Source organism: Camelina sativa, chromosome 20 (assembly GCF_030686135.1).
Source record: "Camelina sativa cultivar CO46 ecotype springtype chromosome 20, ASM3068613v1".
NCBI lineage: Eukaryota > Viridiplantae > Streptophyta > Magnoliopsida > Brassicales > Brassicaceae > Camelina > Camelina sativa.
In genome coordinates, this window is record NC_141899.1 from 30084839 (window position 1) to 30226735 (window position 141897).

The 141897-nt window shown below is 36.2% G+C and overlaps 16 protein-coding genes, 2 non-coding genes and 1 pseudogene across 21 annotated transcripts; 12 read left to right on the forward strand and 7 right to left on the reverse strand.

The window, feature by feature from the left end:
- Positions 1-17767: 17767 nt before the first annotated feature.
- Positions 17768-19936, reverse strand: LOC147919627 (12S seed storage protein CRA1-like). Of its 2 annotated transcripts, XM_087505097.1 has the most exons (5): positions 19729-19936; positions 19423-19638; positions 18999-19285; positions 18476-18907; positions 17768-18318 (listed from the first exon to the last, which is right to left on the reverse strand). In XM_087505097.1, the coding sequence occupies exons 3-5, from the start codon at positions 19272-19274 to the stop codon at positions 17914-17916; spliced, it is 1113 nt and encodes a 370-aa protein (XP_087361223.1). In that variant the 5' UTR covers positions 19275-19285; positions 19423-19638; positions 19729-19936; the 3' UTR covers positions 17768-17913. The 2 variants fall into 2 exon arrangements, with proteins under 2 accessions (XP_087361223.1, XP_087361222.1); XM_087505096.1 differs by having other exon boundaries at positions 19423-19906.
- A 4521-nt stretch (positions 19937-24457) lies between these two features.
- Positions 24458-32605, reverse strand: LOC147919628 (uncharacterized). The gene is made up of 5 exons (XM_087504029.1): positions 32437-32605; positions 25965-26041; positions 25717-25864; positions 24929-25354; positions 24458-24855 (listed from the first exon to the last, which is right to left on the reverse strand). Exons 1-5 carry the CDS (start codon positions 32603-32605, stop codon positions 24458-24460), a joined length of 1218 nt encoding a protein of 405 aa, XP_087360155.1.
- A 7127-nt stretch (positions 32606-39732) lies between these two features.
- On the forward strand, positions 39733-40792 carry LOC104771570 (fasciclin-like arabinogalactan protein 13). The gene has a single exon (XM_010496114.3). The coding sequence runs from the start codon at positions 39938-39940 to the stop codon at positions 40691-40693; it is 756 nt and encodes a 251-aa protein (XP_010494416.1). The 5' UTR covers positions 39733-39937; the 3' UTR covers positions 40694-40792.
- An 832-nt stretch (positions 40793-41624) lies between these two features.
- On the forward strand, positions 41625-42900 carry LOC104771571 (prohibitin-7, mitochondrial-like). The gene is made up of 5 exons (XM_019242175.2): positions 41625-41795; positions 41890-42006; positions 42149-42319; positions 42414-42626; positions 42706-42900. The coding sequence occupies exons 1-5, from the start codon at positions 41625-41627 to the stop codon at positions 42898-42900; spliced, it is 867 nt and encodes a 288-aa protein (XP_019097720.1).
- Positions 42901-42983: 83 nt separating this feature from the next.
- Positions 42984-44824, reverse strand: LOC104771572 (protein ECERIFERUM 16). Its single transcript, XM_010496116.2, has 5 exons — positions 44714-44824; positions 44094-44493; positions 43891-44006; positions 43698-43805; positions 42984-43627 (listed from the first exon to the last, which is right to left on the reverse strand). The coding sequence occupies exons 2-5, from the start codon at positions 44473-44475 to the stop codon at positions 43070-43072; spliced, it is 1164 nt and encodes a 387-aa protein (XP_010494418.1). The 5' UTR covers positions 44476-44493; positions 44714-44824; the 3' UTR covers positions 42984-43069.
- A 12965-nt stretch (positions 44825-57789) lies between these two features.
- On the forward strand, positions 57790-60660 carry LOC104771573 (zinc finger protein NUTCRACKER). The gene is made up of 3 exons (XM_010496117.2): positions 57790-58244; positions 58704-59100; positions 59679-60660. Exons 1-3 carry the CDS (start codon positions 58106-58108, stop codon positions 60535-60537), a joined length of 1395 nt encoding a protein of 464 aa, XP_010494419.1. The 5' UTR covers positions 57790-58105; the 3' UTR covers positions 60538-60660.
- A 6204-nt stretch (positions 60661-66864) lies between these two features.
- LOC147919629 (uncharacterized) lies at positions 66865-67773 on the reverse strand. Its single transcript, XM_087504030.1, has 3 exons — positions 67664-67773; positions 67317-67573; positions 66865-67227 (listed from the first exon to the last, which is right to left on the reverse strand). Exons 2-3 carry the CDS (start codon positions 67461-67463, stop codon positions 66865-66867), a joined length of 510 nt encoding a protein of 169 aa, XP_087360156.1. The 5' UTR covers positions 67464-67573; positions 67664-67773.
- Positions 67774-70489: 2716 nt separating this feature from the next.
- LOC104771574 (uncharacterized) lies at positions 70490-71467 on the forward strand. Its single transcript, XM_010496118.3, has one exon. It carries the CDS (start codon positions 70659-70661, stop codon positions 71370-71372), a length of 714 nt encoding a protein of 237 aa, XP_010494420.1. The 5' UTR covers positions 70490-70658; the 3' UTR covers positions 71373-71467.
- Positions 71468-71936: 469 nt separating this feature from the next.
- LOC104771575 (homeobox-DDT domain protein RLT2) lies at positions 71937-79518 on the forward strand. The gene is made up of 18 exons (XM_010496119.3): positions 71937-72710; positions 72816-72948; positions 73042-73479; positions 73591-73670; positions 73761-74159; positions 74245-74334; positions 74418-74582; positions 74670-74892; positions 75004-75104; positions 75221-75307; positions 75394-75546; positions 75643-75798; positions 75875-76084; positions 76173-76802; positions 76889-77983; positions 78104-78208; positions 78290-78541; positions 78609-79518. Exons 2-18 carry the CDS (start codon positions 72819-72821, stop codon positions 79401-79403), a joined length of 5109 nt encoding a protein of 1702 aa, XP_010494421.2. The 5' UTR covers positions 71937-72710; positions 72816-72818; the 3' UTR covers positions 79404-79518.
- A 6768-nt stretch (positions 79519-86286) lies between these two features.
- LOC104771576 (transcription activator GLK2) lies at positions 86287-88739 on the forward strand. Its single transcript, XM_010496120.3, has 5 exons — positions 86287-87056; positions 87294-87434; positions 87621-87956; positions 88197-88286; positions 88375-88739. Exons 1-5 carry the CDS (start codon positions 86604-86606, stop codon positions 88519-88521), a joined length of 1167 nt encoding a protein of 388 aa, XP_010494422.1. The 5' UTR covers positions 86287-86603; the 3' UTR covers positions 88522-88739.
- A 137-nt stretch (positions 88740-88876) lies between these two features.
- LOC104771577 (nuclear cap-binding protein subunit 2) lies at positions 88877-91285 on the reverse strand. The gene is made up of 9 exons (XM_010496122.3): positions 91127-91285; positions 90978-91014; positions 90446-90669; positions 90220-90358; positions 90097-90130; positions 89833-89943; positions 89446-89502; positions 89253-89359; positions 88877-89135 (listed from the first exon to the last, which is right to left on the reverse strand). Exons 2-9 carry the CDS (start codon positions 90993-90995, stop codon positions 89061-89063), a joined length of 765 nt encoding a protein of 254 aa, XP_010494424.2. The 5' UTR covers positions 90996-91014; positions 91127-91285; the 3' UTR covers positions 88877-89060.
- A 6722-nt stretch (positions 91286-98007) lies between these two features.
- Positions 98008-100477, forward strand: LOC147919630 (photosystem I assembly protein Ycf3). Its single transcript, XM_087503400.1, has 3 exons — positions 98008-98446; positions 99167-99394; positions 100186-100477. The coding sequence occupies exons 1-3, from the start codon at positions 98323-98325 to the stop codon at positions 100338-100340; spliced, it is 507 nt and encodes a 168-aa protein (XP_087359526.1). The 5' UTR covers positions 98008-98322; the 3' UTR covers positions 100341-100477.
- On the reverse strand, positions 98009-98095 carry TRNAS-GGA (transfer RNA serine (anticodon GGA)). The gene has a single exon. It is a non-coding gene; the product is annotated as a tRNA-Ser (tRNA).
- LOC147919632 (uncharacterized) lies at positions 98593-98869 on the forward strand (annotated as a pseudogene).
- Positions 100478-107392: 6915 nt separating the features above from the next.
- LOC104771578 (ethylene-responsive transcription factor 9-like) lies at positions 107393-108373 on the forward strand. The gene has a single exon (XM_010496123.3). The coding sequence runs from the start codon at positions 107566-107568 to the stop codon at positions 108148-108150; it is 585 nt and encodes a 194-aa protein (XP_010494425.1). The 5' UTR covers positions 107393-107565; the 3' UTR covers positions 108151-108373.
- Positions 108374-113346: 4973 nt separating this feature from the next.
- Positions 113347-115838, forward strand: LOC104771579 (pentatricopeptide repeat-containing protein At5g44230). Its single transcript, XM_010496124.3, has one exon. The coding sequence runs from the start codon at positions 113399-113401 to the stop codon at positions 115370-115372; it is 1974 nt and encodes a 657-aa protein (XP_010494426.1). The 5' UTR covers positions 113347-113398; the 3' UTR covers positions 115373-115838.
- LOC104771581 (phospholipid-transporting ATPase 2) lies at positions 115785-123416 on the forward strand. Of its 2 annotated transcripts, none has more exons than XM_010496127.3 (25): positions 115785-116513; positions 116966-117164; positions 117272-117485; positions 117577-117693; positions 117811-117903; positions 117991-118165; positions 118286-118452; positions 118569-118673; positions 118916-119013; positions 119114-119256; positions 119418-119514; positions 119658-119767; positions 119868-120032; positions 120131-120285; positions 120418-120498; positions 120607-120727; positions 120826-120932; positions 121024-121155; positions 121287-121440; positions 121613-121730; positions 121819-121992; positions 122102-122153; positions 122359-122486; positions 122618-122768; positions 122867-123416. In XM_010496127.3, exons 2-25 carry the CDS (start codon positions 117040-117042, stop codon positions 123206-123208), a joined length of 3324 nt encoding a protein of 1107 aa, XP_010494429.1. In that variant the 5' UTR covers positions 115785-116513; positions 116966-117039; the 3' UTR covers positions 123209-123416. The 2 variants fall into 2 exon arrangements, with proteins under 2 accessions (XP_010494429.1, XP_087359527.1); XM_087503401.1 differs by having other exon boundaries at positions 116215-116513; positions 119119-119256.
- Positions 123417-123424: 8 nt separating this feature from the next.
- Positions 123425-125561, reverse strand: LOC104771580 (uncharacterized). Of its 2 annotated transcripts, none has more exons than XM_010496126.2 (7): positions 125170-125561; positions 125013-125070; positions 124838-124918; positions 124707-124742; positions 124389-124628; positions 124130-124271; positions 123425-124033 (listed from the first exon to the last, which is right to left on the reverse strand). In XM_010496126.2, the coding sequence occupies exons 1-7, from the start codon at positions 125364-125366 to the stop codon at positions 123561-123563; spliced, it is 1227 nt and encodes a 408-aa protein (XP_010494428.1). In that variant the 5' UTR covers positions 125367-125561; the 3' UTR covers positions 123425-123560. The 2 variants fall into 2 exon arrangements, with proteins under 2 accessions (XP_010494428.1, XP_087359528.1); XM_087503402.1 differs by having other exon boundaries at positions 124707-124763.
- A 10683-nt stretch (positions 125562-136244) lies between these two features.
- LOC147919633 (small nucleolar RNA R71) lies at positions 136245-136351 on the forward strand. The gene has a single exon (XR_015594197.1). It is a non-coding gene; the product is annotated as a small nucleolar RNA R71 (small nucleolar RNA).
- Positions 136352-141897: the final 5546 nt, after the last annotated feature.

Genomic DNA, 141897 nt, shown 5'->3' on the forward strand with positions numbered 1-141897 from the left:
TCTCATCCAATTTTATCATCAACAAAAAAATTAATAAAATATAAAATAATAATTTTTATTGTAAAAGTTTTTCAAAACAAATGAGAATGCCTTTTAAAGTTTTTTTTTTGGGGTCAAATATTTGATTTCATTTACATAACTATAAGAGCAGGGTACAGAGATCTAAAGTCTAAAACAAAAGATACAAAAACATTTCCCAATATCACAAAAAAATAAAATAAGATACAACGACGATTAATCCAAAAAAGCTTTGAAGCATAAGCTAAAAAGAAAATGTCACATGAGAGGTCAAGGTGTGTCGATAAGTTTTCCACGAGAAGTTCAATGAAAACTAGATGGTCCCTATCAAATAAAGACTAGGTGATGTTGATAATGAATTCATTGCTAAGCGTCTTGCTGGCGCGAAAAAAGCTCCTTGAAGTAGTTAAAGGCCAAACCATGAAACTTCATGAACTTGGGAGCAAAGAAACTCTCAAAAGAAGCTATCAAAAGGATGCACCAAAGGTATATCTCACACCGTAACATAACAGGTAGAGTCTCTCTCGCATAAGAGCCATAACCATGGAGATTAAGGCTTCCACACAAATTTTGTAGTTAGCATGACATGGACAAGTTATAGTTCAATTTTACCGGCGAAAGAAGGGTGATGCTTTCTAATGGTTTCAGAAAAGCAAAGCATATAGGATTGAAGGTCTTTGAATGGTGGCTAAAGTCGCTTGCTAGTATTGACAAATGGTGACTATTGGCTAAGAGTCTTCTATAGCCATAATCAAGTTGTTGGCAATAAGAGTTTAGAGCTGAAACGTCAAGAAACCTCGGAACCACGGGAGCAGAGGTGATTACCATATAAGAGCAGATACTAGAGATCTAACTAACTGAATGAGAAAACCTAGCAGTCTAATTGGTTTATCGCTCGAGAGGAGTCTCGGCCTAAGAGAAGATAGACACAATCTAGAGCTAATTATGAGCTAGAGTTTGTCAATGAATTTGAATAGGTGGACTTGGTTTTTTGGAAGATGGGCTGAATGTAACGCCCCCGAACCGTCTTATGGCCGGAAATACCCAGAACGGCCCTGAGACGTCACTTGGAAACGACCACCAACGACCCGGCCAAGGTTCTAAACCCCATTTATGGCCTTGGCCGGACCATCAGCGAGGTCTCCACCACTATAGACACCACTTAGGCTTTTATACCTTCGCGATGCCCAAGTGTTGCGCTGTCCCGGACAAGGATCTATGAGCCGATACTCGTATTCGAATATAAAACCGATTCTTTTGTTAAATAAAATAATTCACAAGTCTTAGCAAAATATTTATAGCGTTTATGGCCAGACCTATTGCCAAAAAGATTATACAGATTTTTCTTATAAAATATAACATACTTTTTCTTTACACAAATGCACAAAATCTACTTTCCGGGCTCCTATCGTCCAACACGCCCTCTAATACCCTCTACTGGTTGCCTGCAGGACAAACACTATCTTAAGTAATCTAAGATTACTTAGTGAGTAACAGGGGTCCCTGCAGAAGATTAGATTCTCATCCCAACCCCAAAATCACACGGAATCAATCATGCAACACACAACAAGCAATCAAGCATAGAAAACATGCAGAAGCTAAAAGCAACAAATGCAAGCAATCTACAAACATGCAAACTTGAATAAAAAGAAAATATTTTTAAACAAGTTTACTATGGCCCATATATGCTGCCTCTCGCCAATCACCCATTTTCTCCGCATTGCATCCACCTCGGCATGCAATCGGAGATTTCCACATAACTACACCGTCGTGTAGAGCTCCGGCCTTGGTAGCTAACCAAGTCTCTCCGAGCATTCGACATGCAACACAACACTTATGTATGATGCATGTCGTAACCAACCGGGCGAAGGTCAGACATATCCCTGTCATAGTGTGCTTATGGCTGTTGAACCTCCTGTCACAATGCCACACACTAAGACCTTCTATTTTCATGGGTACTTATGTTTATAAGCCTTAAAGAACTTATAACACATCAAGTCCTCACCAAAAGTGGGTATTCAAGTTTATAAGCCTTAAAGAACTTATAAATCACTAAATACCACCACTTAACCTCACATGCAATATATCTAAAATGCAGATCCGCAATCATGCATAAGATCTACCATGGAGCACATCCCACACTGAGTAACCAACTCAAGGTGCATGCAAAACACAAGAAATTCTAACAAGAAAATCAAGCAGAAATGCAACTATATGCACATGCAAACTGACACTAGATTGAGTCATTGACAACAATCTAGTTCAGATCTATGCTCCGTGAATTCACAGATTGTCGAAGAACCCAAGAGGAAACCGTTGGAATCCTTGGTAGCTTCAATCTTCACTTTGCAGATGCAGCAACTGATCGGCGAGACTTCTCAAAACAATTCTCCAGAGCTTCGCTCCCTTCTCTTCTCTCGCACTCTCGACAGCCCTTGGCACTCCTTTATTTTCTCTTCTCCAAATGAGAAAGAATGAGGCTATTTATAGAGTCTTGAGTGAAGTAGTGGAGACATGCAAAAGAGGTGAGGTGTCGCCTTCTCATGTCTCAGGCGTGTGGTGATGTCACCTCAGGGGGCGATGTGTCAAGCTTACATTCACCCAACTCGCATGGCGTCAAAGTATATTCTCCTCCACTCACTAAATTCTCCAGGGAATCAAGAATATTCTCCTCCACTCACACATTTTCGATGGCGTCTCCCGTAACTTCCTTCCTTTTTGATCCCCTTCCGGGTCAATTCTTCAGGAAAATTTTATTCCGTAGTGAGGGTCACTACACTGAAGGTGAGAAACTGTTAATGGACCGACTTCATGAATCAGGTCCATTAAGAAAAAGTAGGGTTTCCTTTTGGTGGCCACAAACAGCTCGATGCGCGGTGGCTGGTCAGAGGAATTACCAGGATTTGCAATGAATGATACATCTCCGAAAGAAGCATTTTCGGCCCTGCCAAGCTCTGGCGATGGTGTGGGGTTGAAGCGGAGGTCCAAGAAGAACTGAAAATGGTGGTCCTAAAAAAACCCTTGCCGTACGCCGTCGACATCCTCCCCCGGCGAGACACAGCTGATGGTACAAGCAGAAACTCTTTTGCCATCAACGAAGCCAAGGTGAAGTTTCCATGTGAAAACAAAATTACAAAACGTGATTTGTGTAGTGCAGAGGACTTCAGATTCGCAGATAGTAAGACAGGGTACATAGATAAGGTGGAGAGTTTGACCGGAATCCTGATCCAACTGTTGATTGAGGAATTTCCCAGATTTGGAGTTGACATAATAGATTGAGAAAGGTAGCAAAAGATTAGGAAAAATGGGAAAAAGGTTAATAAGGAAGAGCTAAAAAGGAGAAAGAAGCAGAGAGAAGCAGCAAGATCCCCCGACGCTGACGACCCGGAGCTACACCGACGAGCCATAGCTACATCGACGCCGGAGAGTTGAAAAGATGATATTGGCTCGAAATTCGTGTATGGGAGAGTTTCTCTTTTTTTTTTATTCGGTAAACATTTTCTTAAAGTTGTTTTAAGTTAGAAAATTTTGTGAGAAATTCCTATTGTAAATGCTCTTAATTATCTACCTTGAGAAACTCTTTTTCATTTCTACTCTCTTTTCTACTCTTTGATTCTTTAATATTTTTTAGTGACTTATAAAATAAGAAAAATAATTAGTATTTAATACTTTAGTTATCCATTACAAGTCTACAAAAAACTATTTAACATCTCTTTTTTAAGACACTCAATTAACTAATAATAAATTAATCATAAAAAATATCTAAGACAATATGTAACATAAAATAATTTTGGAAATTCAATCGGCTTTCGTTTCAGGACAGTTAATCATGGACAGTATCCTGATTGCTCAAGAGATATTTCATGGAACTAATAGGTTATGTAAATCGGATTTTTTGGCTTTCAAGACAGATATGAGTAAGGCATATGACCGTGTAGAATGTAACTTTTTGGAGGTGCTCTTAGTTAGTTTAGGCTTTAATGCAAAATGGATTCATGGATAATGTGGTGTGTGAGTTCGGTTACTTATTGATAACATCATTAATTTACCCATTTTAGCTATAGTTTTAGTATGCATTTAGAAAGAGTTTGACATGATTTCATGGCTTTAATGTCTATTATCAAGTATTTTAGGTGTTCTTCGTTGCCTCTTAAACTGCCCCTCCCGTGCGACCTTAGACGACCAGAGAAGCTCTCTTGCTTGCCGTTCCTTTGAAGCTTTGAAGATCCACCAGTTCTCTTTATATTCGTTTTACTTTTATTATTGTTTCTAAAGGAAGAAGATCTTACACCTTATTTATAATCATTGAAGTAATATCTAAAACTCTTTTCTCTATTTATTTTTTTATGTTTATGAGTTTATTCAACCTTGCTTTGATGATTTCCTTAAACATACTAGAGTAGTTTTCTAGTTGGGTTTAAAAGGATAATCTTAGTTTAGGTGGCAATTTTAGGGGTTGTTAGATTTATATTTTGTTTATTCTATACTTTAATTCTAAGTCTTTGCTTAATTCTTTTATTAAGAAGGTAGAGAGGGAGGAAAAAATTACTGTTATTAAGCTTGCCCGCAATTGTCCTCCTATTTCCCATTTGCTTTTTTGCGGATGATAGTCTGTTTTTTGTAAAGCATATGAAGAACAATTTTCAACGGTCATGAATATCATAGCTAACTATGGTAAAGCTTCCGGTCAGGAGGTAAATGTTGACAAATTTTTCTATTATGTTTGGTAAAAAAGTTACAACTGCGATTAAGGATAAGTTAAAATTGGATTGAGATTTCTAAGGGAGGGGTATGGTCTCCTATTTGGGTATTCCCGAGAATCTTGGGGTTTCAAGAAATAAGGTTTTCGGTAATGTTCAGGACATGTTGAATGATCGGGTTAATGGCTGGACGGCTAAATACTTATCCAAGGGAAGGAAGGAAGTTCTGATTAAGTCGGTAGCCTTGGCCCTTCCAACACATGTTATGTCCTGTTTTAAACTCTCTTAGGATTTAACAACAAAGTTAACAAGTGCTATCTCGAATTTCCGGTGGAATTATGATGGGAAAGATCGGGGTCTTCAATGGGTGGCATGGGACAAAATGTGTAAAGATAAAACTGATGGCGGATTGGGGTTTTGTTATTTGGATAAACTCAATAATGCATTGTCGACTAAGCAGTATTGGCATTTAATTCAATTCCCAGAGACCTTATTTTCTCGAGTGTTTAAGGGTCGTTATTTTAGGAATAAACACCCATTGCTGGTAAGAAAGCCGTACTACCCTTCATTTTGGTGAAGAAGTATTTTCTCAACTAAAAGTTTAGTGGAAAGAGGTGCACGATGGATGTTAGGGTCAGGGTGTAGTATTTCGGTTTGGTGCGATCTTTGGATTCCTGACCAACATCCTAGACCAGCAAATGGTAGGGGTCAACAATTACATCCAAACTTAATGGTTAATCACTTGATTAATCCGTTTTTTAGATAGTAGCATTTGCCTATTCTCCAAGAGTTTATCGATGAGGAGGATATCCAGTTATTAGAAGTTTGCCTATTAGCAAATTGTTTAAGCCAGACCGGCTGGTATGGCATTATACAAAATCTGGAGCGTACTCAGTTAAGTCGGGTTATAAGTTAGCTCAAGCCATGACGGCCAAAATCAAGTACAGTCCGAGTTATACTGCCTTAAAGGCTCATGCTTGGAACCTCCCACCAAAAATTAAACACTTTTTTGGAATATTAGCGTGGGGTTCTCTCCCAGTGACGGAACACTTAGCTTATCAGGGAGTTCATTGTGATACGTGTTGTGTAAAAGATGTGATTTTGCGGCAGAAATGATTAATCATACACTCTTAGTGTTCACATTCCCGTCAAATTTTGGATTCGGTTTTGGTAGCGTTGCCTCAAGAAAGTTTTCCAACTGAGTCGATGTACTCAACTTTGGAATTATTTTTGGGTGTGGGACTTTCTCTCTGGCTCTAGGAGCTACTCATCATTCAATACCCTGGCTTGTATTGTTCTTATGGAAGGATAGGAATAGAAAGGTCTTTTAAGGGATTCAGTCAGACCCATTGGATATTATTAATCAGGCTTTAGGCGAACAATTATTGTGGGAGGAGGCCAATGTAGTCTTAAGGGTTATCCTGGGGTTCACCGGAATTCCTTGGATATCCCAGGCACTTAGACCATCTCCAATGAGTTTTTCTATATTTTCTTCTATAGTAGAGAAACTCTATAATAGAAGTGAGTTTTACTCCAACCCACCTCTATTGTCACCTATTAAATTGAGATTGCTATTTTTTCCTTTATAAGAATAGAGGTAGGTTGGAGCAAATTTACCTCTAAATAGGGATTGCTATATTTGCCTCTTAAATAGAGAAAAATATAGAGATGGGTTGGAGATGCTCTTAGTGCCTTCTTGCCCTCTTTTACTCTCTTCAAGATTTTCGGACGTCCAATGTGAAGGCTGATTGTTTAGCTCGTTCTTCTAGACTGTTAGTGTCGGATACTATTTTTGTAATCAATTTTCCTCAGGTTTGGGTTACCAATGTTTTAATTAATGTTAGGATGACAATATATATATATATATATTTTTTTTTTAAAGACACCTATACCTAGCCCTGAGACCTATTATCCAGTATTTGGCATCCAATCCGGGATCCGTTCCAAAAAATAGGATATCCACTCAAGCGGATCCAGATCCGGATATTAAAACTAAGGATCCGGCCGGATCCGGATAATACAAAAATGTGCACCGGATATCCGGGATCCGGATGTATTGTTAATGGGTCTAATATTATTAGTGGACTATTGAGTATTAATGGGCTATAGAATATTCGTATGGGTCAAAGTCATTAACTGGTCCATTAAGCTTTTTAGTCTCTTTCTCTCTCATAGAATTTGAGGAGCAGTTCACTTTACTAGATATTTTTTTGTTCTCCTTTCTCGATTTTTCACTGTTTTTTAATTTGGGAATGAACTGAAACAATTATGAAAAGAAAGAAATTAACAGATCTAACACTTCTTCTGTTCGATTTGTCTGTTCATCATTTTTTTTGATTCGCGGATCTACAAGATCTGAAAACGAATGTGCTTCCACGACAAAGAGGTTCGCTGAATCAGCTATGCAGAACAAAACCGCTATTCTCTCGCCACAAAAATCCAACGTAACTATAGCCTAGATCGAGATCTAACGAGAAAGAGAGATGAGGGTAAATAACAGGAAAAGACAGAGAGAATGAGAGTGGATCTAGAGTAAAGGAGTTGAAAGAGAGAAAAAGACATGGCGAAATCAATGAAAAAAAAGTTTAGATCGGATCCAGATATCCGCTGATATCCGGTTTTTTAAGGGTATCCGGAATCCGGAATTTTCGGAGCCAAATTCAGATAGTGATTTCGTGTATCCGGCCGGATCCGGAACAAATCTGGATACCCTAAAAAAACACATATCTTGATCCGTCTCAGGGCTACACCAATAAAAATGCTCTTTAGAACACCATTATCGGTCATCTCTTTAATTATGTCTTAAAAATATTTTAATATTAAATTTAGAAACACTTGCACATGTTGGAATCTAAATGTCCATGCGCCTACACCAATTTTAGTGAGATAACACAAGTTTATAATATTTTTTATTATTTTTATATTTAAAAGTTTTAAAAGACATCTCCAAACTGTCACAGATGAAGATGGTTGTAGACCATCTCCATGAGTCATTTTTTGCTGAGTGTCTATTTATTTTTGTATAATTAATTTTAATATTATTTAATTAAAAGTGTCTTGAGAGTGTCTGGAAGTAAACAAAAATGTTTTCAAATAGATACTTAAAACATTTTCTGATACTTTTAAGACACCCACAGTTACATAATATTAGAATTAATTATAAAAGAAAATCTTTAGGCACTTATCGAATATAACTAATGGAGATGCTCTTAACTATACATTAGCTTCTCTTGTAAATTTACAACGCATATATATGTATATGTTAATGTGATTGTGAGATAAAGATAAGAGAGGAAAAACAAATCTTTCTGAAGAGCATCCATATTGAATAAACCACCTCCAACAGTGTATCTAGCGAATTTCTTATAAGTTTGCTAATAATAAAATAGAATAAATATAATGCAATAAAGCTCAGTTTTATTAATCATCGGTCGTTAAATTAGATGTTTATTGTGATTGGCTGAGTAAAAAAAAAATGAAAAAAAGTTTTGTTTTATTTTTTTATTGTCTGATTCACTCTCTCGTCTCTCTCGATTCATGTCGATAGCCAAAGCTTCGAAGAAGAAGAAGAAGAAGACATGAGAGGTGAAACAATCAAATAACCTTGGTAAGAGATTTGATGGCGGCATTTTCCTTTGGATTTCAGATTTTGTGAGCTTATTCCTAGCTTTCTCTCGAAGGTAAGCTCTCATTTTTCTTCTTTTCACTCTCAGATCACGTTCCCTGTAAGAGAATTGATCAAACCCAATTTGATATATTTGTTTTTCCTTATAATCTTATCTTAGGTTTTTGAATTTTGTAATGTGTCCATGTATTTTGGTGTTAAAAAGAGACGAATCTGAGAAAATTGGGGAATTTTAAGCAATCTTGTTTTGTGTTTGAGTCTTTTCGTTTATTGCCCAATTAGGGTTTGTTGTGGTGGAGCTGATATGGCGAATGAGACATTTAGCGCACGTGGAGCATATGGTTTTGGATAAGAGAGTGACCTGGAGCTGCAACCATATCGTCAAGGTTATGTTGTGATGAGGTCTACTCAGAAGTTGGCTCTAAAATATTACGGTCCTTATAAGGTTATTGACCGATGTGGTAAGGTGGCCTACAAAATTCAGTTACCAGACTCCTTCTTGATCCATCCGGTTTTTAATGTCTCACAGATCAAGGCAGCGGTTGGTGATGTTCCTACTTCATCACAGTTACCAACTATCGTTTTATATATTTTTGTCAAGGAATCAGTGCAAATCTTGGATCGCCAAATGGTTAAACGTCACGGCCGTGCTGTTACAAAGGTATCGGTACAGTGGAAAAATGAAACTGTGGAGGAAGCTACTTGGGAGTTTTTGTATGATCTACAACGCAAGTTCCAGGCTTTTGAACCTTGTGGTCAAGGTTCTTCAAACAGGGGGGGTTTTGATATAGCGAATGAGGCATTTAGCGCACGTGGAGCATATGGTTTTGGATAAGAGAGTGACGGGCGCGTGAAGAAGGAATAATAAAGCTGCCAATGTGCAGGTGGCAGAAGTTGCAGGTTTTCAACGTCAAGTAACAGGAATAAGAGGTTAACACTGTTAATGTGGTGGCAGTATAAGAGCAGTGTTACCTCATCATTATCTTTTATGCATTTTCAGAGTTGTAAACTTTTAAGAACTTTCTAGAACTATCTTCCCTCATCGTTTTGCTGGAGCATCTCTTCCGAGACTTTTGCAGGTGAGAAGGTGAATCTGCGTTCCCAGTGAACGTTGTTTCATTCTATCGGATTATTTCAACAAATAAGCAACTCTGTCATTTCCTCTGTTTTCCTCTGTTTACTCTGTTTTACCGTTGCGAGTATGTTTTGATTAAACGTTAACATTGGTATCAGAGCTATCGCATCCTTGGAAACATGGTGGAGACGCGATCACAGGTGAACAAGAACGACATCATCGGTGATGGTTCTCATACATTGGAGTGTGAAGCAGAAAACCCTGGAAAAGCAAGGAACTTACTCGATCGCACCAAAGCGATAGATTTGGCGATTGTAGAGCAAGATCGGAAGCTAGATCGAAAAATTGCCGACATGATTCATATGATCAAGATGATTCCTGGTCAGCAGGCTTCCTCAAGCTCGAGGTCTCAAGGTGCGCGTAGTCCTCTGGCAGTGTTGGCCATGCCAGATGCGAGTGGTGGGGTTTTTGAGCAACAACATGGCGGTGGATTTTTTTGGTCCTGGTCACTACCCATGAGTTACTCGCTTAGGAAGGGTGGATTTCCCCAGGTTTGACAGTGATCATTTTTTGGAATGGATCTATAAGGCAGAGGACTATTTTGTTCTAGACTCTACACCGAGTGATTCTAAGGTAAGGATGGCACCTATGCATTTTGATAGTCATGCTGCAGTATGGTACCATGCTTTAGTTCAGACTCTGTTTGGTTAGAGTTTGTTATATGATTGGGGTTCGTATAAGCTATTAATGAGGGAGAGGTTTGTGGATGTGTTGGAAGATCCGATTGCAGAGTTGAAGGCATTTGCAGGAAACTGACGAGATCATGGATTATCATCTGAAATTTGACTTGATCAGGACGAGGGTGACTTTATGAGAGGATTACTTGGTGTGTGCATGTCTTGCAGGGTTGCGCATGGATACTCAGATGCACATCCGCATGTTCCAGCCACAAACAGTGTGATAATGTCTGGTGTTAGGACGGCTCTATGAGAAGGCTCATCCTACACCTAAGACAGCAACGACGGGGGTGTCTCATACGAAGCAGGGAAGTAGTGGCAATACGACGGAAACGGTTAAACATTTTCCTCAAAACAAGAAGGAGACTCCACAGGAAAATGTTGGTTCCAGTGTCCAGAAGCCAGTAAGGAAATTTCTATCTCAAGAAGAAATGAGTGCCAGAAGAGCAAAGGGATTATGTTTTATTTGCGATGAAAAGTACACACCGGATAACTATCTGAAGCATAAAAAATCACAAATCTTCATGATTGAAGTAGAAGAGGAGAGTGAGGATACTGATGTGATTGGGGAACAATTGGCATTGGAGGAAGACAAGGATATGCCTAGAGTTCAATAAGCACAGTAGCAGGAATTGCAGACTATAGAACTTTGAAGGTGAGGGGAATCCACAGGAAGAAGGTAATGTTCATTTTAATGGATATAGGCTCCACACACAATTTCATGGACCCGAGAACTGCAAAGAAGTTGGGCGTTGCAGTACAAACAGCTGGAATTACTCTTGTTGCCGTAGCGGATGGTAGTAGACTTGAGGTGCAGGGTAAGGTTCCGCAATTTCAATGGTCCTTCCAGGGTACTACGTTTCAGGATGATTTCATGCTCATTCCTTTGGGAGGATGTGATATGGTGCTTGGAGTTCAGTGGTTAGCACCCCTGGGAGACACAACATGGAATCTGCCGAAGTTGGAAATGGGCTTTTGGTGGAAAAATTATAAGATACTTCTTCATGGAATTAAAGAAGGATCAGTCATAACAATTACGGCGTCTAAATTTAGCAAAAATTAAGAGGAAGCAGTTCAACTTTCTGTGATTTGCTCTCAAGAAGTAATACAGAAAAAGATGCAATGTTATGTGCTGTGGAGAATGAGAAAACGCAACAATGATAACAATTCAGCTATTTTGGAGTTAAAACATACTTTCTTCGACATTTTTGAAGAGCCTACTGCACTGCCTCCTTTTCGTAAAGGCCACAACCACAAGATAGTCTTGAAAGAGGGGTCGGATCCGGTTAATCAACGACCCTACATGTACGCCGTGTACCAGAAGGACGAGATCGACAAGATGGTTAAAGAACTACTCTCTGCAGGCACAATCAGAGTTAATTCTAGTCCCTTTTCATCCCCGGTAGTGCTTGTTAAGAAAAAAGATGGAACTTGGAGACTTTGTCTGAACTATAGAGGCTTGAATGTGCTCACCATCAAGAACAAGTTCCCCATTCCACTTATTGAGGGCCTAATGGACGAGTTGGGAGGATCCTCTATGTTCTCAAAGATTGATCTTAGAGCAGGTTACCATCAAGTTCGAATGGAGCCTGAGGACATTCATAAAATGGCGTTTAAAACACACAACGACCATTACGATTATTTAGTTATGCCCTTTGGCCTAACTATCGCTCCTGCTACATTTCAGGGCTTGATGAATGATGTCTTCAGGGAGTTTTTGCGCAAATTTTTCATCATCTTCTTTGATGACATCTTGGTCTACAGCTCTAATATGGAAGACCACATCAATCACTTGCACCTGGTCTTTCACACAATGAGACAGAATAGTCTTTTTTCTAAGGAAAGTAAGTGTGCATTTGCAACAGACAGGGTTGAGTATTTGAGGAATTTATTGCTGCTGGTGGGGTATCTACAGACCCTGCCAAGGTCAACGCTGTTGCAAACTAGCCCATTCCCTCTAACTTGAAACAACTACGCAGTTTTCTGGGTTTAGCAGGCTATTATCGGCGATTTGTCAAAACATTTAGCACTATCGCGCGTCCTTTAACGTCAATGACTAAGAAGGATTCATTTATTTAGTCTCAAGAAGCTTTCGAAGCATTCAAGAACCTTAAAGTTGCTCTAAGTCAAGCTTCGGTGTTAGCACTTCCAGTGTTCACTAAACCTTTTTTGGTCGAAACTGACACTTGTTCTAGTGGCATTGGAGCTGTTCTAATGCAGGAAGGCCATCCTTTGGCTTTCATCAGCCACCATTTGAAAGGGAAGCAGCTTAACTTGTCAATCTATGAGAAAGAACTGTTAGCAGTGGTCTTTGCAGTCCAAAAATGGCGCCACTATCTTTTACCAAACCATTTTATTATCAAAACTGACCAAAGAAGTTTGGAGTACCTTCTGGAGCAGAGATTGAACACGCCTATCCAGCGGCATTGGCTGCCTAAGCTTTTGGAATTTGATTGCGAGATTCAATACAAACAAGGCAAGGATAATATAAATGTTGATGCTTTGTCTCGAGTTGAAGGAGCTGAGGTGCTACACATGGCCATGTCAGTTTTGGAATGCGATCTCATGAAGGATAATCAGGCTCATTATGACATAGATGCAGAACTTAAGAAGTTCATTAGTGAGTTGCAGGCAAACCCTGCAGCAAAGCGACATTATTTGTGGGTGCAGTCAGTTTTGCGTAGAAAAAGCAAGATTGTGGTCCCAAATGACGTGCAGCTACGCAACTCCATTTTGCAATGGTGCATTGTTCAGGAACCGGAGGTCATTCCGGTAGAGATGCTACTTACAAAAAGGTAAAAGCGTTGTTTTTTTGGAAGAATATGGCGGTTGATACTCAGACATATATAATAAGCTTTGCAGTGTGCCAGCAATGTAAGTATGATACTGCTGCTTATCCTGGTTTACTGCAACCTCTCTTAATTCCGAAGACAATTTGGACTGATCTCTCAATAGATTTTGTCAAAGGACTTCCAGTTTCATCAGGCAAGTCAGTGATATTTGTGGTTGTTGATAGGCTCACTAAGGCGGCTAATTTCATGGCTTTGTCACACCCCTATACTGCAATGTCTGTTGCTCAAGCTTTTATGGATACGGTGTTCAGGCTTCATGGTTGTCCTCATTCCATTGTGAGTGACAGAGATACGGTCTTTGTTAGTAACTTCTGGCAGGAATTCTTCTCTCTACAAGGGGTTGAGCTAAAGTTTTCTAGTGCGTATCACCCTCAGAGTGATGGACAAACAGAGGTGGTTAACAAGTGTTTGGAGACATATTTACGGTGCATGTGTAGTGAGAAACCGCAACTGTGGAGCAACTGGTTACCCTTGGCGGAATTTTGGTATAACACAAACTTTCACACTTCAACTCAGCTTAGTCCGTTTGAGGCAGTTTATGGTCAAGCCCCACCGGTGCATCTACCATATCTTCTGGGTGAATCTAAGGTTGCAGTCGTGGCTCGTAGTCTACAAGAACGAGAAGATATGCTACTGATCCTCAAGTTTCATTTACTACGAGCTCAACACCGCATGAAACAAGTTGCTGACAAGCATCGCTCTGAATGTCAACTTGACATTGGAGATTCTATGTTCGTTAAGCTGCAACCATATCGTCAAGGTTTTGTTGTGATGAGGTCTACACAGAAGTTGGCTCCAACATATTACGGTCCTTATAAGGTTATTGACCGATGTAATAAGGTGGCCTACAAACTTCAGTTACCAGACTCCTCCTTGATCCATCCGATCTTTAATGTCTCACAGATCAAGGCAGCGGTTAGTGATGTTCTTACTTCATCTCAGTTACCAACTATCGTTTTAGATATTTTTGTCAAGGAACCAGTGCAAATCTTGGATCGCCAAATGGTTAAACGTCACGGCCGTGCTGTTACAAAGGTATTGGTACAGTGGAAAAATGAGACTCTGGAGGAAGCTACTTGAGAGTTTTTGTATGATCTACAACGCAAGTTCCAAGCTTTTGAACCTTGTGGTCAAGGTTCTTCAAATAGGGGGCTTTGATATAGCGAATGAGGCATTTAGCGCACGTGGAGCATATGGTTTTGGATAAGAGAGTGACAGGCGCGTGAAGAAGGAATAATAAAGCTGCCAATGTGCAGGTGGCAGAAGTTGCAGGTTGTCAACGTCAAGTAACGGGAATAAGAGGTTAACACTGTTAATGTGGTGGCAGTATAAGAGCAGTGTTAGCTCATCATTATCTTTTATGCATTTTCAGAGTTGTAAACTTTTAAGAGCTTTCTAGAACTATCTTCCCTCATCGTTTTTCTGGAGAATCTCTTCCAAGACTCTTGCAGGTGAGAAGGTGAATCTGTGTTCCCAGTGACCGTTGTTTCATTGTATCAGATCATTTAAATAAATAAGCAACTCTGTTATTTCCTCTATTTTCTTCTGTTTACTCTGTTTTGGCGTTGCGAGTGTGTTTTGATTAAACGTTAACAGGAGCTCTGTTTGATGTTTTAATTTTTTTCTCACAAACGATTCAATGGTTGGTATGACTTTAACGCAGATGCATTGTTTTGTAATTTGTTAGGTTGACCCTTCGCAAGAAGAGGATGGTCCGATGATGAAGATAATGAAAGGTAGTGTCACTAGTTTTGGTGTTGTGATGATTAGGAACCATTTTAGCGAGAGAAATGTGGCTCATCCAGGGTTTATCAGAACATTGAAGATGATGGAAACTCACAGGCTGACTTTTGCTGCAATCGAAGGTGTTTACATCGATGTTGAACAGTTGGTTCAGAACTTTAGTTGCAAGAGGGACTTTGTTGTTTTGTGGCTGGAGCTTATGTGCTTGGTTATAGAGGTAATGGTGTTTCTTCGTGTCTCATAGTTTGTTACTGTTTTGTCATTGTGTCAGCAGAAACCATTGTCTCTATGATTAAGTAGCTTGGAATTGATTTGGTTTCGGTAAGACCATTTGAAGTTGCTGGACCTAGCATTATGTAGTTTGATTCATAGGTTTTAGGATCTAAGTAGTAACTGACGGACAAACAACAATATTGAGTGGGAGTAACAAAGGATTGTTAGATATGTTTTTTGTCTGGGAAGAGCTTAATTGTTCCTTGCCATGAATTTGTGCATTCTTTTGTTGCTAAACTCCATTGTAAACTGGTTTATTGTGGTGACATTTGTTTTCCTATATTACAACAAGGAGCATCCCAACAGCTATAGCTGCAGGTGCAACTCTAGCTATAACCTCTGCTTTGATTGATTCTGGAGGTCAAACCACAAGAGTAGACGCTGGTAACTTCACGGTTTGATTAGGATCTTCGAGAACGAGGAAAGGGTTTGTCTTTCATGTAGTAACGGTAATAAACCGAGAAAACAGCACAAGCATTGATCCAGAGGATTTCACAAGGAATGTTATGAGCCGTTGTAACAGCTGGAACCCATGGAGTAAACAGCATAGAGATAATGCTAGTGACTCTGCGATCGAATCGGGGTCTCTAGGATCATCTTTAGGCAGACCATCGAAGAAGAACACAAGGTCCACAAAGCTATGAGTTTCGTCGGTGGATGAGAGGCGGTCACAGGCTTGTTCAGTGGTGACGCGAGTGAAGTGTAGGTTGGTTCATGTGAGATGTTTGGCGAATTTGAGCATCGGATTGAGGGTGACCTTGTTGGAATGATAATGCTACCATCAGAACATGTGTCTCTTAAACATCAATACTTCCCATTATTACGTATACTAGTAATCATTCTTTTTTATAGTAATTTATTTAAAGGTATTAGACTTGAATTTCGCTTGAAATTGTGATGAGTTTTGATATTAGTGATATTAGTGGTATATACATCATATGTTGCTTCCTTGCTTCTGTTAATCTCAATAAATAACTTACCTGAACCAACAATAATATATTTGAATGTGAAAAGCATATGGAAACAATATTATAAAATGGATTTAAACTTTTATTAATGTAATCATTTTAAAGGTTTTTAAAATATACAATAGAAATTTTTTTTAATAAAATAAATTATACTATAGTAGCTTACAAAATTATATTTTTTAATTATTCAATTTTTTATGTGGATAGTTTTAACTTTTAATCCTCTTGATTGGATGATAAGCAATTTATATGATGATTTACCGAATATATTATAAATTTTTGATGAAAAAAAAATCTCAGTCTATTACACTCATTTCCTATCCCTTTAAGTTTGGGGCCGGAACTGGGGCTAAAGTTGCTGGCGATGGGGCTGGGGCTGAGGTGGGTGCATGGGTGGAGACGTGGAGTAGACAGTAGCAATACAGTTTTACAATTTGGTTTGGATTCACTTTTTTTTTTTTTGGTTTTTCAAATGTTTTTATTTTGTATAAATTTTAAAACCATTGAAATTTGGTTTTGGTTTGACACAATTTTGTTTGATTTTAGTTTAATAAGTAACTTTGACATCTACATAAATAATAAGTTATTAAATGATATAATTATTATGAAGAAGAGTATATCAAACTTGCTTATCGTACATATAATTAAAAATCTAAAAATTTATTTGGTTGCGGTTTTTTATTACTTAGCAAGCAACCCTCTTCAATTACATCTTCTCTTTGCTTCTAAATGACTAGCCAAATTCTCTGTCTTGGGACAGTTATATTTGGTGATAGCAAATATGAGATTTACAATGTTTCAAGCATTTTGGTAGCATTTTGGTACAAAGCTTCAATAATTATCATCAGCATTTAACAGTTTATGCTTTACAGATTAATTTATACTTTTACAAGCGATGAATTAAGGATCAAGTTGGTTGCCAGAAAAAAAAAACTGTGGATCAAAGTGGGCCAAAGTTTGACCATTTTGATATGTAGGATAACTTGTTTTTTTTTTTTTTTTTTCTATTTGCAATTGTTCCATCCATATGTATAGTGTAATTCACGTCCAGAAATTGCTCTACTTTTTTTTGTTTGGCAAAATAAATTGCTATATCTCAAACACACTTAACTATGAATACTTCTAAAGATATTTAGCCAAAAATATAAGTGTTCTTTAGACCATCTCCATTGGTTATTTTGTTGTGAGTGTTATTTAATTAAGTATTTTTAGATTGTTCAAAAGTGTCCAAAGTGAATAAAAATGTCTTCAAGTAGACATTTAAGACATATTTTTTGGTACTCTACAATTAAATAATATTAAAATTAATTATAGAAAATTCTGTATATACTCATCAAATATAACTGATAGAGGTGCTGTTAGTGATATAGATAGTTAAATCAGTTTTTTTTTTAAAAAAGAATTATATATACAACTATATTTCCTAAAATCGAAGTTTTCCAGAAGCCACAATAGATCTGACCCTGGGACCGAGCTAGTGTCCCACAATCAACTTATTGTACCCACACAAATCACAATCTCCCGTTACGAACAACATCTTTTACCTCTACATTTCAAATTACATCGTACATAAACCGTATACTATTACGTTGAACACCTCCATACATATCTTACATTTGATTTTTGATTTTGATTTTACTTTTCACAAGATCGTAATTTAACAGACACGTACTCGAACTGGAGAAAATGTTAAGTTTCCAAGACTTCAATCAATTACGGGTAACATGTAAACTATGAAGGTTATAAAAAATTAAACAGTGGTAAAATAGAAGACAATTGAGAAAGACAAAAAGAGATTTTATTCAGAAACGTAAAAAACCTCAACAAAACCAGTTACATTTTGGTACATTATTACTATTACTACTATTTAACTTCCTTTTACAGTATAGGCTCACTATTAAACACACCGCAGATTTAAGCTCCTAAGCTGTAGCCACCCTTGGCCTTCCGTAGCTAGCTGGGCCACTGCTGTGTGTCAAAGTGGTTTCGAGTGTGTTGAACTTAACCCTCTTTGCCTCTTCGTGTGAGATTTGGAATCCATTGGTTATGACCGCCAATGGTAAACCTCTCAACACTGAGGTTCGTCCCGCAAGAGTGTTGATTTGTGCGTTTGCGTTTGTTTTGAACTCGACCCACCGGAACTGGTCGCTTGTTGCGCGTTTCACCACGGAGAAACCCTGAGGTACGACAATAAGCTGTCCTTGAGAGACTTGTCCGTCGAACACTCTGTCACCGTTGTCGTTTACGATCTGTACTTGGGCTTCCCCGTCTGTAACGTAAAGAACCGAGTTGGCGTTTGCGTTCCACTGTGGAAGCACCATTGCGTTCTACACCCACACACGTTTCAAGAGTCATGTTTAAATGTAGAAATGGACATATTATAGCGAACCGAATCAAAATGTCCACCCTCATTCATATGCATGCAAAAGTTACTTTGGCTTTAGCTTAGTTAGATAATAATATATATAACATTTTTTAACTTACTTGACGGATAGATCCACGGAGGGCTGAGAGACGGATGAAGCGAAGGATGGGGAGATCGTAACTGTTTAGAGTGCTGATGTAGCCGAGCTGTGGCTTGTACACGTCAGCACGAGAAGGGTCATCGAGGTTATCAACGGACCTGGCACTGCATATGGTCTCCTCTAAACCGTTACCTACTCTTTCTTCTTCCTCCTCCTGAGGTCTCTGGCCCCTCAAAGGTGGCCTAATGACACCGAATGGACCTTGTACTCGGACAATGTTTCCACGGTTGTCATCTTGGTTCTGAAGTTGTTGCGCTGTCTGAAGATCGATCTTCAAAGCTTGAGCAATAACCTCGGGTCCGAACCCACTGAAAATGTTCTTTTGTGGCTGTTGCCTTCGTCCTTGTAGCCATTCTTGGCCTTGTGGGTTGTTTCCAGCTAAGTAAAATGGCTTCATAACACACACCAAAAAAAACCACATCACTTTCTGTTATTTTGTGACTAGATAATGATATTTTTTTGAGGTTTTGGTTTATATGTACCCTTGGGTTGCGGTCGAGCTGGTTCTGATGACTGGCTAGATCAAAGACGCTGACGATGACAAGTGGTTGCTGTCCGTCGTTGTAGAACCACTGTGCTACGCCGGGTGTTGTGGCAATGGTGTCACCGCTCCTTATGTGCTCCACTTTCTGGTGCATGTCATGGAACCTTTGGCTTTGACCTTCTTCACCCTGACCCTCGAACTGTCTGCCTTGGCGTGGTTGGAACACTGATGAGTCTTGGAATGTCTCGGCGCATCCCGGGATCACTTTTCCCATAAGACCTCTTCCTATATATAGTGTATCAAATAATTTACATAGATTTAGTTAAAAGTTATCCTAGAGAATATTATATTAGGCATGTGCTTGAGAATAATTTACATAGAGTCACAAATTCGAATCTCGAAATAGAAAGAATTGTACGTACCTTGAGCCACGAAGGAGAGCTTTGCGGTGTTAACGAAAGAGGGCAAGTAGAGACCCTTAGACTCGATGATATAACGTGCGAAGGAGACGCCTGAGCATTGGAGCTGTGGAGCGTGGTGGTCCCACACCTCGATGCGACCAGCCTCACTCTTCAGTACGTGTGATGGCTCGAGGGCATTGAGCTGGTCGAGCTGGCACTCGTTTGGAAACTGCTGAGCTGTGTAGCCATGGAAAAATATCAGAAGTGTTAAGGAGAAAGAAAGAAGAGAAGAGACTCGATCCATTTTGTGTTATTTTTCTTACTTACTTTTTGTGGTTTCTCACTTGTGTTATGTGAAGCTTGCTATTTATAGGATATTTTATTTAAATTTTGGTTATTAAAAGTTGTTGAGAATAAATTTATTAAGAATTGAACCAGGTTTGTAGAATCGACTATGTACATTAGTTTTACACTTCACTTAAAACGCTACTTATATGTCTTCATCGGAAAATAAATTTTGGATTCACGCTGTAATAAAGAAACCGTATCAATGAACGGAGTTGACACATTTCAATTTGCATGGCTTATTCTTGTGCATGTTTCTTACACATCATCTTTGAGATAGGCACATGCATTAGCAACAGGACAAATCTTTTATGTATTTATTTGTATACAATTTATATATATATATAACAAAAAAAAAAAAAAAAAAAAAAAAAAACAAATTAAGATTATATGCAACAAGATAAAGAGATGGCTCAATCATCTACCAAACCTCTCTCTTTCTTCTCTCTCTAATATTTTTCAGAGAGAGAGGCTCTTATCTTTGATCACCGTCCGACATGTTTTGTCGGTTTTTATGTCCGGATGAAGTCCGGTATCGCTGTAAACATGGCTTTCCGTTGCCGTGTTCTCGTGATTCCATCTAGCTGTTCTACCCTCGCCGTCCGACATGTTTTATCGGTTTTTGTGTTCGGATGAAGTCTGGTATCACCGTAAACATGGTTTTTCCGTTGCCGTGTTCTACCCTCGCTGTCCGGTTTATCCGCCTCCTTTCCAGCATCGACTGGCTTCTACAGCAGTCTTGGCTGGTTTTCTGTTTTGTGCCGGTGTTTGATCCGGTTTTCGTTGCTTTTTCTGTTTTCCTTTTAATAATTCTCATTGGGAGGTGTTGGTGATACCAGTGAAAGCAATCTTGCTTTCTAAAGCTTTTTATTCGACCTACTCTCTTTTGAGCTTCGATTTGAAGGAATAATTACAGAGATTTGAGTTTTAAGTTGAAGAAAAGAAGTTGATTCCGTCGCTTATTAACATTGCCTTAAGCCGTTAATGTTTTACTTGGAGCCTCGGTTGCTTTTTACCGGTGAAAAAACAGAAGAATCTTTGTTTGATAGTATTATCAACGGTGGTTCTTTCACCGGAATCGGTGCTTGGAAATCGAAGGATGAAGTCGGTTCGCTTTAGACTACTCATCTGACACGTGTATTGGTCTTTCTCCAATCGTAGACACGTGGTTTGAGATCGAGACAAAATCTAATTTCTTCTTCTGTAGGAAACCTCTGTTGGTCTATTTGGACCTGAACCTTTTCTGTAGTCTTGCATTTTGAAAGGGCTTTCTTTGGCCCATGTATGCCTTGATATGTTTAATACAATATATTCCTCTTGAGAAAAAAAAAAAAACAAAAAAAAACTAAACCATTTTTTGTAGATGTCATCTTTGCGGATGGATACGCTATTTGTCAACAAAATTATAATATTTTTTTTTTGTTATTGATAAGCTATATATCAGTTGATTAGATCGTAATATAATGGGATCATGGTCACATTCGAACTGAGAAAATGATGAGTTTCGAAAGACTTTGGCCAATTATGTACATGCTAAAGATAAAATGTTTGTAACGAAAAACAAAATTGTTTTACAAAGGTTTTACTGTAATTATAAGACGTGGCGACAGAAAACAGATGAGATCATACGTGGGAGATGTGGCGGACGCGACGAACATGTTCCGACGAGTGTACGGCTGCATGCTGTTTATCCCCCACCATTAGAAAAAATATTGTTCAAGCTCAGCCAGGTCTTCGTGTTTTTTGGGTCTGCTCCATAATAATTAGGGTCAATTTGCCTAATAACCAAATTCAATTATGTGAAATGATTTTAGTGCAGTGGTCAATGGTAAGTCCTTAATGCACAATACACCATCACATCAGAGATCGAGTCCCGCTTATTACGAATGTAAGGATTTGGCTAATGCACCAGCCTGCTGTGATTCAATGGTTGAAAATTAAAACCAAATTCAATTATTGAATTAAAAATATAGCATGTTATTTGAAAAAATTAGAAAAATAAAATTAAAAGTAGAAAAAATTACCTTGTTTGATGATGGTGGTTGGTGATAGTGATAGCCGGCGGCTGACGACCAGAAAAGATGGCCGGAAATGGCCGGAGATAATCGAAGGTGGTGGCTGCCAGAGTTGATGGTCATCGGAGTTGGTAGGAGGTGGTGATCGCAAGAGTTGGCCGGTAATGATGGTATTGATAGAGGGTGGTGACAAAGGTTAGATTTATAATTATTATATAATATATAATATATATTGTATGCGGTTAGAATAGTTAGTAGTTAAATTATAAAGTTTTTTTGTTATTCACTGCATTCCTTTAATAATTAACTAGGAAGGTATCAACGCGTAAGCGCGGTAATAAGATCTTAAGAAAAATGGTTTTGATACTTTAGTATATGCTGTTTTTTCTTATTTAATATGTAATAATTAATATTTTAAAATATGGTGTTTTATCTTTTAAAAAAAGTTTATAATGTTTTATTTGATTGTCAAGAACTTTTTGTATTTGCACATAAACAAAAGGGTTTACTTTCTAAAGATCCAAAATATTCTCAATGTAAAATATTAGTTAAGTCTTATAAATAAACAATTAAACTGTAGTAAATAGATATTAAGATTCAATAAGTAAATTCAAAATTTTCTTAAGCATAAGCAAATTCCAAAAGATCAATATTATAATGTGTTATCTCAGTTACAAAATAAAGATGAGCGTAATCCATATTTGGATTTCAAGTAGCGGTTAGTACAAACATTTAGAATTTTTAGACATTCAAATATATATAAAAAAAAGATTTTCAAGGCTCCATTGTTTACATCTGAGTTCCTGAGCTTTCACCTTGATGCTCCATCACATGATTTATGTAATAACGCCCTGTGAATTCAGACATGTAAATATATAAAGTGTAATAAACAATTTTACTTTAACATCATAGACAACTTGATTTTTATGTACATAATAACATCTTACATAGCTTTGTGATGCTCCAGTCCTTTGAACTCTAGTTTTATAAAGATCTTCGAAGAGGCCAATGTGTTTTAATACATGGTGCACCTATAGACATCTACAATTTGAAGTGAATATAATGATTACCTTTTGATGATTATATCAAAACTATTTTATGTTACATATCTTCATATTCTCCGATCTTCATAAACCGCATTACACAAAACACATGTTCTGATTTATATATGAGATGGCAACCATTTGATTCCCATGAATACATGAATTGAGAAGCGTAATTGTCTTTGGCACGACACTTCAAAGTTTCATTCCTACACGTTTAACAAATTTTAAAAATCTTAACAGAGAGCACTTGAAAATGTAAGTGTCTTAAAGATAGAGTAAATGTCCTTTACCTGCCATTTAACAGCGTGATGACAACTTCATTACTATTATTGGCACTCTCATGTCTTCATTTGTCTTCCACATCTATTATACACTCACAAACATCTAATTCGAGAAGAAGACATAATTTAGCTTTCCAAAGTGTTGCATATCTATTTTTGGTAAAAGTTTAATTTGTACTTTCATATGGAAGGGACCAATACAGAAAGTTACAAAATACCTAAAAAGATTAAAGATTTCTGAACACAAAGATACAATTAACTATATTTACGGATTGTACCATAACAATATAAATTTATTAAAGAAACACTTACCGAAAGAGATGGGATGATTCATTCTTCAACGATATATATCATCTAAATCCTCAAACCAAAAGTAAGTATTTGGACTCAATGGTTGGAGCAGCTTCATCGTTGTATCATCCGTAAATTTTATTTGATAAGGATGATGAGTATTCCTCTCCTTCAGGGTTGGATTGATAACTTTGAAACTTCTAATATCATACTACTCACCATTGTCGATATATTTTCGGAGTTTAGCGAGTGTATTTGGTAGAAAAGCAGCTTCGATTGTGTCACCCTTCACAATTATATACAATTGTGTAAGAAGCCTTATATATAATTAAGAACTGTTGAATTTTGAAATTTAAGTAAAACATCTTGTTCAATTAACGACACTAACCTTTTCATCCACAAGTAGCAGAACTTGTTTCGTGAAGAACTCGTTGATTCTCCAAGAATATAAGACTTTGGCGTGGATATACCAATTAGTTCTTCCGGGACGAAGTTCAGCAATATAATCAAATCTCATGACTTTTTCAAATTAGGTTTTTTCTTGTTTCTTCTCTATTATCGAAAAAGAAAAAGGGAATTGAGATTTGTAAGAATACAAAGAGTCACAATTAAACGTTCTGTCTTAATCGTTTTAGTGTCTCAGATTTGATATGACTATTAAATTGTTAAATATTATTTAAATAAATACAATTTTAATATAAGGTTTGTCACCCTTGCATGTCCAACATAAAATTTGTGCTAACATATTGAAGATGTTTTCACGTTTTCATTTTTTAAAACTTAAGATTTAGATTTTGATATGAAAAAGATAATATTATTAAGGAAAAAAACTCTGAGAATCGGATAACAAATGTATGAGATGAAACATTATAGTAGATATTAGATGCTTAAAAGAAAATTATATATTTTCAGATATTTCTTTGAAAACCACATTAAGGGTTTTGTTTTGACATTTTCCTTCTTCATCTGTAATCAAAATCTTTAATCTTTTTCTGCTTGTCACTCTAGAGAATGCAACGTATAGTTGTCCATGTGTAAATACAGGCTTGGATAGAAACAATCCAACATGTTCCAACGTCTAACCTTGGCTTTTGTTTATAGTGATCACAAATGCAAGAGCAACGGGAAACTGACGACGCCTCATACGAAAGGGAAACTTTGCATCCGGTGGAGTCACAAACATCCTAGGGATAAGAACTTTATCATTAACGTTTTTTTTATCTGTTACAATCCTTACTTCAATAACATGATTAGCCATTTGAGTGACAATCAGTCTCGTACCATTGCATAAACCTCCCTTAGGATCAATATTCCTAAGCAACATGATAGGTGCTCCCGTTATCAACGTCAGATCATGGTTAGGTAATCCAGAAACGTGAATACTGTTTAAGAATTCCTGAGTGTAGATCATATTGTCGTAAGCACTTGTATCGGAAGTCTCAATACTATCTGAACTCAAATATTGTCTCTCTTCTCCTGGATATAATTAAACCAAAATAAGAAAACGTTTATATTGAATTTTGTATACAAAAATGAACTCTTAATATACCTGGAAGTTGTGAGAGCATATATTGATTTATCTTATCAACGTCATCATTTCTTGGACTCAGAATAGCTCTTTTGCAAAAGATTTTTGCATCGGTCCTTCTTGCAAACGAATTACCATAGATCTCTTTAACAATTGCTTTTACAGGATCGTCACATCCCATAATTAATAAATCCGCGGGTATTTCAATTTCGACCTCTCCATTGTTAGGCTCGTTGATTTTGCCATCCCCAATATCGAGTAGCCATTTTGAAAATGTAGAGAGAGCATCCGCATCTTGACTATTATCTGCCCTACAAAGTCTCATGTTTTGTGTAAGCTGAAGTACTCTACAACTATCCCAAAGAAACAATGAGTTTATAGAGGCTAAATCTGTCCCAACTCTACCAACCTCTGGCACAACCGGTAGAATCTGTCTAAAATCACCCCCTAAAACAAAAACATTACCTCAAAAACTCGATCACATTTCATAATATCTCGCATACTCCTATCCAACGTTTCGAAACAAAATATATTCATCATTGGAGCCTCATCCAATATAATGAGCTTTGCTTCTTTAATTAACTAGGTGAGATGGGATTGACCATCTATTGAACACGTTGTATATTCGTCCAGATTGATGGGTATACTAAATCTAGAATGAGCTGTCCGACCACCTTCTATAAGTAAAGCAGGTATACCACTTGATGCAACATTAAGAACAATATCATCCATAGATCAAATATCATCGCCAAGAATACTCCACAAGAATGTTTTTCCAGTACCACCAAATCCATGAACAAAAAACATACCTCCCTTGTTTTGATACACAACATCAATTATTTCTAGGTAGACATTTTTTTGCTCATCGGTTGACATACTTAAGAACCTATCGAAATCCTTTTTGGTCATCACGGTTATAGTTTCTCTCATCTCTGAGAAGCATATTCTCATTATTATCTATCAAAGAATCGTCTGATTTAGGCATATTCACAATAGTTGACCGATTGGTTGAACCAAGTTGGAGAGATTTTTCTTCCAATAAACACAAGATTCTAACCCGGAGTTTCCATTCGTATTTTGAAGGATTTAAACGTGAAACATGATCAGTTGGAGAATACATGACCATAATATAACCTGCACTAAACAAATCCAGTAATTATAATCAAAATTAGACTGTCAAACATATAAAAGCATTGAATGAAGAGAAACTTTTAAGAACCTTAGAATATATTCGAGAGTTGGGTATTAATCATATACTATAACCGACGTCTATATATATAACCTTAGAGATTGCTATATATTCCTAAATTTATAAAATTAATTAATAATATAAAATTTATGTATTTATAATAATAGATATGTGTAAATATATAACATATATATCTCTTATATATGTTAACTTACTTATTTAAACAATACTTATTTACATCTTAATCGTATCGATTATGTAAAATTCTGATAAATATCTTTTTATTTTATTTAAAAGATAACCAAAATATATTCATTTTCATCTTTATCACTTAAAGTTCATAATAAATATACTCATGAAGATAATCATCCTTTTAACTAATTATATATATATATATATATATATATATATATATATTAATTGAGATATGTTATTTTTTCTTTCAAACAATAATTATTTCCATCTTTATTATTTCAAATTTGTAAATTTTTAATAAATCGTAAGTTTTATCTTTGGCGAGTATGATTTTTACAAATAAAGGTAATATAATAAAACGTTCTTACATATTTGTCATTTTAAATTTAGGAAATTACATAAGTTTGAAGATATACACTATTATTCTATCATTCATTTATGTATAATTTATAAATCTATTATAAAATAAATTAAATTTTTTCAGAAACGTTTACGAATAAATATTTTCACAAACTCAATATTTATTAAAAATGACGATTCTATTATAAAAAAAAAGTCATAAAAAGTGTAATATTTTTAAAGATCAAAGATCAATTTATTAATAATTAGATTATTATTATATTTAAATAAAGAAAAAATAAATTAAAGGAACAAATGTTATAGGAATATTATAGGGTGAAAAAAATGTCTTTTCTTTGATCTTGGCTTCCATATCATCACTTCATGATACCAAACAGATGGAATTGGAATTTCAGCATAAGTGATTTTTTTGGCTTTAGGAGCTTGTGTATTGAATATAATCCAATCCGAAAATTTAGTTCTTGTAGTCGTCGAAGGAATCATAACATCATCCTCAAGACCATCGTCATTATAGTATTCTTTAGGTAAAACATGGAATTATTCTCTATTCCCAATAATTATATAACATGATTATTTAAATAATCTGAATGAAATTAAACAATTTCCACATACCCAAAAATATGCATGGCTATTAACGATCATAATTTTCCTGCAAATATGGCAATCTAAGTAAAATCAAATTATGAAAAAGAAATTATAATGATTAGAAATAATTTAACACGTTGATCATTCCAAATTTCCAATTATATAAAATAATACATGATACTAATTAGTAATTAGAAACAAATTTGTCGATCGATTCATCTGGTCCATGATACCTACGTCAAATAGCTATTATCTATTATATTAACAGGAAAATAAAAGAATAATAAGATCCATATGCAATATCTCTCTTTAAAAAGATGGAAGATAATTATAAGAATATATAATAAATAATCGATTAAAGAAAATTTCTATTTTATAAAATGTTAATATAAATTTGAGAACATAATAAAAGAATTAAATTTAAAACCTCAACCAAAAAAGCACAATATTATACATTTTCTGAAAGATAAACCAACAACAACTAAAGCGTTATAATTTGTGGATCTTGCTTTCCAAGAAAGCACTATATGAACAGGAAAATAAATAGGATCAGTCGATGAATCATAAAAAACAGCAAGATCGGAATAGAAATATAAATTTGAGAACATGATGAAAGAATTATAGAAATTGATAAAACTATAAATTCAAGAGAAGAGAGTTTTTTTTTCTTTCTTTGTTGAGTTATGGTGAAAGCAAACTATAGCATTGTATTTATAGTTGTAAATGACCTATTTTTTTAGGGTTTCTAGTAAGGAGGTGTATTGTTATCGGGTTTTTTTTTCCTGCAGAAGCCATTAATATTTAGATTAACATCGATCTATCTATAAACAATCTAAGCCCATTAATTATCTCAAATCTGTAGAATTTGTAGTATAAAACAGAACTATAGTTGTAAAAAGGGTGTTTTCCAGAAAATATAGGGATTAATTTAGCAAATTCTAGTTTTGCAAATAACTTTTTGTGTAATTAGATTATTCTGTCGATTTTTCTATTTGTTTTTAATGCAAAAATAGGTAAATTTACATCTAGGGGCAAAATATTTCAACGTCAGAGACACTTTCATTAATGACAAAATAGTAATCCGTGCCTGAGAATGAACATGTGATGTTTTCACTTGTGCTTTAATATAATAGATCACACAAGTATACCGCTGATCTTCATATTTGGTCCCACAAATAAAGTGTATTTTGTTATATACTTTCAATTTAGATTTCTAGTAAAATAAAGATGCATAAAAAAGGTTTTTTCGGTTAAATATATTTTTATATTTATTCAAGAAAAAAAATAGTAACAGTATTAAATTTATAATCGTAGATTCTAATTAAACTAATAAAATTGGTCCCATGGTAACAAAATTTTTACAACATGGAAACAAAATCAGAAATTTGATTTCAGTCAATAGACTCAATTCTTCGTAAGCAATGAAACAAATGGTGTCTAAAGAAGTGATTAAAAAAATTAGTAATTACCTACTAACTACAAAACAAATATTTGATGATTAAAAATTAATTATATTTTTATTAAAAGCATTTTATTTTAATCAACTTTAAATCATATGATCGCCAACTTAATTTGAGAAATGTGAATCACGTAATGCAGCATCAGTTTTTTGGAAAAGAGGTCTTCTTGATGGTAACATGTGTATAATAAATAAACTAATTGATATTTAGTTTACGTTGTTAAACACATACCAAAAAGAAAATCCCAATTTCGAATCTTCTTAATTGTTTGAACTTTGAAGCAAGAAAAAATCATAACTAATTCATAAATAAATTATATATATAGGGTTTTGTGAAAAAAATATCTCAAAGTAATTTTTTTTGCAAGTTGACCTATGAATCGACCCGACTTTTGAAAAAAAAAATAATAATAATAATAATAATAAATAAATAAATAAATAAACTACAATTGGTGGTCTCATACCCACTAGCCACCTAACCACAATCACAATCAACAGCAGAAATAACCACACCAATATCCAATAAATATCCAATAATAATCTAATAATTATAACATAACAATATCCAACCAACAAGAATCACATAACCAACAACCTAGCAATACTTCTAATGACCCAACTCTAGGAACCTAGCAATGCCAGACAACATCCAATCGAGTCCCTAGAACATCCTCCTCTTCATTGATTCCACGATCACACTTTGCCTTTACCTGCACCACAAACACAAATTGAGATGCATGAGTATTTTATAAACACCCAATGAGGCAATCCTCCCATCTACTGGGCTATACACACAAGCAACAGTAATTCTAATGTTCCAAACAATCAACAAACAAAGCATACAAACCAGGAAAACAAACATCAACTCGCTGGAAGGGAGGTGTCGACCGACACCAGCCAAGTGTCGACCCTACACTGGCTCATGGTGTCGACCGACACTACCCCACAGTGTCGATCGATGCTGCTTCACTAGTGTCGACGGAAACCAATTGGTGTCGATCGACACTCCCTCTGCAACCGCGAAGCTGAGAGTCAAATCTCGCTTCCAAACTTCACCAAATCGTCCAATACTCGAGACCCAAGCCTTATACATCCGTAGGAACCTGTAGCAATCAATCCCAACAAGAAAAACACACAAACACAGCAACAAACAAGCAAGAACAAGGAATCACATGCTTAGATTAGCCATGGTCATGCACTCACCTCACTGCAGGAAGAATCTGACAAACAATGACGAATCCCACACTCCCAGCAACCTTCTAGCTTCTTCCTAGCTTCAAATCTCCCAAGAAAAGCCAACCAATCACCCAGAAATCACCAAAAAGCTCAAGAACACACTTTCTCTTTGTTTTCTCTCAAAGCGGCGTGAGACAAAAACATAACACGACCTTAGGTCGATTTCTCCCTTTTATATCTCGGTTCAATGGTTTCCTTAAACCAAACCGGTCCAAATCGATAATTAAATCGAACTGGTCGAACCAGAAAACAATGGTGTCGACTGACACCCCCTTGGCGTCGATCGACACCCTCCCCCAAAACGCACAGTTTTGGTTTGCGGGTATTATAATTCTCCCCCACCAACATAGATTCATCCTCGAATCTCGAACAACCATCAGCCAAGGACTCTCGTGCAACCGTCTCCACGGCCTGCACTCCTCCGACCGATCTACGGAAAGTCATGCTCCAGGCATTATTTGCTCTCGACTTTTGGACTTTCTTTTACCCATAGGTCTAAACCTTGAGTTTTTACTGGCTCCTCGTCAGACCTAAGTCTGCATGCCATAATGTTGGCTCCTCATCGGGCCTAATCCTGCATGTCAATATATATAAGGAAGTCCAATATTTGTCTCTCGGTTGCCACCCTACAGCGCACCCCCGGATCGTCATCTGAAGTCGATATACCAACCATAATCCCAAGCCACAAAGTCTCAGAATATGGTAGTACTAGGAGAACCAAAGTCCCCCAAGAGTCGCGAGCAAAAAATTCTGAACACGTCTGAGTCCTATCCCTATCCAAGTTTCCTTCCCGTGGCTCGCGTAAAAAACCACAATGTCCTACCAACCACATATCCCCTCACTGGAATACCTCATGACCACACAATGATCATATACATGCCACAAGGGCCGCCACGAAGGCCAAACAAATGTCCTAAACAGGACCGCCACCAAAGCCAAATAAATGTCCTCAACAGGACCGCCACAAAGGCTAAACAAATGTCCTAAACAAGACTGCCACCAAGGCCAAACAAATTTCCTAAACAGGACCGCCACCAAGGCCACTCGTCCCGAAGGACCGTCACAAAGACCATTTGTCCCGAAGGACCGTCACGAAGACCACACTAGCTAAACAGCCCACCACAAAGGCCACATATCTGGCTAAACAGCCTGCCACAAAGGCCACACAACTAGCTAAACAGCCCGCCACAAAGGTCAAACATCTGGCTAAACAGCCCGCCACAAAGGCCACACAACTGGCTAAACAGCCCGCCACAAAGGCCACACAATGTCTCAAAAGACTGCCACATACGGGCACAATGACTCAAAAGTCCACCACTAAGGCTACACAAGCCCCTCCAAGGCTCTCCACCACTAAAATGGACAAATTCTAACTCACATAAAACTTTCCATTTTTAGCACTTTCCACTTTTGGAAACTTCTATTTCCGGAAACTTTCCTCCAAAACCCCGCTTCACGGAAATTTCGTACCCCGAACACCACCTCATCTTGTTACTTAGTCGCACAACCAACCACCCCAAGCGACCAAGTAAACAAGAGAGATGGGCTGGAATACTCCATTCCCGCTCAAGCCACGGATTACAGATGGGACCAGGCTAGACAAGCTCAAGTCGCGGCTTGCTTCTCATACCACTTCTTAAACCTTGCTTTCATCCTCGCCTCAGGCTCCCAAGTCTGCTCCTCCACACCATCACACCCTCTTGGTGTCGATCGACACCCTCCCCCAAAACACACAGTTTTGGTTTGCGGGTGTTACAACCCTCCAAATCAAATAAGTGCAAGTCAATACCATAATCTTAAAAGTCACCCGCAATGTAACCCTCAGACGTGTATATCTTTAACAAACCGTATAAGTCTGTATATATATCCTCAAAACTACGTCGTTTCGAGTTTTTTTGACACAAAAAAATGCAAAAAAGAAGATTCGAACCAAAGATTTCTAGAACAAATCAAAAAACAAATAACCCACTGCGCCACGGGAGATTTTGTAAATTACACAAATCATTAGATATGTATCACTTCGTTGTCGTTGTCTCCTTCACTTTCTCTGCAACTCTTCTGCTTCCACTCTCTTCTGCCGGCAACAAAGTTGCTTCTAACTCCAATTCAGATCCAATCGTATGGGTTTATATATTTAACAAACCGTATAAGTCTGTATATATATCCTCAAAACTACGTCGTTTCAATTTTTTTTTACACAAAAAAAAATGTAAAAAAGAAGATTCGAACCAAAGACTTCTAGAACAAAAAAAAAAAAATAACCAACTGCGCCACAGGAGATTTTGTAAATTACACAAATAGTTAGATATGTATCACTTCGTTGTCGTTGTCTCCTTCACTTTCTCTGCAACTCCTCTACTTCCACTCTCTTCCGCCAGCAACGAAGTTGCTTCTAACTCCGATTCAGATCCAGTTGTATGGGTTTAGTATGTCTTTATCATCAATGAAAATAGTACACTGAAGACACAACTTGAATTAGGCCATTGATCTTCAACAGGAGATTACATTTTCCTTCAACCACCATTCTCCTGTTGTTGCCGAGTTTAATGTTTTTACGGAACGTATTGTCAAACTCTGTGAACCACGCCTTGGTACCACACATGTGATTGCTGCAACCAGAGTCAAGAAACAACACATGCTTGTCCTCTGCTTTGTTCAGCTCAATGTATGCCATCAGCAACACAGCTTATTCTAGCTCAGTGTAGTTTGCATTCTTCTCCCAGCTTGGACACTCATTCTTGAAATGCCCAATTCTATGACACTTAGAGCACTCTATCTTGCTTTTGTCAAAATTTTCTCAAACTCTACCACCTCTACCAGATTAGCCGCCTCGGTATGCTCTTCCTCGGCCTTGGTAACCTCCATGACCTCTTCTTTGACCCTCAACCTTAAGAGCATGCTCCTCACACATTGTTTTGCGCATATTCTTTTCATGCACCAAGAGAGAACTCTGCAACTCATCCACCAAGAGCTTCTTGATGTCCATGGATTCCTCAATAGTACAAACCACATACGTGAATCTCTCTGCAAGCGTTCTTAAGATCTTCTCAATAACCTTTGCATCTGGCGTATCTTCCGCCATCACCCTCATGTTATTAGCTACCACCATCACACGAGAGAAATACTTCGTGATTGTTTCTTCTTCTCTCATCTCCAACACTTCAAAATTCCTCCTCAATCCCTGTAGTTGAGCACTCTGAACCTGGAGATTCCCTTGGTACTTTGTCTTCATGGAATCCCATATGTCCTTTGAGTTGTCTTTCTTAGCGATGGTCTTAAGGATCATCTGATCCATTGAAGCAAATAGATAATTCTTCACTTTGAGATCCTTCAGATTCATCTCTGCAAGCTCTGTTCTTTGCGGTCCGAACAAGATCATGTTTCTCTCCGGTCTTGAGATCCCCGTCTCGATAAGATTCCACCATTCTTTCAACCTTAGCATGTTCTCCATTACTAATGGTCCGCCTATGTCTAATTCATTATGGACAGGTCATGGACAAGCCCATATTTGGAGCGGGTCTAGATGATCTTGATCCACTTTATTACCCACATACAAAAATGGATGGACGATATGGACAATGGGCAGCCCATAACACTTAAAAAGCTAGGTCAAAATCGATTTGGGGAAAAAATTAAAAACAGAAAATCGATTTCTTCTTCTTCTCCTCGACCTCGAAGCTCTTCTTCTCCTTAAAACTCTTCTTCTCTTCGACCTCGAAGGTCTTCTTCTCTTTCACCTCGAAGCTCTTTTTCTCTTCGACCTTGAAGCTCTTCTACTCACTCCGTTCGTACCAGAGGAAAGAGACAAACACAAGAACATTGCTCCAGTGGTAAGATTGTTTTCTCCAATTTAACTAAACTTCTATGTATCTGGGTTTGCTTGAATTAGATTGAAACTGGGTTAGCTTGATTTAGATTGAAAATGGGTTTTCTTGAATTAGATTGAAACTGGGTCTTCTTAAAATCTTATGATGGTTTGAAATTTGTAGCGACATATAAGTGGATTTGCTAAGTTTTCATGGATTTTGGTTATTTCAGATGGATGATACTATGAACCTTGAAGATGATTATGTGAGTGCGGATGAGATGCTCGATCAGGATATGAATCTGCATGAAGAGGAACCTGTAGAACTAGATTCACTAGTGAGTACGGCTGAAAGCATGACTGTCAAGACTAGAGGTAAATGTAAAAGGTCAAAGTATTGGAAGAGTTTTGAAATTATTGGAGATAAATTGTATGATGGTAAGAGTAATGTTAGATGCACCTAATGTGAGCATACTTATTGCATTAATCTTCATAGAAATGGCACCACTACTCTCTTACGTCACTTGAATACATTCTTAAAGACTCCAGGAAGCACTCATTCATGTGAAAGGAAGTTAGATATGATTGTTTTTAGGGAGATGATAGGATTGGCAATCATTGAACATGATTTGCATTACTCTTTCGTTGAGTACAGAAGAATTAGGGAGGCTTTTCAATATGAAAATTCCAGCATAGAGTTTTGGTCAAGTAATACTGCAGCGGCTGATTGCTTAAAGACCTATGAGAAAGAGAAACATAAGCTTAGAAAGATCTTGGATGAAATTTCAGTTAGATTTTGTTTAACAACAGATTTTTGGAAGGCAATAACGATAGAAGGTTACATGTTTTTGACTGCATATTAAATTGATAGTGGATGGAACTTGAAGATAAAAATCTTATCATTATGTGCATTTCCTCCTCCACATACCGGTGCTGGAATAGCCACAAATTTTTGGTGTGCAATGGGGATTAGAGAAGAGAGTATTTACAATTACTGTTGATAATGCTTCATCAAATGAAAACATGCAAAAAATTCTCAATAGGCAGCTTAGGAAAATTTTGGTGTGTAATGGAGAGTTCTTTCAAATGAGATGTGCTGCACATATCTTGAATTTGATTGTGCAAAAAGCATTAGATGTGATTGATGGTTCTCTAGAGAAAATCCAGGATAGTGTTAAGTTTGTGAGAGTGAGTGAGTCTAGAGAACAGTCCTTTCAAACATTGTGGAAACCATGGGAATTGATGCTAGGGATGGACTGCTTTTGGATGTATCAACTAGGTGGAACTCAACTCACCTTATGCCCTCAAGAGAAATCATGTACAAGGAAGCACTTCGCCATCTTGCAGAGATTGATACAAGTTATCAATATTTCCCTTCTGATGTAGAGTGGACAAGAGCAAAGTTGATATTTGAGTTGTTGACCCCATTTGCAGAGATGACGAATATGATCTCTGGTTCATCTTATCCAACTGCTAATTTGTATTTCAATCAAGTATAAAAAAAATAAAACTTGGTTGAAACCTCAGGAGTACTCTTATGACGATGTTATTTGTGAGATGGTGAAAGGTATGAAGGAGAAATTTGACAAGTATTGGGAGGAACATAGTGACATACTTGTTGTAGCTGCGGTCTTTGATCCTAGATTGAAGTTTACTTATATAGAGTATTGCTTCAATACCTTAGATTTGTCAACTAGTAATGCAAGGGTAGATCATTTGCGTAAAAAGCTGAAGAAGCTTTTGATGTTTATAAAAAGAATCCAACAAAATAAAACGGAGCAGGAAATTCAAAGTCAAACACATTGGAGCAAAATATTCTTCCTGGATATGATGTAAGTGTTCTGTTCAAATTGCTTCAATCATGAATTTGTCTTGTGATAAGTTTTTGTATTGATTGTGTTTTGAATTGTTTGGTGATTTGTATTGAGCTGCTTGTGTGATCTGTTTTGAGCTGTTTCTGTTACGTGTGATAATGAGTGGTTTGTGCAAATTGACACTACATGATAAACACACAAACTAGAGGAAAATGTACTTGTATGTATATGTGTTTTGCTTTTGTTCTTATACTGCTACAACACTTGCTTTTGTGATCTATTTTTAGAGCTCTGTTGATTCATCTTCTGGTTTGAGATTCAAACTGCTGTAACATTCATGATCTGTTTTAAATCATGATTTGAATGTCTTATGTTTTTATACATTTCCAGGGATTTTATGCTTTCATCTCCCAAACAGTTGGTGCTAATGGTAAGTCAGTACTAGAGAAGTACTTGGATGAACCAGTTTTGAACATAATGGCATTTAAGAGCATGGATGTTTTGAAATATAGGAAGGACAATACAAGCCGCTTTCAAAAACTGTCTTCTATGGCTTGTGGCATCCTTAGCATCCCTATTACGACTATAGCTGCAGAATCATCGTTCAGCATTGGAAGTCGGGTTTTAAGCAAGTATCGAAGTTCACTCCTTCCTTCTAATGTCCAAGCTCTAATTTGCGCTAGAAATTAGTTTCAAGGTTTTGAAGAGATTGTTGATCCATATGAGTTTGCTGAAGAAGAAAATGAAAGAGAAGGAGTTTGAAACCTTTGTGTCATTGTGTTTGAAACATTCTAGACTTTTGTGTTTAGACATTTGTGTTTATTCTTTTGGATTATGTACCTTTAACATTTGTGTTCAAATGTCTTTGGATATTTATGTTTAGACTTTAAACATTTGTGTCAAATTTATCTTTGGATATGTTAGACTTTTGTGGTTAGACATTTTTGTGTTTAGAAATATGTGTTCATTTTTTTTCATTTAACATAATTTGTTATATTCTGACCAATAGACACCCATGGACAGCCCATAAAAGCATGGTCTTTAATAGGCATGGTCGTTAATGGACATGATCAATTATGTGTCTTTCATCCAAATGGTCAATATTGGACGGATCAGAATAGACGTGGACAGCCCATTTTGACAACTCTATCCATTAGCATTGCCGAATGCTCATAGTTACCATCAAACTTTGGAATGCTAACCTCCTTATCACTCATTCTCACTCTCTGATTTGATCTAAAACCCATTTTCTGAATGGCTTTGATACTACTTATTAAATGTAGCACAGACCAAATCTCTCAAAAGAACTGAAAATACTCATTGTACTTATTAAAACTTGAGAATGCTACTTTGTCTCTTTAAATAGACCAAAGCGCTCAACAAAGTGGATCCTAAAAAAACTGAAACAACTTGGATTTGCCTCCTACATCTCAGGAACACAAGACTTATTCAAACTGACTGAATCAAACAACAAAACAAACGACTAATTCAAACCAACTACTTCTAGATAAGATGCTGAAGAGGTAAATATTATGTTTATATTGCTTGGTGCAAGAATATTGTTGTTCGAAGTTCTAACCCTATCATGTATGTATCCAAACAAAAGGTTATGAAGATTTAATTTATTGTACTCCGTCTTTAAGGCTGAACTCACATTTATATTTTTGAATACTATTAAAATTGAAAATGGATGATCCTGCTTGAAATATGATCGGGTAAAAGGGAAAAAAACATAAACTGTTATTGCAAGGCTGTCAACCCTAATTTTCTCAAAGTTTGGAACCAATGGCGGACCTATGTAAGAGGTAGAGGGTCAACTGACCCCCCCCCCTCCCTAAAAGAGTAAAATAATTATTTTTGTATGTAAATCATGTAAGTATGAGTAGCAAAATTGGTTTGTCCCACCCTCTAGGTTGACCCCCAATAACCGAGTTTGATTTTCCTCTATAACACGAATACATTTTTTTTTATAAAATTGACCCCCTTAATTTTTTTCTTGGGTCCGCTACTGTTTGGAACCCAAATAGACTCTCAGCAAACTGTTTCACACATAGGATGATTTATTAGTTCCTGAATTTTATTGTGGCTGTACGTTACATCAAAACCAGATTCTTACGTATATTCATTTAATTTTTTATAATCAATTTCATATTAACGTTGTTTTTTCTTTTTCTTTTTTTTTGAAAAATATTAGCGTTGTTGTTGAAGTATTTAATAGTCCTGGGCATATAATCCGAAACCGAACAAACCAATCTAAACCGATCAAAAAAAAATCGATTTGGATCGATTTTGGTTTCTCTGTTAAAACCGATTGGTTTTTATATTGAGTGTAATTTGGATTTTAGTTTTAAACCGATCCAAACCAAAATCCGATCGGTTATCCGCTAAACCAATTTCCCAGTTAATTTTTAAGCATTAGTATTATTTTTGGGCTTCTAACCCAAGCCCATTAACTATAAACGGATCTCCTTTAAAAATTTAATATAAAATGGATGGAAGGATGATTCGAACCTCAAATGCTATAGATAACGGATACACACGCTAACCATCTGAGCTATTCCAATTTTTTGGTTTTACTTTCCCAATGATATATATAAGGGATTGGGTGTAATTTCGGTTTAAAAAAATGAAAACCGATCCGGATCCAAACGAATCCGAACCGATCTGATCCGAAAAACAGTCGGATTCTAAATGAATTCTATACATCCCAATCCAAAAAATCCGATCTGATCTGAACCGAAAATCAGAACGCCCATGGCTAGTATTTAACTTGAACATGATCTTAGTTGTGGATGTACCGCGTACGTTATATTAAAACTATAATGTAAACATTATCTAAGAACAGCAGAACAGTTATACATGATACTGTTTTGCTGTTCACACCTAACACACAGTCAAACCCATTTATGGCCTAACTATTGAAGTCATATCACATGAAGAGCAGAACAGTTATTCAATAAGGTTAGGTGTGAGGTATAATATGTAATGGATCATGTATATATATACAAGCTGGCCTAATAAGTCTAGTGGATGCTTTATGTTAACTCAATTCAGTTTTCTTGTGCTCCTCAACTACGTGCCGTTTGGCCGAGACAAAAGCATCAGGCATTTTGAAAAGGGATTTTGAGAGCAACACGAGATATATGCTCCACATGTAAATGGCTCTATCTACACCAAGAATCATTAATGATAAGTTGATATAAACAAGTACTAGTCTTTAGACAGTTTTTATATCTCTAATTGTTTGGTTTGAATCATCGGTCTATCCAATTTTCCTGACTGCCTAAAAAATGTTTCGAACCGGTTTAATAAACCATTTTATCAAACCAACTATTTACCAAAACAAAGTGTTCAGAGGGATACTAATATTCGTAACGGTTGGTAATCATCGATCAAAAGCAACAAAACAAAATTGGTAATGATCACAAAACATAGAAAGGTATTAATATAAAATTAGTAATGACCATCATATGCCAACTTGTTCATCCCAGGCTGTCACTTAGCCATCCTTGGACTTTTATTTGTCCATTGATTTTTTTTTTCCTTTTACAACATACAATGAAATAAACATGTCTACATACTACATCTACGAGTGTACAATATACGTATAGCATTAGCATATGGATATAAATACATCTATATTTTTTTTTTTCACCATAATGTCCACATCTTACGGTCGACGAATTTAGTTATCTCTATATTAAAACGGATGCTTTAACTTGTAATTCCCACTTACATTCGAATTCTACATATAATCATAAATACTAATCTTTTCTTAATCAACTATATATACTAACCTTTTTCTTATCAAAGAAAACACCTCTTGCAAAGTATCAAAAGTGTTTTCATTATTGATCCATTTATATTTATATTTATGTGTATAATAAATAATCAAGTCATCAATTTCATTGTTTATTAGACTACTAAGTACCAACCCCCCATTAATTAGTTGGGAGTTTTGTGACTAAGAGGTATGTGTTAGTGTCGGTTGTTACTCTAAGTAAGTATACATTTACATTCATAGTAAAGGCAAGATTCCAATCTTATCACTATTCGTGCTTTGCAATTCTGATGTAAATCATATACTTTTCTTGGGGGAATTGTATATTGTTTAATCTTATACCTCATTATAATGTTATGCAACTAATTTTCTCCTATATATCTTTTCGCAAATTAGGATCACACAAAAACGTATGATATAAAAATTTTGTATATAAAATTTAATTTTGTCGGCAAGTATTTTGTCAAAATGACGTATTAACCAATCCCATCTCATTCCAACTAAGCCAGAACTCATCACTAAACATTTCTCTCATCCATATAAACCATTTAACTCCCAACCTCACTTTCCTACTAAACTAACTACACACACAAACTGCAAAACGCAATGGCCACCATTCATCTAACTCTAGCTCCTCTCCTCCTACTTATCCTCACCGCGGTCTTCCTCTCCACAGAGATAAGTGCTCAACCCGCCGCTCCCGCCCCCGGCCCTGCCGGTCCCATCAACATCACAGCGATACTCGAAAAAGGCGGTCAGTTTGTTACATTTATCCGTCTTCTAAACACAACTCAAATCGGAAGCCAAATTAACATCCAACTCAACAGTTCATCTGAAGGCATGACCGTGTTAGCACCAACAGACAACGCTTTCCAAAACCTTAAACCCGGAACACTGAACAAGTTAAGCCCGGACGACCAAGTCAAACTCATTCTTTACCATGTTAGTCCCAAATTCTACACATTGGAAGATCTTCTCTCTGTAAGCAACCCGGTCAGGACTCAAGCTTCAGGTCGAGATGTAGGCGGGGTTTACGGGCTTAACTTCACCGGTCAAGGGAATCAAGTCAATGTATCTACCGGCATCGTTGAGACACGTCTGAGTACTTCATTAAGACAAGAACGTCCTCTAGCAGTTTACGTGGTGGACATGGTACTGTTGCCGGAAGAGATGTTCGGAGAACGTAAGGCCTCACCAGTGGCGCCTGCTCCGAAGAAATCAAAATCCCCTGATGTTTCCGATGACTCAGACTCCTCTAAGAAAGCAGCTGCTCCGACGGAGAAGTCTGGCTCCGGTGAGATGAAGTCTGGATTAGGTTTTGGTCTTGGACTTGTTGTCTTGTCTTTGAAATTTCTCTTTTGAGTTTGTTTCTATATATGTTGATTTGTTTTGTGCGGTTTGTAATAAGAAATTTATTTATCTGTTAAAATATGAATATATATATAATGCATGATTTGGAAATTGAATTAAGAGTTATATACAGTTGTGTTGTAATCAAGAGTTCTGTATTTTTATTAATTTCTTACAATTAATGTTTGGTTCTCTGCATAACTATCAATTTTGTCAATCAGAAATTCAGAATTGTTAGATAAATTTAATATCTAGCTGTAAAATTTGTCTGGAATATAGAAAGACAAAACCGTTTAACATTTTTAAAAAATTTATCTGAATCAAAAAGTGCTGTTTGACACATCTTGACCGTGTCAACATCTATTTTTACGTGTTACTCAAGCAAATTATTTATTAACGGGCTTTATGGGCCCAATAAGCCTTGTGTAAAATACATTAACCGCCTTCTAGTTGTTGTTAATACATTAAAAACCCCTACTTCAATCTCTCCGATCGTTGCTTAAACCGTGACTTCGCCGGCGATCAAGAGCTCAATTTAGGTGCGTCTCTTTCTCTCTGTGTCTCCTCCGACGACCGGTATCGTCATTTTCCATGTCTTTCTTCATTAGTCCTTTTACTTAAGTTGGTTCCAATCAAAAAGCACATAGGTCAATATCTTATGAACCCTTACTTAATCTCAATGCTAATGAAGTTGGCAGTATGTAACATTCATTAGCTAACGGTGACATACTGCCATGTATTCTGGTGAATTAGAGTTTCTTACTAATGTTACTGATATGTTTACTCTATTAGGTCTTATATAAGAATTTAATTATCTTCTAATAGTTCTTGAAGATTTTGGTTTATCTGATGATGTTACATTCAATTTCAGAAGCATTTTACTAATCAATCAGTAAATCTGATTAGATTTTAAAGTAATCTTTTCATTATTTCGTGTAGGAAAATGAATGTCAAACAAGTTCCAAACGTTCCTGGATCCCCTGCACTCTCTGCCTTGCTTAAGGTCGGTGTGATTGGTGGGCTTGGACTCTATTGCATTGCTAATAGCATGTACAATGTCGAAGGAGGTCACCGTGCCATCGTGTTTAACCGGTTAACCGGTATCAAAGATAAGGTCAGTATTGTTTATGGAATTATGTACTCTACTTACATCTCTCAATGCTAAAAAGCAGGTTAAGTTTTTTATTTTTTGTTGTGGTTGTTTTCAGGTTTATCCAGAGGGCACACATTTTATGATACCATGGTTTGAAAGACCAATCATCTATGATGTTCGTGCACGTCCTTACCTTGCGGATAGCCAAACTGGAAGTAATGATCTTCAAACGGTATGTGTGTGTTTGTAATAGTGGCCTTAGTACCTATTTTGATGTTGGTCTGTGTTTCTGTTATTTGAACTTATATGCCTGATCTGTGTTTCTTGTCTATATAGCTGTTTTTGTTTCTGATGCTATGTTTGGTGTTGTACAGGTTTCAATTGGGCTTAGGGTTCTTACACGTCCTATGGGAAACCGCTTGCCCGAGATTTACAGAACACTCGGTGTGAATTACGGAGAGCGAGTTCTCCCTTCCATCATCAATGAAACACTGAAAGCAGTAGTGGCTCAGTACAATGCCAGCCAACTCATTACACAAAGAGAAGTTAGTATCCCAGTATTCTCACTCTGATGTTCTAACTGCGACATTTTTGTGCTTTGTTTGTCAAAATCCTATAATGTTTGTGCTATTCTTACAGGCTGTGAGCAGGGAGATACGCAATATTGTGACAGAGCGAGCATCTAAATTCAACATTGCTCTAGATGATGTCTCCATCACAAACCTCAGATTTGGCAAAGAGTTCACTGATGCAATCGAGAAAAAACAAGTTGCAGCTCAGGAAGCAGAACGGGCTAAGTTCATTGTCGAAAAGGCTGAGCAAGACAAGAAAAGTGCTGTTATCCGCGCCCAGGTAATTTTTCTGAATTTCTTTGGCAGCATTATATGACTCTCTTTAATAAGTTGTGACATACCGATGTTGTGATTCACAGGGAGAAGCTAAGAGTGCTCAACTCATAGGCCAAGCTATTGCGAACAACGAAGCTTTCATCACTTTGAGGAAGATTGAAGCTGCAAGAGAGATTGCTCAGACCATAGCAAAATCGGCCAACAAGGTTTACCTAAACTCCAGCGATCTCTTACTTAATCTCCAAGCAATGAACTTGGAGCCTATCCCTAACACGTAGAGGGAAAAAAGAAGTCACTCCGCTTTGTCCAAGTGGCCCTTTTGCTCTTTCTCCCGATATGTTCATCAACAATTCTACATTCGTTTGAGATTTGATTCATTTTTATAGATGACAAAGTAATATTCTCATTCACCTATTTTATACAAAAAGGTGCAAGTTAACAAATATATCAAATCGTGTCCAACCAAGAATCAAAGTCATCTAAAACTTTGGATTTTCCAACTGAGGGCGAAGAAGAGGTCTGGTTCTGCTGTGGTTTGATCGATGATGAAGTACTTTCGAGCAAATCATCAAGCACATCATCAAACCCCGATGTGTGAAGCTTTTGATCAGATGAGTTAGCCGGATTGTTGTATGGTTCTGCGCTACTATGAAAGTTGAGAAGAGAATCTAGCTCTGTTTCAAAAGCTGAAGATTTTTGGACACTAGGATTCTGATTGGATGTACTTGAGGCATTGGCCACCGGGCTAGGCTGAGCATGTGTTTCACTGACGGAGTTGAGGAGAAAATCTAGATCATCTTCAATAGCTGAAGATTTCACTGACTCGTCTGCGAGTATTGGTATGTCCTTAACTTGATCCTGAGACTCGGCTTCCAAGACTGATGATACTCCTTGTGCGGCGACCTTCACCTTTCCACTGGATTCTTGTTGAGCCGGCTTATTTAGCCTCGTTAACACAGCTTCTGTGTCTTCTTCATCACAGCTCACTTTTGATTGGGATGTACACTGCACAACCCATAATGTCAAACATAGAGCCTAGCGTTGATTATATAAGTTATCTAGATCCAGTAAGTACCAGCTCGGGCAGCGGCAAAAGATCAGGTTCAATGTAGAGTCTCTCGTGCAAGTCCACTTTCTCAAGTGTTTCAGCCAGAGCATACAAATTCAAGGAGAGGAATCCAGGCTTCACTTAAGAAAAGTCGAAGCAAGAGTGAGACTATTAGCAAGTTAACGACAGTGCTAAAACGAGAAAACAAGAGTATCATTACCTCCTGATATGAAGCTGATCCGTCTTCTTCCACAACAAAGTTATCATCTTCCATCCATGAAAGTATACCTTCCCCTCTAGCCGAGATCATAGATCCAACAACGCGACTAAATTCATCTGCAACAATTCATAAATTTGAATACTTTGTGCCCAACAACAAACAGGAACAAAGACAAACAAACATGTTCCTTTTCGATACCATACCGTGTAAAAGATCGTCTAACGATGATAAACAATCTGAACTAACATCAATCTTAGATGGAGACTCAGCTTGAGCTTCAGATAACAAATGCAAATAGTCAGCTCCTTTGCTTTTTGGTAGTGTAACATCCGTCGTAGTTTGGCTTATCGACGAATCCGCAGCTGCATCGAGTTCATCATCATCACCATCATCATACCGATCCCAATTCGAAGGGAGTGCAGAGACTCGTCGAGATTGAACCGGAGTCTTGGTTTGGTTTCCTTGAAGCTTCTCAGGATTCTTCTCTGAAACTACAGGACCTTTCGGCTTATGAACCGAATGCGATTTCTTGTTATGGTGTTGAGTATGAGCTCTTTTGGATTTAGCCAGTGATTTTGAATCCATTGCAGAGGAATTGAGCAACTGAACCAAAAAAAATCAAAGCTTTCTGAAAAATTGCAAATTGAGCAACTGAACCCAAATTAGGGTTTCTACGCCAACACATCAAAATGTCATTCCTAAATCGGTTAAGTTCGATTCCTAATCAAAATATATTCATAGACTAATCTAAGCAAAAGGAATCACAATAGGATGATATTTGCTAGGTTTTATTCTCTTAATTGTGAGATCAAACAAAACTTACCCGTAGAAACGAACTAAGGAAGATCGAAGTAGCTTTGATTTTGAGGAATTTGAGAAAGAGAGTAAAGACCACGGCGCTGCGCGACGAAGAAGAAAAGAAGAAACGGAAACAATCGAGATTCGATAAATACGACAACGTTTCCGATCAACTATAATTGGGCCATAAAGCCCATTATCTTACACCCTAAAAACACTTTTTTTTCTTTTTTTTTTTTTACGAATGCATTGAAGATTTTGTTCATTGTGTCTTTCTTTCTAGTGAAAAGAGTTGTTCTTCTAGTTCCTCTGGGTATTTCATTTGGGTATTCTGAAAACAATATTTCGAGACTAATGATGAGGCTTCCATTTTAAAGTGTTCAATTTTTTTTTTTTTTGTTCAACATCAACTTTTCCCATTCACCAATGTTAATTATACAATATATGAATCCACCGAGAATTTTAACCAGTTCTGCACCATAGCATACAACTTAAGATCAAAATTCTGAAAAGAAAGTGATTCCTAAGCTATCATATCGGCTACACCATTACCTGATCTCTTAATAAAACACCTTACTTTCAACGCAATAGTGAAGATGATGCTGGATATCTTGCACAATTGGAGCTATACTAGGCCTGATTTCTTCACCATTCATAAAATTGACTAGAGTTTGAGAATCCGACTCCAAAAATGACCCGGGGATATTGGAGGCGTACCAAATTTATCACCGCCCATCTAAGTGCTTCGGCTTCAATCTCCACTACAGTTCTTGTCTTTGGTACGGCTCTTGCTCCCACCCATAATGTTTGTTCTCTATCATCTCTAAGAACCCATCCTAAGCCACCTGAGATACCCTATTGCGGCCAGGCACCATCAGAATTGTATTTGACCCAACCTTGTGGTGGCTTGTTCCATCTATTTCAAATTATCTGCATTGAGGGGTTAGAGACTTTTGGTCCTCTTATCTCCAATTTTTGTCTCCATTCTTCTGCATCCTCCTTAGCCTTGTTGACTAAACTTTTTGCATCATGCTCTCTTCCCTTAAAAACAAGATCGTTGTGGTTTTTCCATAGTCGCCAAAGGATCCAAAGGGAAATAGAGGAGAAATCCTCTCGAGAGGGATGCTCCTTGTGGAAGTTAAAAACCCAATGCAGATTGGCATATATCGAATTTGTCCACTCCCCTTCAGGAGGAGCTGGAATTTGAGAGATTGCCCAGACCAGCCTGGATAAAGAGCAAGTAAACATGAGGTGATTTATCGATTATCTATCATTGGGGCATCAGATACAATGTGCTTCTCTAGAGATGTGACGATGGAAGAGATTCTCTGCAACAGATAGATTGTTACTAATACATTTCCAGATGAAATGATGAATTTTTGGCGGTGCATCTAGCTTCCAAATCTGTTGATATAGTGCATACAAGCTGGGTTGGTTCACATATTGAGGTTGATTCCTCCCCTTTATCACCTGAGTTACCACCCAATATCCAGACTTGACACTATATTGCCCTGATCTGGAATAATCTCACGCATATACATCTTTAGTGGTTGCTCCACCCGGTCTTAGTTCTGCTATTACCCTCCTGTCCTTATCCTCAAACAGCAAATCTAATAAAGGTCCATTCCAATCCTTACCATTAGGGAGCAGCAGATCCTGCACTGAATTCACTGTTGAGGCTAGATGCTGGACTTGCGGGGGAATCACTTTCATTATATTTATTCCCCTACTCAGTTTTGCTTCGACCCACTGGTGTTGTCAAATGTTTACACTTGCTCCATTCCCGATTAATGCCCTTGCTCCTTGCTTAATCAGCTTTTGTGAAGCATGGATACTTCGCCAGGCAAAGGAGGGTCGGAAACCAAGAGGTGCATTCAGAGGATCTGAGTTCTTATAATAGCGGCTTTTATAAACTGTTGCTAGCAGCGAGTCTTTATGCGTGATCATTCTCCAGAGCTGCTTCCCCAATAGCACCAGATTAAAATCCTCAATATCTTTGAACCCTAGACCACCTTCTGCTTTTGGTTTACTCAGTTTCTCCCATGCGCTCTAATGCATTCCTCTAGAATCATTTTTGTTTTGCCACTAGCAATCAGACATTACCATGGCCAACTGCTTACATGTTGTTGCGGAAAGCTTGAATCAGGACATCAAATGAGTTGGTAGCGCCATGGCTACCGCCTTTAGTAAAACCTCCTTTCCTCCGGGTGACAAGAATTAAGATTGCCACCCATTGACTTTTAGGTTCAGGCGTTCCTTGATATATCTTAGTGTATTAACTTTGGAACCCCTAAAGGATTCTGGCAATCCAAGATAAATACCTTCCCCTCCTTCTTGGTTTATCCCCAATTTTTGTTTGATGCTCTCGTGTTCTTCCTCAGGGATAAGCTTTCCAAAGTACACACTTGATTTCTCATAATTGACCCTCTCACCCGATGCAAGACTGTATTCCTCAATGATACTTACAACTTGTTCAATCTCTTATTCCGTTCTCTTGTAACAAAACATGCTATCATCATCAAATAAGAGATTAGTGATAGGGGGAGCACCTCTTGCAACTTGAAAAACAGTTATCTTCCCCTCTCTCTCTGCTTGCTAGAACATCTTCACTAGCATTTCAGTGCATATAAGGAATAAGTATGGAAAGATCATGTCTCCTTGCCTGAGTCTTCTTGTTGGTCGAATATCTCCATAGGGGGATCCATTAATGAGAATCTGATATTGGACACTGCTCACACATTCCATTATCAGACCTCTCCATACTTCAGAGAAACCCAAAGAGAGCATAGCACCATCCAGAAACTTCCATTCTACTCTGTCAAAAGCCTTTGATAAATCAGTTTTGATGGCTATAAATTCCTCCGCTCATTTATTGGATGAGCTAAGCGCATGAAGGAGCTCATGGGCTATAAGGATATTGTCGGTGATGAGCCTGCCCTTGATAAAAGCCGCTTGCGTTTCTGAAATTATGTCAGGCAACTAGCTCTTTAGAAGAAATCTTTCATACCATCGGGTCATGGGCATTTATTAGGGTTGATGTCGAAGGCAGCACTTTTAACCTCCTCCACGGTTACTTCTCACAACAGATGCTCATTCATCTCCCTTGAAATAGGAGGAATTATCTCTGACATCATCTGCAGTTTATATCCAACATCCTCAGAAGTATACAACTTCCAGAAAAACTGCTCAGCCACTCTACCAAGGTCTTTATCCGCAGACCATTGCTTGCCATCATCATCTTCCAAAGTTTGGATTCTGTTTTGTGCTCTTCTATTCTTGATCGCTGCATGAAAATACTTGGTATTTCTGTCCCCATTGTTCAACCAGCTCGAACGACTCCTTTGTTGCCAGAAAATTTCCTCCTGAAGATATTCTGCGTTGAGGTCTTGTTTGAGACGTCGTACTTCTATTGGATTATGAGGACTTTGTTGGGTAGCCAAATCAATATGATGGTGCTAGGATTGGATCATGATCGTAGAGTTTGGTTTACTTTGTCGCTTCCAGTTTGAGATTTCTTTTCTGCACAGGGAGATTTTACGACTAAAGAGTCCGCTTGTCTCACTTCTTCTGAGTTCCATACTTGATTGATATGAGCCACAAAACCTTTTCTTTGTACCCATCTCTGGTCATATTTAAAACCAAACTAGTTTCTCCAGTTTTCACCCATCAGAGAGTTCAGAAGAGGACTATGATCTGAACTTACTTTTTTGAGATAGGTGGCTTGTCCTTGTGGGAATAACTCAGACCATTCTTGATTTGCTACTGTCTTGTCCAATCTACACTGGACCAGCTCTTCATTTCTATTCCCATACCATATGAACTGATATCCTTTGTGCCTGATCTCCCAAAGACCGCAAGCCTAAAGCATTTGTCGAAACTCCAAGCATGTTGCCATTTCTCTTTTTGGGCCAACTATCTTCTCTGATGCGTCCACCAACTCGTTGAAATCACCTGTCAGCATCCATGGTCCACTCTGAGAGAGTCCAATCCTTATTAACCTTTCCCAAACTCCTCCTCTTGCCCCTCTAACTGGATCACCATAGATACATGATAGATAGAAAACCTTATCCTGCCATTTCACTTGCACATCAATGATCCTTTTATCAGAGTGCAGTACCTTTATCCCCACTGAATTTCTCCACATGATTGCTAGATCACCGCTCTTCCCTACCGATTCTGTTGTGTGCAAATCAAAGTAGCCTAAATGTCCGACCACATTCTCCAAATAATTTATTTTATTCTTGGTCTCACAGAGAAATATTATTTCAGGTAGATATTGACCACGTATCTCCCGCAAATGTCAAACTGTAGAGGTATTCCCCACCCCCTGACAGTTCCAACTCAATATTCTCATGATGATTTTGAAGGGTTGGAATTAACCATCAACCCTTCTTTCAAGATTGTGCTACAGCACCATTAGATAAATGATCTGAAGAGTTCCTGTGGTGAGCTGTTTTAGATGAAGCAAAATGATTCGATCCTTGAATTCTTTGAGTTCCAACATGCGCAGAATGATCTGTTGGAATAGACTTGTCTTGAGAATTATCTTGAGATTTAGAACAAGACAGGGAGGAGTTTGATCCTAGTCTCTCAAAAACTGAGTTAGACTTATTCTTATCGCTTTTTCGTGATCCTCCTTCACACGACTTGCTTCTCTTTCTTCCACCACTATTTGACTTTTCACTACTACTTCCAAGACGTTGAAAAACCGAGGGGGTGAGATTATCTTTCTCCGCTAATCCTAATTTAGCTTTCTTAGCTTGTCTTTCCCCACTGCCTGATTGTCTTCGTCATTTTGAAAGGGAGATCCCCAGGTCTTCAGATTCTCCAGCCCCGTTACCCTTAGTTGAACTATCCGCTACCCTTTCCTTTGGCCTCCATTCCTGCAGGATCTGCAGATTTCTCCCTTGTCCATCTCTGCTTCCTCTGCTCTCTTTATTTGACCATTGTAGTCTATCCTTGATAATTAAACCCTTCAGAGGAGGAACTAGGAGAGAAACCGAGGGACTTACAACCTGATCTTTACTGTGAGATCGTTCGACCATTCCTTCTTTGTCAAAGATCTCCACTGCTTTTCCTTTTCCTTTGACTTAAGCCTTGAAAGCTGCAGATCTTTCTGTTTGCCATCCTTTCCTTTTTGGAGTTTGCTCCACGGCTCATGCGGGTTCGTTAACTTAGAAAGGACATATGGATCTATCATGTGTCATTCTTTTGCAAAGCAAACAGACCTTAAGAAGTTTCTCGTAAGTTAGTTCCACAGGAATCACCTCACCCGACATAACAAGTGTTCATTTGGATGTTCATTTGGATGTTCATTTGGATGTTCTTCTTTAGTGATGGTGCAATTTAGAACGTTTAATTTGGACTAGGGATGGACAAGACCAATACGGTTTACGGTTTGGTTTTGATTCAATGTTTTTGGTTTTTCAATTGTTATATGAAACCATTGGTTGTTTGGTGTTCTTTTTAGTTTAAAACTAACTTTTAACATATAAATCAAATTATGTGTTATTTATTGTGAAAACGCATATTTGTGGCTAAGTCTAATTAAGTGTATGATGGACTTGGAGTATGAATAAGCAAAAAGTGAAAAGACACAAAACTTTGTTAACGGGGTTCGGATAACCTACATCCCCGGGACCTAGTCCAGAATTCATTCACTAGAACAAGGTAGCAATTACAATTGCATATGATACAAGCATTAATATGCCTATCATTCTTTTCTAGATGAATAAACCATCAAAAGATCTCTCTATCTTGATCCCCATATCTTGTGTGCATCTCTCGAAACTATCTTGAAGCGCGCAAGTCTTCATGAAGCGTCCTCTTTGTATTTATATCAATTGCACAACCCCTAGAGTTGACAATTTTCCTATTATACAACAAACAGAAAAATTCCTACTATACAACAGATATGAATTGGAAGATTAACAATTGCACAACCCCTAGAGTTGAAAATTTTCCTATTATACAACAAATAGGAATTTCCTATTATACAACAAATAAGAAAGTTTCTCTCCATGATCTCATCTTGAATCTTCCATTCAAGAGGTTCATCCAGCTCAACAACCGCCACTTGGCTTGCCCAAGTCGGCCTTAAGCTTCTGTACTCAAACTCTTCAATTCAGCTTCTTGTACTACTTCATGTATTAACATCAGACTAGTACAAGAACTACTTCAAATGTTTGATTCATCCTCTGATATATCTAACTGCAGGGTTCTTAATTCAACATCTTATCTTCTCTACTTTGTGTTAATCACTGTGTCCACGATCACCAAGTGCTACTTAAGTTCTGCTCTACCAGCATTTTTATTAAGTAATACTTCATCCTCTTTGTCAAATAATACTTCATCTTCTGTGTCAACTCTTCCAACATCTATATCAGTAATGCATCAGCCTTTGTGTCAGTTTTGTCTAGTTTTAGTAGAGAATCTATGACATGTTCTAAACCTTATAAAACTTCAATCAACACAACATCTTCAATCTCTCCCTTGGTGATTGAGTTTTATAATCCATGCTCCTTTTTAAATCAGCTTCAATCTCTCCCTTAATGATAAACTTTTCAATTCTATGCATCTTATAAAACCAGTCATCACAATATCTTCATATTGTTACAATTATTATTAAAAAGATGTATATCGAGTTTGATAATAAGTATAAATAAAATTAAAACTATAATTATTTAGAGAATATGTAGTAGATAGCATAAAAACAGAACATAATTAAGAAAATACCACACTTGGTACAGTAGCTGTCCCCAAGGGGTGTTTATAATTACATTGTTGGCCTTAGGTAGGCTAACATCATATAGGGGACATATAGTAGGTAGGTATTACCATGTATATGTTTATTAGAAAACAACATGTTGTATGGTAAAAAACCATGTAACTAATGATTATTGTTTCGCATGTCAACTAACATACAACTGTCATTTACAGCATGTGTTTTGCCAAAACACATCTATTTTACAATTCACCAACTGTTATTTTTTATAACAAACTTCACCCAATGCAACATAATATTTCTTTCTACAATTCTGTCAAATCTTAAGCAACGCAACTTGAAATATAATGATGAACGTATTTTCCTAAAATAACATGTTTTACAATTAAAAAGACTGTAATTGTTCTCGTGGTTGCTGCCCTACCACTCGATTGTTAACCATCTTCCTCGACTTCGGTATACATTTTAGCCCATTTATTAAAATCTCAGATTGTTTACTAAAATTACATGATATTGTATGAGATTACAACCCTTTTATTAAAATTTCATGTCATTCACTATAATTACATGTTACTGTATGAGATTACGACTCAATCATTGCTTACTCAATTACATGTTATTGTATGAGATTACGATCCATTTAGTGAAATCTCATGTTGTTCAATAAAATTACATACCTCCATCATTGCCTACTCATGAATTTGTTCCCTACCTATACAAGTCTGTTGTCGGCAATGCAGATTTCCTGCTTCTATCTTGAGAGCACTTCTGTCATATTGTCCGTACGGAAAGTGGTAGTTATCACACTTTTCTGACATTGTGGTATTTTCTAAATTTTAAGTCAAAATTGTTGTATTCAGTAATAATACCTAATTATTTAAGTGATTTTGATTTATGTAGTTGCGGTTTTTTTTGGTCCACTCCTAGTCTTTGTTTAACTAAAAAGATAAAGATATTCATGTAAGAGGAAAAAAAAAAAGAAATGTTCCTACGATTGGCATGAAAAAAAAAAAAGAATTTCCTCCTACGATGAAAGCTTATTATATGATCTTTTTCTTGGGAAAGATTAGTGATTGCAAGCATGACATTTACAATTTTTCAAACATTTGGCCATTTGGGAAACACTTTGGCACAAAGCTTCATATAATTAGCATTCACAGTATATGTTTTAATATATGCTTTTACGAGCCATGAATTAAGGGATCAAGTTGGATGCCAGAAAAGAAAATACAACTATGGATCAAAGTGGGGCAAAGTTTGACCATATTTGATAAGGTCCGATATTATATAACTTGTCTTTTCTATCTGTTGTTGTTCCATCCATATATGTGTAGTATTATTAACGTCAATGTCTTCTTTTATTATTCACTCAATGATTCAAATTGACATTAAGGGAAAATAAGAAAATAACTTAGTCATTATTATTATTTCGACTGTGAGGCGTGAGCAGTATATTTAACTAAAACTATTCTCATTAGTGTGTTTTTTAGTTGTTTCTTAAGACAATTTTTAATAATAAAAAGGAAGAAGAAACTTTGTTAAGAAAAAAGGAAAATTTTTGTTGATTATTGGTAGAACCAAGTTAAAATGTTTCTTAGTAATAAATATAGTAAAACAATAATTAATAAATTAAAATATTCAAAATTATTTTATATATCATAGAAACATATTTTAATAATAAAAACATAAAATAACATACAACATTTAAAATTAAAACACAAAACATTAAAAAATAAAAACATAACACACAATATGAAGAGAGAACACACGAAAATGAAAGAGAAATGCCAAAAAAAATTTACCCCATTAATCTCATTTCACCATTCATATCGTGCCACCTGTCCACTAAAAAACGTTTCTTTGGTTCTAAAATTAGAAACGTTTCTTACAATCCTTAACTTATTTTTCATTAATAATTAATATCTATACCTAAGAAATTTCCTAAGAAACATCTAAGGACTACCAATGAGGATAGTCTAAGAAATCTAAACAATGGAGATTTTTTAATACAATATTAAATTATTCTGACTTCTCAGTATATATAATGGCAAAATGAAATATTTGATTATGTGTGTGACAGTTAACAACTACTTATATTTTTAGAGATAATATCATAATACTAATCTATTTCTCTATTAGCACTAACTAATTAATGGATAGACCGAGTCTCTATCAACTTTGTGGAAAAGGTTGGAGAGTGTGACTTTATCTTTTAGTTACTTTTATAACCCATGAAAGAGAATCTTAATTAAGGTCCCATTTCATTTTTCACACGAAGTTGCATGGAAAAGTTAACAGCTTATATAGACCCTCTAAAAAAATATATATATATATAGACCCTCTACTTGCTAAAAAAAAAAAATATATATATATATATATACAGTTTTTTTTTTTTCTAACATAAGAAAATACGACTATCGTATTTATAGCTGTTAGTGATCGTGTTATACTCCCTTATTCAGGAACCAAAGGAGCAGGTTACTCAACTCGCACAAAACCCAAAAAAAACATGTGACTTTGAGATTTATTTTCTAGTTCTACTTCTTGTTGTAGTGTTTTGGCTAAAAACATAAATGAACATAAGCGTTCACCCATTCAAACTGTCGCTTATTAGCTGAATTGCGGTGTACTCTTTGGTCTCTGATTTCCAAGCTGCTATGTATAGCAACAATTAACATATTTCAAGTAATCTATATATATATATATATATATATCTATATATATATATATATAACGTTAATTCATCTCGAATTCTTGTTCAAAAATCATGTGAGCTATATAATCGAAAAATTCCTTGAAAATCATACAAAATAAGACCAGCTAATTCATTTAATGTATATAACCACATGTAGTTACGTTCATATCATCACCCTTGATCGGTGGTCTTCCTATATTAAATTTTTAGCAAGCAATATTCAGTTTTATTGATTACTTTAGGATATATATTGGTAACAGAAAAGTCAAGAAACAAAATGGTTTTTTGTCTTGTAATTATTGTCTATAGTGATTGACCTTATGTATTGGATTGGTCACTATATGAGTAAAAACAAGAACGCCATTATCATTCACTAAATGACATATGTATACTTTTAACTCTAATCGTATCTTATTTATATGATATATATCGCCAAATTTTAATGCCATGAATCTATTATTTGTCTTCTTTGAAATGTCGTTTATTGATCGCAACATTGTCCATTTATACTTACTTTATACTCGTCTATATATACTCATACTTTGAACCCTAATTCTAGACTATGAGTCAAACCTAAAACAAATTCGCACTAGCCTGAAATTTAATGACCGCTAGCTATAGCTATAACTAGCCGTATGATATAGTCTCTTTTTAGTTTGAGGAAGTTCTAGCGTATTTTGGAGCCATTTCGAGAAGTGGACACTCTCTTTCCATTCAAAAATCGAACTAGAGATTCTAAAAACGCTATTTTTTGAAATACTAGTTAGCCGTATGTATTTATGTATATATGATACGTATACATACGCATTAATTTCTGTATTGCAAGGTTGGTAAATTGTATATATATATATATATATATATATATATATATGATTATATATGTTAGTTAAATAGGGATATCTCTGCGTTTTAACCTAATAATGCATCTGCAAAAAAGTATATATTCTTCTACTTTATTATGAACCAAGAGCATGTGGTATATCTGTAGTGTACCCTCTAGATCCACATCTTGTCTTGCTTTGCAATATTATCTATTTCTGTTTATTTTCATTTAACTTCTTAGGAGATAGAATCATAAAACCGTGAGTACTCTCAATCCTCGGTCATTTTTGGTTTTTTTATAAACTATAAATGCACACACACAAGTTTAATTTAATCTCCATCATTTTTTCGAGCCAAAATATATATATTGATTACTTATCTGTCTTGGCATCTTTTTATATATGGGAACAATACTATACATTATAAGGTCTTGAAATTTGTGGGAGAATATTCTGGTGCCACCAGAGTTCAAGAAGAAAAATCCAAAACTTTAATAATAAAAAAGTTTACCAGTTTTAACACAAAAAGGACACTCTTAAAAACATCATTACATTATGATTAATTATGATTAAAGTTTAATTATACTCAAAAAGAATTGTTAATTAAGTCAGCCCACAAGCAGTCGACTTCCAAAACCTTACCTGCCTTTTGTCAGTTCTATGTCTCACCTTTATTCCTTTCTAGTTAAACGATGAAACTTTCACGTCTTAGCTTAGGGCAAGACTAAAATACTTAGATTTAGTTAATTAATTTTTATTTGTTAGATGATCGATATGAATGAAAAAAAAATCATGCATCAGTTGCAATATTGACCTCCTAACGGGGGCCTCAATACATTAAGTGGTGTATACTATATAAGTGTATATGTTCGTTTACATATTATCACATGTTTAATAAAAAAATTTCATGAAAACCTGTGTTCATGTATAAAGAGATTATATCTTAAGTTAGAGATCTAGAGTTGATAATTTAACAAAAAGAAGAATAAGATAAAATACAGCTTAGGAATTGGCTTGACTGTCAATAATTCAATATGTAATGATGATTAATGTAAACTAGAAGTTCAGATTTATGATATTCCAGAAGACAATGATTTACATATAGCATGATGTAAAAGAATTTTGCAAAGATGTGTAACCAATATACTCTTATGTTTTTCGGAAGAAATAAAAATGTACTTTAATTAATGTGTTAAATTACAAATATATATATATATATGTATATACTTTTTTCCAAAAGAAAAATACGCTTTGTCACTTGACTCACTTTCTTAAAGAAAAAGAGGTGGAAAAAAGGAGAAAAATTATCATAGAAAAAGCAAAAAAAAACAAAATTATTGTAAGAAAAAAAAAGCAAGAAAAATTATATATTTATCTACCGTTTTCAATAATTACCAATATTTTCTCAAATCCAAAAACAAATATTCATTACAAGAAAAATGTTAATGGAGAGATAATATAAATATATAGGTAGGCGAAATCAATCTAAGAATTATATGATCTGAATAGTTTGATTTCAGCTAACTTTATCGTAGTAATAAAATCACTTTCGCCATAAAGAAAAGTTCGATTTTACTGTCGAGTGAACTCTTCATGAATGTCTAATGTATCTTAGGTATTTTTTGTCGTATGTTGTTGGACTATACCTAAAGAGCACGTGCATGGGTACACGTGCATCGCAGGGTTTGTTCTACAAACAAGAGATGTAGCCATCACCGTAGGATCTGTTTTACTTCTTTCACACTGATGAATAATTTTGATTCATATGAATGACTATATCTACATATATGATACATCTGATGGATGGGATTGATCCAGTTGCCTGTGTTTTTTTAAGTCAATACTATCCTTGCAAGGAAAATAGTGATCAAAATAGTTATACTTTCTATATTATCACTCACTAATTAATAAACCTAAGCAATATGTCAAAATAAGCATTTTTTTCATTTTTCATTTTATTTTTAATGTTAAGTTATTTATATAAAACCTTCAAAACAGCATATATGTCTTTAGTTATTCTAACATGGAAACATTAGTACAATTCATAAATCATATATAATTTTATGATTTTATTTTGATTTTTGGATAAAGTGATTGTATTTTAGTGTAACTAGATGTATATTGTTTTGTAAACATTATTCATTTTAGGTAAATTTACGAGTACAGGAAATCCTATATTGGTAAGAAAAATAGGAACTATAAGTTAACATGAGCAAGAGGAACAAAAAGTAAGTAATTATTGGACAGAAAAAAATGGAGAAGAAAAGGCAACACAAATAACGGGATCATCATTCTAAATAGAAAAGGCAGAAATATCAAACCTTCGATGTGTCATAACGCACTACCACATCAAAATTCAAAAAAAAAATTTAACTAGCAGTTAGTTCATCAGTAAAAAAAAAAAAAAAAAAAAAAGCCTACTCAAACGGCTAATTACATATTTATGCATCATACAACATCAATATTAATCCATATTTTGTGTTTATATTTATTGCTTTCCAAATCCGAGGCAAGCTGTTACTTTTTTTTTTTTTTTTTCATTTTAAGTACCTTTCAAACTGTGGAATTCAAATATCATAACTATACAAACATTAGGAAGTATACATAATGAAATAAAACGAAGACCAAACAAACAACTTGTTTAATACTATATTTTATAATTGATAGTGAAACTGCAAATACAGAGGGGGAGCCTATAATATTCAAGGCATGGCAATTTTTTTTGCTTATGATGCTATCACTTTCAGCTTATGATTTTCCACCGCCATCCACTTTGCCATCTTAAAATAATCTCATAAAGAGGAAAAAAAAAAATACAATTTAACCTTTTATTTTAATCAAAATGGCTGCAACAGTTTAACAGATCAAGGTGCTCATATATAGACACCCCCCACACACATTTATATATAGGAACTAATATAGAGTGGTATAGGTTAAGACAAAAGCCATATATAAGTGGAGAACCCAATATATCTTTGTCTTTGTTGTTTTTTCCTTCTCTCATTCATAGTTAACTTGCAGATTTCTTAGTATCACTAATCCTTTTTCTTATATTACCCTTTTGTCTCCTTCCCTCTCTCTCTCTCTCTCTCTCTCTCTATCTCTCTCTCTCTCAGCTATATACAAAAACCTACTTTTAATTTCTCTTCCAAATAAGTCAAGAACCCAGAAGAAGACATGACGACAGGTGAAGTTCTTCAAACAATCTCTAGTGGATCAGGATTTGCTCAGAGCTCATCAACTACTCTGGATCATGATGAATCCCTCATCAATCCTCCTCTTGTTAAGAAGAAGAGAAATCTCCCTGGAAATCCTGGTAATTATTTATTTAAATTAAATATAAGCTAGCTTGATCATCACCTAAAAAGAAAACCCTAGAATCTTGTTCTACTTTTCCCCTAATTAATTAATTTTATTTCTTGATCATTTTGTCCTGGATCTTGACCTATATATACCAAAAGTATTATATAGCTGCATGAGTTATATATGATCATTGGATCATCAAGTTTAATTAATGTGTAGAAGACGAGGCCTTTCTTAATGAAAATGTTTTCATGTTCCATATTAATAGTTCTTTTCTTAGAACTTTTATTGGTTTCCATGAGAATATATATTTACATGTCCTTTATTATTATTTTTGCCCCCACAAAGAAAAAGCAAATACATTTTTTTGACTAAAATACATATGAATGATCCGATCCAAAAAAAAAAAAAAAAATTGTTTTCCTATTTGACCTAATAACTGAAACCACACAAATGTAAATGATCCACTTAGATCCGGAAGCTGAAGTGATAGCTTTATCTCCCAAGACGTTGATGGCTACGAATCGGTTCCTATGCGAGATCTGTGGCAAAGGTTTCCAAAGAGACCAAAACTTACAGCTTCATCGACGAGGACACAATCTTCCATGGAAGTTGAAGCAGAGGACAAGCAAAGAAGTGAGGAAACGTGTCTACGTTTGCCCCGAGAAGACATGCGTACACCATCACTCCTCTAGAGCTTTAGGCGATCTCACCGGAATCAAAAAGCATTTCTGCCGGAAACATGGCGAGAAGAAGTGGAAGTGCGATAAATGTGCCAAGAGATACGCAGTCCAATCTGATTGTAAAGCTCATTCCAAGACTTGTGGTACTAGAGAGTACCGTTGCGACTGTGGCACCATTTTCTCCAGGTACATTTTTTTTTTCTATCAACCCCACAATTATACTTAACTAAACTTCATGTGAACCAGCTCGAAATACACATATATATATAGATGTGTGTGTGTGTGTGTGTTGTCTTTTGGACTGATCATGTTCGAAAGCTATTCTATAGTAGCTTTATAGTGTCTAAATCTTTGTTTTTGTCAACATAGTTTGATTAAGTTTTATAAGTATGTTTTTGTCATTTTCTATGTTTTTTGTTTTATCTTCTTGAAGTAGGGTAAAGTTTCTCGCTTGGGAAATGTTTTTGATAGTGTGATGATTATGGCAAAAAGGGTATAAATTTATAATAACCATGATGAACATATAACATAAGCTAGATATCATAGTATGTACAAATAATTAAAGCGAGTATATGCGTGTATGGTTCAAAATGGTAACATTATTTTTTACTTAATATGCCGACAAAGTGTCAACACAATATTCGATATTGACAAATCAAATAGTTTATGTTACGGAAATTTGTACTTAGCCGTTCTACTTTTACTGCTGAACATAAAAAAAAATAAAAAAGCGTTAATATAAATGTTGCTTGTGGTTGAAACAGGCGTGACAGCTTCATCACTCATAGAGCTTTTTGCGATGCCTTAGCGGAAGAAACGGCTAAGATAAACGCAGCGTCTCATCTCAACGGTTTAGCCGCCGCTGGAGCCGCAGGATCAGTAAATGTCAACTATCAATATCTCATGGGAACACTAATCCCACCGCTTCAACCATTTGTACCGCTACCGCAAACAAATCAAAACCATCATCATCAACATTTTCAGCCGCCACCTGCGTCGTCCTCATCCCTCTCTATATGGATGGGACAAGACATTGCGCCGCCTCAACCGCAAAACTACGACTGGGTTTTTGGAAACGCTAAAGCAACGTCTCCTTGCATTGATAACAACAATAATCACGATGAGCTCATTACACAAACCGCAAACGCAAGTTCGACCACTACTCTCTCTGTCCCTTCTTTATTCAGCAACGATCAATCACAAAACGCAAACGCAAACGCAAACGCGAATATGTCCGCAACAGCGTTACTACAGAAAGCAGCTGAAATTGGAGCCTCTTCGACGACCACGGCAGCTACTAACGATCCTTCAACGTTTCTTCATAGTTTTCCACTTAAATCTTCCGATCAAACCGCTACTTATGACGGTGGCGAAAAGTTCTTTGCGTTGTTCGGATCTAACAACAACATTGGACTAATGAGTCATAGTCTTGATCAGGAGACTGAGAACGTTAGAAATGACGTGACGGTTGCGTCTCCAATGGATGAATTACAGAATTACCCTTGGAAACGTAGAAGAGTTGATGGAGGAGCAGAAGGAGGTGGAGGAGGGCAAACTCGGGACTTCCTTGGGGTCGGTGTACAAACGTTGTGCCATCCATCGTCTATCAATGGATGGATTTGAAACAGTTTAAAATAGTTTCTGAGGTCAATGCATAAATAACGAAAAAAGAAGAAGGAATCTTTTGTAATTTCCACCATTTTCTAAAGAACACATATGGTAATGGAAGTTGTTTTCTTTTATTAATTCAAGAGTTTAATTAATATCAGTAAATGAAAATGTGTTAATCTTCAAGATATATAAGTCATGTATCTATATTCTTCGAGTATATATGCTTCAAAGGAACACTCTTTCGGACATATAACAAGACATACATAATCTTTTGAATATATATATAATTTTTTTCTTTTTAGAGGATAGTAATACAACAAATATTTGTAAGACATATGTTACCCACACTTACTATTTTTCTAAATTTTTTTTGAAGGTTATAGTTTAATTAATATTTTAACTTTAACCAATATCGTTAAGCTTTTAAAGTTTTCGTATTGGAAACCCCCTTAATTTTTGTTTTATGCCCCACTCATCTCTATTATATCCATCTTCAAATTTCACTATTTATCTTATTCATCTAAAGAATCAACTTTATTCAATTGGGGTGGGTAATACTATATGTATAGTGTAAAACTCTTTTTCATGGGATGCATGGTATATAGTTGAAATCATTTAAATGGGAAAAATATGGTGTAAAAAGGCTAAGTATTTATAATGATTAATGAAAGTTTGAACATCGTCATAAAACCCAAAACACATAAAGTTGAATAAGTTGTACTATATATTATCGATTAGTGGATTGATTCACGTATATATTGGGTCAAAGAATAAAGGCATTCAATGAAATAATCTGGTTTTATAGGCATATTCGGTGCAGAAGATAAAGTGAAGATCCATGCATATTCTCCATTAAAGAGTAAGAAAGGTCTTTTCTTCTTGTATGCAAAGAATATACAAAAACAAAAAGCATAGATAGAGTGGAGAAGTGGTGGCTGTGGGGACAATGAAAGGTGGAGACTTTTGGAGCTCAATTATTAAATCCTAACCCTAACTCGAAGGCAAATTTTTTATACTTTATAGTGGAGGAAAAGAATAGTAAAAGAGAAAAAGCTTGATATTCCTAGCTTAGGCTTTTTCCACCTTTTATCTTATCTCCCTTTTACTCTCATAAAGAAAATTAGAATCAGTCATACATGTTATAATTATGTAAAGATAACTCGATAAGTATACCCCAAAATAAAGAGCAAGATAATTAGAAAAAATAGAGAGCAAGATAATTAGAAAAAAAAAATCTCTAAATACATTTTTAAAGTTTTCTTTGAAATTTATCGACAATACAAAACTTTATCGATGAAAATAAAAAAAATTAGGAAACTTTTTATGTTATATATATGTACTAGATAAAGCCCGTGTTATTACGCGGATAAAAATAAAGTTATTAACAATACGTAAATAGTAATAATATACATGTTTTTAGATTTTATCTTGTAACCTTTTTAATATTGAATATGAACCTCTCATATTTCATTTTAATACTCTCTCAGTTCCATTATACAAGAGTTTTAAGGCTTTTTTGATCTATTTTATAATATTTTCTCAAATTTATATTTACAAATTTTATTAATATAACATTTTATGACTATTTGAACTATGTAGCATATTTTCATATTGGTTGAAGTTTTATAAATGACATAATATTTATAGTTTATTAATCTTTGTGCTTTTAAACAAAAACTCTTATAGGACAGGAAGTACCATTTAAATATATACACCATCATAATAAACTATATTTTAAGTTTAATTACACATTTAATCTTAATGCATAGAAATAAATATTTTATATCAAACACAATTAATACATCATATCAAATATATATCTTAGTAAGAATTGAAAATGCAAATAAAAATTAACAAAATATAATTCGCAAAAAAAACTAAATCAGCATTAATAAACATATATTTGTTATGTTTTTATCTCATAAGTACTAATTTTACCTCATGTCTTAATCAATATTAAATGAGTGAAATTTATAAAATAAAAATATATATAAACATATAGAGACATTCTCATCAAATAAATGAAGATTTATTCCCGTAAATTATAATTTATCTCGAATTATCTTATGTTTTGACATATGCATTACAAAAATACATGTGTTGAAATTATAAAATCAAAAATTAAATAATTACTAATATTCTTAAATGATTTTTTTTTAAACGATACATATTAATATTTGATTTTTTTTTTTAATTTAAAAGAAGTTTCATCGTTAGACATTCAGTTTAGTAATCACATTTAACTATCTATTTCATCGTAAAACCATAATTCACTTCTTCATGGATTAGAGTTAAAAAAAAATAATAACAAAAATAATATGAGCATCATATGAGATAATATGTATATTGGGTAGTTTTTTAAATTTAACAATAAAAATAATCAGTAAACAAAATCATTTAACATCCACAAAATTTTTGGAAATCGAAAAATATCCTAAATTATATTCTTCTATATGTCATAATTTCATAAGTAATACTTTTGTCAATTTTCATCAATTAACCAAAAATTCATTCCTACAAACTCATTTTTCTATTTTTTTCAGGTTTATCATACTACTACATTCATTAAAATCTTTAAAATAAAACATGTAAAAACTATACTAATACAAGGTTTTGTGTACTTACAATAAAAGCTTATATTACAATGATAAATACAATTTATATCTGACTAAAATTATGTTAAATAACTTATGTTATTTTTTTAACTTTGTTATTTATTATTTATTGATTAATATACATGCTTAATAATTTAAGTTTTTGCTTACACATGTCAAATTTTATTGAGAACACACCTATAATATAATTAGCATACAATGGAAAATACAATGATTTTGTTAGTTTTTCTTTTTTGATTTAATTTTTTTTTAAAAAGATATATAAACATGTAAAATTCTATAAATATAATTAGCTGTCCTACTATGTTTATAAAAAAAGAAACTTTTTTGACACATGTCAACATCTAATCAACATATTTGACACGTGTAACGATCTTGCTAGTGAGTAATTTTGACATTAAATTTTATATATAAAATATACATATATATATATATATATATTTAATTTTCAGCACTAAATATTATATTATATTATACCACGTATGCGTTATTTATGCGTTATTTAAGAGAAAATGTAAAATATGTACAAGATATTTTATTCTATTTACAAATATAATCGGTTTTTCATATGTAACCTCCACTTGAGAGGTTCGCCCTAGCCGCCAGCCATTTCCAAGTCGTCAAGAGAGCTCTCGCTCTCCGGCGCCGGTGTAGCTATGGCTCGCCGGCGTCGGACCTTGCCTCCATTCTGTTGCTCCGCTCGTCTCCCGTCAAATCCAAGCTCGTCTCGTTTCAAGCTCTCTCTCAAACCGCAATTCCAGTTTCCGTTTAGGCGATACACCCGTCGTCGTCTGTCTTCTCCATCTACTCTTGGCGCTTGTCTTACCGGTCTCTCTGGAGTCTCTCTTTGTACCGGATCTTTCTCCGGCTTTTGCCCAGGTATTGTCGTGTCTCTTCCCGGATCTAGGTCGGATTTTCTCTCAATTTTGTTTGGGCGAACCGCTCTAGCAGACTCAGCTGCTAGTCTCTGTCAGGCGATGTCACGACCGGTCCTCTTACCGGCTCCACATCCCCTCTTATCCTCCTTTTGTCTCGTTTCCGCCTCGTTTGTCAACCCGAAGTACCAACTTCTGATGGGGTCATGTGGTCCGTCCTTTGCCACCCTTCCGCTCTGCCGCCGTGCTACTTTCTCGGTTATGCTAGGTCTTGTGCGGAGACCCCTGAGGTTGATTTTTTGGTGGGCCTGGTCCAATACTTCTTGGATTTGTGCTGCTGCCTTCCCCTTAGTGGGTTTGTGTTTCTGGTCCTCTAAAAGAGTCTGGATTGACTGCCTTTGTCTTCTATTTGTGAGGTCGTTTGGGGTGTGCTTCCTTCTGCTATGGGAGTTACCAGTTTGCGTAAGAGTCGCCTATGGTCGAAGATCTTTGTGGTTTGGATATACTTCTATCCACCACTTCTATTGGATTGGATATACTTCTATCCTTCATCCTTGTTTTGCTTCTTTGTCCAGGTTATTGGAGAAAAGCATTCACCTGTCATCCTTGCTTCCAAGGCGTCTAAGCTGCTGCTATTGTATTGCGCAGCCAGCCTTTGTTCTTGAAGGATGTTTTCCAGAGATTTCTTTCTCTGATGTTTTCAACGGCTTGTTAGCTTGGTGCCCTGTCACCTTTGTCTCTGCCGCCCAATTTAGGATTGTCTTGCTTCCCTCTGTGGAAGTTTCAATCTCGTGCAACATCTTCCCTTGTGGTTTGGGTGTTGTCCAAAGTAACCTCTCACTTTTCCGCTTTGATGTTATCAAGGATCGAGATTTCTACGATTTTAGTTATTGCCGAAGTGTTAGGAGTACTTTGTTCTATTATTCTGTATGCTTTTATTTGACGTTTGGCCTTGCGTTTGCATCAGGGAGTTTGTTAGCTTTGGCTCCTCCCTTTGTAACATTTCCCTCCTTGGAGGATGTTTAGTTTGATATAAAAATCTTGGTGCACAAAAAAAAATGTACAAGATATTTTTGAAAAAAATGATAATGAAAATTCTAATTGTTTTATTGACAATAAGAAGCTACTCATAAGGCTAAAGTTGTATACATGATAATTTAAGTATCCTACTCTCAATCATAGGTCACAACTACGTTATTGTCTCGATAGCCTTTACCAAGCTTGTTCTAACCATAATCATCAAAAAAAAAAATTCAAACATCATCGTCATTATAATACAATTAATCATGTAACTTGTGTTATTTAATGTTTGTCACCCATACCACACATATTTTTCACCAAACTTAATAGCCTTCAAAGCCGCACCAACCTACTTTTACTTAGCAAATATGACAGTTTGAGCCAGCAGGTTGGCCACTTCATGCCTCAATATCCTTGAAGCCTCAACAGCTTGACCAGTTTTTGTGTCATCAACCTTGCCCGGTAAATCAATTGGTACCTCTATCTATAGCAAACTTATACCAAGCTGCTATATTTGTGAGTCGTCTTAATTTGTGCGCACCAAGCATATGTCTCTTATCATGACACATACGAGGCAAGTATCAGAAAATATTAAAAATTGATTAGATATTAAATATTTGAAGATTTGATGAAAAATTGTAAATGTTTTGTTACACTACAAGAAAATCATGTATTCTTAGCAGCCAAAAAACGCTATTGAACGATATTATAGCGTTTTCGTAAACGCCCTATCATCGCCCACGATAATAGGTCCGGCACATTAGATAGCGCTTTTTAATGTGCTATTTATTGGTAATATAAAATAGCATTTGTACACGTGCTATATTCCTTTTTATAATAGCAATCTTGTTTTGTTATATTTTTTTTAATAGCGTTACTTAATGTTATAATTTATTTTCAAATAGCATTCGTATTATGTTATTTTTATGTCGTCAATTTAACTGATTTTTGATTAATTTATTATTTTATGTATTTAAATATAAAAAAGTTAAACCTTTAAAATCCTGAACACATTAATTGAAATCAAAGTTTACAATGTTCTAAAGGCGTAAACTAATAAATCAAAATCCAACCACAAAAGCTCAAAGTACACCACAATTTCACACAAACACAAGTTTATCATTAGGCCACGCAACTGTTGTACCTAAAGCATCAGAAACTAACTCCACTTCTGAATTTGGTCTCCTCACTTTTGCATCTCCAATCTTTGATACTTCTATCCATACCTTGCTAGCGTTTGGACCTAAGGGGACAAAGTGGATTTTGTCGTCTGGATTGGTTGAACAAACTCTGCCTTCTGCAACTACTTGTCCTGAATTATTACAATCCAACAGCATGCACTTTTTCTTTCCATCTGATTTGGTGGTGTTGATGCTGCAACTTACAGTCTATAATCCAAATAATTCAGACACTTATATCAGAAGTGAGCATCAACAAGAAATATAAACTTAAGCAATAGATAGAATTGTTACCCGGGTGATGTTGCTATTGGTGATGATGTTCTTGTTGGATGTATAATATTAGTCAACAATATCTTCTTTATTGACCATGCGATAAAGGCATCAAGTGCATCACCCATCAAGACCATATCATCAGTAGGTCTCCATAAATAAGTGTCATGTTTAACGATCTTCTCAACCTTTACGATTGCAGCATTAGGTCCGAGACAAATATTCTTGGCCTTTTCTTTCGGATCCATTGACCACAAACGACCCTCAGCAACTACTACATCCTCCGAATTCCAATCAAAGATGATGATTTTATCAAGTGATGCCTAAGTCATTCAAAAAAATGACATATTTAAAATCTTTCTACAATCTCATAATAATTTAAGAGTCAAAGTAAAACATTACCGATGAACCAGCTGATTGATTTTGAAGTGGGGATGTTGCATCATTGTCCAATATCATTTTCTCAGTTGACCATGCAATTTTCGTTCCCACAGCATCCCCAAGAGAGACAACCATGGTGGTTGGCCTCCATACAAATGCATCTTTGTTAGTTACAGATTTGACAACGACAGCTGATGCATTAGGACCAATTGCAATACGACCAATCTTGTAATTTGGTTCGGCTGAGCAGAACTCTCCTTCCCCGACAACAACATCATCTTCTAAACACCAATCCAGAAGTTGACACCTAGGGCCAATTTGGCTACCATTACTAGCCTCCGATGCAGAAAAATCATGAGACTGTGGAAAGAATAATAAAGTTAATACAAACACAAACATACAAATTAGCCTTATCATCAAGCACAAGATTTAAAATTAACTATACCAACCTTCTTTCCTTTAGCCAAGTCACGAACTACATTTTGGAGATCTTCAATTTTGGTGATCAATTCCACTTGTGTTGCTTCGAGCTTCTGGACATGGGCGTCTCTAGCCTGAATGAATGATAGCTTTGTAGCAGTAACCCCTCTGCCCATACCTCTAACCTTCCAGACTTGTCTTTCCCTAAGACTTTACTGACAGCATCCTCTTTAATACTAGTGGTAGATGTGGAACCCATTTCACTATCAATGGATTTGATTTGTTCCTGCCACAAAGAGTTAAAGAGGATTATTGTATGCTATACGAAGAAGCATTATTAATTGAGTGAATTGATTTCTGATCCTATTTCACTTACAATTGTTTCTACAAATTCTTGTCTCACTGGTTTTCCGTCCGAATGAGTGTGTCCTTGCTATCCAAACTTTGCTCTTACTCACCTTGGACGGGTCAGAACTCTTCTTCTTCTACAGATAACAAAGGTAATTTGACCATACCATCTCATGAGCCATACCATCTCAGAAATATCAGAAATAACTCAGTAAGATAATTTGACCATACCATCTCATGAGCCAGTCAAGTCATTCTTTTGCGGCTGGTGGTGTGTGGAATCTGCGCCTTCCTGAGTTGCCTAAATCTTTCACTTCGAACCTACCAAAAATCAATCTGTCTTTGATAGGAAAATATCTTAATACCTTGGTTGGTATCCCCTTTTTCTCCTCACCAGTTTGCTTATCCCTCTCCCATCTTGAAACGCTACACCTTGGACAGCTTTCCATAGCCTCGTATTCCTTCCGATATAGAATACAATCGTTCTTACATGCATGAATCATATCATATCCGAAGCCAAACATCTTCAGGAACTTCTTTATCCCATATGTTGATTGCGGGAGAACATTATCCGTGGGAAGCATATCATGAATCATCGTCAGCAGCTGATCAAAATAGTTCTCTGACATTCCACTCTTCACTTTGAGTCGGTAAAGCCCCATAATTGCAGACACCTTCGTGTAGTTGGAGTATAATGGAGTTTCAGCATCATCGAGCTTCTTCCTAAACTCAGACTCTTCTTCACTACCACCATCAACAACATCTGCCTGATCTACAAAGTAGCTCGTCGGTTGAGAATCACCATCAAAGAAAGCTGTCCTAATCAAGTCATACGCATCTAACTCAACTTTCAGATCTTTAGCTGAATTATCAGTCTTAATATCCCCATGCTTACTCCAACATGAATTTCTCTTGTATTTCTGATCCATAGCCCTAATCACTAAATGATCCAACACTATAGCTATCGGCTGATGGCACATATTGCGGCAATCTATACAGGGACAAAACATGTCACTAGGATTACCCAATCTCAGTGCAGATGCATGCACAAAATTAGTTGCCCCTATCTGAAACTCAAGGCTGGCCCTTCAAGTGAAAAAAAATTCAAAGGTTAATTCTTAGAAAAGGAAAAATATATAACAAAAAGAAAAGAAAAAAGACAAGTTCATACCTTGGAAGCCAGACCCAAGACTTGTCCATCTTACAAAACCACCAAAACTCGACCACGAACACAGTGTTGAATCGACCACGAACACAGGGTTGTCAAACTATATCAATCAAAAACACAGATCGAAGAGAACAAGAACTTAATAAAAAACTAAAACTCCTAAATAATTACTCACCAGATGAAAAGATCTAAGTCTTTGCGAACTTAAAAAATACTCTGTAAAATTGAAAAAAAACACTAATTAGATCTATATTCCCACACATAACGCAAATTTAGAACAATATTAAGAACGAAAACGCAAATTTACAGTACCTTCAACTCAAACAAATCCTGAAATCTGCATGCAAAAGAACAAAAGAAACGAATCACCTTCGGTTTGATAAGAATACCAAACAGTGATTACGATTTGATAAACGATTCGATTAAACAAAAGAAACGAATCACCTTCAGTTTTCAGAAATCGACGAGTGAGGCTTCGAGTGAGGCTTCGAGTGAGGCTCCGATTGACAGATTAGAGATGGAAAATTGAGAAATCCGACGAGTGAGGATCCGATTGAGGCTCCGAGTGAAACCAAACGAATGAGAAATCCGACGAGTGAGGCTCCGAGTGAGGCCAAACGAATCCTTTAGAAATCGACAAGTGAGATTAGAGATTGAAAACTGAGAAATTAGAGACTGAAAAAAATGGAGAAGGTGTGACGAGTGAGAAGGTGAGGCGTTTGGAAGTGACTGAGCCGAGAGAAAATTCTAGATCTATTCCTTTTTTTTTCTTTTTTTTTTCTAAAAGGCGGGCATTAAAAAAATTATTGGCGCTTTCCATTTCAATAGTATTTTTATGAGATATGCTATTAATTGATACCCGCGAAACCCAAAAAATTTCAGCGTCAAAATTTTTAAGTTTGACCAATGCATTTATAGCGTCTACTTATAAATAAACGCTATCTATAATTTCACGTTTATTTAACATAGCATAAAGCGTTAAAACGCTATCTTCTTATGCTATAAATACACGATTTTCTTGTAGTGTTAGTTATGGAAATGAGATAATTTTTCAGATTAATATATTTAAATAGGAAAAAAATGAAGTTAGGTTGATATAATAGTTTACACTCATTTTTTCTTAATACCCAGATAATTTGAGTAACCAGAGACTTGTGCTTTAAAATTATATTTAAGAGAAAAGAACATTTCTGATTGTTGAAGAAAACAAACACATATACTGTATCCCTCCCTTGACCCAATAAAAGAAACATGTAGGGCAACTAAATTTACTGTCCATTTAGGACAAAATATTAGACCAACTACCAAACTTTAGCTTTTGCCTATGACATCGTTTGTATAACCTACTAATAATGTTTGCACGAACTCTGTAATGGTTATGTGTCTATAAACACATTTAACTACAATGATCTCTATACAATTATTTTATGTGCTGTGTGCATTATGTTTACGACCGAAAATATATGTATGATAAGTTTACAACATGTGAAACTTGCGTAGAAATGTATAATTTTGAATTTGTATATGATGGCGTAGTGGATCTCACATGTTCGATGTGTATTTCCCATTGCGAACAAATTCACTACTTGTGTTTGGCCACTTGGACGACCACATTCTAATCAGTCATCATCATCAAAAACCCTAGTTAAAAATCCTAACAAAACAAAAAGAAAAAACCACTCAAATTCTTTTTATCTCAATGCTCAAAACTGTGGGTTACATAGCAAATTCAAGCCCATAAAAATAAGCCCATTAGTAAATAAAACGAAAGCCCTAATTTCCAATACACCACAAAGTGAGAGTATAAGAGAGAGAAAGAAAAAAAAAAAAAAGAAAAAAAAATCGAAGAAGAGAAATGAAATTTACAGATTCTCCGGTGATCGATCTAACGGTGAACGGAACAAAACTCTCAATCCAACAAGACAATGGCTCGATGCACGTCGGTACATCCGTATGGCCATGCTCACTAATCCTCTCCAAATTCGCCGAGCGATGGTCCACACTAGACTCATCATCATCAACATCTCCAAATCCATACGCTGAACTCTTCGATTTCCGCCGCCGTCGCGGTGTCGAGCTAGGAACCGGATGCGGAGTCGCCGGTATGGCTTTTCACCTACTAGGTCTAACGGAGATCGTGCTAACAGACATCGCACCAGTCATGCCGGCGCTAAAACACAATCTGAAACGGAACAAAGCGGCGCTAGGTAAATCTCTGAAAACCTCGGTTGTTTACTGGAACAATAGAGACCAGATCTCGGCGTTGAATCCGCCGTTCGATCTCGTGATCGCGGCGGATGTTGTGTATATCGAGGAATCTGTAGGGCAGTTAGTGACGGCGATGGAGTCGCTGTTGGCGGATGATGGTGCGGTGTTGTTAGGGTACCAGATTAGGTCTCCTGAAGCTGATAAGCTGTTTTGGGAGATGTGCGACGTCGTTTTCAGGATTGAGAAGGTTCCTCATGAGCATCTTCATCATGAGTATGCTTATGAGGAAACTGATGTTTACATCTTTAGGAAGAAGGCTAAGAAAGTGACTGAAGAAGCTGAATCAGAATCAGAATCATGAAGCTAGTTTTAGAGTTTCTATGTAATGTTGTGTTGTTGTTGTTACAATGAAATGTAATTTGTTTCTTTGCTATAGAAAGAAAGATTTTTGAATTATCTCTTATTGTCAATGTCACAACCAAGCACCAATGTTGTTGTTATATGAGCGTTCCGGTATTCGAATTGGTTCAAGTTCATGGATCCTATGTTAAACTCTCAATGAGGGGGAGTGTGTTCATGAGTGTGGCTTATTCGACATCACTGCGGAGCGGTTGCGGTAAAAACACAAAGTTCACGTTACAACATCAGTACCAAACATGTAATTTTAAGTTCACACTTGCCAGTGTCTTTGACCTAAAGCATAATGAATGTCATTGACCTAAAGCATAATGAAAAGTTTTAAAAGTAAACGAGATTGTTAATGGGCTTTTTAAAGAACCGAACCAATGGAACAACAAAAACATATGCGGTCGGTTTTATTACCCAAATGGCAACGTCAGGTCCAAATCCAAACAGAAGCGACAAAACACAAGTCCGAAGAAAGAAAAGAAAAAATATTTAAAAACCAAAATTTAATTTCAAGAGAGAGAGAGAGAAACAAAGAGAGAGAAATGCGAGCCCTGAATCAAACCCCCTCGATTTTCCCAAAAACCCACCAAAGAAAAAAAGAACAAAAAAAAAAAAAAAAAAAGAAAAGAGCATATCTGACAATTCACCAAACAACTCTCTCAAAGTCTTAAAAATTAAATTTTTACAAAAACCTTTTTTCTCATTTCTTTTTTCCTCCTCCTCTCTCAATCAATTCACAATTCAATATCGATTTCTTTCTTTTTAATATTTTCAATTAAAAAATTTCCAAGGGAGAAGGAAAATATTATGATTATGATAGAAATGAATAGTCAGAAAAGAAGCACTACTGTTGTTGTTGGTGTTGTTCGTTCGTTTGTAGCTGTTCTTCTTCGTGGTTTCTTATTACTATTATTTCTTTTAATATTAAAAGTGTTCTCTTCGTTGTTTTTATTAATGATCTTGTCGATATTGCTAATGTTTAATGTTTTTGATTTTATTTGTGTGAAAATTCCCAATCACATTCGCATTAGAGAGAGAGAGAAAGTTTTTTTTTTTTTTTTCTTCTCTTTTCTTTTTTGGTGGACAGATTTTTATTCTTCTTTACTTCTTCTCCTCTTTTTCGTCAAACCAAAATAATCAAATCCTTCCCCCAACCCAACCCAACCCTTTGTGGTTCTTCTTCTTCAGATATGTTCTTCTCTGAGCAAAACCCACAAATCTTTCTTTAGTTATCTCCTCAAAGTCTCAACCTTTTTTTGATCTGTGTCTCTGTTTCTCACCACCATATTAAGTAAGTCTTGTTTTTTTTTATAGTCAATTTCATGTTTTTTTTAGAGTGGTTGTTGATTCTAGGGTTTCTAATTTTGGGATTTGGGGATTTGTTTGTTTTTTGCAGGAAATGGAAGGTGGGTCTGATGAAGCAACTGAGAAGAATACTAAAACACCACCTGAAGAAGGTGGTGAGAGTAAGTCTAAACGGAAAATGAAAACTGCTGCTCAGCTTGAAGTTCTTGAAACCACTTATGCAGGTTGCTTCTTGTTTCTCATTCTTCTTTAAAAGTTTCTTTATTTTTTATTTTTATTTATTTTTTAAAGTGAGTGTTTAATTTTGTGTTGGTCAGCTGAGCCTTATCCTTCGGAAGCTATAAGAGCGGATCTTTCAGTGCAACTGAATCTTTCAGACAGGCAGTTACAGATGTGGTTTTGTCACCGCCGGCTTAAAGACCGGAAATCTACTACTACTACGCCTAGCAGCAAACGTCAGCGTAAGGAGTTGATTACTACACCAATGGCTGTTGAATCCCCTAAACCAGCCGTCAATGCCGCTGATTTGGTGGCGGGAAATGAGTTTGATTCTAGGAGAGCTGCTCGAGTTAGTGGTAGTGGTAGTGGCAGTGGTGGTGTGACTGTTGTTAGGCGGTTTAATGAACCCTCTTCTGCTGAGGTTAGAGCTGTTGGCTATATGGAGGCTCAACTTGGAGAGCGTTTGAGAGATAACGGACCCATTCTTGGAATGGAGTTTGATCCTTTGCCTCCTGGTGCATTTGGCATGCCTATTGGTATATACACTACATTCTGCTTCTTAGAATTGATTCAAATGTTGTTCAGCTAGCTATTCACGCACTTACTAACCGAAATGAAAATGTGTATTTGTTTTTGGTGTGTTACAGAGATGCCAAGCCATCGTAAGGCTACTAGACAACCTTTTGAGACCAGCTTATATGTTCGATCCGATGTCAAACCCAGTAAAGTTAGTTTTGTTTCATGTTTTGTTGTTACTAGTTACTACTCAAGTCTTTTTCTCCTTTGTTCTCAGTAATTTGTCATCTTCTCTTTATAGGATGTGAGGCCTATTCGTGAATATCAGTTCCTTCCTGACCTGCCATCTTCAAGGACTGACCATTCCGAAAGAGTTTCACCGTCACATCATTATGGAGTTCCACTTGATGCTTCGGTTATGAGGGCTACAACGGTGTCTGCTGGACATCGGGATGGCTATAAAGTTTCACCTCAGATACCAAATTTGAATCTTGCAACTCATCAAGGGAAGCCAGGGCATGTCTATTCGCCTAACTTGCCTGAATATGACTCACCGTATCAGAAAAGCTACATGGATACTCCTGCACAAAGAAACTTAAATGATCACCCGATTCATGAGGATCCTTTTTTGAAATCAGAGAGAGAAGTTGGTAATGAGGATGAAGATGATGACGCCCTGCAATTAGAGAGAAAACGCAAGGTTTGTAAAAAGGCTTTCTCTGTGACTTTTTTGCTCTGTCTCTAATTGTCCTCATCATTTTTTCTCCCTTATATACTCACTGTAGAATGAAGAAGCAAGAATATCTCGGGAACTTGAGGCGCATGAGAAGAGAATCCGAAGAGAACTAGAGAAACAAGATATGCTGAGGCGAAAGGTCTTTGTTTTGATCTAAGCTAAGCACATACTCTAGTAACTGCATTTTGTTGTTTGTTTTCATTGTGTCAATTGATTATGCAGAGAGAAGAGCAGTTAAAGAAAGAAATGGAGAGGCAATATCGTGAAAGACGGAAAGAGGAAGAACGTCTTTTACGTGAAAGGCAGAGAGAGGAAGAGAGGTTTATGAAAGAGCAGATGAGAGAGTTGCAGCGAAGAGAGAAGTTCCTGAAGAAAGAAACAATGAGGGTAATGTGAAATATGCGCTGCCTCTAAGTTTCTTGAGTACTCGGGTGAAATGTTGTTTCCTCATTTGCACCTCTTATTATGAATTAGGCTGAGAAAATGCGACAAAAAGAAGAGATGCGTAGAGAAAAAGAGGTTGCAAGGCTTAAAGCTGCTAACGAGAGGGCCATTGCTCGTAAGATTGCAAAGGAATCGATGGAACTTATTGAAGATGAACGCTTAGAACTCATGGAGGTTGCTGCGTTAACCAAAGGATTGCCTTCAATGCTCGCCCTTGACTTTGAAACTCTACAGAATCTTGATGAATATAGAGGTGAATCATTAACTCATTCTATCTTAACTGTCATTTATATTTTTTTAATTCTTTGCAACTAGCTTTTGAGAATTCTAGCTTACATTCATCTCATGGATTATATTCTTTCAGACAAGCAGGCGCTGTTTCCCCCAACATCTGTAAAATTGAAAAAGCCCTTCACAGTCAAGCCATGGAATGGTTCTGATGAGAATGTTGCGAATCTTCTAATGGTGACTTTTCCCATCTAACTTATCGTTAACAAACTTGACTATATACATAGAGACGATTCTTACTTTAGTTTAGTCACTCTCTTAACTTGTTTTTAAATTTGGTTGAAATCGTTTAGGTGTGGAGATTCTTAATCACTTTCGCGGATGTTTTTGGTCTTTGGCCATTTACCCTAGACGAGTTTGCACAGGCATTCCATGACTATGTAAGTGTTTCTCTATCTCTCTTAAGTTCATACGTTTAGATCTAAATAGGATTGCTTATCTAAACTGTTCCTTGTTGGTCGTGTAGGATCCACGGCTAATGGGAGAGATACACATTGTTCTCTTGAAGACTATTATCAAAGATATCGAGGGTGTTACAAGAACGCTTTTAACTGGTGTTGGAGCAAACCAGAATGCTGCTTCTAATCCCGGAGGGGGTCATCCTCATGTTGTGGAGGGTGTAAGTTTACGTCATTTTTAGTATTTCTTTCAATTATAATGTAAATATTTCTTCTATTCTACCTAATGTAAAGTATGATGATTTTTTGGTGATTAGGCATATGCGTGGGGTTTTGATATACGCAGCTGGAGACGAAACTTGAATGTTTTTACATGGCCTGAAATCTTGAGGCAACTCGCTCTCTCTGCCGGGTTGGGGCCACAACTGAAGAAAAGGAACATTAAGACTGTATCTGTTCATGATGAAAATGAGGTGGGTAATCTTTACAGTATCCCATTAAGTTTGGGTTTTCAACTATATTGTGACTCCTGTTTCTCTTCAAGTGCAGGCCAACAACTCTGAGAATGTGATTTTCAACCTAAGGAAAGGAGTAGCAGCTGAGAATGCTTTTGCTAAGATGCAAGAAAGAGGACTTTCTAATCCGAAACGTTCACGGCATCGTTTGACTCCAGGCACTGTTAAATTTGCTGCATTTCATGTTCTATCTCTTGAAGGTGAAAAAGGTTTGACCATTCTTGATGTTGCAGAGAAGATTCAGGTAAAGATGGCCTAAATATTGTTTCTCTTGAACTTATTATTTAACTACCGTGTTGTTTCATTCTCGTTTGCTTTCTTAATGATCACAGAAATCAGGATTGAGGGATCTAACTACGAGTAGAACACCTGAAGCCTCGGTTGCTGCTGCATTGTCACGGGATACAAAACTCTTTGAGAGGGTAGCTCCTTCTACGTACTGTGTTCGTGCTTCCTATAGAAAGGAAGCAGGTGGTGCTGAGACTATACTTGCTGAAGCGAGAGAGAGAATACGTGCATTCAAGAGCGGCATTACTGATGTAGAAGATGTTGATGACGCTGAGAGAGAAGAAGACTCTGAAAGCGATGTCGGAGATGATCCAGAGATAGATTTGAACCCTAAAAAGGAAGATCCTGATGCTCTGGATATAGAAAACTCAGTCAAAGTTGAACCAGTGTTGGAAAATGGGAAGACCAAAGCAGGACTGCCTCTTACTCCCTCTCTCCCTGAGGATATTAAAGATGAGAAAAGAGATGACATTTTAGTTGATCAATCTCTAGAGGATGCGGTAGCAAACGATGCAGACAGTGCTTGTTTTGACGAGAGCAAACTTGGGGAACAGTGGGTTCAAGGACTCGTAGAAGGAGATTACTCGAATCTCAGCAGCGAGGAACGTTTAAATGCACTTGTTGCTCTGATTGGTATTGCCATCGAAGGAAACACAATCCGAGTCGCCCTCGAGGTATTTATTTTCTTATCTTGAACTTGCATAACATCTGCATTCTCTCTAGTCTTTTACCATAATCAGATTCTGTGTGTTGCGTGAAGGAACGGTTGGAAGTTGCGAGTTCGTTAAAGAAACAGATGTGGAGTGAAGTGCAACTCGACAAACGCTGGAAAGAAGAGTCTTTGCTTCGAGCGAATTACCTTTCATACCCAACAGCAAAGCCGGGGCTTAATATCGCAACCCCTGCTTCTGGAAATCAAGAAATTTCATCAGCAGATGTGACTCCAATCTCTTCACAGGACCCGTTGAGTCGTCCACAGATGGATGTGAATAACGTGATTGCAGGACCAAGCTTGCAGTTGCAAGAAAATGTATCTGGAATGGAGAATTTGCAGTATCAGCAGCAAGGGGGCTACACAGCGGACCGTGAAAGGCTGCGTGCACAGTTAAAAGCGTATGTTGGTTATAAAGCCGAAGAGCTATATGTATATAGGTCGCTTCCGTTAGGTCAAGATCGAAGACGTAATCGCTATTGGCGGTTTTCAGCTTCAGCCTCTCGAAATGATCCTGGTTGTGGTAGAATATTTGTGGAACTTCAGGATGGCCGATGGAGGCTCATTGATTCCGAAGAGGGCTTTGATTACTTGGTAAAGTCACTAGACGTTCGCGGTGTTAGAGAATCACATTTACACTTTATGTTGCTGAAGATCGAAGCATCTTTCAAGGAATCAGTGAGGAAGAATTTGGAAGCAACTCCCGGGGGGTTGTGTTCCATATCTTCTAGCTTGGATTCTGATACTGCAGAGATCTCCACGACGTTTAAGATCGAGCTAGGGGATAGTAATGCCATTGAGAGAGACAGTGTATTGCAACGGTTCCAGAGTTTTGAAAAGTGGATGTGGGATAATATGCTGCATCCAGGTGCGTTATCTGCATTAAAGTACGGTGCCAAGCAAAGCAGTCCGCTTTTTCGCATATGCAGAACCTGTGCGGGACTACACTTTGTTGAGGATATTTGCTGTCCTAGTTGCGGACAGATGCATGCTAGTCCGGATGTTGGTGAGTTGTGTTTTGCTGAGCAAGTGGCTCAACTTGGTGATAATTCGAGAGGTGGAGATACTGGCTTTATCTTGCGTAGCTCAATCTCGTCTCCTCTTAGAATAAGACTACTCAAGATTCAGTTAGCACTTGTCGAAGTGAGTTTTCCTTACTTCATTACATAAGTTACTAACTTATCCAGGCCAAACCATTTTTTGGTTCTGTTTGATACGGTTTTAGGACTAATGGGTATTGCAATTCTTCTTGGCCATGGACAGGCTTCTCTTCCACCCGAAGGACTTGAAGCGTTTTGGACAGAGAAACTTAGGAAATCTTGGGGTCTAAAGCTGTTGTCATCAAGTTCCCCGGAAGAACTTAATCAGGTTCGTATCTCCAAATTGTTGCAACGATTTCATAGTTTATCATGTGGACAGTTCTGATTCTGTGAAAACTGCTTCTTTCAGGTTCTCACAACGTTAGAGGTTGCACTAAAGAGAGATTTCCTGTCTTCAAACTTTGAAACAACTTCTGAACTCTTGGGTTTACCTGAAGAAGCTCTCCCCAGCGATTTAACTTGCATGGTTAATGTACTACCGTGGATACCGAAGACAACGGGAGGTGTAGCTTTGAGACTCTTTGAATTTGACAGCTCGATTGTTTACACTCCTGATCAAAACAACGATCCCCTAAAAGACAAAGAATCCGAAGATCTCATGGTAAGTATATAACAACCAATGCTGATATTTTCTTTATTCACACACTGAAAGTTTTCTTGTTTACAAGGGTTTGGAGACAAATCTTCTGAGAAACGTTCCAGAAAAGGATGTAATGGAGACTCCGGTGCAAGGTGGTTACATGCAAGAAGAGAACTGGACAGATCCTGGTTTAGGTGGTGTGTCGAGCTCTGGGAGAGGAGGTCGACCACCACGAGGACGTGGCCGGCCTCGTTCCCGCGGCAGTGGTGGAAATGGCAAGAAACCGGCAGTTTCTTCTAGTAGACCGCCACGAGGTGCAGCAAACACAAATGGCGAAACAATGTTGAGACCGAGAGCTCAACCACGGGGTAAAAAGAATGGACGGCGTAGCAGCACCAAAGGCCGGAAGAGACCGACGAAAGGAACGCTAGGTATATCTAATGAAGTAGTAGGAGGACGTCTGTCTAAGGAAGTTGCTGTAACCGCCAAAACCACTCTTCCTGATAACGAAGACGATTGGATCGAAACGCCTGAACTGCAGGACGATGACGGGGAAGCTAGCAGCTCAGGGAGATCGTTTCAGTATAAAGACTATGATGATGATGAGGTCATGGCTCCAATGGATGATTTTGATGACGTCGGTGAATCAAGTAAATTAGTAGGTAGGGGTGAGTTTAGCTTACATAGTGATGATGAATACGAAGAAGAAGACGAAGAGGAAGAGGAGGAAGAAGACATGAACACGAAAATGGATGTAGATTACATAAACGATGATTCATTTGGTAGAAGAGAGCAGCCGGAGATTAGCAACGATACAGCTCGGAAAAGGTTTATGTTCGATGATCCCGACCTAACATCTTCTTCCTCTTCTGATTATCGTTAACTGATTATTAGACAGAAACTACGAAGCTTTCTTTTTCTCTTTGTATTCTTCTTTTAGTTTAACAGTTTCACTAACCCTTTTCGTAAGGTAACGTCAATGTGACCATTTTGTCTCATTTGCATTACAAGTTTATAACTAGGTTCTGGTCCGGTTTAGCTCTGGTTAATCTAATTCTATTCGATTCAGTACCAAAATGAACTTTAAACCTTATCTCATGCAACACATGTTTCTAGAACTTGGTGTGTATTACAGTAGTAGTACTACCAAAACAGAAACCGTGAAATCTAGCTATTATTGTTGTGATTGTAAACTTGTGACGTTGTAACATTATTGTTGGTGTTGTACATGTTGTGTTGTAAAGTAGAGGAAAGAATAAAAGAATCAAAGAGTTTGGGATCTGTAAAGAGTGACATAGAGTGGGACTGAGAACGACGTCGTGCATATGTCTCTCTACGAGCTTACAGACAAAGAACTGCTCGCCTCTCATGGCACATATGAAAGACAAAACTATCTTCTCCACATATCACACCATCTCCTGATTTTTTTTATATTAGGAAAATATCATCTCAATCATGTAATGGAAAACTAGTATTTTAATCATTACATTTTCAAAAAAATATTTCATACCTTTTCAAGAAATTTCGAATATATCACTTCTTTTATTTTTGAATTTTTGTTTTACAAGTTTAAGATGGTGTCTTATATGTAAATTTACGACTTCTTTTGTAATCACTGAAAGACAAATTTCAAAAACTTTCCTTTTGTTTTAAACGGTAGCTTTTTTTTTTTTTCAGTTTAAACGGTAGCTTATGAGTACACTTGTTTGCCAAAGAAATTTATGTGTTCAATGCGCTTAGTTTCTTTATTTTATTTTATTTTATTTGTTGAGCTGAAATGAATTAAGTATTTTTCTTATATGATCGGAAATTTTTTTTTTTTTTTTAAATGAAAGTAAATGTTAAGTAGTTGACATTTTAGTAAATTATTTATCAGGAATTAGAAATATAAATAAAAATTTAAATATAATGATTGTCAAAACTCAAAACTAAAAAAAACGATCATAACGATATCGTGGAAATGCTGCACGGACTGTCTAAGGTGAGATTCCTTTTCTGGTTATTATCAGAATATGAATTTAAGAACTAGCTTTACTAAAATATAAATAAAAACTAAAAACTCAGAAGTAGCTTTAAATTTAAGTTATCCAATTTTTTTTTTGATACTCTGGAAAGTAACTATTATTGATATCAAATTATTCTTTAACAAAAAACAAAAATCATCTAAAATATACTGACATAGTAAATCAGTATTTCAAACTATATAGATTCATAAATATTAGTAATATATATTAGTACTACACATATTCACTGATAGTTCAAGTGGGGAATTTGCCTGGTAGGCTGGTACAATGGATTTGGAATGGTTATAAAATCGAGACTGATGGTCTAGTAAAAGAAACTATGATCGGAAATGGACAATATATATCAGAGTGATTTTACCTGACATGTTTCACTACGTATTTGGTATTCATATGTCCTAATTTGTTGAACAAATCCACCATACTACAGAAAGGTTCTCTGCGAAATAAACACCATATTGTGCATGTCCTAATGCCTTTTAAAATGTCCGACCACTATCTCTAGTAGTACATCTAAGAAAAGACCTTTTTCCACAGTATCAATTCTTTTTGAATTTAGATAGATTTTAGATATTGAAGGATGAACATAACAAAGTTTATGTAGTTAAGATTTAATCGGAAGCTGTTAGGAATTATGGATTCTCATTTCATCTTCAAGAACATGGATTAAATCAAGAAATGAAAAAAAAAAATATGTAAAATTTATAGCAGTTAACTATCAATTTGAGAGATACGCCTACTTTTTGTCGTTGTAGATTTAACTAAGATCAAAATTCGAGAGTTATAAGTTCTCTTTATCGTCATACTGTTCTCCTTCTTTGTGATAATGATAAGAGATAAGTATGAAAATATATATGTCTAATGAAAAACTCTATGGTAAACAAACATAAGTCTATGATATTCTTCATATTTTATGTGTTTTTGACCTAGTGACCATTTTGTTTACACACAAAATAAATCTTTAATTTTCTTACTTCAAAGCTAATGACCATTCAAAATGCTCTGATAAAAACTCGACACTGAAATTTGTCTCTACAACTAACAAAACAACATAATACTCCTTCTGTTTATTTTTTACTTGTCATTTCTAGAGTTAATTTTTTTGTTTCATATTACTTCTCTTTTTATATTTTACAATGCAACTATATAAATCAAATTATCAGTTTTACCGAATGAAATAGTGTATTAATGAGAAGTAAAACAAAAAAAAATTCATAATGTGTAAAATTGTCTAATATAAAACAGAGAAAGTGCTATATAAAAGATGTCACTCAGTTAGTATTTTATATAGGAGACACTAAAATTAATATTTTACAAACCATTGTAAAAAACTTTAAGAAAATAGAGGGTAGAAAAATGTTGGAAAATGGTGAAAAACAAATTAGTGAAAAAATCTGTTAGGTTCAGAGTTATCTTTCCAATTTCGAATAACACAAGTACGACGATTTATACATTTATGTCGAATGTCATTTAATTAAGAAAATGATATTCAAACTTTATTGATAGAAGTAGGACCTAAATGCCAAAAATGATAGAAGTAGGAGTACAATTCATGTCCCTCACAATTATGCGTCAGCTTAATTTGGTTTGATGGGCAATTAAAACGCATTGAATTATTTGTACTTCATAATTCTCATCATTATGACATAAATGTGTCGTAAGAATAATACCATTACTAGTTTATTGGTTTTCTATAATTTTTATTATGTTTGCGGGTCAAAAAAAAATTTTCTTACTTCAAAAAGCATATATACCTGATTAGAGACCTGTTTTAATTAGATAAAACACTATCCAAATTGATTAAACGTTTGAAGAATGTTACGTGCAGAACAATTTTGATGGCACATGTTTTTTTTTTGGGAAAGGTTTATATTATAGTATAAACCTTTTTGAAAAACATTTGATGCTACATGTTTTGAACTAAAGTATTCCAAATTGGTGGATTATCTCTTGTTAATCTATAGTGGTTTAGACACTTTTTTTTTTGTAAATATTGGTAAAGACTTCAATTATTACAACGCTCCACATGTGATTTGTATTTTTCTTTCCTTTTGTGAACCATTTTCTTTTTATTATTTGTCATATTTTTAAGCTTTGTTCTCCTCTCTCTTTCTCTTTGTTTGACTGTCTTCCTTTTATGAATAACCAATTTGATTAGTACGAGCAGCTTATTAGTTGAAATGTTTTAACATGTACGTTACCTACATGTATGTTACTTGCTTATATGACATATAATTGTAATCTTATGATTCAAAGTCAATTTCTTTGACATAATTCAATTCATATCCCAATAGTAATTAATCAAAACATGTAGATTGAATGAGATGGGAGGAGAAAGAGATTAAAAGGAAGCATTATCCAAATGTGGCTCACGAGAAGGTCAATTTCGACGCCCCCACTTGTCTCGACGTCTCGTCTCCATCATATTTTGTCTTTTTGTTTTGTATAAATCTGTGCATATCATTTCATTTCTTTTTTTTTACATATATTTCAATTTTTTTTTCTTTTCAATAATAGACCTCTCTTTGTGGAAGACTTTCTTTTTCATTTTGCTGATTTTTTTTGTATAAATAAAACAATATGTATATTAACATTTCACATATGAAAACGAAAAAGATGTAAAAACCTCCAACAAAATAAACGAAAATGATGTCGTTTGGTGAAGAGTAAGCATGATACGACATTTTCACATATTATTAGAACTCTCAAAATAATTGGAGTCCACATAGCAATAAAATAATAATGTAATATAAGAAAAATAACAAAATGTAGCCAGCCCCGTTGCACTGTTAATCATTTCAAAATAATATAATATACATATATGTATATATATATATATATATATATATATATATGAAATTAGTTAATAAAAAATAAAGAAAATAAAGATGTGGTTGAGATCTCACCACAAATATAATATACAATATGCACTCTAATATTTTTTTCAAATAGAAGCGTAATTCATATACAGCAAAACTATATGATACCAAAGAAAATTAAAATGTTAACTATACTATAAGCACAAAATTCTCAGTATGCGTATAAGTGACTAGCGAGTTTCTTCTGTAATATTTATAACCATTTATTTAGTTTAACTATTTTTTAATGAATCAAATGTGAAATTACATAGACATACATACCACTGTCCTCTTAATGTAATCCTATTAAACGTTACTTAAAAAGACGTTACGTCGTGAGTCGTAACGTACCCTTGTGATTAATTACTTAATGATAAATGGCACATTTACTGTCCTCTTAATGTAATCCTATTAAACTTTACTTAAAAAGACGTTACGTCGTAAGCAAGACTGGTCGTAAGTCGTAACGTACCCTTGTGAACAAACTACAAGAGTCACTTAATAACATAGATGCCAGAAAAAAAAATGTAGTAAACAATGTTTTTAACGCCAAGTAGCATCGTTTTTCAAAAATTTGTAACGCCAGTAGTTTGTTGCATATGCATTTGCACATGCACATATGGATAAAACGTAAATGTGGAAAATAACGCTATTGACGCCAAGTAGCATCATTGCTTTGACAAAGGTAGTATAAATTGTTAAAGCTTTTTGGATTTACACACCCACTAAACTTAATTTAAAAACATATACCAAAACAGAACTTTAACTGCCACTTTTTGGTCAAAGGATTTTATAAGTTATACAATTAGTGTTTCACCAAATTCGAGATTCGATTATGCAGTAAAAACAAGTGTGAATTATTAAAACAAACTTATCGAATATCTTTAATTTAATTAGAAAATTTTTAAATTTTGTAAAATTTTACATAGTTATTTAATTTTTGTGAACATGTCAAAATGACATTATTTTGTAAGGTTTGAACTATTTTAAAATCCATATATCTATTAAACTAGGGTTCAAATTATTACAACGTCAGAGTGGACAAAACCATATCATTTCTTATTTACAATTTTATTTTATAGTGCATACAAAAAATAATAGAAAAAATTGATATGGACCAAATGAAGATCAATTTTATATTCAAATAAATTGAATCTAGAGTTTGTTGTCCCCCTCAAAAATAAAGTAGACTGAAATACTAACAAATTATGCACAAACCGCAACTTCCGTTCAAAACCCTAGAATTTCTTGTCTAAAGTATATATTTTCTACCCAAACAATAGAGAATACATGTTGTTAATTCAAAGAGATGAGTATGTCAAATTAATTACTTGTTCTGAATTCTTTTTATAAATCCCTGTATATCCACAATATATTCACATTAGCCATCAACAATTAGTAATTGAGTTATCGATGGACAAATGTTTGTGACAAGAAAAACGGTTTTGAGTAAATGTGTCATCTAGGGTTTCACTAATTAATTTCCAAAACACGACAAATACTATAAATGAGATATCTTAAGATCCAAATCGGTTCAAAATATATCCGTATCAATATTAATTTCATGAACAAACATTCGATCCGATCATACATTTTACTTTTTATTAGCCATTATTATAATATAATTATCTTTTTATTTGCATTCCTTGTCTAAAGTATGTTTTTTCTATCCAAACAATAGAGAATACATGTTCTTAACTCAAAGAGATGAGTATGTCAAATTAACTACTTGTCCTGAATTGTTTTTATAAACCATGTATATCCACAATATATTCGCATTAGCCATCAACAATTAGTAATTGAGTTATCGATGGACACATGTTTGTGTCGAGAAAAACAGTTTTGAGTAAATGTGTCATTTAGGGTTTCATTAATTAATTCCCGAAACACGACAAATACTATAAACGAGATATCCTAAGATCCAAATCGGTCTAAAATATATCCGTATCAATATTAATTTCATGAACAAACATTTGATCCGATCATACACTTTACTTTTTATTGGCCGTTATTATAATATAATTTTCTTTTTATTGGCATTTCTTGTCTAAGGTATGTTTTTCTACCCAAACAATAGAAAATATGTTCTTAACTCAAAGAGATGAGTATGTCAAATTAATTACTTGTACTGAATTGTTTCTATAAACCCTGTATATCCACAATATATTCACATTAGCCATCAACAATTAGTAATTGAGTTATCGATGGACAAACGTTTGTGTCGAGAAAAACGGTTTTGAGTAAATATGCCATTTAAGGTTTCATTAATTAATTCCCGAAACACGACAAATGCTATAAACAAGATATCTCCTAAGATCTAAATCGGTCCAAAATATATTTGTATCAATATTAATTTCATGAACAAAGCATTCGATCCGATCATACACTTTAATTTTTATTTGTCGTTATTGTCATATAGTATTTTTTTTATTGGCATTTATTGTCATAAAGTTTCGTCGTTTAAGGTTTTTCACATAAAGCGATAACTAATTTGAAACGAAATTAACTTCTAAAAAGATAACTAATTAAAAAAAAAAAGGGAATATGATAGTTTCATAAAAATTGTTATATCATTCAAAAATACTTCAAAATCACTCTTATTGAAAAGTACTATATGATTTACTTAATTGCTATTCAAATTTTTCATTACCTGTAAATATTTTTAAAAAATAGTGGAAAATTTTATCCTATTTATTTTGGGGAAACCAAGAAAGGGAAAATTTTCACTAGTATATATGTACATAGAAAATATATATATAGTATATCATTTCCCTTATTTGAGTGTTTTTCTCCCTTAATTTGTAATACTTATTGAAGGAAAATGTTAATAATAAAGCTATAATAATATAAATATGGTATTGACTATTGACTGAATATTTTTTTTTTTAAATTAAATATTAAAACTACTAGAGAAAAAAATGAAGAAAAAAAAAACTTAAAATCTCTCTCTGCTATCCCTCAACCACAACTTATTATTATTCACGTCAGTATCCACCAACACATATATACGGCATATAAAGATTTTAATAAACCTTGGAACTATCTATATCTAATACAAACACACACACACACACACACACACACACACACACACACACACGTTTATCTTCTTTATATATATATATAACCCATATGCTACTTTCACTGTATCAGTCTTGTTCTCTCTAAATCATCGAATCTTTTTTTCAATCTTGAAACGACTCGATGTTAAGTGTGTCTCCAACTCCACTCATCGGAAACAACTCCACCAAGGACGCTTACATGGCGGCAGATTTCGCAGATTTTACGACGGAAGACTTGACGGATTTCACGACGGTGGGAGCAGATTTCTCTGACGATCTTCTTGAAGGGATCGATTACTACGACGATCTTTTCATCGGTTTCGATGGAGACGATGTGTTGCCGGATTTGGAGATTGATTCGGAGATTCTTGGGGAATACTCCGGTAGCGGAAGAGATGAAGAGCAAGAAATGGAGGGTAACACTTCGACGGCGTCGGAGACATCGGTGAGAGGAGATGGTGGGTGTAAGCAAGAGCGTGGTGATGGTGGTGGCGACGGCGGTGTTAGGGACAAAACGGTGCGTAGAGGCAAACGTAAAGCGAAGAAAAATAAAGATTGTTCATCCGATGATAACGATATTAAGAAAAAACCTAAGGTGTGTTTTATTTCCTAACTATTGTATTTGTTTCTTCACAACTTTTAGCGTTTTTGAAAACCAAACTAGTGATTTAGTGTATTTTATATATACAATTATTTTTATTTTCAATAACCGGAGTAGATCTTGGACGAAACCAAGTTTTGTGTATTAGGCTATACAATTTTGTGTGTTTATTTGAAGTTGAACTATAAAATTGGTGATTTTATAATGAAATTTTCGTTTTTCGCTAATCAGGTGGACTGGACGCCGGAATTACACCGGAAATTTGTTCAAGCGGTGGAGCAATTAGGGGTAGACAAGGCGGTGCCGTCTAGGATTTTGGAAATTATGAACGTTAAATCTCTCACTCGTCACAACGTTGCTAGCCATCTTCAGGTATTTAAATCTTTTAGATGCTGTAGTTAAAATGATAATTGACCCTATATTAGCTCTTATTAATTGATTCTTAAAATATGAAGGAAATTGCTTAAAATTTTATGAGAAAAGACAAGTAAAATACAAACCAACTCAGACTTGTGTAATAAAATTAAATTTGCGTTTGTATTTTTCTTGTAACGATAGAAATATAGGTCACATCGAAAGCATTTGCTAGCGCGTGAGGCAGAAGCTGCAAGCTGGAATCTCCGGAGGCATGCGACGGTGGCAGTGCCCGGAGTAGGTGGAGGAGGGAAGAAGCCGTGGACGGCTCCTGCCTTAGGCTATCCTCCACACGTGGCACCAATGCATCATGGCCACTTCAGGCCTTTGCATGTGTGGGGTCATCCTACATGGCCTAAACACAAGCCTAGTACTCCGGCCTCTGCTCATCGGACGTATCCGATTCCGGCGATTGCGGCTGCTCCGTCATCTTGGCCAGGTCATCCGCCATACTGGCACCAGCAACCACTATATCCACAGGTAATAATTCATTTGATATATATTTATTTCAGTTAGTTGTAAGGTTAAATCTTCAAAATATAATTGAAATGACATAACTATATATCACTTTTGTTGAACAATCATGAAACTTCAAAAAGCTAGTATTTGAACACCACTTGCTTTTAGTATACTAAATCGCGGTTTCAAGTAGATTAGTAATCATATAAAAACATATTATTGTATAGTGTTTCAATTAGAATCTTTTTGATGTTTTTGTAGGGATATGGTATGGCATCATCGAATCATTCAAGCATTGGTGTTCCCACAAGGCCATTAGGACCCACTAATCCTCCCCTCGACATTCATCCCGTGAGTGATTATGACATGATTATAAAAAAAAGTTTTTTGATAACTTTGCTCATTTTGATAAAATTATCTTCATTACTTGACGGTGCAGTCGAATGAGAGCATAGACGCCGCTATCGGAGATGTTATAACAAAGCCGTGGCTGCCGCTTCCTCTAGGACTGAAACCGCCGTCAGTTGATGGCGTCATGACGGAGTTGCAACGTCAAGGAGTTTCTGATGTTCCTCCTCGTGGTTGAGAGAAAAAAAATTCGCCGAAATCTCAATTCTTAACTTCATTTTTTGCTATCTTCTAAGTATTTTTGCAAGGAAAAAATACTATAAATCCTTGTTGGTTGATCATATGTATTTCTCTTTATGATGAGTGCATGTATCCAAGTTAATCAACTTTGTATTAGTTGTCCAGTCTCATCGTTATGTAAACCTTTGACAGTAGATATCTGGAATCTTTTATGAACTTGTTCTACTCGTTGACATAGTTTACAATACAATGGGTGTATAATACCTCATCCTCTATTATATAACGCCTGAAGAAGGTGAGGCAGATTGATACAATGTAATTAGCGAGCACTATGGTGGGCTTCACTTGGCTACTTCGGCCCAAAAGTATATTTCCGTTGATCAAGGAGAAAAGGTTATACATGAAGACATTACTAGTGAATGTAACCAACTTAAGGTTGTAATGAAAATCTAGAAAACCCAAATTGAGTTCAGACTCATAGATCTAAAAAGATTACATTGATCCTTCAGCAACATTGGTAACTGGTGAACTTTGTCTTTAAGATCTTCTCTTCCTATCATCTTCACCGTCATCGTCGGAGTCACCGCTCTCACGGAATCGTGGGTTCTTCTCCTGTTGCAATCATACAAAATTCCCATTTGAAGACAATGTTTTAGGCTTTTAGCAACAGATACGAAATTGACTCAAAACAGTTTTATTAGGAGAAACAAATAAACTTGTGTCACTTACCGGTCTCATGTCCTGATCAGTATCTCTCATATTCTCATGATCTGTGTTTCTTCTTGAGTTGTCACGTCCATAGCGATCATCGTCTCTTTGACGTTTCCGATGGTAGTCTGCAAAAACATTAAAAACATTGAATTCTGCTACTGTGGAATGATTATACTATTACCACGCATTATGGTCATTTGGAAACATATACCTCCTCCTCTTCCCTGGCGATTTGATCCTCCTTGATTATATCCACCACGCCTTCCATCTGCGTGATTAATACATATATGCAAAAAGCATTTAGGAACTTTTAAGTTATGCAGGCTCTATTTATGGATTCTCACATGATTGACTTAACCTACTTCTACACTAGGATTCATCATTTGTTTCCACATCTTAACTCTCTCACAAAGGGCATTGATAAAACGATAAACGATAAAGAATCATTTTCTGAGCACTACAATGCTAAGTTAAGCAACTTTAGACTCGCATTCATGGCACTTCTACATGATCACTATTTATCCACAGTCAAGTGCGAGATCATACAAACTAGGAACAAGATCTAGTAGATTTGATAGAAATTAGAAAAAGGACATACAATTCGATGGCGCAGCTTGAGGGTAGGATCCCAATGAGCCAGTACCGTAATCTACGAGCTGCCTTTGTGCTTCAAGTTCCTTCTGAACTAATTTACCATAACCACCTCTAGGTGTCAACGAGTTAAAGAAAAAACACATGAATGGGCAGCAGAATCCATTACCAAGAAATCAAGATGTACTTTTTACTCAAGCTTTCCTACTACAAAACAGGTTTACTAAACAAGAATTACATGATAGCAAAACAATCTGGACTGAAAGGATATCAGGATCGTAATCTGTACGGTATTCATCTCGAACCTGTATGAAATTTAAAAAAAAAATGAATACATCTAAACCATATACAAAAAGATCAGAAAATTACAGCGAGGATGCATCTGATAAAATACCTGGCCACCACTTCTACCACGTCCCCATTGTCTTCCTTCTTGGAATCCCCAATCAAAATCCACACGAATTGGCCGGTCATCCAGAATAGTCCCACTTACATATTTGACTGCATCTTCAGTATCCTCCCTCGAGTAGAACCTGACAACAACACACACGTAAGTCAAATAAAAGCAAAATACATTGTCATGAAAATTACAGGTAAAAATGTTGAAAACAGAAGCTTACAAGACGAAACAAAAGCCACAAGGTGTCTTAGTGTTCTTATCCAAACCCATGATGATCTTTTTAATCTCTCCTGCTCTAGAGAAAAGCTCGTAAAGCTGTTCTTCAGTTGTGTAGAAAGACACATTGCCAATGTAAACAGTCGTAGATGTCCTTAGCGCCTCATCAAACTCCTCTTGTGTTCCTGAGAATCTCCTATCTCGATAAGCCGAGAGCTTAGCTTGCTCCTGTTACCCAAAAAACACCCAAATATGAAGAACTTGACATAAACCCAATCGCTAAATATGCAAAACGCATCCTTAAGAGTGACTTAATGCGCGAAGAAACGAATTCAGTTCTAAGCAAATCGAAGTTTAATACCAAACCCTAGACACGAATTAGTCGATTTGGGTTTCACAACTCTTCGAATCGCTTCAAAACCCCCCATCAGATTCCAGACAACCTAGATACTCAATTCACTACGAATCTCGAGTTTCTATGCTACGAAAGGCAAAATCCAGAAACAGGTTCAGACAAAAATCTAAAGTTTGCGTACCTTGAACAAAGAAGCCATCGCCTCTCGAAAAGTGAATCTGCGATGAAGAGAGAGAGGGGTGATATAGCTCGAGTTAGGTTATGCTCAGTGAAAAGAAGTAGAAGAAGAAGAAGATGAGCGGAAAAAAATCGAAACGGAGAGGCACTTACTCGTCTTCCTCAAAAAAACCCTAATTTTTTCTAAAGGAAAAAACAAGAAGTGATAGAGAAGCAGAACACTCCGGCAACTCGAGTATCCGCGGTTACAGAACCTTTGGCAATAAATTCACAATTTCGCTTTATGACAAAATCAAATATTTGGTTTGGTTTGGTTTCGGTTCACAATTATCTGCTTATGAAAAAAAAAAAAAAAAAACAATAATCAATATTTCCCTGGTTTGGTTTCGATTATTTCAGTTTTGACTTTTATTTTTATTTTTTTTTGCCGACAAAGTACAAATCAGCTCAAACGAGCTAATTAGTAGGAAAAACGTTTACATAGGTAACAGGATGTGACTCTATTCTAGCACGTCGTGCTAGCTTGTCAGCGTTACCATTCTGCGTTCTGGAGATGTGAACTAGCGCAAAAGATAAAAACTCTTCCTTGTCCGCCTCGATCTCATCCAAATATGTCCGGAAGGCAGGCCACTCGAACGGCGAAGACACCATCTTCACCAGGTCAGAACAGTCTGTGTAGAAAACCACATTCTCAATATCCGCACCAATCATACAACGCATTGCCCAGATTAAAGCTTCTATTTCTGCACTTTTGACTTCTTTTTAAAATAAAAGTTGAATTTTAAACCATAAATTCATTTTCTTTTGTTAAAAAGACAAGAGTAAATCCTTTCTTATTTTCAATACTCTCAAGACTTTGTAAACTATAGCATTATCAATAAAATGCATCACACGGAAATCAATTAAAATTGAAAAAATATAAATTCTAAGTAGGGATTATTGGTCCATAGAGTTAAATGAATTTGGGAATCTAAACAAAATTCATGTGTTATTCAATTATCCCCTATATATTAATAGAGAAACTTTTTGGCAAAAAAGCTGAGGTGTCAGCATTACAGAGCTCAAGAAACTCTTTCTTTTATTTGTTATCAGCTTTTAAAAATATTTACATTTATTTACCATTGTATTTTTCCAAAAATACAATTAACACCCAAAATTAAAATTTTATAATATCTTTCTAACTTAATTATATCCTTCAATTATATTTTCATAAAATCTTTAAAATGAATTTTAAGAATCCTTTGTTCATATGATATAATAATATAAGATTAATATTATAATAACTCTCACGAGTTAAATTTTAATTATTATACAATTTTTTATATATAGATATATACTACACAATCAAATTTTAAATATTTCAATTACCCATAAATATAATAGATTTTGTAAATAAAAATTACAGTAAAAATATAAAATAATTATTTTATACCGCACTATGTGCGGATTGTTACCTAGTTGATTTTAAAATTGTTATCAAAATATGTATTATTAGTTCTATGATTTATAAATAGTAGTTATAATCCTATGTTATTTGTTTAGTGATTTGTTTTTGGATTTCAAAATCTACATTATGTTCAAATGGATTTGAAAGTGAAAAATCATAAGATTCAAATTCAAGGGTAAAACAGGTTATTTCAAAATTCATGTAATTTGATTTTCATAATTAATAAGGATTTTCAAATCCTATATAAATTTGGCACGTCAAGCGCGTACATCTCCGCACCAAGTTTTGATTGTAAACGATTTCCCAACCAATTGGCTCGTTTGAGCTGATCTTTTGTTGTAAAAAAAAAAAAAAAAAAAAAAAAAAAAAAAAAAAAAAAGATGACAGGTGTCACTAAAAAAAAAAAAATCATATATAAATTTTCAAATCCTATATGGATTTACAAATCAAAGGTGAGGATGGTCATGTTTGTCTAAACATGAGAACCCTTAAGCTTCCTAAGAGAGGAGAGTATATTCAAATTAAGCTCAAATTAATAGAGATGCTTCAACGAATATGAAAGTTTCACAAAAGTAGGAATTTTTTTTTTAAGATGCAAAGTTCCAAACATTTGTTGATTTTTCATTTTTTTTAGATGTTCAAGTAACAAATAAATGTGATTAGGGGATTCAATTCAATCCTAAGTTTAAGCTTCTCAAGATATTCTAATCAGGCCCGACTTAACAAAATTAATGTCCCTGAGCTGAAAAAAAAAAAAAAACCCTTTTCTCATGGTTCTTTAGAAGTAAATTTTTTTGGACCATATTTTATTCAGTAAAAAAAGACAAAAAAAAAAGTGAGCAGACCCTGTGCTATGGCACCGCACATGCCTAGAGCCGGAGCTGATTCTAATCATCAATATGCAAATGCAATCTAAATGCTACTAGACCCAATCTTAAAAACAAAATGAATGTGCAAAGTTATATGATTTCTTTAAAAAAAATTATATGAAAGCTAATGCTACTAGACTCAATTTATTTTTGAATTTTGTTTTTTCTTGAAAACATTACTGTTAAACATTTTAGACTCAAAATAAAATACATTGTTAAGTCATATTTTTAACTGTTTTTAGAGTTGTTTTCATGTCGAGTCTAGAGTCTATTTATCAAGAATTTGTCGTTTTCGATACTTTCTGTATTTCTAGGTTTTTGAGTCTGATGGAGTGAAAGAATGTATTATGGACGTGAAATGGAAGAAAATGTGTCAAGTGAAGAAATGAACTAGTAGGTACCGAAGACGACTGGAAATATCGATTTTGCTGCTGCACCGATCGGTTCTGAATATGTAAATTTTACATTTTTCTCAACCTAGGGCACTGCCTCTTTTGTACATGAATATGATTAGGCAGTTTTTTACAAGATTTTATGGTTTAAAGGTTGATTCAAAGTTTGTTCTTTTTTTTTAACTCTGATTTGTATTGAAGAAAAAGTGTCAGACATAAGGAAACAAAATGATGCAATAACATGTAGAGAAGGAATAAATCAGGGTAAAAGAAATCCATCTACTCTCTCTGTTCTTCCATGATTCGATCATGTAGCCAGGCCGGACCGCCTAACGCTAAATAGGACCTTAGCCGCCCATCTCGTGTAACACTAGAAACAATCTCCCTAGCCAACGAGTTGGCTTTCGGTGACGAGAGTTTAAAGGATACTCCCCCCATCACCCGGACTACTCTAATTATCTTCTCCACCTATGAGAGATATTTAGGCCATTCTAAAGGCGTCTCTATCGCTGCTAATGCTGACTGACAGTCTGTCCACAGCTCACATGAGGAGATATGCAACGCATGTAGACTTTGCAAGCACCACAAGATGCAGGATAGTTCAGCCGATATACAATTTGTTCTTGGGGGAAAGGCATCCCTAGCATGATATCTAACATTCCCCAAATGATCCCGTAATATCCACGCACCACCACAGTGATATGTATCAGTCAACCACGTCGAATAAATATTACATTTCAGTATACCTGGAGCTGGCTTAACCCAACGGTGAGCTGAAACCATGGCCGCAGTACCTGGAAACATCAACAACTGAGACAACAAGTGTTGTTGTTTTATCCATTCCTTCGAGTCTGCAAATGCTGAAGCGATGAGAATATTGTGATCATGGTCTCTACCCGCAAAAATGGCTGCATTTCTAGCTTTCCATATACCCCAAAGAATCCAAGGAATCAAGTTCCTAACATGCTCTGGGATTGAGGACCTATCCATCTGGTCCAAAATGTGAGTGATATTCTCCGCAATAGAGCCTGAGAAACCATCTTGGGGTAATGTAACCGGAACTGCAGACCATACATCCTTTGCTAAAACACACTCAAAAAGTACATGAGAGATTGTCTCCTCCTCCATATGACATTCCTGGAAAAGCGGGTTAACCTGTAAGCCATGAGTCCGCAAACACTCTGCCACTGCTAACGCTCCAGACAAGGCTCTCCATAAGAACATCCGTATCTTTGGCTCTGTAAAAACGCTCCAAATCCTCAGTTTTAGAATGTTTAGGCTAACTTCTTCCTCTGGGATTGGATTGATGCGCTCCTCTTCTTTCACTAGCAGCCAATGACCACTCTTAACAGAGTATCTTCCATCTCTCGTAAAGGCCCATATACTGCAGTCTTGAAGGCTCTGTTCTGGGGGGAAGGATTTGATGCGAGTAACATCACATGGTGGAAACATTTCTTGTAGTAACCTATCATTCCACACCCCAGAGGGAGTTATAAGAGAAGACACTCTCAAGTTTAAATCAATTGTCATCTCTCTGTTAAAAGGTCGTCGAGGCATATCATCCATAACCCACTTATCCAACCAAACACAAGTGTTCTTACCATCCCCAACTTACCTCATAAGACCCCTCTCTAGTAGTTCTCTTCCAAACAAGATGCTTCACCAAGCGTATGATGGACGATATCCAATCTTCGCCTCAAGAAAACCTTTTTCCGCAAAATATTTAGACTTATAGACTCTAGCTAACAGTGATTCTGGGGAATCAAGAAGACGCCAAGCTTGCTTCACCAGAAGTGCCTGATTGAAACGTCCTATATCCCGAAATCCTAAGCCTCCACGGTGTTTAGCTTGACACATTTTCTCCCATGAGACCCAGTGCATCTTGTGTTTATCCTCACTCTCATTCCACCAAAACTTAGCCATAGCACTGGTAAGTTGTTTGCATTGATGCTTAGTCAATCGAAAGCAAGACATAGCATAAACTGGTAACGCCAATGCCACTGCTTTTAACAACACTTCCTTACCTCCCAAAGATAATGTTTTCTCATACCATCCGCTAAGTCTCGATCTCAATCTGTCAGTGATGTAGTTAAGGAGGTCCAGTTTAGAGCCACTGAAACACTCGGGTAACCCCAAGTATTTCCCATCCCCTCCTTCTTGCTCTATACCAGTGAAAAGCCCAATCAAACGCCGCATATATGGGTCAATCTTCTTGCCATAAGTGATTGAGGATATCTGAAAGTTGATTTCCTGTCCTGAAGCTTCACCATATACCTTTAAACAATCCAGAAAGTTTGCACATTCAGGAAGTGTGGCTTTGCATAAGAAGAAACTATCGTCAGCGAAAAGCAAATGTTGGACTGAAGGACAATCGGGGGTAAGCTTCATCCCTGTTATCCGACCTTCCAGTTCTGCTTTATTCATTATATGAACCAACGCCTCCGCACATAAAATGAATAAGAAGGGTGAGAGAGGATCACCTTGGAGACTATCTTGTATAAAACAGAGCATAAGCTGATTGGCCGCAGTTCAGTTATTTTTATAATTATATATATATATATATAGAATTGTACAATGTACAATGGAAAAAAATGAGAAGTCTACTTCGTAAATTTAAAATTCTAATAATTCTATACTATATAGATAATAGATAGAAATAGATAGAATAGATAGAAAAAAAAAAAAAAGATTTCTGATCTAATTAAGATTTTCTTATTTAGAAACTAATGAAATTAAAATTTGAAAGTCAATATACTGCTATATTCTATTAATTAAGGTAAGGTTATGCTTTATTTATTTAATGATAGTCACTATTTATTTGAGCTATATTCTGTTCTAGAATATATAGAATATGATTAATTCTAAATAGATAAGGAAAAATATTATAAAATATTATAAAATATTATATAGAATAGTTAATTGATATGATCTAGTAGTTTAGTGAATTTGTATGCATGCTCAATTTTATTTGAGCCCGCTTAGCTCAGAGGTTAGAGCATGGTCATCGGTTCGATTCCGATAGCCGGCTTTTCCATATTTTTTCGTTTTTTTACATGATTTTTAATGTACTTTCAAAATCAAAGAAGATTGAAAAGACTTCTTGGACCTTTTTCCAAGAGTTACCACTCCATTTATATTATGTCATATAAACTTCCATATAGGAATATATATTGGGTAAAAGAGTTCGATCTTTGCAAAATAAATCAAGAAAATAAAGGAAAATTTTTGTGATTTATTTGATTTATATATATTGTATATACAATAAAAAAAATCTGTATATTGAGAGAATATATCTTCTTACTCTTTGTATTCCAATAGTTTATTGGAGTGTATTTCACGTCATTTATCATTATCATTTAGTTCAGTTTTAATTTTATTTAGTTTTGTACAATTTCAATAAAAAAAGGAGTCTTTATGTCACGTTACCGAGGGCCTCGTTTTAAAAAAATACGACGTCTGGGGGCTTTACCGGGACTAACTAGTAAAAGGCCTAAGGCAGGAAGCGATCTTAGAAACCAATCACGCCCCGTAAAAAAATCTCAATATCGTATTCGTTTAGAAGAAAAACAAAAATTGCGTTTTCATTATGGTCTTACAGAACGCCAATTACTTAAATATGTGCGTATCGCCGGAAAAGCCAAGGGGTCAACAGGTCAAGTTTTACTACAATTACTTGAAATGCGTTTGGATAACATCCTTTTTCGATTGGGTATGGCTTTGACTATTCCTCAAGCGCGCCAATTAGTTAACCATGGACATATTTTAGTTAATGGCCGTATAGTTGATATACCAAGTTATCGCTGCAAACCCCGAGATATTATTACAGTGAAGGATGAACAAAACTCTAGAACTTTGGTTCAAAATCTTCTTGATTCATCTGCCCCTGAGGAATTGCCAAACCATCTGACTCTTCACACATTCCAATATGAAGGGTTAGTCAATCAAATAATAGATAGGAAATGCGTCGGTTTGAAAATAAATGAATTGCTTGTCGTAGAATATTACTCTCGACAGACTTAATAAACCTAACTTAAGTAAAAAAAAATTACTAAAAACAAGAGTTCGGACAACTCCCCTTTGCCGTTAAAAATAAAAAGGCACAAGGTAAGGGATTTTGTCGAGGAATCTTTTTCCTATTCATGTATCATAGATTGGTAGGGGGATTTGGATCCCTTGTTTGCTCTTCCCAGCATTTTCCATATGAAAGAAATTAGGAGTAGAGAATCTATTTCAAAATCAAAACAAGGTAGATTTTATATCTATTCTTTTTTATTGGATTTGATACATTGTGGTCAATCACGTAAGATTGGTGAATTAGTTGAAAGTAAGGAAAGAGAGGGATTCGAACCCTCGGTAAACAAAAGTCTACATAACAGTTCCAATGTTACGCCTTCAACCACTCGGCCATCTCTCTGACATCAGGATTATGACTGAGTATCTGGGTGAATAGCGAGTTATTCATCGTTTTTTAGATTATGGTTAATAGATACCTCGGAAAAATTGGAAGTAGATAGAAGGTGTTTTTTTATGAGTCCGCTTTTATGTTAGTTCGTACTATACAATTCCTTTGTTTGTGAGAAAATTTTCTCACAAAAGAAAAGGTAAAAGAAATAAAAAGAGTTAGAGAATGGATTACTACCTATGCCAAGATCGCGTATAAATGGAAATTTTATTGATAAAACCTTTACAATTGTAGCCGATATCTTATTACGAGTCATTCCGACAACTTCCGGAGAAAAAGAGGCTTTTACTTATTACAGAGATGGTGCGATTTGATTATCATTATTATTCTTTTTTTTTCTCGCCGATTTGGATTGGAATAGAAAGAAAAACAAGTATTGAAAAAAAATCTACGCTTTTGAAGGTGAAGTTTATAATATAAAAAACAATCCCTTCTGTCATGTGTCCACGATTAATGCAGCCTTAGATGCTTCAATTGTGAAAGTATTGAGCAAAAGGTTTTTACCTATGGTTCCCGTATTACAGATCAATCCTACTACACTAATACAATATACGAATAGGAGGCATAGGGGAAGAAGCACTACGCCGAGAAATCAACAACACAAAAACTTTCTTCAAAATGATTCCCTTTCTTGTTCTTCTTTGGGATTGGGACTAATTAAATTAAAATGGTTGGAACAATAAACATCCATCTCGTTCGTACTTTGGATACCCATATAACCATTGAAGACTGTTGAAGTGACTCATTCCTGGAAATTTAGGGGCGTTGAGAACAAAGAAATTTTGAGAGTTTCCTTTTTTATTTTTATCTAGCATGAACCCACTTGGTAGTAAGAAAAGATCTTTTGCAAGAAGGTTGGCTAGGGATTTCTTGTAAAAACATTAGCCCCGCTTAGTTCATAATGACATCACATTTTTACATATATTATTTTCATTATGCACCTAAAGGAGGAGCCGTATGAGATGAAAATCTCACATACGGTTCTGAAACGGAGAATTCGTTAAAGCGAATGACGACCGTAACGGATGTCGGCTCAATCTGAAGGAAATTATGCGGAAGCATTACAGAATTATTACGAAGCTATGCGACTAGAAATTGACCCCTATGATCGAAGTTATATACTCTATAATATAGGCCTTATCCACACAAGTAATGGGGAACATACCAAAGCTTTAGAATATTATTTTCGGGCATTAGAACGAAACCCCTTTTTACCACAAGCTTTTAATAATATGGCTGTGATCTGTCATTACGTGCGACTATCTCCACTATAGAAAAAAAGAACGACTAGTCAATGAAATACTAGAAACACAAAAAAGGGCTTTCTACATAAGCGCGTCGTCCAAAACGATTTTTTATCAGCTGTAGCAAATAAATAAACTTCATTGATCGAAATATGAAGTGAAGACTAGATATGCCTAAATACTTTCTTCTATGGATAAAAAAAGATTTAATTGATAGAGGAAGCACCGTAAAGATCAATTGGAAAGGTTAAGGTTTTGGACCGATACAACAAGAGCTGTTTATTTATATCATAATATGATATAAATCTTAGGAATCTACTTATGTAATAGAGTGGATCCCCTAAGGTATTGAGCAGCGGTGTAGCATCAGATCCTAAAGACAGTAAGTCTTTTTCTTTTTTATGAAGTATGAAAAAGTCTTTTTCAAAGATTCTATATAAATTTTTATATGAAAGCGGGATAGTTACCTTTCAGAAAATTCTAATATCTAATAACAGTGGACATGCCTTTTTTTCTGAAGGTAGGAGAAAAGATAAAACTTATTATATTAATTAATATATTAATTAAATCAAAATGAAAGTTTGAAACTCATGTAATTACTCTCTTTTGTTTAATCCAAGAAAAACAAAATATCTATAAGAAATCTCATTCAATTAGACATTCAATTAGATATAAAGTTCAAAGTAGGTTAAAGTTAAAAAACTGGTACACCAAAACAAAAGAGTTGGTTGTCGAGCCGTATGAGGTAGGAAACTCTCAAGTACGGTTCTCGGGGAGGGAATTGACCCGCCTATTCCGACCGTGGAGAACAGGCCATTCAACAAGGAGATTCTGAAATGGCGGAGGCTTGGTTCGCTCAAGCCGCTGAGTATTGGAAACAGGCTATAACGCTTACTCCTGGTAATTATATTGAAGCACAGAATTGGTTGACGATCACGAGGCGCTTCGAATAAGAACTTTCCCTTTGTTTCTTTTTTTTTCTATATATTTATTTTTATAATTAATCGTTTTTTAGTTTCTTGGCCCTCTCGGTCAAATAAAACGGATCTTTTTTTCTATCCGAAGAACCAATCAAAGAAAAAATTTTCATTATATCCTTTTCTCTAATCGTTCTATTTCATCTGGTAGTCTCTAGGGGTAAGTAGTACATGAATATGAGAATATCTATATATCTAGTTTTTTCTATTTTTTCTTTTCGACTATTAAAACCAATAAAAGATATTTGAAAATTACTAAATATCAATACTAGACTGTTTCTTAGTAATGACTAATAAGCGTTTATTGAAATAGGATAATATTCTCTATAAAAAAAATAGGCTACATTTCGGAACTTAATAATTGAAATAAATATGAATACACTTGATTAGGTTATAAAAAAAGCTCTTTGGGTACCAATGTAAAGGCCCGAAAACTTTTTTTAATTATAAAAAAGGGTCCGTTGAGCACCCTATGGATATGTCATAATAGATCCGAACACTTGCCCCAGATTGACTTCCAGATCATAATTGCTCTAGTGAATAACTAAAGAAAATAGATGAATAGATGGCAGATAGAAGAGAAAGAAAAAAAATTCTAAATATCTATCATCGGTTCACTAATTACTTGAGTGACTGTTGGCGGGTTTCTTTGTATGTGTTGTCCGGAAAGAGGAGGACTCAATGATTATTCGTTCGCCGGAACCAGAAGTCAAAATTTTGGTAGATAGGGATCCCATAAAAACTTCTTTCGAGGAATGGGCTAAACCCGGTCATTTCTCAAGAACAATAGCTAAGGGACCTGATACTACCACTTGGATCTGGAACCTACATGTTGATGCTCACGATTTTGATAGTCATACCAGTGATTTGGAGGAAATCTCTCGAAAAGTATTTAGTGCCTATTTCGGCCAACTCTCTATCATCTTTCTTTGGCTGAGTGGCATGTATTTCCATAGTGCTCGTTTTTCCAATTATGAAGCATGGCTGAGTGATCCTACTCACATTGGACCTAGTGCTCAGGTGGTTTGGCCAATAGTGGGTCAAGAAATCCTGAATGGAGATGTGGGCGGAGGCTTCCGAGGAATACAAATAACCTCTGGCTTTTTTCAGATTTGGCGAGCATCCGGAATAACTAGTGAATTACAACTTTATTGTACCGCAATTGGTGCATTGGTCTTCGCAGCCTTAATGCTTTTTGCTGGTTGGTTCCATTATCACAAAGCAGCTCCAAAATTGGCTTGGTTCCAAGATGTAGAATCTATGTTGAAACACCATATATATATCTCAAAAACCCTTTGGGATTCCCTAAACAAACTCATGATCCCAAGTTAGTTGTGTGTGTCTATCATAGAGTTTTGAGATTCCAACGGAGATGTTTAAATAAACTTATGTTATTCTTCATGATATTAGTTGAATTATGCCAGTTTGACTATAGTTCTATAGTCGATTTCAATCGACGACGCATGCATTATTAGATGGAAAAAGCTTTATTAGCCAACCAACAACTGATGTTATTAGGTTTTCTGAATTGATTGAATTAGGATTTTAATGCTTGTTACAACTGCTTGAAACAAACCAAAAGAGTAATCTCTTTCATAGATAATTATTAGGTAATATCTTGCATATATGTGCGGGTTGTTGTATAATAGACTAGGTAAATTAATTTAAATTAATTTGATAATTAGAAAAAAAACATAACAAATAAATTTAAATATCATTAACCTTCTTTTACACTTTTATTTATTCCAATCATACAATATCAAATATATAACTTATTTAAATATAATCATACATACATATCTCATGAATTTATTTGTTTTTTTTATTGTTCAACTTTGATAATAAATTTCATTAGTATTTTTGAGCATTAATTAGAGGTAAAAAAATATTATTAATGATAAGAAAAAATTACTATGAAAATTAAATATTTAATATAAGTTGTTCATATAAACTAACACATAACCTAAAGTGTTGAATAATTAAAAAATAAATTATACAATATTTCTTATAAAATCATATAAAGTGCAATCAAAGCTTTAAAATAAAATTCCCATTTTTAATTTTTTTTTTATATTCCCCTTAATTTGAGTTATATTGCTAGGTTTAGTTATAATTTTTCATCCTTGTAGTTAAAGATAGATAGAAAATAATATATAGTTATAATTTTTCACCCTTGTAGTAAAAGCTAGATAGAAAATAAATTATCAAAATATTTTTACATAGAAAAATCCTTTAAGTATATATTTGAATTAAATTAGAAAATTAAAGATAAGTATTTTAAAAGTAAACGTATTACAATTTCATTATAGGTAAGAGAGAGTTAAGAAAAAAATGATTTGATAATTATATTACAAAACTTTGTTTCTTGAGAACATTGCATATTTTTAAATATAAATAAATATACATGAATATGTAAGAACTAATCAAATATCTAAAGTAAAGAATGAGGATGATTTTTTTAGCTTGATTCCCTTGTTGTGAGATGGTTCACACCAAAATATTATTATAGTTATCATTATTTTATTAAACATATTAGAATAGATATGTATTTTAAATCAAAATAATATAAGAAACAAAGAAGAAAGGAAGAAGTACATAAAACAAAGCTCTATCCGGTGGCCATATTCCCCACACTCAAAAACATATAAGATGCAAGCCTTCGTAAAGAAAAAAACAAAACGTATAATATATATTAGAAAACAAAAAAGTAATCAAACTTTTACAGTGATATCTTAATTGAGTTTTCAACCCATGCAAGAACATTATAAAAAAAACAAAGAAAATATCTAGGACTTGAGATATAGTGGAGGAGGATGTGAGAATGATTATCTATAAGAAAAGAAGTGATGGAAGTAAAATTTCTAAAATAATTAAATTAGAGAAATTATAATTATAATTGATAGTGTGTTTAATTGAAAATGAATGGAGAAAAAAAATCAATTCACAATTTATGTAGTTTCGGTCACAATTTAGTAGTAAATAGTAGAATTAAAGTATGCATTAATATATATATATATATATGATTAAATGTGTTGCATTTTAGGTTTAATTAAAAACAAATATTAATTTTTAAAAATTATTCAATTGACTAAGGAAGAGAGGGTGAAATCTTACTTTTATATATATGATTGCTACGATAGTAGAATAATTTTATAACATTAATTTAAGTTCAAGAATTATCATTCTCATAATTAAATTAAATTTACTTGTATTTATATCTACATGATGATTTTCTTAAGTTCTATGATTTCTTGTATATTCCTACTTTATCTTATTTGTTTTATTTCCTTCAAAAACTTCTTGAGTCCATGTGACTCATTTCTTATTCTAATTTAATCTATATAATCATTCATGTACTTGACTTGTTCTTTGTCAATTCGATCCCTAAAATATTATTGTGTTGAGTGTGTGCACTCGCAATTTTATTAATCGGTAAAATTTATACTCTTTACATACATTATAGATGTCATTCACTTTGTCTAGTTCAATGAATTCTTTTGCATGTATATGACGGCTATCGTACCAATGTTGCAATGATAACGATTGTGGCTATTTTTGAGGATTATTTATAGTAGGCCTGCGAATTCGGTTTTTTCAGGTAAATCGGGTCGGTTTTTTCAGTTATTGGGTAATTCGGAAATTGAAAATTCTACCGAAACTAGCCGACTAATAGATCGGTTCGGATCGATTCGGTTACAATTATTTCGGTTCGGAGGATTCGGTTATTTCGGTTACTATTTTAATTAAAAAGTTGGGCCAAATGTTATTAATTTTAACTAAATAGTTGGGCCAAGCCCAAAAAATAATTGACCAGCAAATTTTATGAAACGGTGTGTTTCATAACTTTCCATTTGTAATTCTCATTCTCTTTGACGGTGGCTTGACCTACGGCGGAGGATGGTGAACGATGATGGTTACGGTGGAGGATGGTGAACGATGATGGCTACGGCGCTAATTGATGTGGAAGCGATGGTAAATTAACAGTGGTGGTGGCGGCGAAATAACACCAACATAGATCCCATCATAATCGAATTGGAAGGAAAAAAAAGAGGAAAAAAAATAAAATAGAAAACCTATTGGAGAAAGGAATCGAACTCAGAAGTTTAATGGTTTCCACTAGAAGAACTTTCACTGACGATTAAACAGAAGGTTGATCGGAACAAGAAAACACAGGATCAGATCATAAACTCGAAATTCTCATTCTTTGTCGCTTCTAAGAGGAAGATCGATTAGGTTTAGATTAGGAACTAACGAAATAAACCTGTGTTTAGTTTATATACCTAAGTTAAATTTCGGGTTTCCGTCGGTTTTGTCTCTCCGAACCGAACCGATGACAAAACTGAAATTTTAGAATAACCAGTTGATGTTCATATATTTTACCTTGTTTTCCCTTAGTTTATTCACATCTTTTGCATCTTTTTCTATCCATTTAGGCCATTATTGTGTAGCTTTAGCACTAACCATGCATTAGGGCTTAGTTGCATTGCATTTGCATCTTTTCATGCATAAACAGGTGATTTTGGAGCTCAAGGAGCATGGAAGCAATGGAGAAGAGATGTGAAGCAATCTTGAGGAGGAAACAAGGGAGTTAAGGCTGAAACAACAAGGTCCGGAGTCCAACTCGACCGCACACTCGACCAGACACTCGACCGTGTGCTGAGGAGGACTCGACCGAGTGGAGATTGCACGTGAGAAGCCAGCTCGACCCCTAGCTCGACCGAGCATAGGTCGAGTTGACCGAGCCGTTGACTGCTTTGACTTTTTCTATTTTTAGGGCTTCCACTTCCCCACTATATAAGACCTTGTACCTGCAACCACCAAAGTGTCCAGCTTTTTAGATATTCCCAAAAACCTAGTTTTTACCTTTTTTAGCATTATTCCTTTTGCATTTTATTAGATTTTGTACTTGTTTAAGAAAACTCTTAGATTCTTCAATATTGTTGGTTCAATAACTTTCTTAATATTGAGAATTTGAGTTTCATCCTTTGATTAATATTGAAGATCTCAGTTTTATCTTTCTAATAATGCAAGTTTCAATATTTCCTGGGTTTTTGATTTGTTTCATCATGTCTTGTTGTGAGTAGTCTTCTTAGGATCTTGAGGATGGGTTAGGAAGGATTGATCTTGTGGTTTATGTGATTTGGTCAAGCTTGATTGTTGTAGATCTCTTCTAGGCTAGATGTTCTTAAGGCTGATCTTGAACTGAGAGGTTAGGATCTGATTTCAAGCTCCTTAGCATCACACCAATGTTTAAGAAGCATAGATAAGGCTAGATCTAGAGCTTACCATTAGGCTTGCTAAGAGATTAGAGGTCTTGTTTGGTTTGAGATGTATTGCTTAATGCCTGCTTGTGTAGATTCTTTACTGTGTGAGAACAAGTCTAGAATTGCATAGGTTTGATTGTTTCTTGACCATGAGAGTGGGAGAAACTTGTCTTAGATTTATATGTCTAGAGGTTAGCTCAAAGTTTGCTTGAGATTTGTTGACCAAGTTAGATAACCACAATGATTAGTTCTTCCCATGAATCCATCGTCAGGAACCTTCTTTGTTTATTGATTTTAAAGTCTTAGTCTTGTAGCTTGCTTGTTGTTTGATTGGTTTTAGTGTTGCTCTGTTTTTGTTGTGTTGCTCTGTTTTCTGGATTTAGCCAACTCGACCTCTCACTCGACCTACACTCGGTCGAGTGCTTGCTCGAGTTCATCCCCAGAACTCTGGTTTATGATTTGTGATTGTCTTGTTTCATTCCTGTTTCATTCCAGTTGCATACATTTAGCTTTCAGTTCATTAATTGTCTTGCATTAGTTCATTAGTAGTAGTTTCTATTTCTGTTCTTGCTTCATTACAGTTTCAATCATTCAGTTTCATTTGCATTTAGTTCTTGGTTCTTGTAGTTTACTTTTGCATCTTTACATTTCCATCTTAGGATTGTTAGTGACAAACAATCATTACACTATACTTAACCTAGATTCATATGCACATCTTATCTGTTCACAAACACTCATTTAAGATTGATACCTCTTGTACTACAATAGCATAAGGGGAATTGAAACACCCATCCATCATTCCATTCATATATCATCATTGCATACATCCACCATCATTCACCACACAAATAAAGCTTGTTTCATCATTCCGATCGGAATTCAAAAACAAATATAACCGAACCGATTTGTCCGAATCTCGGTTCGGTTCGGTTCAGACAAATCGGTTCGGGTCGGATTCCCAGGCCTAATTTATAGGGTCCTAGAACGCAAAAAAAAAGTGGGGGAACAAGAGTTTTTTATGATAGGAAAGAGTATCGAGAATTCAAAATTCTTCAAGAGTATTAATATGGTGATGAAAAGTGAAATACAATAAGCATGCATTTGGATTTAGTTTAGCTAGACGCTATCGAGAATGTTGCAATCATAAGATTATGAAATAAATGTTTGATTTATAATCAAGCTAATCTGATTACTGTAGTATGAGGTTTTTTTAGGAAAAAGTCCAAAAATATTAGCAATATATTAAATTTTATTTATAATTTCACTTCTTAAAGAAATAGAAGGAAAAGAAGAATAACAGTCTTCAAATATTATGAACTAGCACTTGATGAAGTTGAAAGAGCCTACATATCATATCGTAATGAATACATATTGTGGCGCATATTTTGTGACGATGCTTGGTTCGCCTTATTAAAGGGTTTGACATGTTTGTATCATATCCAATCACGTGCTATAGATTTGAATTAAAACATTACATGTAAATATATCTCTGTACAAAATGGAAATCACATAGAATATTATTGCTATTATCTAAACTGCTAAACACACTATTCATATTGGTGAGTGGCGAGTGGTGACTGGTGCATAATTAACAAAGGCTTGCAAAATCTCTATTAGGTAATGTAAATGCCTTGAGAGAAGAGCGTGGGAGTCACGTACACTAATGAAGGAGAGCGTGAAGTAAAGCAATCAAAATTACGCAAAGTCACGCCGCAGTAATGGGACGTTAAGGCAAAAAGCCGTCACAACAAAAAAGAAACATTAAAAACCTCTCACATTGTCTGTTTTTTGGGCGGCGCTTTTCAGTCAAACCCTCGTTGACCCTCTCTCTCCTCTCTCTCTCTCTTTCTCTCTAAATCCTTTCTCTTTATAAACTAAAACACAACGTCACTTCTTTATATAATAAACAAAGAACACATCTCTCTTCTGTAGTAGCAATGGCTCCAAAACAGGTGAATGGTTGTAGTAACGCCGCCGCGAAGATAACGTTGACGACGAGGAAGGAAGTACATTTCAGAGGTGTGAGGAAGCGTCCGTGGGGAAGATACGCGGCGGAGATCCGTGACCCGGGTAAGAAAACACGTGTTTGGCTCGGTACGTTCGACACGGCGGAAGAAGCCGCTAGAGCTTACGACACTGCCGCAAGAGAGTTTCGCGGCTCGAAAGCGAAGACTAATTTCCCTCTTCCCGGCGAGTCTTCTGCTAGTACTACTATGGTTAACGACGGAAGAGAAAACGGTTCTTACGTCAACCGTACGGCGGCGCGTGAGATGACGCGTCAGAGATTCCCGTTTGCATGTCAAAGGGAACGTAAAGTCGTCGGCGGTTACGCTGCAGCCGGGTTCTTCTTTGATCCGTCAAGAGCTGCTGCGTTGAGAGCGGAGCTTTCTCGGGCTTATCCGGTTCGATTTGATCCGGTTAATATCGAGTTGAGTATTGGTATTCGAGAAACCGTGAAAGTTGAACCGAGAAGAGAACTAAACCTGGATCTTAACCTAGCTCCACCGGTTGTGGACGTCTAGATTTTTTTCGTTTTTGTTCGTAATATGTTCTTTAACGTTCCCGGAAAATAATTAATGTTTTGATCTTTTTGTGTTTAGTAGAAAAAATAGTGTCCTATATTTTTGGCTAAGTAAAAAGGACATGTTTTTAGAAATCTCTTTTTGTTTTTAGTTTCTCTATAGACTATGGGTTCCTCTAATTATGTAGATGTAATTATTAATCAAATATCTCCTTCTTCTTTTTTTTTGGTTGATGTTATAAAATGACATGATGGTTAGTTGATGTATCAAATAGGTAGTAGATATGAGTCCATTAAATGGCTGTGAAAAATGAAACCAAGAAACAAAATCGAACATTTATATGGTCTGTCAACGTCAAACAAATTAGTTTACAGAGGGGAGTACAAAAATTCAGATCATCATGATACAAAAAGTAGTTGTCGTTTTCATTAATGTTTTTTTTCATTATACTGGTTTCATTCATGGGGGGTTTGTTTATAAATTAGACGTGAAAATTGAAAAGATCATTATTAAGCTGTCTTTTTCATTATAGAATCGTGAAAAGAAGAGAACAAAAAAAGTTCAAAAGAAGAAATGACTGTAGTAAATTAGGAAATTTAAAAAGAAATAAAGAAATTGGAAAGTAGAGTGGTAGCATCATGAGTCCAATCTTCGAGTATCGTGTAGATGGGGGATGATGGCATGAGTGTCAGGTGGGTAGCACGTGTGCCTTCGCCGTCCACCAGGCGCGTCTTCTCTTCTCATCTGTTTTGTTCCTACTTTTTAAATCTTCTTGGTAGAGTGGGCTTATGGTTCGGTCTAGTTTATCTATAAATTACTTTCATATAAGTATATATTTTTATATACCACAAAATGCAGTCCAATATATGGGAATAGATCACCGGATCCTTATTATTACAAAGATTTGTTTTGTGTAACTACTTGATAATATATATCTAACGGTGTTATAATGTATATTTTTGTCCAACCTTTCGTTGTTAACAAAACCTTAAAGTCAATCCCATCTTTATTTCATGAACTTTTAATACTACAAATTCTTTTTCTAATTATGAGATAGTTCCTTTTCTATGATACGGACCCAAAAAAAAAACCTACTGGTTGCATTGGATAAGTCGCCGAAGTGGGTGTGGGACTCAAATTAAGGTCCGGTTAGCAGATATGTTCGGGTCCTACAATTTTTTTTAGTCGGCAGATTCTGCGGAGAGTATTTAGTCTTCCCTTCACGCACTTCAATATTGCGTGTTACTCACCGTCCACACATAGACCACGTGATCTCACCGCCTCGCGCGTACGTTTATCCGATTTATTAGCCCATTGCCTGAAATGAAACATCTCCCAGCGATGTCTCGCCGCGTGTTTGGTCTGCTCACGAGCCTTGCGTGCGTCGTTGTTGTCTTAATGTTTTGAATGTTAGTAATTTATTGAGTCAAGGCGTGTTATTAAGTCATTTTCGTAACGTTCGTAAAACTCTCTTGATGGTTTATAACCTTACGACATTTTAACACCAATCTTAAGCTTTCACACTTGACTTCGTATTTGGCATTACCTCAAGATTGACTTTTTAGTATCTTCGAAAATGCATGGACGTAAGAAAAGAAGAAGAATGAATGAAGTGAATTTACATATATTAACAGTAAACTTATGACATTTTAAGGAACTGTGTTTTTACAGTGAGATGAAACTTATTATTACAATAACAATAATATTATATATATATATATATATATTAAAATTTTCAAAAAATAATAATTAAAATTGAAATAATCGGATTTGTAAAGACGTACAGATCTTTAGTATCTAGGTATAAATTTGTTACCTAACTTATGCACTAACAATAATACTATAATACTAGGTAGTAACCGGTGCTACAGCAAGAGCCAAAATGTTTATTATAACTTGAAATTAATAATATTGTATAGTTATTTTCAGATTATTTTGCCCCAGGTCAAGTTTAATTTCGTTTTATTCAAATCATTACCAAATTTGTTTTAGTATGATATAGGAATCGATATAGACCCACATATATAAATTTAATGTGCGGCCCATTAAAATTACATTCTTTTAGAATTCTAATTTTGCCTTTGTTAATGATTCAGTCATTTTTGTCTTCTTGATTTCAGTTATTCAGCCATTTTTGTCTTCTTGATTTCAATTAAGTGTCTCATTTGTTAATGATTCAGTGGCAACTTGAGTAATTAGATCATTAATTTTGGATATTCTCTAATTTGTACTTTCTCTTTTAATTTTTTTTGGGGTCAAATGTACTTCTCTTTTAATTATAAGGAAGATTTTAAAAACAAAAGTTATTCAAAGTCGTCTCGATCCAAGAAGTTGTTGACTCGCATGATCACACTTGACGTCATTAGCAAAACCAATCTTTTTATGAGCAAGATCATACTCAACCCACACGTTTTGTTGATGATGGTTCCCTATTATAAACGCTTCAATACCCGCAGGCTCCGAGTTGACGAATGTGAAGCAATACTTCCGGATCCGGGTTCAGGGAACAACAGCTTCTTACCCAACACGGTCAGCGAATGTGAAGCAATACTTCTTCGATCCGGATCCGGGTACCGGGTAGAACATAAAGATTAAAATATGAATTAAGAATAAAGATGATCTTATGAATATACCTTGTGATTAAGCCATTGCTATGGCTTGACATCTCTACGGAATGCGTAGGATACAACCATGAGGCATGAGCCATGTCTAGGTTTGTGGTAATTTTAGAGAGTTGTGTGTTTGATGAGTTAGACAAAAAATGGTTGAACTCTCTATTTATAGAGAAGTACAAATGTTAGGGCTGCTTAGAAAACGTTTAACAATTTTGGAATATATTGATTAACATTAATTTTTGACTGCAAATATTTTGTATATTAATCAAATTAAATAGATATGATTGCAAAAAATAATTGATTCCGTATATTTATAGTTTTGATTTTAGGAATGTTCAGTAATGTATGAATATATTCAAATATCGTAACTAACAAAAACGAAAGTATATTTCTGTATTTGTTTGGGTTTTAATCGTTTTAAAAATAGATTGAATGTGCTATGTGTTTGGTCTTCTGATCTGTTAACAATGGTTTTGGGTTTTAAATACCCACTAACTTATTTAAATTTGATGCAGATTAGGGATAAGGAGATGATGAGGATCCGATTACCTATTCGGATGGGTTTTATAGACGCGCGGATCCTGCTCTATTAATTGTTTTTTCGTAGACAAAATTACCCCCAACGATTTCAATAATGTCTCTCCTTTATGCCAAATTGAGTGGCATTTTTGGAAATTTTATACAAATTTCAATTTTGTACTTCTCTTTTAATAGTATTAAGATGGTCAAATTTATTGAATCCACAAATGAGCACCTTTCTAGTCTTCTTAATGTTGGAAAACCGTCTTAAATTCCTAACCACAAATAATTCATAAATTTGTCCTATACTTAACTTGAAATGCAGAGTGCTTGCTAAAATTAAGCTAGTCGGCCATAAACAACAATCTTACCATACCAATGGTCAAGTCATTAACATATTCAAACTCGTCGATGTAACCTGAATTCTATTAGCAAACAGAGTGGAACAAACATCACTATACTTGAAACATATATTAGAAATCAAGTAACGGAGTCAAGATAACACTGCAACCATATACAAGAAATCAAGGTAACCTGTCTGGAAGGAAGTAGACGAGCAGCCCATCCTTAAACTTCTTTAACACCAACATACTCAAGCTCGCCGATGTAACCTAAAAAATCGAAACACAAAGTATCATCATTACGCTTGAAACAATATACATGAAAGCAAGTAACCGAGTCATAGCTACTAGCTCTGCAAAAATCACCATACCGTGTTTTTTCATAACAATAAGGAACTTGATGATAACATTAGAAGAAGGCCTGATCATAACCTGCCTCTTTCCCCTCTTCTCTGCATTGTACATGCTCTGAAGAGCGTCACTGAGGACATCGATTCTCACCATTCTACAAAATTGAAAACTGTAAATCATAAATAACAAAACTGAGCTAATTGAATCTTAGGCTTATCTAAAACAACTCGAAACAGCATCAATCATCTCCAAAGCTTTGAACCCTAGATTCTGCAAAGCATCAAATTGGGAATACAGCAAGCAACCACAACATAATTCACAAATCCATCTTATCCTTGACCTGAATTTTCGAATGATTGCTAAAATCAAGCGAATCGGCCATAAACACAACAAATTTTGTTTCATGCTCACCTTAATCATCGAAAACGATCGCTCGCTTGCAAACTCATGTTTTAGATCCCTCCATAGAAAAAAGAAACGATTTCAGAGAATCGGAGATGTGATGGTGACGAAAACCTCGAATTAAAGTGGGAATCGCCGATGAAGAACCCTAGCCCCAAATGTTTCACGAATCCATCAAATCCTGAAACGAAACTTAAAAGCTCTGTTAGAATTGAGCTACTTATTCAGAAACAAAACAAAATTCGAAAACAATGTACCACACAAAAACAAATCATCGATCACAAGCTATTAGAAAAAGCCGTTGGAGATAGAGAACGAAAACCTCGAATTGAAGTGAGATTAGTTTCTTCAATGTTGGATCATAACCTCGTGATAGATGATGATCATTTTCATCGCAATCGAAGATGCAAGTTAAGAAAAATTTCAGTGAGCTCAAATTATTATTGATTAGTTAAAGTTAAAACTAACGTCGGTTTACTAAACGACGTAAAATTCTCTTCCATTATTTGGTTTTCACGTCGGTTTGAGAACCGATGTTAAAAAACCGACGTCTTCTAGTGATTTTCTTGTAGTGATAGCTCACAAAAAGAATATTACACCCAAGTTACTGGGTCATATTCATGCACGTTCCAAGTCGAGATGTTGGACGAGCTGAGATTTGGGTTTGGATCTTAAACGGTAGAAAACTATGTTGTTTTCTTGGATGTAAACAACATAAATATAAAAATTCGTTGTTGTTTTTATACTATTGAAACATTATGTTTTATTTTCCATTTATGAGTGACATTACTTTTTCCCACGTCGTCAATATACTCAAAGGTTATATTGTGGGTGACTTTTGAGTTTGTAATATTGACCTACATTAATTTATTATGTTTTAGGATTGAGCACTTACTTTAATGGGCTGGGCCTTAAACAAAAAAAGGCCAACACAAAAAAGGTTACAACTTAGAAAACTCTTCAAAGGTGAATATTCGTAATTAAGACGTGAAATTCAACAACCGGAAAGGCAAGGCAGCGATGACGGTGGCTCATTCGCATCGGTTCTCGACAGCGAGTAGCCCCGTTAACATAAGCTTGCTTTCAAAACAACTACTTCAGCTAGGACGAACCAACAACAATTCCGTAACATTTTCAGAGATTGGTCAGCAAAGAGAGATTCTAGTGTCTTCGCTCATCTCGAAGCTCGATGATTGCATCAATGTCAATCAAATCAAGCAAATCCACGGTCATGTTCTCCGTAAACGTCTCGATCAAAGCTGTTACATTCTCACCAAGCTGATTCGCACGTTAACGAAGCTCGGTGTTCCCATGGATCCGTATCCTCGCCGCGTAATCGAGCCTGTTCAGTTCCGGAACCCATTTCTATGGACAGCAGTGATTCGTGGGTATGCGATTGAAGGTAAAATTGATGAAGCTGTTTCAATGTATGGATGTATGAGAAAAGAAGAGATTACGCCTGTTTCTTTCACTTTCTCTGCTCTTTTGAAAGCTTGTGGATCAATTGGAGATTTGGAATTGGGTCGTCAGTTTCACGCACAGACGTTTCGACTTAGGGGGTTTTGTTTTGTTTACGTTGGGAATACGATGATTGATATGTATGTGAAATGTGGCTCTATTGATTGTGCACGTAAGGTGTTTGATGAAATGCCTGAACGTGATGTGATATCGTGGACAGAGCTTATGGCTGCGTATACGAGAGTTGGGAATATGGAATCTGCTGTGGAATTGTTTGAAAGTTTGCCTACGAAGGATATGGTGGCTTGGACTGCTATGGTTACGGGATTTGCTCAGAATGCTAAGCCTCAAGAAGCTTTAGAGTACTTTGATAGAATGGAGAAATCAGGAGTTCGAGCTGATGAAGTTACTGTCGCTGGATTTATATCGGCTTGTGCACAGTTGGGAGCAAGTAAACACGCTGATAGAGCTGTCCAAATCGCTAAGAAATCTGGTTACTCTCCTAGCGACCACGTTGTTATTGGGTCTGCGTTGATCGATATGTACTCAAAATGTGGAAATGTAGAAGAGGCGGTTAATGTGTTTGTGTCGATGAACAACAAAAACGTTTTCTCTTATAGTTCGATGATCCTTGGTCTAGCTATGCACGGGCGGGCTCAAGAGGCTTTAGATCTGTTTCATTATATGGTAACGCAGACCGCGATTAAACCAAACACGGTTACATTTGTTGGTGCGCTTACGGCTTGCAGCCACTCGGGACTTGTTGACCAGGGACGTCAAGTGTTTGCTTCTATGTATCAAACATTCGGTGTTGAACCAACGCAGGATCACTATACTTGTATGGTCGATCTTCTTGGCCGTGCAGGGCGGTTACAGGAAGCCCTTGAGCTGATTAAAACTATGTCTGTTGAGCCACACGGAGGTGTATGGGGTGCATTGCTCGGTGCCTGCAGGATTCACAACGATCCAGACATAGCAGAGATTGCTGCAGAACATTTGTTTGAATTGGAACCGGACATTATCGGAAACTATATATTGCTCTCTAACATCTATGCGTCAGCTGGAGACTGGGGCGGAGTTTTGAGAGTGCGGAAACTGATTAAAGAAAAGGGTTTGAAGAAGACACCCGCGGTTAGTTGGGTTGTAGATAAGAACGGTCAGATGCATAAATTTTTCCCAGGAAACCTCAACCATCCGATGTCAAATAAGATTCAAGAAAAGTTAGAAGAGCTAGTAGAAAGATTAACGGTATTAGGATATCAACCGGATTTAAGCTCTGTGCCCTACGACGTGAGTGACAATGCGAAGAGGTTGATACTGATACAGCACACCGAGAAGCTGGCTTTAGCATTCTGTTTACTCACTACAAGCAGAGATTCTACAATAAAGGTAATGAAGAATTTGAGGATGTGCCAAGATTGCCACACATTTATGCGTTTGGCGTCGGAGGTTACAGGGAGGGTGATTATAATGAGGGATAACATGAGGTTCCACCATTTTAAGAGTGGAGCTTGTTCTTGTGGTGATTTTTGGTGAGAATCAAGGTTATACACAGGCCGAGTTAAATCTTCGAGGAGATTTTTTCTTGAGAATCAAGGACTTTGGAAAATTGGAAAACTGGAGATAGTTTTGCTTGGCAAGTCAAATGATTCGGCGAAAGAATTTCGAACAACTCACAGTCTATTACACCATCTACTCTCCGCAAAGTTGCAGCTCTGCTTCAGTCTACCATATTTGGAAACAAAGAAACAATGTTCTCCACAACTCACAGTCTATTACACCTTTCCTCATCTTCAAAATCATTGACCGTGAAGTGCGGAACACCATCACAGCTAGAAGGCATAGAAAACGTTGGAGCACTCTCATGATCCGATGGATCCGGTGACCCCCTTATTGTAATCTTGTTTTATTTTTTTTGCCAAGATTACTCTACTTTAGGTATATTTTTGTAATACCTTTACATTTCATTCTAGTGATATTAACGTGCTTAGCAAAAATAAAAGAATTTCGAACAACATCTCGTGAAGACTTTGAGAGTCTCAATGGAAACGCCATGGATCTGAATCTGATCATAGTTATAACGTATCGTTATGTGAAATTTGATCTTGTTTGGTTCTTGATTCTCATCTTTTACTTGAGATACATTTTTAGCTTGTAGATGTAAAAAGTAAAATTATTGTCTGAAGTCTGAAAACGTCTTCGTTGTACTTGTAACTCATTTTTCACGTGGACAACTTCGATCAATAATACAAACGTGTTTGTATCATCAATATCATAACACCTACTATAAAAGTTTGGTAATGTATAAATGAAGATTTTTTGGAACGATGGTCCACACAAAGATGGTATATTCGGGGACGGCGAGAGCATCGAACTTCGTCGTAGAGTGTGCACCACCGTTTTGTTTTGTTTTTTAGTCTACAATAGAGAAATGCGTGCCGTTTCTGACACAACAAACAACGAAACGTGTCATTTGAATCAATCTAAACTGCATCTGGAGGAGCCGATTTCTACGGAAGTCAACAAAACGCACCGTCGCTGCAGATCACTACCTCCTTTCCTCCTTAACGAAAACATTAAACAGAGCAGAGAACAAAAAAGTCACGAAAAGCAAAAGAATTCTCAAAACTCGTGAGAGAAAAAAAAAAAAAAATCGAGCTCCTGGGTGATTGATAAGGTAGCGTTTTCATTCAATCTTATATATACGAATTTGGAAGTTTTGCGTTTGATTTTTTTTGCTTCTTCAAGCTTGTTTGTTTAGCGAGATGGAATAAAACAATTGATGTTTCTCCTGATCTCGATGTGTTGAATTGAATCAGATTTGAGTTGCGATCTTGAGAGATTTGTGGTGTTTGAAATTTTGATTCGATCTTCCTAATTGGGGAAACTGTTATTGTTTTCCTCTATGTGGGGGGTTTTTTGCTTCTTCAACAATGGGGTTTATTGTTTGCGCACCCGAGTTCACTTATATTGTAGAATGATAGTAATTTGGAATTAGGAAGTGGTTTTGTTGTTACTGCGTTTATGCTCAATGTGCTGGGTTTTTAATTCTGAAAGGTGCTTTTGATTTAGATTTACAATGTCCTCCTCCTTAATGTGAAGTATTGCTCATCCATTCATATTTGGCAGTTGATGGTGGCAAACTTCACATATCATTTTCTGAGGTTAAGGATGGAATATTAGAAGTTCCAAGCTAAAAAAGAATGAAGCGTTTTGTTTACATTAACGATGATGAAGCTTCGAAAGAGCTTTGTTGTGATAACCGCATATCTAACAGAAAGTATACATTGTGGAATTTTCTTCCCAAGAACTTGTGGGAGCAATTCAGGTATTGGTTCTCATTTGATTTATGGTTCTACTGTTCTAATAACATTTTTATCATTTCTTTTTAGTTTTGAATTCTCTCATTGAGATGTTTTATCTCTTTCTTTTCAGCCGGTTTATGAACCAGTATTTTCTGTTGATTGCGTGCCTTCAGCTCTGGTCGCTTATCACCCCTGTTAATCCTGCTAGTACATGGGGTCCTTTAATATTCATATTTGCGGTCTCCGCTTCCAAAGAAGCTTGGGATGATTACCACAGGTTTCTATCAGATAAGAAAGCAAATGAGAAAGAAGTTTGGATCGTGAAACAGGGGGTCAAGAAGCATGTATGAAACACTTCTGCGAGAATTTTTTCTTGGCGATTGATTTTTTTTTAGGTGCTATTTTGGGTTAAATGTACTAGTTTCTTGCTTGTAGATTCAAGCGCAGGACATTCAGGTTGGCAATATTGTCTGGTTGCGTGAGAATGATGAAGTTCCTTGTGATCTTGTTTTGCTCGGTACCTCTGATCCACAAGGTGTTTGCTATGTAGAGGTAGACTTCTTGTTCATGCTTGTATATGATTTATGCTACAATTTAGTTTCCAGGTTGATGCTGGTAGCTTTTCTTGAGTACTTCCAAATGTGCTAAAAAGTTAATTAATACATGCAGACTTCTGCTTTAGATGGCGAAACTGATCTCAAAACAAGAGTTATACCCTCAGCATGTGTGGGAATTGATTTAGAATTGTTACACAAAATGAAAGTAAGTAAGACTTCTTAAATAATCAGGTCGTTCCTGGCTATTCATATTGTTTCCTATAAGCGAATTTTAAGCTGTCTATGTTTTCAGGGTGTGATTGAATGTCCTATTCCAGATAAGGATATTCGAAGATTTGACGCAAACATGCGCTTATTTCCACCATTTCTTGACAATGACGTCTGTTCTTTAACCATAAAAAACACTCTTCTTCAGTCCTGTTACCTGAGAAATACAGAGTGGGCTTGTGGAGTATCTGTCTATACAGGTTACTTTTTCTTATAAAATGGGTTTTTTTCTTGTAGACCATGCATTCTCTATATCTGGTCAGTTGTGTGATTGTAGTTGATCTTGACAAAGGGTTCAATGATTTTTCATACTTCTATAGGCAACCAAACTAAGCTTGGTATGAGTAGGGGTATAGCTGAGCCGAAGCTTACTGCTATGGATGCAATGATTGATAAACTGACTGGAGCGATATTCGTTTTCCAAATTGTTGTTGTTATGGTCCTGGGTATAGCTGGAAATGTTTGGAAAGATACAGAAGCAAGGAAGGTTTGAGATTCCTACCTAATCCTCAGAAATGTCATGTCGATAATAAATCTTTTACCCTTGTTTTTGTATGCTTGGGGCAGTTGTGAGCTATACTAACTTGGTTTTGTTTTTTTCAGCAATGGTATGTGCAGTATCCAGAGGAAGCCCCGTGGTATGAGCTGCTTGTAATCCCTTTGCGGTTTGAGCTCCTATGTTCCATCATGATACCCATCTCCATTAAGGTAGTTTAAACTTCCTTGCTATACTATGTGGAAATTCTGGTAGCTCCCTTGCTAGCTCTAGACTGACATAAAGAATGCATAAATCGGCTTCTTGGCATGTGAAATAGATATTCGATCGAAAATCGGGGATGATCATATTCTATGGAACAACATCTTGATTCTTGAAGATAATGAAATTATGATAAATTAGCATGCCTGTTTCTGCTAAGCATGCTAAGCATCTTATCGATGTAATGTGGCAGGTGTCTCTAGATTTGGTTAAGGGTCTTTATGCAAAATTTATAGAATGGGATGTGGAGATGATAGATCAAGAGACTGGTACAGCATCTTATGCAGCAAAGTAAGTTTAGGATAGAGTCATACTACCTAAGACTCACCTGCGTTGAACACGTTAGTTTCATAATCTTCTGTTGCATTATGTGGCTTTTTGTGCATGACAGCACAGCAATAAGCGAGGACCTTGGGCAAGTAGAGTACATTTTGACTGACAAAACTGGGACCCTGACAGACAACAAGATGATATTTAGAAGATGCTGTATTGGTGGCATATTTTATGGGAATGAGAATGGAGATGCTTTAAAAGGTTTCAGACTTTGTTTTCTAGTGTATTATGTACTCAGTTTGATGCTTTCCCAAATTTGTGTCGATCATACTAATTTATACATTATTTGAAACATGTGCATCAGCGAGTATGCATCAAAGGAGTATTCTTTCTTACTTATTTTGATTTATCTTTCTGATCAGATGCACAACTTCTTAATGCCATCAACAGTGGCTCTACAGATGTTATCCGATTTCTTACAGTTATGGCCATCTGCAACACAGTTATACCTGTGCAGGGGTAAATTTTAACTTCTTGAAATCTTCACAATATCTGTTTTTGGAAAAAAGGGAACTTCGTAGATCGTTCCAAGCTCTGGAAATATATTCCATTTGTCTAGAACTTTCATTTAGTTATGATCTTTTTGGGTTTCTATCTGACAGCAAAGCTGGAGATGTTGTTTACAAGGCGCAATCTCAGGATGAGGACGCTCTTGTAATTGCTGCTGCAAAGTTGCATATGGTCTTTGTCGGCAAAAATGCCAATCTTCTAGGTAATAGTCATCTGATTTCAGCGTTGCTCTCCATGGAATATCCGAATATGTACCTAAAAAGTAGTTGTCATTTGTCTTTCCTCCTCTATATTAAATGCAGAAATCAGATTTAATGGTTCGATAATTCGCTTTGAGGTACTGGAGATTCTTGAATTCACTTCAGATCGAAAAAGAATGTCAGTGGTAGTGAAAGATTGTCAGAATGGGAAAATTATACTTCTGTCAAAAGGTGCAGATGAAGCAATCCTTCCCTATGCATGTGCTGGTAATTTGACGTATCTCTTATCAATATGCGACGAGTACGTAGTATTCAATTGAATGTGCTCAGAGCTGTTGGCCGTTTATTCTCCTCTATGCTTTTAGGTCAACAAACCCGAACTATTGGCGACGCCGTAGAACACTATTCCCAGCTGGGGCTCCGAACATTGTGTTTAGCTTGGCGTGAACTGGAAGAGAATGAGTATCTAGAGTGGTCAGTGAAGTTTAAAGAGGCTAGTAGTCTTCTGGTTGATAGGGAGGTAACTGAAACAATTCTCCCTTTCTGTTGTTCACTAAGCAGTTATGAAGTATGAGTTTTTTTTTACGTACAACTTAACTGGCTAAGTTGATGCACTTGATTGCCTCAAAATGATATGTTTCTCATGTCACAGTGGAGAATTGCTGAGGTCTGTCAAAGGTTGGAACATGATCTTTATATTCTAGGGGTCACTGCAATAGAAGACCGCTTGCAGGTAAAGTTTACATGTCCAGGACATAGTGAGGTTCACAGTGTAATATTATGTAGCACCCTATATAGGAGAGGACTGTCTTATATATATATTTTTGCCTTATTTACTTAGGATGGTGTACCAGAGACAATCGAGACACTTAGAAAAGCGGGCATTAACTTTTGGATGCTGACCGGAGATAAGCAGAATACAGCTATACAGATTGCTCTTTCATGTAATTTTATCTCCCCAGGTAAGTTGGGATCATTTCCTCTTTTATGTTATTTGTGTTAGAAAGATTTGCCTATTGCTACTTATCAAGCTTTTCTCCCATAATCATGTTTATATCAGAGCCTAAAGGTCAACTTCTGATGATTGATGGAAAAACTGAAGAAGATGTTTCTCGAAGTTTGGAGAGGGTTTTGCTTACAATGCGGGTTACAGCTTCAGAACCCAAGGTTCACCGTCTAAGCTAAAATTTTGAAATTTTGCATCCTTGGAACAATTTCCTGTCACCTGTATCAGAGAATAATTTTATGGGTCGTACAGGACGTGGCATTTGTCATTGATGGCTGGGCGCTAGAAATTGCGTTGAAACACCATCGGAAGGATTTTGTTGAATTAGCTATACTTTCTAGGACAGCCATATGTTGTCGCGTAACACCTTCACAAAAAGCCCAGGTACCCCACCCAACGTTAGGTGCTATTGTCTCTAATTACATTTTTTTTTAGTATTCACTATTTTCCAAGTGGCCTTTCAATGCTCATCTTATTTGATGTTTTATTTTAACTTATTTCTCTCGACTTTGCAGTTAGTTGAAATCTTAAAATCCTGCGATTATCGAACCCTTGCAATTGGTGACGGTGGGAATGATGTAAGAATGATACAGCAAGCTGATATTGGGGTCGGCATCAGCGGAAGAGAAGGGCTGCAGGCAGCAAGAGCTGCAGATTATAGCATTGGAAGTAAGAGCATTAGCAAGATACTTTTTCCATAATAATAGCTTGAAGATACATATCATGTACATATTTTCCATCTACCTTCATATCCATGCTTTTGGATTGTGTTGCATGGATTAATTGTTTTAGCCAGTTAAAACAGTTTCTGATTGGTTTTTGATGGATTATTTAATCGCAGGATTCAGGTTTCTCAAAAGACTGATTCTTGTTCATGGGAGGTATTCATATAACCGGACAGCATTTTTGTCCCAGTATTCCTTCTACAAATCATTGCTGATATGCTTCATCCAGATATTGTAAGTTTATTATCTCAGATATGTTGTCAGTAAATTGCATCCAGGTTGTTACTGTCTTCCTGACATACTGACAACAGAATCTACGTAGCTTCTCGTTTATTTCAGGCGTTTCTGGAACCAGTCTTTTCAATTCGGTGAGCTTGATGGCTTATAACGTTTTCTACACCAGTGTTCCTGTTCTTGTTAGCGTAATTGATAAAGATCTTAGTGAAGCATCAGTGATGCAACACCCTCAAATTTTGTTCTACTGCCAAGCTGGAAGGTATGCTTGATCAATCGTGTCTAAATCTTGTTTTACGATTTCTGAAGGTAACAACTGTTTGTACGTTCATGCATATTTGTTAATTTCATCTTTTTGTAAAACTACACAGGCTTCTAAACCCAAGCACATTTGCGGGGTGGTTTGGCCGATCCCTTTTTCACGTGAGTACAGTCATCTCAAATCTACTCAATCGAGTTCATTTTCTTCACTACTTCAAAAGTTTACATCTACTAAGTGATAAAGTACAAATTTACTATGCAAACTCCACACACCCAGTTGAAATGTTTATAGTAACTTTTTCTTCTTCGTTCTTCCTTTGTGTTCATCTTCCCTCGTATATATTTGAATTCTGGAATTTGTTTGCAGGCAATTGTTGTATTTGTAATAACCATACACGCATATGCTTATGAGAAAAGTGAAATGGAGGAGCTTGGAATGGTAGCTCTCTCTGGATGTATATGGCTTCAAGCTTTTGTTGTGGCTCAAGAAACCAAGTACAGCTTCCTTTTCCTTGCGGCTACACACATATAGACTCATACATCACATTTAAATGTGCATGTTCGCAATACAAACTCCCATGCTTAGTGCTTATTCTCTCTCTTTTTTTTTCTTTGATTCGTTGCAGTTCCTTTACGGTGTTGCAACACCTTTCCATTTGGGGAAATCTGGTTGGTTTTTATGTCATAAACTTTCTCTTCAGCGCCATACCATCATCGGGAATGTACACAATCATGTTCCGCCTCTGTTCTCAACCTTCTTACTGGATAACGATGTTTGTGAGTTATCAATCATAGTCATCTCCTAGCACCTGTGTATAAATCTCCATTACCAAACACCGAAGAGGACTAATACTTTGTTTCTCTCTCTTGTGCAGCTAATTGTTGGAGCAGGCATGGGTCCAATTTTCGCATTGAAGTACTTCCGCTATACATACAGACCCAGCAAGATCAATATACTCCAGCAAGCTGAACGAACAGGCGGTCCAATACTGACTCTAGGAAACATTGAACCGCAACCAAGGACAATCGAGAAGGACGCATCTCCACTATCCATCATTCAGCCCAAGAGCAGAAGCCCGGTCTATGAGCCTCTGTTGTCAGATTCTCCAAACGCAACTCGGCGCTCATTTGGCCCTGGAACTCCGTTTGAGTTTTTCCAGTCACAATCAAGACTATCATCTTCCTCTGGTTATAGCAGAAACTGCAAAGACAACTAAAAATCACTGAATTTGTTTTCCTCCAATTTTTACTGTTCCGTGACCTTTGTGACTCTTCTGATCTCAATGGTAAACGCAGTCCAAGTCGCGGGTATTAACCAGAATTGGTAAAGCACAAAAAGAAAGAATCAGTTGTATATAAGACTACTTTACTTACTGGATCTTGCAGATATTGAGAAGTAGTCTTTGATTAACACAGCCAAGAAAACACTCTGCTTGTCTGCAAAATAGATCTTACTTTATTGATTTATTAGATTTATGCGAGGGAAAACCAAATGGGATTCCTCTGCCATAGTATCTGAAGAGACCAAATGAATACTTATTTAGATATGTATAATAAACTCAAGAAGTATTACAATCTCGATCTACGTATAAACCTCATCCCCGGTTTCCGCCTAGACCGCCTGGTTTCCGACAACTTTACATCCCAATCCTCGACATTCTTCGGAATATAAACATCGAATAAGATTTGGCCAAGAACACCATTGGGTTTAACTGTGTCATCGGTTTGAGTACTGGACAAACAAATCATATCTTGTTTGTGTACATCTTGCACAGACCCTCCGTTTCCCACGTAGTAACCTACAGTGCTAGGCACGAAGAAATGATCAGTTGTGACAAGTGGAGTTCCGTTGAAGCTTCGGTTAAGACCAGAGGTCGATTGCCCCAAGCTTTGAATTGGCTCTGTTATCTCATCATCACATTGAGTTTCTTTCATAGCTTCTCTGTCGATACTTCTTGTCTTCTGCAAGTATACTAACGCTGCTTTTGACAAGAACTCGGATACAGCAGCTTTATAATCAACCTGGTTATAACGATAATGACCTGAAAGCATTATGTATTGATTAAGGTTCCGACCATTAAGAACTTGTTTTGAAGATTAAAACATCACTATGTGTCGGTATATACTCAGTTACTCACCACAATGAGGGGAATCATTCCATTTTACAAGTTTTACATTTCCTCCTAGTTCTTGGAGACGTGTAGCAAAATTGTGTATAGTTTGATAAGGAGCGAGATCATCGTTTTCAGAGCATAGAATGAGATAAGGTACTTTCATATTCTGCACCCAAAAAGCATAAAAGAAAGAATGCAAATGAGAGAGAGGTAAAACCAAACTCAAAGTTAAGAACTCTTTCACCATTTCATAGTATGTAAAAAAAAAAAAAAAGGCTCTTACTATAGTAGAGTAAAGAGTCTGCCAGTACTCGGCTCGCTGTGATTCAAACCTGCTGAGGAAAACATAATCGAGACTCGAAGCAAGACCATTCGCTGCCCATACAAACGGTTTAGGTGGATTTGACATTTTGAGGGTAGATGGATGAACCGCTAATCGAGCTCCTAAGTCGCTTGTGAAATCCACAGGACATGAGTCATAGATAAAGCCTGAGATGCAGTTTCTAACAAATCTACAATCATCCTGAGATGAACCAAAAACCCATTAACCTAAGATTCATCTAGAGATGTAACAAGAATGAAAAAAACAACAATGGCATACCTGATTTAGTCCTGTTTCACATATTCCTTCAAGTATCTTCATATATAAACAAAAAGACTGATCTTGGTTAATACTCAATCCTTCTGAAGACATCAAATGTTGAGTAGAATGGTGACAAAACAAAACCTTACTTGAAGAACTTTATACATACAAGCATTAGGACCACCTGAGAAAGAAGCAAAAACTAAAGGAACTGGCTTTGCTTTGAGCTCCTACAACAAAATCATCAAAACGAGGAACTAAATAAGCTTCTGATGAGATTAATTAGATCAACAAAAAACAATCAAAGTTTCAACCTTTTTGTACCTTCACAAGTTCAGTCACAACATTAGAAGCTAAGTCCGCAGCTTTGTCTGGAAGAAACCTATTACACGAAATCAAGATTGAATCGAGGATCAATCTCAATTATGAAAATGGAGAAATTGAAAAGAGAGAGAGAGAGAGAGAGGTAAAGAGATCAAACATGTTGAGAAATTGAGAATGGCAAACGAGAGAATCGCAAAGAAGAGAAGAGTAGAGATCGACATGGTTCTTGAGATTGCGTTCTTCACTAGACATCCAAGCGAATACCACAACGATCGCTTCGCTTTCTCCTCCTTCTCCTCCTCCGTTGTTGTTGTTCCTCTTTCGCCAGTAGTAGTTTCCTCCAACTCCCCACATCTTCTCTGTAAACTAATTAGGGTTCTTTTATTTTCTTCTGGAGGAGAAGATGATGATGATGTAAGAAATCTTCAATTGAGGTTTGACATAAAAATGGAAGGCACAGGCCTCGAGCGGATAGAGAGACGTAGAGGAACAAGATAGAACAGATCACTATCGTTATCTTTTTCCTTAATTATTTTTATTTATTAATTTGTGTAATGATCCGCATGAATTAAAGGGTAACTAGGGATCGAGGAATTATCTTAATTTGTTTTAATATAATAGACAAAAAGAATGAATGGATTAATTTTTGTAAGATAACTACACTAAAATATCGTAAGAAAAATATGGTAAGTTTATGGATTCAGGACAAAAAAAACATGTCCCGTCCTATCATAATGGATATAAAACCATTAAAATAATTAAACTCTGTTACAGATAAACATAAATATTTTAAGAGTGAAAATAATTCATGTTTCTTTTCATTATGTCCCATTCTGTTTTATAAGCATTCTCAAATGCATTTCGCATGAAACAGTGCATTTCCAATATGGGATATTCCAATTATGAGAAATATTTTGTATTCCTTAAAAATGGGACGAAACAAAAACAAAAATTCCTGAAATTCTGTTTCGGACAAAAACAATATAATATACAGTATATAGTATATTTATATACCATATGTCATAGTAAAAATATCACAAAACTAATTATTTCTTTCTTCTTATTACTTTATATTTGATTTATCTATATAATCTTACATTTCTTCTAGTTTTTTTAAACTATTAAAAAATAACATTTAATGTATTTTAATTTTATAATTTTTATCGCTTTACATTCGATAAATTGGAAGAAAAAATATGTTACTTATAAGATTGCAATCGCTAATTTATTTTACTTGTAACATGTTCTATATATGTTTTTTTTGCAAATTTATGTTTCCATTCCGTTATGTCTCCTTTCTTCCCATCCCCTGTACTTCCATCTCGTCCATGTTCATCAAATTCATATTCTCATCTCATTCCCTTAAACTCAGGTTTGTGAAATTATCACACAATCACATAACAATTTGATTTAAAATAAAATAGTATATACTTTTGTTAACAAAATAATGTATTTTATGAAATAAAGTAATATATTTGGTTTGGCTAATGTATTAAATATATTTTATTTTACTCAATTTAATTTGGATTAGTAATATATACTAATAATGATAATAACTACCCATTGTAAAATAGAAAGTTATTTTATAATATTTTTAAAACTATATTTTATTTTATACAATTAAAATTTAGTGATATATATTTTTAAAAATTTAGTGATAATTTAAAAAATAGAAAATAAATTACTTTTAGCTATCTCTCCTCTCTTCTTTCTTTCACCCACCCGCTCAATCCTTGTCTTGTTCCCTCCTCTTAACTTTCACATTTCTATCGTTGTAATTTCGTTCCCTCGCTCTAAATCTTCAGTCTCTGTCTCGATCTATCAATCTTAGTCTCGATCCATTATCAATCTCCATTATTATTCCTTCTCAATCTTTGTGTTGTTCTTTATTCTTTGTCTCGTTCTCCAACTCTCAATCTTGTTCCCTCTTCTTAATTATCGTCATCTTCATCTTTGTAAATCGAATAGTTGTGGTCGAATTTGACATATAAGGTGACATTGTATTTGAGTTTTTTGATTTGCACATATTTAAGGTTTTAGTTTACATAATTTGGCATTAATCCATCAATTATTTTTCTATTTTGCAGGAAGAGCTCAATGAACTTTCACTCAAAGGTATTCCAATTTCAGTTTTGGGTTTCGATTTTAAGGTTTTGTAGATCTGTGGTTGCTATTTTTTGAATTATATTTATGTGATCACAAACTCATGTATCATTATTTGCACATGCTATTATATCATTTACTAAACTCATGTATACAATTTAATTTAATTTGTAGATCAGAGGTTGCTATATGTTTGTTTAATCATCAGATGAAAGTAAAAGGTTGTGAGATTTAAATTTGTTAAAAGTAAATTCAAAGAAAAAAAGACTTTGTATTTGGGTTAATCTCAGGAGCATTTTAAAGAAGAATTTGGCAAGATGTTCACCATATGATTCTAAAATAGCCAAGATTAAAGGTAACAAAACATAATTGTTTCTATGTTTTTTTCCAATACCAAAACCAATCCAACCAAAGTGTTCTGCTTCTTTGTCTAAAAGACTTTAACATCCAACCAAAGTGTTAGCCGTGGGTACTAAAACAAATCCAACCAAAGAGTTATGTTTCCCAATATCAGTCACAAGATTGATATTTATTCAGCCGCGGGTTCAAATTCAAACTGGAAAATATTCCTAAAAGAGAATCTGACACAACACCATTAGTTTGAGTGTTTGCCTTGTGATATCTCTTGGGTTCTAAAGAAAACCAAACCTGGAAGGAAAAAAACTTGAGCAACAACAAACCACAAAAACATGCTTCATTTTTTATTTTAAAAAGAAATCTCTATTGAGAATACGTTTTGGTTATGGAGATAATAAGGTTCGATAGTTTTTGGTAAATTCTGAGTGATACAGATCCTAATTTCAATTCACACGATGACTATATTTATAGGATAGCTTAGTCGGTTTCAGAATATTCTTTTGAATTTCTTAATATGCCTAATTGTTTAATATATTCAATAATTTAAATAATATCCAAACTAATTATTTGGTATGAATAATTTCCAATTAATGCTCATAGCTAATAGTTAGGGATACTGATTTAGTTTTGGTTTCCTTAAATGTTTTATATTAATAGTTTTTTTGGTGTAAATCAAATGTATATATGGTTAGTTTTTTTCAAAGCATTATTTGATATGAATGATTTGCGGATAATGCTTCCAGCCAATAATAGTTAGAGATACTAATATGGTTTTGATATCGTTAAATGTTTATATTAATAATTTTTTGGTTTAAATTGTTGATAGACTAGTTTTCACCATAGGTATCAATTTCCTATGCAGTTGTAGTACAAAGGGTTATCAATCCAAATGGTTAGTATGCTATCAGATAGAATGCAATCAGAATCAAGCAAGTCAAGCCAAGCAATAAGGGGGTTTGGTTCTAATAATCCTAATATAAACAAAGCAAGAGAATATAAACAAGTAAACCACACGACCTAAGCACTCGATGCAAGCAATCGAGTACAAGATCGAGTGGGGGGATCGAGTATGCAAGTGAACTATGAACAGCTCGAGGTATTACTCGATACAGGTTATCGTGTACCTGATCGGGTAAGTAGTCGAGTAAGTAAGGAAAATGCAAAGAATGAAATACGAAAGTTCCTAAGGATGGGGGTAATCGAATCCTAAGTGTTCTAGACCGATACGGATGCCTTACATACCTCAAGCAATTATCTCCTAGACAATGAACCTCTAAAACCTTGTCACCACACTGTCGCACTAGTAACAATCAACCTTGAACATACTACCACACTGTCGCACTAGCAATATGAACAAGCAGGTATTAAGAACAATTCATTTTTGTCAATATACTTAGACTTATCTGATTTTGTCACTCAAAGTTAAGTATACCTCTAGTATTGACCTAATCAAGCATTTTATCTACTCCTTTCGGCATGTAGCATTATAAACGCCCTAGATCTAGTCTCAACCTGTCGGTCTGTTGACCGCATTAAGAACATCAACCTAGAAGGAAATTTATTTATCATAACAATCAACTAAAACATCCTAACCGATCAAGAACACCTAATCATCTATCCCATCCCTAGAAACTTTGCTACACTACTCGGACATAGAAACGAATGATAAAGCCATAGAAATAAACGAAAATGACATTAATAAAAAGATAGAGTAGAAAAGAGTAGGGATCAAAGATCTATGAAAAACTACAAAATAAAGTGCAAAAATAAGAAAAATATGTTGAGTCGCTCAGTCCTCTCACAGAAGCTCTCGCTCTCTGGTTTGAGGGTCTGCGGCGTGCTCGTTTGCGAGCTAGGGAAAGAGGGGGTTTATATATGGAAACCCATTTGACCTAGCTTCCCAGACCTGCTCGATGGTCTACTCGATGGGGTGCACGAGGCTTGAGTCGGGTAACTCCTCTGGTGGATCTTCGGGTTGCTCTTCGCGCTCTTGGATCCTCTTCGATCGTGTTGGGGTTCGGACTTGTTCTTGTAGCTCGATGGCTCCTTCGGGTACATGCTCGAGTTGTCCTTGTTTTTCCACATTTTTGGCTCTTTAGCACATGTTTTCATCCAATATATGCAAATGCAGAAATACAACACCCTAAATGCTCTAAAACTTGATTCCTACAGTAAATGGTCTAAAAATGCTAAGTTAGAGGTATGAACAATGCAAAATATGGACAAAAAAGGATGCTAAAAACATGTAAATTAGAGTGTTATCAGACCCCCAAACTTAAATCTTGCTAGTCCTCTAGCAAGTAAGTAAGAAGGTACGGTTTGAAAGTGGGGACTCATAACCTTAAAATGCTAACCGAAGGATGAAAGCTATAGTCCTTAAAGATAGTTTAATGGTGCTAAGATCAATCAACATACTTACAAATATTTTTCTATGCTTATTGCCAATGTATCGATCTAGCTCAACCTCCAACTAAAGATAAGGAACATCTCTTTCACATTCAATTAAGTGTTTAGCAAATTCTTGCAAATGGAAGGTGAATCAAGCTCAATCGGTTTCAAGGGTAAGACTTTTTGATAAGGTGGTTTCAAGCAAATTCTTTAGGTGGTTTCTCTCAAAAAGTGGAATGCTAGACAGTCGTGAAAACTATCTAAGACTGAGAACAATTTGGGCATACAAAGCTTAACTCTTGATGATCTACCATTTTCTCATCATTCATAATGATTTATTTTTATTTTTATTTAAACCTCCTAGAATTTAACTACCCACACCCTTGATTTTAACTCTCTCTTTTTTTACTCCCTAAGGTTTAGACTTTTAGACTTTAAAATTCTAGCTCTTAATCTCCTTTTTTTTTTTTTTTTTTGTTTCTTTGCTAAACTCCTAATATACATATATTCTTTTTTTTTCTTTCTTTCTAGGAGACTATAGCAAGAACTTTTTCTTTCTTTTTTTATTTTACTTAGAGACTTAGAGCTAATTAATTCTAACCTTAGGGACTTTTTTTTTTTTTTTTATAGTCCACAACCCATCCCCAAATAAACATTCTAACCACCTATCTTTCAAAACCGAATCTATTAGCTAGTTCAAATCTAACTTAGCTAAATCAAGAGGCAGTTCTTTGTCGTTCTCAATACTCTCAAGGTTTCACAACCTATAGCACAATGAAAAAGGCCTCACTCAACAATTCACAACAAGGTTTGAAAGAAAGGTTTGGGTTCATGGGTAGGACAAATGAATCGGGTTAAACGAAAAGATTGGTAGAAAGTGGAGTGCTAACCCGAGTTTAGAGTTACCATGAGCAAGTATTCAAGTTCCATAAGCAAGACTATTAAAGTTCAAATTAAATCCAATAATATAGAGATGTTCTAATGTTCAAGCAAGTGGAGGAAGCATTCAATCGACACAAAGGGTCAAAGCAAAGATTTTTCATTTTTTTCCAAAGACTGATCTAGCAACAATGAACTGTGATTAAGGGTTATAGCTTCAATCCTAAGGTTTGATTTTAAATAAGGTGGTTTTAATCATTGTTCCCTAAGATGCATATGCAACAATCCTATATGAAACAAACTAGACTCAATCCTAATATGTAAATGCAACTACATGAACACTCTTTTATTTTTATTTTATTTTATTTTTATTTTTTATTTTTTTTTCGAAATTTTTCAAATTTTTTGGCTTTTTTAATGCACATAGATGCAGACTCAAATGAATAAAACTAGCATGCAAAAATTTGAAATAACGAAAATAAGAAAATAAAACACAATATTAAATACATTCTAGGACCCTCCCCCAAACTTAAATTACACAGTCCCTGTGTAAATAAAAGTTGGAAAAGAATCCAAGAAGCACACAAAATAAGATGAAACTAAATGCAATGTTATATACAAGTGTTGGATGAAATTGGTACCTCATGGGTTGGTGAAGAAGGAGGTTGCAGCAGCCTCCATGCTTGCCAACGTATAGCCAGGGTCGTCTCCGGCTTCAGCAGGTGCCGGTGTTTGCTCGTCAGAGAGCTCAGATATGCGTACAGACGACTTGCTCGGACCAGCATCCGAGGTGTTGATCGAGGGTGGGATCGCGTAGCTCATCGGGTAGGGCATCAGGTAGTAGGATGGAAATGGCGGAAGAGGCCCAGAATGATCACCGGTGTATCCACTCGCAGGGTGCATCGTGTACGGCATCGTGTATGGTATCTGGTACGGAGGAGGAAAAATTCCAGCATAATCACCCGATTGGGTGCTCGATGGGTGCATCAGATAGTGCATCGTGTATGGTATCTGGTACGGAGGAGGAAAAATTCCAGCATAATCACCCGATTGGGTGCTCGATGGGTGCATCGGATAGTGCATCGTGTACCCCATCGGATTGGGTGTCGGGTAAGCGTCAGAGTGGCTTTTCCTCGATGCTTCTGGTCGGGTGATATCCTCCTCAGCTTGGGGCTCGTATGATGATGCTCTTTGAGGTTCCGGAGGTGGCAGTCCTCGAGTTCCTCCTAGTGGTCCGCTTCTCCCCATCCATGTAGGTGCTTGTGCCGAGGTAGGAGCTGAGGCACAGCTTGCCTTGTCTTGCAACTCTTTGATCTGACCTCCCATTACCTTCACTGAACCAGCAAGATCCTTCACCTTTTTCACCAGGAACTTGTTCATCTTCTTCAGCCAGCCAATTCTCTTGTGAGCTTCCCTCACTCCTACTGGTTGCTTTTGAGAGCATGCGTACTCCTCAAAATCAAACTCCTCCGAGCTATCTCCTTGTCTCTGCCCGGTCTCTTCTCTCTTCTCAGCCTCGGATTCCTCCTCCGGGTTGTACAGCTCTTCCAACGGTGGTGCGAAGTCAATGTTGTGCCCTAACCGAACCTTGGTGTATGCAACATTGGGTAAAACCATTTGAGCAGCTCCGGCGGTTGGATGGACAAACTTGAACAATTTCATGTCATTAGGCCTTTCATAGGCCAAGAATCTCGCCAGCACGAGGTAGTCCGTATCCAGCCACCTTGGTTCGTGGACAATTCCCTTTAAGGGCACATCGCATGCCACTAAGATTGGTGTAACTAGTCCCCCAATAGAGATCTCTCCGCCTCCTTCTCTCCTTTTCACAGCCCAAGATTTCAAGTACAGGAATTGATCGAGTAGCACGAACAACATACCAGTATCAACTATGTCTCCTACTAGTGGTATTCCATCCCTAGCACTATCCAAAACTCCACATAATGCGACATCCAATAACTGAAGCTCATGGTCGTTCACATTCCCAGTCTCTTTTCTAGCAAAGAGAGTGCATGCGAGGGACTTGTGAAAATACCTCAAAACAGGGCTCCTTATTTGAGCAGATTTGGAGCTCGTGGACTTGTAGGGGTGCTTGTCTCCTATTGTCAGCCATAGGGATCTCATCTCTTCCTTGCTGACCTCCATACCTTCCCCACTACCAGCCTTGAAGCCATACAGTGTCTCCATCTCCTTGAAAGTCAGCCGGTATTCCGTGTTCCGAACGGAGAAGGTGATGAACCCGATCCCCCCATCGGGTAGTAGGGTCGGGTGATCCTCGAAATAGTGCAGCTTCAGGGTTGAAAGGAAGTGGACCGTCTCCTCTTTATAAGCTTCTAGATGGGATCACATCATATTGCCCAGGTGGCACATATCAAACAAAAACTCGACGTCTCTAGCGATTCCCAATTGCTTAATTGTCTCACGGTGAGGGTATCAGGTACCAACAAAGCTCATCTTCCGGAAGACCTTGAATAGTCTAGCCGGAGTGTCGACTTCCTTTTGATTAAGCCTCCGCGAGGCTTGGCGGGTTCTCTCTCTATGCTCCTCTTCTCTTTCTCTTTCCTCCTCCTCAGCGTGTTGATCTTCTTCAACCACTGCTCTCTCAACCACCTTCTCAGCCTTCTCCGAAGCCGGTCTCTTCCCCCTTGCAATTGCGGCTCTACTCCTTGATCAAGAGGTTTGGATCTCACCTTATTCTTCTCCTCCAGCATCAGAATCGACCTCCATAGGGCCGGTAAGTGTCTTTTCGGACGTATACAGGTCCCTACGTCGAGGAGAACGGCGGACAGCACTCACCATTGGACTCGGTGAGAGAACTCGGGGGCTTACTCGATCGGTTACTCGAGCATCAGGTCGGGTGGTGGATCGAGTTGTGCATCGGGTTGGGGAGGCTAAACGTCCACCTAACGGTCAGGAATATGGAACGTTTCCTCTTCCTTGGGATTGTTGAACTTCAGCAGCGTCTCCTCCGGTTGTAGCAGCGGCGGAGGTGGATCTTCTTCCTTTCCTTTGGTAGGTTCTAGCGGTTGGCTCCATATCGATTACTTGAGAAGAAGAAGAAAAGCTAGTTCTTGGGATTAATAGGGTTAGTCTCCAAAGAAAATCGAATGAGCTTGAAATCGAGAGAGAAGAATAGAAACTTATGGAAATTGAAAAGCTTAAGAGAATGAGGGAGACTTATCGGTGATGAGGAGGGAGAAGGGTTCGACCTCCTTAAATAGGCTAGGGTTTCGGTTGGTGGGCTTCGCCGAGAGTGGGCTTGGCTTGTGGAATTTGGACTCCACTCGCTACCCAAGCAGGGACACGATCAGGCGCGTCGAGTACGGTGTCGGGTTGACCCTCGGGTTTACTAATTCCCTCTTCCCAATTTTCCATTTTTTTCTTCTTCTTTTTTTTAAAAAAAAAAAAATAAAATAAAATTGCAAAAATAGAAAAATTAAATAAAAGAAAATAAAGCAAATAGACTAAAACTAAAAGATACCTTTGGGACTTCCTCCCAAGTGAGCTTGTTTAAAGTCACTAACCTTGTCTCTTCATGCTCCTTAAGCATGGGATCCGTGTGGAAGAGGTTCTGGAATCCTCTCCACTGTAATAGTTTGGTCCAGAAGATCTGCCCGATTTTGTCCAGGTTCCATGGCAAATGTAGTGTTGACCTCTTTAAGATGTAGCATTTTTTTTTGTTTTGTCCTGGTGGAGAAAGCTTGACCCTCTATGGTTGGTCTCTTAGCCCCTTTCTTCACATTAAACTCCATCTTGAAGTCCTCACCATGTTCTATCCTGATCTTGCCTCGTTTTACTTCGATAATCGCACCAACTGTTGCCAAGAATGGTCTTCCTAAAATCAGTGGATCATTCGGTTCCTTATCCATATCCAGGATCATGAAGTCGGTAGGCACTTCCAGTCTCCCAATCCTTAGGGGCAGATTTTCCAAAATGCCTATCAGATGTCTTACCGTTCTATCAGCTAGAACCAGATATTGCTTACTTGGTTTGAAGTCGGTGAATCCCAGCTTGTTAGCAACTGAAAGCGGCATAATGCTGACCGAAGCTCCAAGATCACACAAACAGCTCTTGAAAATCTGAAATCCTATTGAACATGGCAATGTGAAAGAGCCAGGATCTGCAAGTTTTTCCTCAATTCTTACCTCGGGATCTAAACAAATTCCACTTCTCAGAATTTCAAATCCGATCTCCTTGACAGCCTCCTTAACCTCATCCTCCAATCTAGCTGCTTCCTTTGCAGCTTCCTGCTGAAGCTCATGTGGGGGCAAAAGCTTAGGTGGTGGAGCCTTGCACTTAGCCATTCGCTCTGCAAGCGCCTCCAACTGGATGTCAAGTGCAGCACTGAATCTTTCCTCTAACTCCCCTCCTACCATTGCAGGTGGTTGAGGCTGTTCTCCTTTCTCAACATCTACTCGATGCATCATCCGATCAACACTATCGAGTAGGTCATCGGGTCCCACTTCGGGTTGTTCTTCAGTTTGTGATTCTCGAACTAGTGCTCGATCATCAACTCGATCAGTCTCTTCGGGTGAAGGCTCGGGTTCATACTCGGATATATAGTATTTGGCCTCTTTCTTCATTGAGTCATCCACATCCTCCCTATCTTGATCATCACTGTCCCCAGTGAGGTAGTCCTCATAGTCATCATCCAGGAATATGGCTTGAGCAGTCGCATAATCCTTGGGGTTTTGAACAGCTTTTCCCAGCAGTTGAGTGATCTTTGGTGTTGGTTGGTTGTTGTGGTGGCCTTCCAGGTATCGAACCTTTGTGTTGAGTGATTCGTACTTGGCATTGAGGTCATTGTATCCTGAGTCGATTTTGTTGCTCATTTCTGCGAATCGTTTCGCAATGTCCATAGAAGCTGTAGCCTGTTGCTGAATCATTTGCTAAATAAGACCTCGTAACTCGGCTTCTTGTGACTGGTTCGGTGGACCTTGGTGCTGTTGGAATCCTAGTGGTTGGTTGTAGGTGCCGTGGTATGGTTGCTTAGGCGCATAGCCTTGGTTGTACTGGACAAAAGGCTTATGTTGGGTCTGGTTCCCTTGAACTGCAGATGGATAGGTTTGGTCTTGAGGATTTGCAACATTCGGGTTCTGATATGATAGATTTGGGTTCGGCTTGAAGTTGTTGTACCCTCTGTTGTACCCTCCTTGGTTGTTGATGTAGTTGACATCCTCTAGCTGCATAGTCTCCCCATCTTGCTGTTGAAACTGCTCTTCCTCTGATATAGCATGGACATGCTTCTGCTGGTTGAGGAGCTGATCGAGCTTGTCATTGAGGGCTTTCATGTCCCTCTTGTACTTGGCATCTTCCTCTCCTGTAGATCGCACAGAGCGATCATATTCCTCATTGTAGTTGCCATCAGATTGAGCCAAGTTCTCAACTAGGTCCCAACCTTCATCAACATCCTTGTTGAGGAAGTTACCATTGCTTGCAGTGTCCAGCAACATCCGTATCTTCGGGACCACTCCTCGGTATAGTGTGCTCAGCAATGAAGCATTACTGAAGCCGTGATGTGGACATCGAGTTGTGTACCCCTTGAAACGTTCCCAAGCTTCATTGAACGTTTCGTTGTTCTTCTGTACAAAGCTGGAAATTTCATTTCGCAGCCTTGCGGTTCTGGAGTTTGAGAAGAATTTGGCCAGGAATGCCTTCTTGCGCGCTTCCCAAGTGGTGATGGACTCTTTAGGGAGCGATTTCTCCCAGATGTGTGCTTTATCTCCCAAAGAGAATGGGAAAAGCCTGAGCTTGAACCCATCTTCACTGACTCCATTTATTTTAGTTAGGCTACAGAGCCTATCAAATTCATCCAGATGATCCAATGGGTCCTCCATTGGCAGTCAATGAATCTTGTTGCTCTGTATCATCTGGATGAGACTACTCTTGATCTCAAAATTGTTGTTCTGCACAGCTGGTGGCACAATGCCATTCCTCTGAGTGTGAGTAGTCGGAGCATCTCCTGCTCCTATGTTGGTCCTTGCTTGAGGAGCTGGCGGACCGTTCTGATTATTCATCGTCTCGTCAATGGTTTCTAGTTCCGGTTGAACTTGTTGTCGTCTGAGTAGCCGAGGTCTGTCGATGTTGTCGATGAAAGGACTCAGGTTCTGGCTACCTCTGGATCGTGTTTGCATGCACAGGCAAGTATCCGAGTGTGTACTCGAGAATCAACTCGATCAGGTGATCGAGTGTCGGGTCGGGTGTTTGCTCGGGTTTTGGTACCTGAGATTCAAAACAAACAAAGATGAAAGCAAACAAGTCAGTATCCGAAACAAATATAAACAAACGAACTTGATCTAGCAAGTCCTGAAATCCTAAACGTAGCAAAAAGAAATAACCAAATGGCAACGGCGCCAAATTGATAGACTAGTTTTCACCAAGGGTATCAATTCCCTATGCAGTTGTAGTACAAAGGGTTATCAATCCAAATGGTTGGTATGCTAGCAGATAGGATGCAATCAGAATCAAGCAAGTCAAGCCAAGCAATAAGGGGGTTTGGTTCTAATTAACCTAATATAAACAAAGCAAGAGAATATAAACAAGTAAACCACACGACCTAAGCACTCGATGCAAGCAATCGAGTACAGGATCGAGTGGGGGAATCTAGTATGCAAGTGAACTATGAACAGCTCGAGGTATTACTCGATACAGGTTATCGTGTACCTGATCGGGTAAGTAGTCGAGTAAGTAAGGAAAATGCAAAGAATGAAATACGAAAGTTCCTAAGGATGGGGGTAATCGAATCCTAAGTGTTCTAGACCGATACGGATGCCTTACATGCCTCAAGCAATTATTTCCTAGACAATGAACCTCTAAAACCTTGTCACCACACTGTCGCACTAGTAACAATCAACCTTGAACATACTACCACACTGTCGCACTAGCAATATGAACAAGCAGGCATTAAGAACAATTCATTTTTGTCAATATACTTAGACTTATCTGATTTTGTCACTCAAAGTTAAGTATACCTCTAGTATTGATCTAATCAAGCATTTTATCTACTCCTTTCGGCCTGTAGCATTATAAACGCCCTAGATCTAGTCTCAACCTGTCGGTCTGTTGACCGCATTAAGAACATCAACCTAGAAGGAAATTTATTTATCATAACAATCAACTAAAACATCCTAACCGATCAAGAACACCTAATCATCTATCCCATCCCTAGAAACTTTGCTATACTACTCGGACATAGAAACAAATGATAAAGCCATAGAAATAAACGAGAATGACATTAATAAAAAGATAGAGTAGAAAAGAGTAGGGATCAAAGATCTATGAAAAACTACAAAATAAAAGTGCAAAAATAAGAAAAATATGTTGAGTCGCTCAGTCCTCTCACAGAAGCTCTCGCTCTCTGGTTTGAGGGTCTGCGGCGTGCTCGTTTTCGAGCTAGGGAAAGAGGGGGTTTATATATGGAAACCCATTTGACCTAGCTTCCCAGACCTGCTCGATGGTCTACTCGATGGGGTGCACGAGGCTTGAGTCGGGTAACTCCTCGGGTGGATCTTCGGGTTGCTCTTCGCGCTCTTGGATCCTCTTCGATCGTATTGGGGTTCGGACTTGTTCTTGTAGCTCGATGGCTCCTTCGGGTACATGCTCGAGTTGTCCTTGTTTTTCCACATTTTTGGCTCTTTAGCACATGTTTTCATCCAATATATGCAAATGCAGAAATACAACACCCTAAATGCTCTAAAACTTGATTCCTACAGTAAATGGTCTAAAAATAATAAGTTAGAGGTATGAACAATGCAAAATATGGACAAAAAAGGATGCTAAAAACATGTAAATTAGAGTGTTATCAATTGTTTTGCAGATTTGGAATCTGTTTGGATCAGCGTATATATATTCTAGATCTGAATAGCAACACATGATCGTAACTCAGACATATTGGCTAACAAACAGATCCGCACATTTAGTATATGTTCATTTCTGATTTGCTTTTTTTTTTCTAAGTGTACTCCCCGAGTTACAAAACAAAAGGCGTATTGTTATAAAATTATATTTCTGATCAATCACAGTAAATGAGTTATGACAAGTCCAAATAATTAGGATCCTATATTGGATTCTGATTTCTTTATTAAAGTAAAATTTAAAACTATTATTAAGGTAAAAAACTATATTTGATTCTGATTTGAAGTTTAAATGCTTTTTTTTTTTGGACAAACTGAAGCTTCCATTCACTCAAATAGAAACATTACAGGAGGGAAGCAAATCCCAAAGGTTTAAAAGGTTACAAACAAAGGCTTTCCCCAAAGCCATAATCAAAGAAACAAATAAAATCAATCACAAGTCCGAGAGAGCTGTGAAGCAAACGCTAAGAAGCAGTTTGAGCCATGTGAGGTCACAGTTGCTAGATTGAACAACGTCGAAGGATTCGACAGAAGACAAGGTGGTCACGGTCTTAAGACATTGTGACGTTTGTAGAGGAATCAAAGCCAAGGGTCTCACTGGAGCAAGGAGCATTAGCAGGAGCAATGCAATGGCAGGGATTCGGTGGGCTGAAGCCCGGATGATGGTGATGGTGCTGAGAGTGGTTTGCTGAAGATCGTAGGATGTCATCGTTGAGGTACAGGGCAAAGGACCATAGAGCAGCAGAACTTCACAAATAGCACAAACAAGGGAAGCAAAGACCAAAACGAGCCATAAGGATATGTCAAAACGTAGCAGTACAGGTGGGTTCTCTCTCTTATGGCTCCCTTTGCCAAAGAGATCAAGAAATCCACACAAAGTATGCAAGCGGTTTGACAATAATAAAAGTGAATGAGGTTTGGGCTGTTGGGTGGTTGTTAACACCAAACTGGTTCGGTTGGTGGAAATATGTTGAGAACTAGAAACGCTAGTTAGCATAGGGATACAAGGGATTTGGTTCTTCCAGTTAACGAACAAATTCAGCACTTGAGCAAGGACCATGTATCGACCATACATTTTTTTACTACCAAACATTCTAGGTAAGTGGATTCTCAGATGCAGTCTTCGGACACCGAGTTCAACCAACAAACAAAAGAATTGTTTACTAGATAACATAAGGATAGATAGAATATACATGGGGTTTCGGAGGTTGGGCGAGACCAACTGGGATGATAGCAAACCAATTTCATGTCTTGAGCTCATCTCCAGAGATCCAATAGACTTTGGGGATGGCCAAGGGAGTTGACATGGGTTCACCAAGCTCATAGTGTGACAGATCTTAGGGACGAGAGTCCAAAAACAGAGACGGTTCGCAACACTGGAAGATTTCTCGCGACATAAGGATACAGGTACCGTTGAGGAAGAGGAGGCTTCAATGGCAAAATCCAATTTGGATTGGGGAAAAGAGAAGCACAGAGACTTTAATACCGTCGACGGTAAGGCTGGACGAGAATAGATGAGGATGGGGTTCGCCGGAATCCAGATCCTTCTGTAGGGGCACACAAACAGGCCTTCGTCTAGCTCTAGGGTGGGTGTCGAGGTTTGGTCGGGGAACAAAAGAAGACAACAAAAGGGGAAAAAAGCTTGAAAGATGAAACTAAGGGAATAGAAGAAGTAGTAAAGGAGCGGAGAGATCGAGAGATCCCGACGCCGGCGAGCCGGAGCTCTACCGGCGTCGGAGGAATGTGATGTTAGCGGCGCCTCGATTATCGTGTTTGAGAGAGAATTAGGGCAAACTCGGTTTTTAACGCTTGAATCAACAAATGCTTAATTATTAATATAACAAATTAAAATTATTCCCTAAAATATGGGTTAGTTAATTTTATTTTAAATTCAGAATACAATTTTTTTGCAACATTGATATATTTTCAATCAAAATTTAAAACCAAACAGTAATTAAAGAATTATTACAAAAATAAAAATAATTAAATATCTCAATTTAAAAAACTGGAATATTCTAAACTTTAAAGGAAAATATATAGTAAATATATATTAAGGTTTTCATATTTGGTAACAAACAATCAACTTTTTTTTTTCCATATGTATTAAGCCGAATTAATTATCATAGTTTTCTTAAGAAACTTTAAAAATCTAAAATAAAAGATAATATTCAAATATTAAATTAGATTTCTATAAATATCTCAAAATCTAGAACCAAAATAAATATCTTTACGTCATATATACAATTTCAAATTTAATAATTTTGCTTTTATGGTAACAATTTTAAACCATTTCCAAAAATATCGAGTAATTTTTATTTTTTAATTAATTTCATAATTATTATTTCCACAAATATTAGATTTTGACTAATAGTTTTTGTTTACCATATGTTGTTTATTATTTTTTTTTAAAAATTATATTGGCAATTGAACCTGTTTGATATGTTTTTAAAAATATTAGATATGTTTAATTTTTCCAAAATCTTATTTTGTACTCCCCAATTAATAGTATAGATATTAACAAATACCACAATTGTGGAAAGAAATGATACCAAAATTTTTTTTTTATAGAAAATATCATTGGGTCCACGTTTATTGTTGTAATATCCGCTAACCAAATTAGAAATTTGGGGAGTGAGTGTCGATCGACACCAAGAGGAGTGTCAATCGACACTATTAATTTTGGTTCGACCAGGTTGTTTTGAATTGTCGTTTTGGTTTAGTTTGGTTCAATTGAAGTTCCTAACCGATATATATATATAAGAGAAAACTCGACCTAGATCGTGGAGAAGGAGTGTTTGTCTGGAGAGAAAAGAGAGAAGATAATGTTCTTGGGAGATTTTGGAGATTCTAAGCTGTTTTGGTGAGATATGTTCCCGTGGAGTGAAGATCTAGAGCTAAGGACGAAAGAGAAGCTTCCTAAGGTGTTGGATTCGTCATATTTTGGTCAGAAACTTCCTGCAAAGAGGTGAGTGCATCGTCATCTAAGCCTGAGAATCTTTTGTTTTGTGGCTGTTTGTGTTGTATTCTTATGTCTTTGTGGTTGGATGTTGGTTCCTATGAGTTTTGGACGATTTGGAGGATTTGGGAAACGGTTCTTCGACTTTCGGCTTCGTGCAGATCGTGTTGCAGGGTCGGTGTCGATCGACACCAGGTGGGTGTTGGTCGACACCATGTTGGGGCCAGTGTCGATCGACACCACTCTGGTGTTGGCGACACCAGCTTGTCTGTTGCGTGGTTTTCCTGGTTTGTTGTGTTTGTTTGTTGTTTGTTAAACATTGGAATCTCAATTGTTTGTGTGTATAGCCCAA

Bases quoted from the DNA above. Each gene is read 5' to 3' on its own strand.
- LOC104771578 (XM_010496123.3), top strand. From the start codon at position 107,566: ATGGCTCCAAAACAGGTGAATGGTTGTAGTAACGCCGCCGCGAAGATA.
- LOC104771577 (XM_010496122.3), bottom strand. The intron at 90,131-90,219 runs GTATTTTATCAG...AATTTCATACAG, and splicing joins GTGGTAGAAGTGGTGGCCAG to GTTCGAGATGAATACCGTAC. The intron at 89,136-89,252 runs GTAAGTGACACA...TGATTGCAACAG, and splicing joins CTGATCAGGACATGAGACCG to GAGAAGAACCCACGATTCCG.
- LOC147919627 (XM_087505096.1), bottom strand. From the start codon at position 19,705: ATGGATCGAGTCTCTTCTCTTCTTTCTTTCTCCTTAACACTTCTGATA. The intron at 19,286-19,422 runs GTACGTACAATT...CACTATATATAG, and splicing joins GCTCTCCTTCGTGGCTCAAG to GAAGAGGTCTTATGGGAAAA. The intron at 18,908-18,998 runs GTACATATAAAC...TGTGTTATGAAG, and splicing joins AGCTCGACCGCAACCCAAGG to CCATTTTACTTAGCTGGAAA.
- LOC104771579 (XM_010496124.3), top strand. From the start codon at position 113,399: ATGACGGTGGCTCATTCGCATCGGTTCTCGACAGCGAGTAGCCCCGTT.
- LOC104771573 (XM_010496117.2), top strand. From the start codon at position 58,106: ATGACGACAGGTGAAGTTCTTCAAACAATCTCTAGTGGATCAGGATTT. The intron at 58,245-58,703 runs GTAATTATTTAT...TGATCCACTTAG, and splicing joins AAATCTCCCTGGAAATCCTG to ATCCGGAAGCTGAAGTGATA. The intron at 59,101-59,678 runs GTACATTTTTTT...TGGTTGAAACAG, and splicing joins TGTGGCACCATTTTCTCCAG to GCGTGACAGCTTCATCACTC.
- LOC104771576 (XM_010496120.3), top strand. From the start codon at position 86,604: ATGTTAAGTGTGTCTCCAACTCCACTCATCGGAAACAACTCCACCAAG. The intron at 87,057-87,293 runs GTGTGTTTTATT...TTCGCTAATCAG, and splicing joins ATATTAAGAAAAAACCTAAG to GTGGACTGGACGCCGGAATT. The intron at 87,957-88,196 runs GTAATAATTCAT...ATGTTTTTGTAG, and splicing joins AGCAACCACTATATCCACAG to GGATATGGTATGGCATCATC.
- LOC147919628 (XM_087504029.1), bottom strand. From the start codon at position 32,605: ATGGCATACATTGAGCTGAACAAAGCAGAGGACAAGCATGTGTTGTTT. The intron at 25,865-25,964 runs GTTAGAATCTTG...ATTCTTTGATAG, and splicing joins AATACGAATGGAAACTCCGG to ATAATAATGAGAATATGCTT. The intron at 25,355-25,716 runs GTATGTTTTTTG...TTTTTGTTTTAG, and splicing joins TGTGTATCAAAACAAGGGAG to GGGGTGATTTTAGACAGATT.
- LOC104771581 (XM_010496127.3), top strand. From the start codon at position 117,040: ATGAAGCGTTTTGTTTACATTAACGATGATGAAGCTTCGAAAGAGCTT. The intron at 117,694-117,810 runs GTAGACTTCTTG...TAATACATGCAG, and splicing joins AAGGTGTTTGCTATGTAGAG to ACTTCTGCTTTAGATGGCGA. The intron at 122,154-122,358 runs GTGAGTACAGTC...ATTTGTTTGCAG, and splicing joins TTGGCCGATCCCTTTTTCAC to GCAATTGTTGTATTTGTAAT.
- LOC147919629 (XM_087504030.1), bottom strand. From the start codon at position 67,463: ATGGGCAGAGGGGTTACTGCTACAAAGCTATCATTCATTCAGGCTAGA. The intron at 67,228-67,316 runs GTTGGTATAGTT...TTCTTTCCACAG, and splicing joins ACTTGGCTAAAGGAAAGAAG to TCTCATGATTTTTCTGCATC.
- LOC147919630 (XM_087503400.1), top strand. From the start codon at position 98,323: ATGCCAAGATCGCGTATAAATGGAAATTTTATTGATAAAACCTTTACA. The intron at 98,447-99,166 runs GTGCGATTTGAT...GACGACCGTAAC, and splicing joins TTTTACTTATTACAGAGATG to GGATGTCGGCTCAATCTGAA. The intron at 99,395-100,185 runs ACGTGCGACTAT...CCGCCTATTCCG, and splicing joins TATGGCTGTGATCTGTCATT to ACCGTGGAGAACAGGCCATT.
- LOC104771572 (XM_010496116.2), bottom strand. From the start codon at position 44,475: ATGGATTCAAAATCACTGGCTAAATCCAAAAGAGCTCATACTCAACAC. The intron at 44,007-44,093 runs GTATGGTATCGA...GAATTGTTGCAG, and splicing joins GTTAGACGATCTTTTACACG to ATGAATTTAGTCGCGTTGTT. The intron at 43,806-43,890 runs GTAATGATACTC...TCTTAAGTGAAG, and splicing joins GATCAGCTTCATATCAGGAG to CCTGGATTCCTCTCCTTGAA.
- LOC104771575 (XM_010496119.3), top strand. From the start codon at position 72,819: ATGGAAGGTGGGTCTGATGAAGCAACTGAGAAGAATACTAAAACACCA. The intron at 74,160-74,244 runs GTTTGTAAAAAG...TACTCACTGTAG, and splicing joins AATTAGAGAGAAAACGCAAG to AATGAAGAAGCAAGAATATC. The intron at 77,984-78,103 runs GTGAGTTTTCCT...GGCCATGGACAG, and splicing joins TTCAGTTAGCACTTGTCGAA to GCTTCTCTTCCACCCGAAGG.
- LOC104771574 (XM_010496118.3), top strand. From the start codon at position 70,659: ATGAAATTTACAGATTCTCCGGTGATCGATCTAACGGTGAACGGAACA.
- LOC104771570 (XM_010496114.3), top strand. From the start codon at position 39,938: ATGGCCACCATTCATCTAACTCTAGCTCCTCTCCTCCTACTTATCCTC.
- LOC104771571 (XM_019242175.2), top strand. From the start codon at position 41,625: ATGAATGTCAAACAAGTTCCAAACGTTCCTGGATCCCCTGCACTCTCT. The intron at 42,320-42,413 runs GTTAGTATCCCA...CTATTCTTACAG, and splicing joins AACTCATTACACAAAGAGAA to GCTGTGAGCAGGGAGATACG. The intron at 42,627-42,705 runs GTAATTTTTCTG...TGTGATTCACAG, and splicing joins GTGCTGTTATCCGCGCCCAG to GGAGAAGCTAAGAGTGCTCA.
- LOC104771580 (XM_087503402.1), bottom strand. From the start codon at position 125,366: ATGTGGGGAGTTGGAGGAAACTACTACTGGCGAAAGAGGAACAACAAC. The intron at 125,071-125,169 runs GTTTGATCTCTT...TTCGTGTAATAG, and splicing joins CATTCTCAATTTCTCAACAT to GTTTCTTCCAGACAAAGCTG. The intron at 124,919-125,012 runs GTACAAAAAGGT...ATTTTGTTGTAG, and splicing joins TTGTGACTGAACTTGTGAAG to GAGCTCAAAGCAAAGCCAGT.